The following is a 144,179-nucleotide window of genomic DNA, read 5'->3' as shown; positions in this document are numbered from 1 at the left end:
TCCCATCTGTACAGTAAGTTCCCCTTTGCCATGTAAACTAACATTCAGGGGGCCACATTCTCTCTACAACATCATTTTGTTGCAAAAGGAACTACAGATTGAAATGAATTAGGCAGATTCAGAGAGGTGATAAATTTTTTACTAGGATCGCATTATCTAAATCAGCAGTTTGTATATATTTTCAACAACTTCACCCTCGAGGGAGAAAAATGTGTTCCTGATTGTGGAACAAAAACAATTGAAATAGAAGAGCTGAGTATTTATAAAGATATTCAATATACTTTGAGATATAGGATTTAAAAAATGTGCTTGGAAATTCTGACATCCCCACATTTTCATAATCCCAAACTCTAGAATTATTCATTTTAGTATTTATTCCTGAATTGCTACCCCTCTTTACACAATTTATAGTATAAAAATGTATCTGTTATGATTTATACTAAAATTGTAGATATGTTTGTCCTTGAAATAAAAGGGTCATTCAAAACTAGTATTCAGTTTTTCTGAATTACATTTTGCTAGCAAAGAATTGTTATAGACCTTGGTCTCTGAGTCTCTTACTGAGTCTGAATTAGCAGTCATTGAACCTGTTATAGCTGTATGTAAATCACTTGCTTTATGTTTGTTTCACTTTCCTAATTTGCGACATAGAGAGATTGATGACTTGTATTCAAGTTATCTTCCAGTTTCAAAATGTTATGATTTAAAGATCTATTTTCATGACTTCATTCGACTTAGTCTCAAGAAGCTGACAGTTACGGTCATAGTTACCTAGATAATTCTTCTCACTATTGACTATATGACACTTACTAATTGTCAATGGCAAGGACTACCATCTTCTCAAAAACCAGTCATGCAGGAGCTGTTCTTTGCCAGTTAAGGAAATCCTGAGCCTACAGTCTATCCGTTAACACCTGTTGTGAGTGAGGGTCTTCTTGCAGTTTCTTGGAAAGAAACAAGGGAGCTTTTGTTTGCACTGATGCTTTCCAAACGCGAGGCTTCTGGGGTGGGAAGTCCTTGCCTCGTCAGCCTTCTTGGAGCAAGGGGAGAAGGGTGTCTCTCTACCACGGAACCAATATCTACTTTTTACATTCATGCTTCTTTCCCCAAGACTTTAAATTCTTTTCTGTCTGTAGATGCTAGGGATTCATTTTACTTTTCTTTCCTGGATAAAACAGCCACGACTCGTTTTGTACCTAGAGCATCCTTTCTTCACAAATCTGACTGACAAGTGGAAGGCAAACGTCCTTCCTAGTAATCACACATTTATTCACTTATTTCTTCGCTTTCTTATTCAACTTCTAACATGCCTCCCTAACTCCTTGCCATTTGCTCTCTCACCGTGCTCCAGCCAAGTGGGTTTCTCTTCAGTACCTCAAGCATGCAAAGCTGCTTTTCACTTTGAAGCCATACCACGTGCTGTTCGGTCTGAGTTGCTCTTCCCTTTTGCTGTTTGCAGGGCTGACTCCTCATGTTAAATGCCGGTTTCTCAGAAAGGGACTCTCCAACAGTTTTATGCAGGCTAATTTATCTCTATCCCTACAAGGTAGGCCTTCTATATTAGTTTTCACCTTGGAGGAGTAGTCCATTCGTTCAAGAGAAGAAGATCTACTGCTTTGGCATCTGGTACCTGAGCATTCAATCTAGAAGGCAGGGTTGGCCTGTCTCATTTACTGAGTCTCAGGCCTTTAAAGTTATCACTGAACAATGTTCCAAGGAATCATCTCTTCCACTTAAAGCCCTGCCGGGGATCTTCATGACTGTTAACAATTCCTCATCTTTTCCCTTTTTCTGTCTTCATTGACTTTGACCTCCCTCTCCTCCTTTTCCCAAATTAGCTTCATTAACTTCAGGAGAACAGTAGCTTGCATCTCAAGAATTTTTAACTAGGGCTCCAAAGTTTCTTCCCCCAGGTCACGTCCAGAATCCCCTGTAGCTTTGTGCCTTCCTGGTTCCCCTAAAAGGCTTGAGAGCACACTCTTCTGTCCGTTCTATTAGATGAGCCTGCTTCTCTGATGGCGTGCCCAGGCACTTTGGGGAGGGATGTCAGGTCATAAGATGTGGGCCATTCTCACACAGTGTTTTTTTCTTTCTTTAAGAAGAGGTTCACTATCAAATAAGAATTAAATTTAAAAATAAATAAAAAAAGAAGAGATTCAGTCTTTTGAAAAAACTGAGTATCTGAGGCGGTGTCTAAGAATCATTTTCTAGACACCCCTTTTTCATGAGGGGTCCCCAGAGGTGGCAGAGGAATCAGCATCCTCAGGAAGGTCTATCAAGGCTGCATTCATGCTGTTCCCATTTGAACTTCTAGCCGAGCACTTTATGTCTGCACAGGGGCTTTACCTAAGAGGCTGGAAAGTCCTCATTTTCATCCCCATCCCAGTTTTCTGGTATTTCTCAAGCCTGAACTGGTCTCTGAGAATCCTCATCAAAAATTCTTGGATCTGGGGCTCCCCTGGTGGCGCAGTGGTTGAGAATCCACCTGCCGATGCAGGGGACACGGGTTCGTGCCCCGCGCCCGGGAAGATCCCACATGCCGCGGAGCGGGCTGGGCCCGTGAGCCATGGCCGCTGAGCCTGCGCGTCCGGGGCCTGTGCTCCGCAACGGGAGAGGCCACAACAGTGAGAGGCGCGCGTACCGCAAAAAAAAAAAAAAAAAATTCTTGGATCTGTCCTCAAAGAAAGGCATGGCCACTATTCCAAAAACTCATTGCATCTATTTCTAGGGATGGTAGTTATCTGTGTATGGATAGATAGGCTCCACATTAGCATTAATGACAATCCAGGGTTGCATTTGGACATTTTATCAAATTCTGGACATTTACTTAGTCTTATTGAACAAATCTGAAATTGGTGGGGCACAAGAACGTGAACTTGTCTTCCTTTTTCTCCTTGTCACCCTTTAAGGGGACTTATGATGGACTCTAGAACTTTCCTCTTCCTTTTCTATGGAAAACAGTCCAGTCTGGTCTAAAATACTTTAGAATTCAATCTCATTTCTGATCTAAAACTCTCTCTTCTCCTCCCCTTTAATGATCAGCCTTAAACTGTGTGTGTGGTGGTCCGGGTGGGGAAAGTTCTCATCCTGAGACACTGTCTCCTTCCTCTTATGTTAGGTTGTCATATTTAGAAAACAAAAAACAACAAAAACAACAACAAAAAGCAACGTCCGAGTTAAATTGGAATTTCAGATAAACAAACTATTTTTGTTTTGTAAAACATATTTAAGTTTTTTTTTTTTTGATGTGGACCATTTTTAAAGTCTTTATTGAATCTGTTACAATGCTGCTTCTGTTTTATGTTTTTGGGTTTTTTTAGCCGCGGGATCTTGGCTCCCTGACCAGGGGTCAAGACCACACCCCCTGCATTGGAAGCGCGGAGTCTTAACCACTGGACCGCCAGGGAAGTCCCCACAACAAATTATTTTTAGTATAGTATATTCCAGATATTCCGTGGTGCATACTTACACTAATGTTTTTTGTTGCTGCTGTTGATCTGAAATTCACATTTCTCTGGGCATATCCCGTATTTTATCTGGTAACCCTACTCGTATATCCTTTGGATCCTCCAGGGCATTGGAGCTTGGAAAAAGGGAAAAGAAAGAGAAAAATGTCTTTTGTGTCACTGAGCACATGATACTAAGCCATTTCCTCTTGACTGATTCTTAGGGCTCTGCTTTCCTGCCCTAGTGGCAGGAGCTCCAACGGGGGCCACCTCATGGGGCACACGCATACTCTTAGGAGGCTCTGCAGGTGACTTCCCAGTGCTCAAGTCCCTGACCTGGGAGACTGTGTTCCTGTTTCACCTCTTCTGGGTCCTCTCAGCTCCTGCCTCTGGCAGGAGACCCCACAGCATAGAGGGGAGATCAGCAAGTCCTCTGAATGAGCAGAAGTCTAAAGGTATTTGAAAGGCTGTTTTCCCTTTTGGTTGATATCTAATCTCGTTGAGTGGTTTTCTTGAAAACTCCCTTACGTAGTTTGTATAGATATATTTGGTTTGAGTGACAGTAAGAAATAGATACCACATCTGAATTGGGTCAAAATAAGGAGAGTTTTTTAAAAAAAAAATTTTAAAGGGACAAAGACACTATTTACTTCCTAGTTAAGGCTGAGCGATATTCCGGTGTGTGTATGTACTACATTCTGTTTATCCCTTCATCTGTCGATGGACATGGGTTGCTGCTAAACATAGATGTCCAAAATATCTCTTTGAGTCCCTTTTTTCAATTCTTTTGCATACATATTTAGAAGTAGAATTGGTAGCGCGTATGATCGTTGCATTTTTTTTTTTTTAGGAACTACCATACTGTTTTCCACAGTTTTGCGCCATTTTACATTCCTACCAATAGTGCACTAGAGTTCCAGTTTCTCCACATCTTCACCTGTATTGTTCTTTTCTGTGTGCGTGTGTGTGTGTGTGTTTCTCCTAGTGGGTTATGATGTGGTATGTCATTGTGGTTTTGATTTGCATTTTGTTAATGATTAGTGATGTTGAGCATCTTTTCATGTGCTTATTGGCCATTTGTACATCTTCTTTGGAGAAGTGTCTATTCAAGGCTTTTGCCATTTTTAAAAAATCAGATTGTGTTTTTGTTGGTGAGTTTTAGTAGTTCTCCATATATTGTGGCTATTAATCCTTTATCAGATATATGATTTATAAATACTTTCTCCCATTCCGTGGGTTGTCTTTTTAGAGGCAGAAAGTGGAATAGTGTTTGCCAGGGACTGTGGGGAGAGAAGAATAGGGAGTTACTGCTTAATGGGTACAGAGTTTTAAGTTTGCAAGATAGACAGTTCTGGAGATGGATGGAGGTGATTGTTGTGCAACAGTATGAATATACTTCATACCACTGAACTGTACACTTAGAAGTAGTTCGTATAGTCAATGTCGGTACATTTTCCCAGAAAAAAATTGGGAGAAAAAACTCACCTGGAAAAGCCTATGGATGAGAAAATGAAAATCTAACTTGTGATAAACTGATGAAAGTAAAACAATAAAATTTTTTATGCATTAAAAATATGACTATTTTAAAAGGTGTGGGAAAGATATAGGAATACCAAAAGGAGAATTCAATACACTTGACCTCTTGCAGCCACTACCCCTAAGACTGAAATACTAGGGACAGGATGGTTACTGAAGCTGGAGACAGAGCTGTGTGGAGAGAAGGTCACTCAGCAGGATTTGTATTCTTCATCCAATAGGTACAGCCAGCTCTTGTTAACGCTACAGCTCTCCTCTCTCTCCACCATCTCCTGCCCATTCTCCCCAAGAGTGGCACCCAAGGACAGCCAGAGAGCATGAGAACCCATTGATGCAGCCCATACAGGCTGCCTTTCAGGGCAGGGGGCTATGGAGAAGGCTTGGGAGGTGGACCTGCAGGGGAGGAGAAGGGCATGTAGCATTCTCTCCCTACACTAATGACTCTCGATTCTTATGCATTCTCTTTGAATGTTGTAGTCTGCTTTTATGTAAGGCTAGAAGGCTGGGGTAGGGTGTGTGATGTTTCGGGTAGCAGCTAGAACCCTTGGTAGGTCCTGGGGAGATGTGTCGGTTGGCCTTCAAGAGTGTGTGTGATATTTAGCACAGATAGTCCTCAGCTTTGGGATTTTATAGCAATCTCAAACTATTGGTAGAGTCCTATTCAACATCCTGATTCAGATATAAATGAGGAGAAATTATTATTAATGACCCACTTAGGGGAAGATATAGGTCTCGTTGAGCCTGGCGCTTACACGGTTTTGTAGAAACTCTTTAAGAAAAGGATACAATAGTATGAGTACAAATTTATGTATGAAAGGGACCATTGATACAGAATTAGAAAACCACAGCACATTTTAAAAAGTTGACTAATGCTGAGGCCATCAAAAACTCCCCACACCACTAGAATACTTTCCTCCTCCACTTTTGTGCTAAATACTCTTTGAACACCTTTTCATAGAAGAAAGATTTTATAACATTTTCTATAAAGTATAGAAAGATAATTCCACCCTTCCTCTGAGATGGTTGATTAAAATTTGTTTTTATTGATGTTTTCACCACTTCCTAGTAATGCCATCATGTCCATTTTGGGGCATTGTAAAATTTAAGAAAATAGCTATAGTGTGTTTGTAATTGTATACATTTATTTATCAGGTGTATTTTTGACAGGAGTCAATTCCTTTTGAGTAGATGTCAATGTGAATCAAATTCTCTGCTTACAATTTTAACTTATCTAATAATTGGAACACTTTTCCACAGTCTACCTTCTGGCTGTCTACATCTCACATCTCATGTACCTCCCCATATGCTCTGGTCCTAGGGGCTATAGGATTTGCTCCCATTGTGATATAATCTCTGGATCTGCCTGTTTGCGTCATGAAACTGGGTGTGTTTATGAGGTAGCATGTTGCTGGAAGCCTCACCCAGCTGGCAGTAACCTAACCACACACATACATGACTGAGAACCACAGGAATATATCTCATTAAACTCAGTATAAATGTATCCCCGACTCAACTTCTACTTTACTGGATCCCAAACATGCTTTTGCAACCATTCCAACTGGAGCAGAGGTTGGGATGGAGAGAGTTAGTAGTCTTTAGTGGTTGAGGTTAAAACATCTTACGTTTGCTGAGTTTCCAAAACTTCATGACCATTTGAACACTTCTTTAAGCTCTCTTAAGCACACTGAGAGTCTTCGAAACTTAAACTTCATTTGCTGCCCGGAGCACACAAAGTGCTTTCCTGTGTCATTGAATGTGGGTGGGTTCTCCTCTGATGCTCAGGTCCTCCTATGAAATCCAGCATCCTGTGCCGTCTCCTTGAGCCTTTGTACAATATGCTCTCTCAGGGTATGAGCATCTGTGAATATGAATCCTTTTGCTTGCCCTCTCCCATTTCCACAGGCTTTAGTAGATACTTAGAAAGACAAAGTTGTAAGTTTCATTTTTTCCTCTGGGAGATATTTCAGCTCTCAGGCAAACCAACAGGTACAGCTTGATAGTTGGGGTAGGGTCACCTATATATTACCAATGTTGAGTCCCTACTTTCTGTTGGCTAGGAAACCCAGACACACGATTAACTGTGAGAAACCTGAGGATGATTTGGACCAAGATGTCTGGGACAGTCCCTTTGCTCACTTGACAACCAACCATCAGCAATACCCTTAGAATAATATTGGCCAACAGTGTTTATATACTGAACATCTTTACATTCATTTCGTTTTTAGTCATCCAGGTGAAGAATTAAATCTTGAAATCACTTTTGTACTGTTGATGATTTTTTTGTCTAGGTATTTAAAACAGCTGATAATGCTTATAATTTTAAATAAGGCTAGCATCTGAGGAATCTCAGATGAAAATTCTTTTCTTCGTCTGTCTGCCAAGTTATGGGTAGAATACCAAAGTCAAGAAGTCATCTTTCCAAGCCTGGGAATAAAATAGTCTTCAAAGCATTGAATTCTGCAACTGCCCATTTTGCACTTTTGTTACCAAGTGCAAGTTCACGTGCCCGATGCACAGTGAGGCCAAACTAAAACGTCAGAATTTGGAGCAGAGAAAGGTTTATTGTAGGGCCATGCAAGGAGACAGGGGCGCGTGCCCCCAAAATCTCGAACTCCCCAAAGGTTTCAGCAAAGCACTTTGAAAGGCAAGGTGAGGGAGAGGCGTGGTTAGTTGTTGCAAACTTCTTGGTGTCAGAATCCTTTGTTCTTAAAGCTGTCTGCCCAAGTCAAGTCACAATGTTCCTACAAACCTCCAACAAAACAAATGTTATCCTCTGTTCTGGAACTTTTTATCTCTGTGTGAATGGATGCTTAAAGGTCAGAGTCTTGAGAATAATTGATCCTGTATATTTCCGGCTATAGGCAACATTCTTTTACAAAAGGTGCAGAGCCAGCATGACTAAGCATGGGCAACAAAGCACAAAGATTAAAGCAGAGGGAACAGATCTAATATGGAGTCAGAATTGTTCTTCCCTATTACACTTTTGAATTTGTAATTTAAATAGTGATCTCATATATATATATATATATATAGTATATTGTATAAATATATATATAAATACAGATGTTTGTGGCACATATAATATGTACATAAACTAGTCTCAATTTTTAAAGCATTTTAACAAAAACAATAGGTCCCTACCAACAGTGAATAGTCTTCCCCTACAACTGAAGATACCAGTGTTCAGATATTTAAATAGGGACCAAAGTTAGATAGCTAATATTTCGATTCGGATTTAGGAAACAGATGCATAGAAAGTGAATTATGACTTCCCTACCAGGTTAAGCTCAGGTTCTTTCTTTTGTTGTCATGGAAAAGAACAAAAGAGGCTGTTGGTTGAAAGCAGGGAGAGAAATTGGTACAGCAAATGCTCAAGATGTATAATAATAACTGATTAACCTATGATATAGGGGTGTGACAACTAAATATAAGGTGAAGTGCATTAAAACATTTTGGAAAATGTAAAATGCTGTAGCCAAGCATAATCATGTTTGTGTTTTACAATATATTTCTTTTTAAAAATAAATAAATAAATATTGACCCAATGGTCTGTGCATAACAGGAGCTCTTATTTTAAAAATTCACAAAGATTTAACTAGTTTTCTAAAATTCTCTTGGTTCTAATTGTTCCCATTAAATTGAATGTAGTTTTCTAAAAATAGTTTGTTTTGGAGCAATGCAGATTTTAGCAAATCGTATGTTGAGAGTTTTTATTGGGAAAAAATTAAGAAGGCCAATAAAGAGATAATCCTGGGTAGCCTTGAGTGAATCCAGTGGAATGTGATACAAGATAAAGATTTATCTCAACACAACGTTAGTTTATGTTTTACCTTTCTTCTCCTTATTCTTACCTGCCTGTTTGTTATATCGACAATGATATTTTCCCACAAATTTCGTTAAAACTTTTTTTCCCCATGCAGTGGAGAAAATGATCACAGATGTACTTCCTGGTTCCTTTTTCTCTCCAAACATTACTTTGATATTCTAAAGGGATTCCACAGAATTAATACCAGAAAAAAGGAGAAAAACTTCTCCATTTCTGATTATTGTAAATGCTTGTTTGTGGTTTGCAAGTTGTCAAACTTTGTGTTTAGTTTTCAGACTTTGAATAAAAATTAAAAATTACACTCAATGTATTCATTTTTGGTTGTGTGACTTACAATTAATGTACATTATGTGGGTGAGTATATACATAAACAATAAATATATACATACATATTTTTAAACATTGGACCATAAAAGACTAGACTTCTCTTTTACTATTTTATGATGTTATACCCCAGTGAAAACAATGCTTTGTCTATAAACAAAGTTTTTTATTTATTAGATTATGTGAATTGTGAAAAAATACCATTTTGCTTAAAGGAATTGTTGTCTCACACCTGTAAATACTTTTTAAACCACAAAAAACATAACACCCAAAGTTGCTCTGGCAACTGAAGATCAAGGGTACATATCAAACTAAAAAACAGAGCTAACATCTGAATATTCATTCTAGCAAGACACAGCCCATATTTCAGTTTACACTTCTTCTAATTTATTCAGCAGGCCTGACACTGAACAGCACGTAATACCATCAGTTTGATGAGGTGTGACCTACCCCGAGGTCACTGGGTAACTATTAAAAGATTTGCACTGAGTCCTAAGTCTAGGGCTTTAAAGTTGGACAGTATTACTCGCAAATATATTCAAAAATAAAGTTTCCAATTGCTATGCACTTCTAAGGTTTACTTTGTTGAAAAGAAGTTCTTTGGAATAAATAGCAATGTTAAGGACAGAATCAAGGAGCATTCATAATAGGAAATATTGAATTATTATGGTGCAGAAATAATTTTTGCATTTCATTAATAAAAGTTTCTTGAGAATGGGGAGGTGAGTTAGATAATTGTATTGTTTTTTCCTAGCTCTGAACATCTAAATAAACAATAAGGATCAATACCTTAAAAAGAAAAGCAGTAGAGCTAAATGGAGGTTTTCTTTCGATACTCCGTAACTTGGATCTTCTTTTTTTCTGGCTTTCTCTTTCAAATGATGTTTTTGTTTTTGTTTGTCAATATAATAAGTATTCTAAAAAGGAATCATCAGTCTTACGTCAAGCAAAAACTTACTGATGAGATAAGCCAGGACAAATCCAGAAAGGTAGCTGATGTGTTTATAGTCAAACCATCCCTGTTCATTTTATTTTGAAAGTGGAGTTGTGTGATGCTAGCAAATTCCTTAGTAAAACAACCTCTGAGTCCGTTTTAAAGTGGTTAGAAGGGAAGAGCAAAAAGTAATTTGATTTCCACTCTCCCTGATGTTTTCCCTTCCATTACAAAAGTCCACTTGAAAAAACAATATATTTCAAAGCTCTTGTTTCTGACAGCCACTGCAGAGGCATATACCATGTTTGCATTCTTGCACAGCGATCAGACATCAGAACCCAGGAATATCTGGTTGAATAAATCTCTGGTATTATCCAAAATGAGTTATTTGTAATAAGTCATTATCCCCTGCCTCCGCCCCCCCGGCATCCTGGTGTTCGGTGTTGAATGTGTCTCCTGTCTGAATGTATTTTCTAAGGCCATGGACAAGCAGAGCTGATGGGGGCAGAGATCATTATAAAGAAACATACCCTTCATAAAAACTGCACCAATGTCCATGCTTGGAAAATGGATGTGATTTACTGTGATGCATTTGTGTCTACTTTCTGATGTGTTTGCTAGTTCACACAGCATTTTTAACTTGAGAGTAGAAAATAGAGGCCCAGAGGCAAAGGGGAGACAGAGAATTTAGGAGGAAAATTTGTTTCCTAATAATAGAAAGAAACATTCCTGCCCCTCTGAAATATATTTAGTTTTTGTAATTACTTTAAAGAGACAGTGAATTTTTCAAAAACACCCAATGAAAAGTTATGTGCAACACTTGTATATTATCAATGTTCTCCCTAAAGCTTTCTTAATATAGATATTATTTTTCTATAAAGATCAAGAAAACATTTATTATAGAGACATTCTAATAGGATAAATTACAAACCTGCTTAAAGTAGCCTAGAATATGATTTAATTTTGTCAGAAGTGTGGCCCTGTAGCATTGATGTTCAATTATGAAGTAGGAACGCCATAGATATTAAATATAGCCATGGTGACTAAATTAAATCATTCTTATGAATAATATGTTATCAATTTTTTGAAAATTATATGGCCTATTTAGAGATTTTTTGATAGAATTTAGAAACAAGGCAGGACCGTGTTAACCCACCCATTTTGTAAATGAAAAAATTGCAGTGGGAGATAAGGCGAGTCATTTGCCTGACATCCCATTACTACTCTGTGTAGAATGGGCTACAAGGGCTATTGATCTATCACACTCACTCTATAGTGTAGGGATCCTTCTAGGTTGTAAGACTGCCATAGTAATGTGTATCAGTTGTGAATCAGGAAAATTTTACATAACTTCATATTGAAAATTTGTGTAATATTTCACAGTCACTCTGATGTAACATAAATAAAATACCTTATGATTCTAAAAAAGGTTTTGATTCATGGCACAATATTTTCTAAATACCAAGGTGATTTATTATTTGAACACTGTGCACTCCTTGTGTAATTGCACACTCTACATCATTTATTAGACAGAGCATACAATTTATTAATGGTAGAGGTTGTGCTTTTGATTTTGCATTTCAGACCTGTTAAATGGAGGAAAAAGAAGTAGATTGAATCTTGGACTGTGCTTCACAATTGGGCAATATTTGGTATACTTAGGAATTCGAATATTTTAATCAACATTTTTTAATAATTTTGATAAGTATCATTTATTTGGAGCGTGTCAGACAAAGGTGCAGCTTCTGGATACAGGCACCCTTAGAAGCTTACAATTTTAATAAATTGGGCTTTTGTAGAAAACAACCAAAGCTTCAGACAACGTTGCTACTTCCTAAGAATCCAATAGGGAGAATGAAAGATGTGTTTCTAAGCGTACCCCTCAATATAAAGAAAAAAATGGAGAATATTGAGAGGTCAGGGATTGTGAGGTGGGTTAGAGATTGAAAAGAGATGGAGTAAACCCTAGAATGCTTCAGAAAATAGAGACCTTGAAACGAACAATTAGACATAAGATGCAATATTCTTTCCTGGAATTTGTTTCAGAAATAAGAAATTGCCTGTTTAGGGGCTCAAAGTTCACTCTGTAGCAACAGGCTGTCAGAGAGGGCATGAAATGGAGGTTAGTGAGAAATGAGATCAAGGGAGTTGAATCGTATGGGAAGAGAATCTGACTCCAAAGACAGGTGTGTCCTTTCTTCTGCATATGATTTCTAATTTCATGCAGTTCATACTGAACACAGAATTGTGGACAAGGGCGTGGTTACAAACTTAAGGGTTCTCTCTAATTGTAAAATGTAGATAATAATTTTGTTTACTAAATGGTTAGCACTTTTGGAATTCTTATAGGAACCAGGAACTAAACACTTTGCATATATCAACTCATTAGACCTTAGGATAACCCCTTGAAACAAGTTCTTATGCTCTTGTTATGAGGATTAAATGGACAAATAAATGCCCAGCACTTAAATGAACATAGCAAAATCTCTAAAAAGTTAGCAATTAGGATCACCTTAATGAGATGGTCCTTAAATTAGAAGTAAGTTTATTTATTTATTTTAATTAAAGTATAGTTGATTTACAATGTTGTGTTCATTTCTGCTGTACAGCAAAGTGATTCAGTTATACATATATATATACATACGTGTGTGTGTATATATATATGTATATATATATACACACACACATTCTTTTAAAATATTCTTTTCCATTATGGTTTATCACAGGATATTGAATATATTTCCCTGTGCTATACAGTAAGAGCTTGTTGTTTCTCCATTCTGTATATAATAGTCCGCAACTGCTAGTCCCAAACTCCCATTTCATCCCTCCCCCCTCCCTTGACAACCACATGTCTGTTCTCTATGTCTGTGAGTCTGTTTCTGTTTCATAGATAAGTTCATTTGTGTCATATTTTAGATTCCATATATAAGTGGTATCATATGGTATTTGTCTTTCCCTTTCTGAGTTATTTCTCTTAACATGGTAATCTCTGATTCCACCCATGTTGCTGCCAATGGCATTACTTCTTTCTTTTTTGTGGCTGAGTAGTATTCCATAGCATATATGTACTACATCTTCTTTATCCATTCATCTGTCAATGGACATTTAGGTTGTTTCCATGTCTTGGCTATTGTGAATAGTGCTGCTATGAACCTAGGGGTACGTGTATCTTTTTGAATTATAGTTTTGTCTGGGTATATGCCCAGGAGTGAGATTGCTGGATCATATGGCAAGTCTAATTTTAGTTTTCTGAGGAACCTCCATGCTGTTTTCCATAGTATCTGCACCAACTTACATTCCCACCAACAGTGTAAGAGGGTTCCCTTTTCTCCACACCCTCTCCAGCATTTGTTATTTGTAGACTTTTTATGATGGCCATTCTGACCAGTGTGAGGTGGTACCTCACTGTAGTTTTGATTTGCATTTCTCTGATAATTAGTGATTTTGAGCATCTTTTCATGTGCCTGTTGGCCATCAGTATGTCTTTTTTGGAGAAATGTCTATTTAGGTCTTCTGCCCATTTTTCTATTGGGTTTGTTTGTTGTTGAGTTGTATGAGCTGTTTGTATATTTTGGAAATTAAGCCCTTGTTGGTTGTATCATGCAAATATTTTCTCCCATTCTGTAGGTTGTCTTTTTGTTTTGTTTATGGTTTCCTTTGCTGTGCAAAAGCTTGTAAGTTTGATTAGGTCCCATTTGTTTATTTTTGCTTTTATTTCTGTTGCCTTTGGGAGACTGACCTAAGTAAACATTGATACAATTTATGTCAGAAAATGTTTTGCCTATGAAAATGAAGGTAAGTTTAATCAAGATCTAGTTAAGTCACTGTTGATAGTGACATCACCAATGTCAAGAGAGTAAATGAACAGTCGTAGCTGGAATTATTTGTGAATCTGAGACACATTATGGTATCTGAAGATCAGAATAAATCCTCCTGCCAATGTTGTGATGCTCTACATTTGTAAGTCAACTATTGTTATTTGTTCCTTGTCTTTCGAGAGGTACCTATTTTTACTGCACACAGATATGCCTTGAGAATGGGGTCCTAATGAAGACATTTTTTTGTGTTTGGCCACCCGATTCTGCTCAAAATATAAGACCATCCATTGGGTGTAGTAAAATTTCAGATTCTGTTTAAATTTAATTGATCCTTTAAGAATTTTCATCCCTCATCCACTGTAGTTTTGAATGTCTTTTCTCACTGCGCCAAGGGCCACCAAAAATCTTATCTTTTACACCGGAACTTGACAGAAATAGTTGGAAGCAAGGTTCTCTAACAAGTTGGAACAAGCACTGTTTCTAAGGGTCTGGAAGTTAATGACTTTTGCTAAAGCTAACACTTGCTTTCACATCTCCCTGATCTGTGACATGGAGCAGTGTGCGTTAAGTAAGATTGGGATTCTGATTCTGTATAACAAGCATAAACTGGTGCCTGTATCAATCATAAATGAAGAAAAGAGCAAAAAGTCAATGCCTTTGAAAATTAACCCTAGATAATGAGGAAATAGAATTGTCTTTCATAGTAGATTTTGTGGTTTTGAATAAAGTGACCTTAAAATATCTAGCTTTTCCTAGTTTTCAAATACTATATTTGTACATTGCAATTTAGTCAATTAAAACAGTTATTAATCAACAAGTGTAGTAATCAAATACACAATAAAGTGATTTGCCAGTTAGGCACAAGATTACTTTCATCAAGCAAATGATAATTGGACAAATATTAGGGATATATTTTAGATGTAATTTTTTTAAATAGGAGAATGATTCAACTCTCCAGCTAAAAATTATCCTCGGAGATTGTTGCAAGTAATTTATGCAAGACATTCAACTCAAAATGATAGTATTTTTCTGTTATGATTAGGTTGCAACATTTTAGACATAATTTTTAAAGGTACTATGCTAAACTGAAGAGTGTATCCTAAAAGTGAAGAAGCTGAGCTCTGATACTTTTCAGAAAGCCAAAAGAGAAAGAGGTGGGAATAGATTTTGAAAAATATTTGTGAGGCTAAAATAACAGTCTCAATAAAATGCAGGAATAAAATATAGGCTGTGCTCCAATAAACTGGTAATCTCCTTGGTAGGACTCCAAGTAATCCTTTTTCAGATTGAGCATTTTTCCTTTAGGAAGATACAATATGCACGTTGATTTGTCGGGAAAATGAGCCCCTCTAGAATCCATTGACGGCAGTTCAACGTTAACTAACTGTGAGCATTATGTGCTATCTGATATTACATATGCAGAAGAATTTTTTACACGTGTGGGATGTTTTCTCCACCTTTATTTTAATTTCTTTCATAGTACAGAGAATCTGTGTTGACCCAAGTGTTTTATTTTTTTCCCTTCCTTTTTTTGTTTTTAGTTTTGTCTAGTTTCGTTTGAAAGTGGGTCGCTTCCAGTGGTTTGCTCTATTGGTTAGTCAACTTTATAAATGAGTTTCTACTTGGATCCAACTTAAAATCTTAAATGGATATCCTGATTATTCTTATGCCATCCCTTTATCAGCAGAAGTGATGACTGCCTTCCACAAGGATACAGAGGAGGTTTTGCTGAAAAGCTATATTTGGCATTTCAAATATTATCAGAAACATAAAAAGAAAGCATTTATCTTTATTGGAAATTGTACAGAGTAGAAATACTTGCGCATACACTTCAAATACTAATTTGTCTCTAAGGATACAAGAAAAGAATGTGGTTTTAGACTTCAAGACTCTTTGAAAATGATGTCAGATCTTCCACAGTTGAAGAGGCAGTATAGCAAAGTGCCAAGAACAGAGACTTTGGAGAAAGACGTCTCTAAGTTGAAATCACTCCTCGTGAGACCTACTAACCTTGTGTCAGGTTTCTTAAGCTCTCTGAGGCTCTGTTCCCTCATCTCTGAAATAGGGATTGTAGTATATACCCCATAGAGTTATTGTGAGCATGAAGTGGGATAATATATGATTAGCAGAGTAAAGCATCAGTAGCAGGAGATGACTGTTACAAGGGAGAGAAACATTTCATTAAATTATAATAGGAAGTTTGGAGCTTTTCCCATTATAGAAGATACTTCAGTCCTATTTGGTTTTGCTCTGTGAGAATTAAGAGGTAAAGTATATAAGGTAGGTATGCGTGAAAATTATTGTAAGAGAAGCCCCATAAACTTCGCCTGACAATTGAGGATAATAGAGGGGAACATGCTGTTCCGATGATGTTAGAAGTGTGCAGTGAATGACAGGGCCCTGGTTTGGCTCTCCCTTGATGGAAAAAAAAAGTGAAGCCATCAGCTTAATTAAGGGCACCAGAATATCTTATACCTCTGTGGCATTGTTCCAGGCAAAGGGAATGGAGCAATGAACAAATGACACAAAATTTCCTGATGACTTAGAGTCTATACGTGGGTAGGAAAGACAAATAATAGGTAAGATAGATAGGTAACTTATGACATATAACAGAAAGGGAGTAAGTGCTTTGGAGAAACATCAAGCAGAAGATGACTGGGAGCTCTGAGTGGGAAAAAGAGCTATTGCATCCAGCGTGGTCAGGAATGGCCTCCCTGCTCAAGACGGGAAAGAAGGAGGGAGCTGGCAGATTCATGGGGCTCAAATGTTCCAGACAGAGTAGAGAGCAAGGGTAAATGCCCGGAGGCAGGGAGGAACTGGCATTCCCCAAGACTGGCAGGAAAGGCGATACAGGAATGAACTGAGGGGAGGAGCAATAAATGCTGTCAGAGAGGACTGAGGGAACTTCCAGGCCATCATAAGGACGACTGCTTTCACAGACCATCAGTTAGAAACCAAGGGAGCGACCGGATGGGACTCAACGTTTTAGAGCAACGATCACTCTGTGTTTCACGTTCTCAGTGATCTGTGAGGTAGAGAACATGATTTTCTTTAAAATCTTAAAATGTGAAATGGAAAAGTAAATGAAAAGAGGAGTAGCATGTATGTACTGAAAGCTTTACCCAACGGATAAGCCCTGGGTAGAGTTAACGTTACATAAACTCATCTAATCGTCACAACTAATCTAAGAGGTAGTCCATCACTTATCCCCATTTTATAGGCAGGAAAATGCGTTTACAGAGTTTAAGCAGCTTGTAGGGCTAGTGAGTCTCATTGAGAAGAGCTGATTCCAGAGTCCAGATTCTAATATGTCTTCCTTCCTAGGGTATTAGGTGAGATTTAAACATTTTAAATGTGTGTATGTGTTTAAAATGTTTTTCTTTCTTTTTTTATACTATGAAGACTAATTATTAGATCTTAATAAAATGCATTGTCTTTTGTATTAATGACCATGAGTGAATGAAAATTTCTTCACGTTTCCACCTACTGTACTTTGTAGCAGGGCCAAAGGGCAGCAAACAGTTTTCTGTAAATCATACCAGAAATTACTTAAATTAACATATCAATGCTCAGCAATGGCAGGCCATTTAAAACATGGATTCATAAATGGGTTCTCTTTACATCTTGACTCATTCTATGAGGCTGCCATCACGCTGATACCAAAACTAGACAAAGATACCACAGAAAAAGAAAATTACAGGCCAGTATCGATGAACATAGATGCAAAAATCCTCAGCAAAATACTAGCAAACTGAATCCAACAACACCGTTAAAAGGATCATACACCACGATCAAGTGGGATTTATCCCAGGGATGCAGGGACTTTTCAGTGTCCTCAAATCAATCAGTGCGATACACCACATTAACAAATTGAAGAATAAAAACCATATGTTCATCTCAGTAGATGCAGAAAAAGCTTTTGATAAAATCCAACATCCATTTATGATAAAAAGTCTCCAGAAAGTGGGCACAGAGGGAACCTACCTCAACATAATAAAGGCTGTATATGACAAACACACAGCTAACATCATACTTCACAGTGAAAAGTTGATGTACAGTATATATCTTCCTTTTTTTTTTCACTTTGATGTACAATTTGGTATCCTCCTAAGTCTCTCTAGCGAAATAGCAGATTTTGAAATAGATTGAAATGAATAGATATTTGCCTTAAATCTAAACCTTCTTTCTCACCTTTGAAACGTTTTCTGTTCAGGTTCCAGGGACACAGTTAAAACCCAGAAGGCAGTGATTGTTTTCAAAACAATTGAGAGGCCCGAGGAACTCGTAGAATTGTGAACATAATGACCCATCACAGCTTTACCTAAGTGAAGGTATTTCTTACTTTGCATTTCATGAGAAAGGCTAGTCTTGCTAAACTTGCTTCCTGAATAATATCCCCTCAAAGACATCCATATCGGGCTTCCCTGGTGGTGCAGTGGTTGAGAGTCCGCCTGCCGATGCAGGGGACACGGGTTCGTGCCCCAGTCCGGGAGGATCCCACATGCCGCGGAGCGGCTGGGCCCGTGAGCCATGGCTGCTGAGCCTGCGCGTCCGGAGCCTGTGTTCCGCAACGGGAGAGACCACAGCAGTGAGAGGCCCCCCCAAAAAAGACATCCATATCCTAATCTCTGAAACTTGTGATGACGTCATCTTATATTGCAAAAAAAATTTTGAAGATGTGTTTAGGGATCTTAAAATGGGAAGATTATACTGGATTATCTAGGTGAGCCCAGTGTAATCACAAGGGTCTTCTGATAGGGGCAGGAGATCAGAGAGAAGAATAGGAGAAAAGAACTTGGACTGAGGCGGAGCCATGAGTCAAGGAAAGCAGGGAGCGTCTAGAAGCTGAATAAGGCAGGGAAAGGGGTTGTCCCCTAGAGCCTCCGGGAGGACCCAGCCCTGCTGCCACCTCGACTTTAGCCCAGTGAGGCTCATCTTGAACTTCTCACCTCTGGAAGTGCAAGATAATAAATTGCTGCTGCTTTGAGCCGCTAAGTCTGTGGTAATTTACTAGGGTCCCAGTAGGAAACTAACACACTCCTTATTCCCCTCGGATTTCCGCTCCAATGTCATGTTACGGGTGGGTCTGTCCCTGAACTCCTGATGTACAACCACAGTGCTCTTGCTCCCAACCTGCCCCCTCTATTCTAGTCCCTGTCGTCTTCATTTTACGTTCTGCTCTCAAGAGGCTCTCCTTAGTGGGCTCTTCATCCCGGAAGGCAGCTTCATGTGGTCAATTTCAGGAGTCCGGTGGGTCCGAATCCTCCAGCACAGCCACATCTTTCTGTGGTCCCTTTGCGCTCACCTATGAACTGGAGCAGCAAAGCCCACCTCCTGCAGTTCTTTTTTTTTTTTTTTTTTTTGGCCATGCCACATGGCATGCAGAACTTCCCCGACCAGGGATTGAACCTGTGCCCTCTGCAGTGGAAGTGGGGAGTGTAAACCCCTGGACCACCAGGGAAGTCCCCACCTGCAGTTTCGATGCTGCTTACAGCCGGCCCTACTCGGCTTTTCAGTGAGTATCTCATGGCAATATTTGGCTTCTCCAGCTGTCAGGGCCCTTTACCTTTCCATTACTTTCTCCTTAGCAGTTGCTGACGCTCTGGTTCTTTCTGCTTTGGATGGCTTGTGGCCACTGACTTATATCTGGGGGTTTGTAAGGAGATTCTGTCACTTAATTTTGTTGTAGATATTATCTGTGGCTTTTAGGTCTTTCAGTGCTGCTTATATGGGGGCTTCAGGGAGATCCCTTCACTGTCATATCTTCCCAGAATCCTTTAACATCATACGTAAATATTCACAACTCTCGGAATGGAGCTTTTTCTTCTCTGTTTTTGTTTCTTCAGGAGATTTTGGAGCCGCCCCCAAAAGACAAAACTACCTTATTCAGGGATTTAAAATCAAAATTTTTAATTGACACTAAATAAACCGTGGGCCCGGTGCAAATCTAGACTTAGCGTTTTCCTATGACTTTTTGTCTTTAGAATGGAAGTCAAAGGCATTTTACATAATCTGTGAGGCACTGTGCTGAGTCCTTTGTGTTCAGAAGGTCACTTGTTCCTCATGGCCTTATGGGGGTATGTTAGCTCCATGTGACAGGTAACAGCTCGGGCTGAGTGTGTTTGGTTTGCTGGAGGTGGTAGGTGGGATGTTTATGGAGCTCTGGCTCCTGAGAGAGATGGAAAATCAAGGGCTCACAGAGAGATGCAGTCAGGGTCGGGGTCTAGTTACAGCTGAAGAGCATATGTGGAGAAACTGAGGCAGAAAATCATTCACACGATCTGGGCTCGCATGTTGTGGGTCTGGGACAGCAGGAGCAGTCTGGGCAGGTGGATGACAGGGGTGATCTCATTCTTGACTGTGGGGGAAATGGTGGCAAGACCTGCTCATCATAACTCCCAGTGACTGAGGCTGAAATTTCACTGCTGATGCCAAAAGCTCAGCCTCTCTGTACACCCGTGCCAAATCGAATCTCAGAGACAGAGTCTGGGTGAAGTGGAAAACGAGAGCTTTATGACTTTGCCAGGCAAAGGGGGACACAGCGGGCTCCTGCCTCGAAAAACTATGTGTCCCAACTTGGAGGAGATAGTAAGGAGTTTTATAGTAATGGTTCAAAGAGGGCGTGATCAGCTCATGGACATTATTCGGATGGGCTGGCGGTCAGCATCATCAACCTTCAGGTTCCAACTGCTCTGGGGTCTACGTGCTGTGGGCAGCATACCATCGTTATTAACTTCTCCCACCTGGAGGGGGTTTCAGTACCTGCAGAACGGCTCAGAGATATTGTTGTGTGCATCTGTTGATGGGGAACCAGGACCTTGCCCCGAGGCTGCACTATTGTTTCTCTTGACTGTTTGTTTCTCCCTGGTCTGGCGTCCCCTCCCCCCCTAATTAACAACTGATTGAATCTGCCCATTGGAACTCAGGGTAGGTCATGGAGGCTGAATGAAAGCTATTTCCTGTAATCAAAGAAATGGGGGACACAGGAAGGCTTTGCTTGGTATCAATACCTGTCCTCAGTAGCACCTGGCTTGAGTAATGGGGGAGGAGTACCATGAAATCAGGAAGATGCCACTATGCTACAAACAGAAGGATAGGTTGCCAGTTTTTTTGCAAGGGCCAGCAACCAACAGAAAAATCTATTGAATTATTGTGTAATTATTTTGAAAACACATGGGATAAAAGTCTACTCTGTCAGAATGAGTGCTTTGAATGCTTCCATGCCAAACAAATAAACAAAAACACCAAAACAAACAAACAAACCTTCCCATCTGTACCATCGATTGATTTTAATTAGAAAATACCCCTTTGAGGATTGGGCTTAGATCAGCTGTTCACACTTAGTATGGATTTCTCCAATAGAATTGCTTATTTCGTGGTTATATGTATAAGAAAAGGCATTTTCATTGAAGAAAGGATTATCTTGTGTTATGGGGCACTTTAGTGAAAAGTGGATTTAGTTGGAGGATTTCAGTAGACCAAACACACAACAAATATATTCAGCTGAAAGGAGGGAAAAGGATGATTGAAGGAGGGCAGCAATAGATTTATCCTGATTTACCATTTTCCTAAGTGTGCCGCCGAACATGTTCTCCTTGAAACACTTTGCACGGCATAGATTGCCTGACCTTCATCTTTTAAAACAGCAAAAATATTTTGATTCTCTCCAACCCATAAAAATGGCTGGCTTCAATTTCTTTCTCTCATATTTAAAATGTGTCAGAGAAACATGAGTTATTGTAATTGGACGCTTTTCTCATGTGGCAGTCTCAATTAAGATGACCATAAAACACCTAGCCACGTACATATACTTAAAAGATGACCTCCTCTCTCCCTCGTCCCTCCCTCCTTCCTTCCTTTTCTTAAAATGCAAACCAGTGTTGACTCAGTTTGCTAGGAAATGATACCTGACACTAATAGGTACAGTTCGAACCCTTACTTCATTGGCATATCGAATACCCAAACTTCAAAGCTATAATGGTCCAATTTCCTACCATTCCTATCAAGAAATCGAAGCCACAATAATGTGGCCAAATACCTAGTTATTATGACAAGGGCACTGAATGTTGCAACGGGCTATTTCACTGAAATGGCTGCGTTCGGACTTGACGTTCATGGAAGGAAAAGGCTGCTTTGTCAAATTAAAACTCACTTCCAACTTAGAGCTTTGCAAATGTAAGTTATTGTCAATCATGCTGTATTGGAGCCTGTAATCCCCAAGCAAAGCATAACTACCTGCATTACTTCAAAATATTCAACACACTCTGCATCAGCTTCACTTATCATCTACCCCATCGTTTTCAGCTTTGTCATGAACACCTGTCAAGTCTCGATGCTTTCTTCCTTTAGTTTTTCCTTTAAAGTGTTCATTCCAGATTCATTGACACTTTCCCAGGTGTGATATATGTTTTTGGTTAGCTCTAGCCTGGGTTTCCTCTTTGGTTCTTTCGCAAGTGTGGTGTTTGATCATCACAGGCGTGGATGGGACAGACCGCTAGGCTGCAGTTTGCTCATTAACTTGGCAGATTGACCAACTCAGAGTTTCATGGGAAGGCAGAACAAATAGACCATCTGGATATGTGGTGTATGGTTGTCATTTGAGTGGCTGCTTTAGCGGTTCTCACGTTTCCCATCCCACCTTTTCAACCAACACCGTACAGACACACACTGATTTGCACAACCTATTTGACTTTCGGAGTCCTAAGGTAATAGGGAAGAACAAATATGATACCATATTGAATCTGTTTCTTTCACTTTAACCTTTGTATTCTATTGCTTTGGCTACAAGTTAATCACTAAAGGGATGCTGCTAATAGTTTAAAGTGTATGTACATAATGGCCCATCTCTGGGAACCCTGCCCCCCATGCCTGAGTGCTAAGCTAAAATACCTTTTGTTTAGCTCACAGGAAACATCCTGACCAGGCTGACTTGTGAATGGCTGTAGGAAAGAAGATATTAACAGATTCCCTCTGCACTCTGGCTGGAACCAGGAAATATTTACAGTAACTTATCACCTTTTTACTTTACTTCCTCACCCCCTCTTCTTTGTTCTATAAAAGAAACTAGCATCCAGTCCTGGCAAGATGGTTCTTTGGAACATGAGTCCCCCGTCTTCTCAGTCTGCTGGCTTTCTGAATGAATTCACTATTTCTTGCCCCCAAAACTCGTCTCTCAATTGATTGGCCTGTCTTACAGCAAATAGTGCAAGCTTGGACTCGGTACCAATGACTGTGCCTATATTTCTGAGGTTTCTGCTACTGCTTGACTGCTCACTGAAGTCTTAATTCTTTTTTTCTTTGTCCTCACAGCGTGGTATGCCACATATTAGACTGTTTCTTACTATCTTAGAGACTTTTGGATACAAAGACACACACACACGTCTAACTGAACAAAACTTGTATTTGTTGGAGAGAATTCTATTGTAATTGCTTCCGTGAAGTACTGTTTCTATAAGGTACTAGCCAGAATTTTTAAACATACTTATGACAGTATATTTCACCTTTCAATATTATTCCTTTGAGACTGATTTGTTCTGTTTGCTTTTGCCTTATTTTTTATTTTAATTCACAATTACACTTTCAAAATTATAGACAGGAAGAGAAAAGAACCTGTTAGTTTAAAAAATAGGAAACAATTCCTCTTTGGTGAAGCAAACACCTTCTTGAGACAAGTGTTACGATGGGCCATTTGGTTTGTGGAATGATGTCTCTTGGTGTAAGAACAGGCTGGGCTAGGCGTGAGGCAAAGGCAAACCAATTGCTCTGGTGGCCAGATAAGAAGTTTGAGGTGCTCTAGGCAGCCTGAGAATGAGAGAGAAAATGAAAGTAGCTAAGGGATAACTAGCCACTGGGTAACTTTCCAACGGTTGGCATTCTCTCTGGAAGGAAGATGACCAGGCAAAACTCTCCAGTGTCAGAAAGGTGACCTCAATACTATGCAGCCCTCATATCCAGGGACTGACTTTTGCATTGCAATGTCATCTGCATGTAGGAAGGAACTCTGGCTATATTAATCGCATGATGTAGGTTATGTAATTTGTGCATTTGTGTGTATCGATGGCCAAAGGAGATAAAAAGGAACATAAGGAGAAAGGTGAAAGAAAGAAGAGGAAGAAGGAAAAAGGGAGAGGGAGGAAAAAGGCATGTTAGAGTTCTCCTGTGCTTTCAAAATTGATCACCAACGTTCTGCTGGTGCCCTTCTCTCCTCCTCCTTTCCTTCTCTTCCAGTTTTTCTTTCTGTTCTTTTTTTCTCTTCTTTTATTCCTTCCTCCTTCCTGCCCTCTTGTTCTCATTTTCTTCCTTGCAAGGAAAGAGAATGGATTGCGAATTAGGAGCGATGTAAGAATTTGGGGAAAAGGTAGCTTTGAATCAGCAATCCTGCATGCTCTTTGGGTTTGCTTATTTGATGCAGGGAAATAACTGCACATGTGTGCTCCTGTGAGTCTTTGCATATTCAGTGGGATGAAGGATATTTGCCTAAATGTGGAGATGGAGGCCAAGTATGAGCTTATTATTAAGGGCAAGTCAGGACACGGGAGAGAAAGGGGAAGCGGTAGGAAGAGGCTGAGTGAAGTCCACAGGGTACGGCATGGGTGTTTGGAGAAAAGCAGTATCGGACAAGTGGGGCAAGACAAGGAGGTGTGGTGTACTTTCTGTTCCTGTGGTTTCTCACGAACATCATCCCTGACTTTCAGACCATCTCCCTGTCATTTAGATTCCCATAGGATTCCTTCTAATTGTTTATTATAATTGAACTACATTCATTAGCTGCTTCTTCCCTACTAGACCGTAAACTTCGTGAAGGAAGGGATTGTAAAGTGGTTATTCAGTTCCAAGTACATACATTATTATTACTATTATTATTATTAACTACTAAATATTCCCACCTTGTATAATATAATGCCTGGCCCCTGGTAAATATTCATTAAATGTTTGAGATGCACAGGGGAAAAGCATAGATTAAAGAGGTCAATGAATTGGCTTGGTTCTTCCAAAGTGGATGTTCTCATCTAAGGGCTGCATACAGTCAGGTATATGACTTCATATCTCATCTTTATACTTTCACAGCATGTTCAAGCAGAAAGAGAATTTGCTTGGCAAAATTAATTCAAATACTTAACAAACAGATTTGAAAAGAATCCAATTTCAGCAAAATAATTTTATATTATTAGTTTTTGATTTTACGATTTGTTTCTCATTCTTTGTGACACTTGTGAGAGTGAGTTAGCCATTTTATAGAAATTATTTTGGTGAATTCTGGCCTGAATTTCACAGTGAGATTTTCATATAACTCATGACTGAATTAACTAGGGTTCAATTCACAGTTTTTAACTTACTTTGTTTAATAGATAAAATGTGTGAATTGGTCTATGTTAGAGGCAAAGATTCCACCCTCCCTTCCATTCAGCAATGATTTTGTTTGTAACTGTCTTTTGGAAAATTCCTTTAATAAGCTCATTCCTGGTACAAAGTATGAAGTATGGGACCTCTAACAAATTATACCACTGAATGTTGACATAAATCGTATCGTAGGTGTGCTGTCAGTAGTGGTGATGGGTGTATCCTTTTCAGAGATTATAAGATTTCCTGCTTCTTAAAAGAACGAAGAGTAGAAATCCAAGTTGAGACTTGCCTGTACTTATATTGTGATGACTCAATGTTATGATTGAAATTAAAACACAAGATTCATTTATAGCTTGAGTTTTTGAAATGGAAATACCATAAGAATCATGATATTTCAGTTGCACGTATTTATAACTTATATTTATAATTTTCCTTCATTGCTTCTGAATACTTCCTCTGGAGTTCACACCTTTTCCAAAAAAATCACAGTACAAAAAATTAAAGCTCTTAATTACTCTAGGTGTTTTGAAATTGCTCATTTATGAATGATTTTAGTTTGTTTAGGTTTAACGTAACCTCAACCATCTGTTACAAAAGAGTGCTTTCAGGCATTCCCTGATGACTGATAAAAATGTATGTTACGGGAGGCTAAGTACTCTTCCCCAAATCTCTTTCAAGTCACAATTTAGGCTTAGTTAAGTAAAATAATTACAAGCAAGACCAGACACATCTTACCATTCCACAGATTCCAACGATTCCCTTACTGGGGTGTGCTCTGAACCCTTCCTGGACATGACGGTGCTCACTGGGACTTCAGGTAAAGTTTAAAATAGATTATTTTGTCATATAATTTAATCAAATTTTATTGATGAAATCATTCAAACATACAGAAAAATTAGAAAATAATGTAACAAACACAGGGTGCACAATTTGGACTTAACAGACGTTATTTAACAGATGTGGTGTTTCCTGGAGATCACAGTTTATTTGAAAGAAATACAACATTAAAGAGTCCAACAAAGCTTCGTTCCTGTAACTCTTCCCTCTCTTTCCTCTTCAAGGGTAACCACTCTTCTGGAGTTGCTTATATCCGTTTGTGTTTTTTGTTCTTTTACTACATGTGGCATGGATTCATAAACGCTATGCAAAATCGTATTGTGTGCTTTTAAACTTTACATAAGTGGAATCACACTGTGTGTATCCTGCTGCGACTTGCTTTTTTTCACTGAGATGTTGATACATGCGCATTTGGTTCATACATTTTACCAGTTTTATCGCATTTTATAGGAATAAGCCAGTTAATCCATTGCTCTATGACGAATAGTTAGGTCGTTTCCACACTTTTGATGTTATGAACATTGCTGCGATGAGAGATCCTGTGCTTGTCTCCTTTGAACACTTGTATCGGAATTTCTTTACGGTAGATTTCTGGAAGTGAAACTCATAACTCATAGGGCAAGTGCAACTTTACATTTTCTGGATATTTCTAAATTGCTCTCTAGAGTTGTATAAATTTACACTCTCAGATCAATATTTAGGTTTCTTTTTCCCCATAACCTCACCAAACGTGGATGTTATCCATCGTAAATATTTGTCAACCTGAGAGGGGTAAAATGTTAGTTTTTCTTTCATTGCCCTGTGTAAATTAGCTGGTTAAGGTTTGTTACTAGGAGACCAGAAGGTACAATTACTTCTTTTATTTTCTTTAGGATCTCAAGCATTACATTCATTATGTTCCTAGGTTCAAGATGCAAAACCATGTTAGACCATGCATGGCCGTATTGTTATTTACCTGTTTGTTTATAAATAATGTCATGGACACATAGGAACTCTCAAATCCTCTCCCTTTGCATCCCATAACCCTGAATTTTAAAGTGTTTATCATTTCCTTGCCATTTAGGAATTGTGTGTGTGTGTGTGTGTGTGTTTGCTTTTGCTTGTTTTTAAACTTCATGAAAAGAATATCCTATTGAAGGGTTTGGGGACTTCATTTTACTTAACATTACGTAAGATTCAGCCATGTTGTTATATGCAGCTATAGTTTTTTTTTTTTCACACTCCATTGTGTAGATAAAACATAATTTAACAATTCTGCAGTGGAAGGGAATTTGGGTTGTTTGTAATTTTTGCTTTCTAGCTGTTCTTGAGGACCTCTCGCAGTGTGTGTGTCAGCCTTTCTCTTAGTTAAATTGCTATGGGGAGAATCGGTGGGTTGTAGGGTGAGCAAATTTCCAACTGTACTCATCTTGGAAGTTTTGGTAAGATTCACCTGTAAAACCATCTGTGTTGCTCTGTTAACATATTACAACTCTTCAATTTCTTTAATAAAAATTATATTGCCGTTCAGGTGTTCTCTGTCTTCACAGGTTAGTTTTGTTAGGTTACCTTTCTATTAAAAATTTTTCCATTTCACCTAGGTTTTCAATGAAACTTGAATAAAGTTGCTGATAATGTTTACTTACTATCTTTTTAAAGTTCACTTACATCATTAGCATTATGTCTCCTTTATCACTCATAAAATTATGAGTGCACTCTCTCTCTTTTCATCCATCTGTGTTACCAGAGGCTAGCTTTTATTTTGTCACTTGTCAAAGATCCAACTTAGAGTTTATTGACTTCTTTATTTTATCTTCATCTTCCATTTTATACTTTTAATTATTTCCTTTCTTTACTTCCATTTCATACTTTTAATTATTTCCTTCTTTACTTTCTTTGGGCTTATTGTTTGTTTCTAATTTCTTATGTTGGACATTTACTCTTTAATTTTTAATCTTTCTTCTCTTCTAGTGTGAGTAGTTAAGGCTATACATTCCTCTCTTCGAAAGGCCTTAAGTATTCTCCACAAATCTAGGTATAGTACTTTCATTTTTATTAATCTCTAAGGATTTTTAAATTGCTTACCATTTATTTTTTGACCAATGATTTTTTTTTTCATGTGGATTTTAATTTTCTTATTTCCACCTTCTAACTTGATTGTGTTGTGGTCAGAAAACATAATCTGTATGATATCTTTTCTCAGAAAAGTTGTGAGATTTGTATTATGGCCTAGTGTATGGTCACCTGTGATAACTGTTCCATGTGTATTTGAGAAGAATGTGTTTTTTTCTTCTGATTCTGTCTTGGATGAGACTATGTTGACCCCAGGAAGGCTTATGAGGCTGGATGAGAAGGTTCGTTCATGTCTAGGAGTAAAACATAGGGTAAGTTGTAATCAAATTGTAGATTGTACACTTCTGAGATTGATGAGGTAAACCTGGCCCAGATCAGGTGATCTTGGCACTTACTCAGACTGGTTTACGTGCACAATTGCTCCAGGATTATGTAAGGCTAGATCTGGAGAGTAGATGTCATGCTAACAGAAAGCCAGGGGGACCTCGCTCATCTCATTGATATCTTATGGTCTACACCTGGTGAACTTGAACTTCTGTCTGTGCTGAAGAATGTAGCTGAGAACTTTGAGGTATACCTTGAGTGCATTTGCTTCCTTCTCTGTACTTCAGGTACATAAACCTCATTTGATTTTCCTAAGTGGTGCTGGTCTTCCAGTCAAATTTATTACTACCATTTGTCAATAAAGTGATTGTGTACCTAGTGAGGTACACATTTTTATGTTTTCTGCCAAATGGGTTTTCTTCTCTGGAATAGTTTGATTAAATCCTTTCTGTCTTGGATTATCTTTTCTCATAGATTTGCAAATTTATATATTCTAGACTTTAAGTATTTCTCTTACTGGAAATACAAATATTAACTTTCAGATATGGCCTATTTCTATGTTTACGGTGATTTTTAATGTACAGAAAAATGTCAACTTAATGTACTGAAAAATGTCAACTTAATGTGATAAATTTATAAATAAGTTCTTTTGGTATTTTTATAATTCTAAATATGTTATCAAGGGAATTCTATGTGCTAGGTACTAGGTCTTGGGAAATTCCCTATCTCAGCAGTGATGAAAAATAAATTGTTATGATGAAAAATAAAACAGGGTAACTACTTTATATTACTGAGATAGCCTGATGATAATTATGAATTATTAAATACACTGGGAGTATAATTAAAGAGTTGGGAGTTTTTTCTCTTTTACTACTTTGGGTGACAGTTTGCTTAAGACATGAATTATGTGTTCTTTGATTATTTAAACTGCTGATTAATTTCTAACTATTGAAGCATTCAAAATTTTTGTTTATCCATGAATCATTTTACATGTGTTAGTGGTGATTCTTTAGAGAACTTTCCTTTTCTTCTTCTTTTCCTTCTCCCCGCCTTTCCGAAGTAAACTATACACACCATTACAAAAGTATGCTATAATCCATTGCAATCATTATCTTTCCTGATGCTCAAATTACCAAATTTGGACTATAAGAGCTGCTTCAAGAAAGAGTCTCTTTCAACCAGCTCTATTCATTATTGAGCACACTCTTGATTTATGGAATTGCATTTCTCTCAACATGAGTAAGGTTGAAAATCTGGTCATATTTATGAAAGTCATTTGTGTTTCCTTTTCTGTGAAGAATTTATTCATATGCTTTGCTCATTTTCTGTTGGATTGTCTTTTTTTCTTATTTACTTGTATAAAACTATTAAATTTAAAGAGGCTAGATCTTTGGTTGTAATATTAAATATATCATTCCCATTTTATTTTTTGTGTTTTGGGGGGGTTTATTGCTATATGGATTTTAAAATTTGTATCCTCTTAACATTATCATTTTTTTAATGACTTCTGGAGTTTGTGTCAGTTAGATAAACCTTCTGCACTCCTAGATTCTAAAGGAATTCTATAACATGTTTTGTTATAGGACTTCTATGATTTTATTTTTACACTTACACCTTTGACCTATTAGGCTTTTATTCCTCTTATATGGTGTGTAGAACTGGTGTGTAAAACATAAAAGTTTATGTTTTTCTAAATGGTTATCCAGCTTCCCCCACATCATTATTGAATAGTCCATATTTTCCTCTGTAGTTTGAGATGACACTTTTATCATAAAGTCCTGAATGTATTTAGGTCAATACTGGGATTTGTATTTTCTTCTATTACTTGGTTTTTAATGTACTGATGCCACAAATTTTAACTAATGAATAACTGTAGTATATTTTGATAACCTAGTATTCCCTTAATGCTCTTATTTTTCAGAATTAAAAACAGTATTCTGTATAAGTGCAGAATCACTTAAAAACCAACAAACTCTTGGCATTTTCCTCTGGATCATGTTCTATTTATAAATTAATTTAAGAAATTGACAGCTTTATGATATTAGTCTTCCTATCCAAGAACATGACATACCTTTCCATGTGGTGAAGCTGATCTTTTTAAAATATAAGTTTTACAAGTCTCTTATTAAGTTCATTCTTTGATTTTAAATTTATCATTGTTAGTATAAATGACATACTGATTTCATTATTTCATTTAACTTGTTTGTAGATATATATATTTATTATCTACTGATTTTCTGTATTTATTTGTTTTTATTAATTACCTTATAAATTCTTTGATTCTGGTAGGAATTTTTTATTGTTATTGTTGAATGTTGTTTTTTACATGTAATTAATCATAAAATAGTAGTGAACATTTTTGCCTCTTCTTTTTTATTTTTAAATACTTAAGTTCTTTTGCTTCTCTAATTGCAGTGGCTAGTACCTCATAGATAATATTAAATAATGGTAACAAAAATTTTCTTTGAGTTATTCTTGACATTAAGAGGAATGCTTCTTGTGTTCTCAGATACCAAAGAACTTGCACAAGGCAGTGCATCCCTTTCCAGCTGTGTTTTTTTCCAGTTCACCTCAGGTGAAAGCCTTAGTAATTGCAATACAACAGCCTGAAAGGGGCTATGACTGCTCTGCTTGCTGTTAGTTATGGGGTCCTTACTGCCATTTGACAGATGAGTGAGTAAACTACACTATCACTTTCTTAGTGTTTACATTCTAGACTATATTCAATATCAACCATCTTAGTTCAGATTCTCTATAAAGATCATGAGATGAGGAATCATATGCAAGTGATTTTCTAAAGAAATGCTTTCATGAAAACTTGTAAGGGAATACAGAAAACAGGGCAAGGAGGGGGAAGAAGACAAGCAAATATACAACTTTTCGTTATACAACTTTCGTTATACAACTTTTCAGGTAACATTCCAGCCTGATTCTGCAGGAAGAACTTCTTGAGGGTAAACTATACCTTAGAGTTTTTCTCAACTCAAGGCAAGGATATTGAACTTTCATATAATCAGATCAGTGGGTCATTGGCTGACATCTCGTAAGGGATGTAAACTCCCAGGTACTTCCTGTTCTATGAACCTGGGAAATGACTCCATTAGTCCGTGGGCAGTCCTCTGAGAAGAGTCACAGCTATGGCTTTATAAAGCAAAATCACAAGCCAGGAAGTAGGTACACAGAAACAAAAATAGTGACACGAGGAAATTTGGATAGGACATCAATAATTGGCTACAATGGATAAAACTTTTTCTTATTCATTCAACAAATGTTAAAATAAGAGTGTTGGGCTTCCCTGGTGGTGCAGTGGTTGAGAATCCACCTCCCAATGCAGGGGACATGGGTTCAAGCCCTGGTCTGGGAAGATCCCACATGCCGCGGAGCAGCTAAGCCCATGCACTACAACTACTGAGGCTGTGCTCTAGAGCCTGCGAGCCACAGCTACTGAGCCCGCGTGCCACAGCTGCTGAAGCCCGTGTGCCTGGAGTCTGTGCTCCGCAGCGGGAGAGGCCACTGCAGTGGGAGGCCCTCACGCTGCAGCGGGGAGTGGCTCCCGCTTGCTGCAACTGGAGAGGGCCTGCGTGCAGCAATGAAGACCCAATACAGCCATAAATAAATAAATAAATAAAATTAAAATAAAATAAGAGTGTTGATGTTGCCAACAATTGTGTATCAGATTTTCTTTGTAATTCAATCAAATTTGCTTCACTTATGTTGTGTCTATATTTCAGGTGCATAAATATGTTTTATTTGCACAGTGGCTTCATCCATAATAATTTTTTATCTTAAAGTTATTTTGTTTTAACTTCATGTGTTCTTCGTAAGTAGAACCTAACTGAATGTGGAATTTTTATAATTCAATCTAAATCTTTGTCTTTTAACTGGTGCTTTTACTCCATTTACATTTATAGATATTATTCATATATTTGGATATATTTTATCATCTAATTTTGTGTGTTTTGTTTAGCTTGCCCTTACTTGGCTCTTTTTTCTCTCTTTCCTGATTGCAGTCTGGAATAACTGAGGTTTTTCTATTTCCTTTTTCCTTTCTTTGGATTTGGGAGTCATGAATCACTTCTTTTTTTTCTTTTCTCTTTTTTTTCTTTTCTCTTTTTTTTCTTCCCTCATTTATTCCTTCCTTCCTTTCTTCCCTTTTTATAATTACTCTTAAATTATTCACATGAATACACAACTTTATATAATCTAATTGATTAATACCTCTACCTTCCTATGCTCAAGTAAAAAGGCCTTAGTAATCTTACTTTAACCACTTCCCATTTTTATGTTATTTTATCCAAATCTAGCTATATTTTGTTAAATTTTATTTTATTTTTTGGTCTTATTTTTATCAAAGATAAGAAGACAGTTTGAAAATTCAAGTTATTCTATAAGGCTTATAACATGATTGGTGTTCCTGTTTTTATATCCCTTTCCATCCTTCCCCTACCCTTCTTGGTGCTCCCCAGACACAACATGTTCCCCCAGAACCTGATTTTTCTCCTATTCTTTGTGTCCATATCTCTAAATAATATGTGTGTCCTGTTAGGTTACAGTTATTGTTTTGTATGTTATATATCAACTTTCTGCTATGAAAGATGATGACTTGTCTCTTTGGCTATTCCTCTCTCCCCTTAATCCACCCCTTTTTTCCCCCAGTAGAGCTATAGAATAATATTGTTTATGTTTCTGGGAGTTAATAATTATCAAATACATATCCAGTACTTACTAGTCTGTAACACATTACAGGGTAGGCATCTCAAGATGCAGAAATAAAAATTCAGTCCAAGAGGACAGCGCTCACAATCTAACGACGTACAGAGAAAATTAATAAAACTAATAAATTAATAAAACTAGATTAATAAAATTAATAAATAATTAAATTAATTAATAAATAAATAATTAATAAAACTAGAAAATTAATAAAACTAATAAAACTGAAAAAGAATGATTATTTGTGATAGAAGTTAGTACAGCAGGTGAGAATGAAACATGTAGATATTAAGGGAATCAAATTTCAGGCAGAGGGAATAGCAATTGCAAATGCCCTAAGACTGCGGCATGTCTATCTTGTAGGACTAGCAAGCTCTGAATATTCAAGAACAGTTACTAGGAAGAGACAAAATAAAATAAAAAAATGGGTTGGCAGTTCCTGCGTGTTCTCTTAGGCCAGGGTCAGCACACTTCCTGTAAAGAGCTGATGGTAAGCATTTTCCAATTTGTGGTCCATCCAGTCTCTGTTGCAATTACTCATGTCGGCCGTTGTAGTGTGAAAGTAGCCAAACACAATATACAAATAAGTGGGCATGTCTATGCTTTAATAAAAAATTATTTACAAAGTCATCTGTCATAGCTAGTGCAGTGACTGCATGACCTTATCCTCTTTGCAGTCAAGGTATTACTAGACCAAGGGTTGGCAAACTACACAAGAGCTAGGAATCATTTTTACATTTTTAAAGTGTTGTAAACCACAAATGCATTCACATGCACTCACACACACACACACACAAAAAAAACACCGGACAGAGACTACGTGTGGCCTTAAAGCCTAGATATTTACTACCTGGCCTTTTACAGAAAAGTTTGCCAACTGCTACACTAGACTCACAAAAATGAGTTGGATAATGTTTCTTCTTTCTCCATTCTCTTAAATAACTTTTCTAAGAAAGATTATTTAGTTCATAAAAATTTGGTAGGCCTTATCTGTAAATCAAATGAAGCTTAGTTTTGTTTTGTTTTTTTAAGCCAAGGATATCCTTGATTACCACCTTAAATGGTTATTCAATTTTTTCTATTTGCTTAATTTTTCTATTTTTCAGGGCCATTTCAGCATCTATTTGTTTTCCAAAAAGATGTCCATTTACTGTAGATTTTCACATCAAATGTATTTATCAAGTGTATTCAAATTTCTTGCCCATTTTCTACCGGGTTATCTGTCTTTTTCCTATTGATTTGTAGAAATGTATTATTTATTCTGGATATGGGATCTTTGCCAGGTGTTAATACCTTCTTCCACCTTATGGTTCACTTTTGATTATGTATTTTGATAATGTATTTTGTATCATGAATCTCTCTTTTTTTTTTTTTTTTTTTTGCGGTACACGGGCTTCTCACTGTTATGGCCTCTCCCTTTGCGGAGCACAGGCTCCGGACGCGCAGGCTCAGCGGCCATGGCTCATGGGCCCATCTGCTCCGCAGCATGTGGGATCTTCCCGGACCGGGGCACGAACCCATGTCCCCTGCATCGGCAGGCAGACTCTCAACCACTGCGCCACCAGGGGAACCCTGTATCATGAATCTCTTGATCGTATATTTCGATGAACTGAAATTCTTAATATTAATATATTACAATGTACCTTTCTTTTATGGTTAGTACTTTGTGTGTCCCTTTTAAGAAATCCCCACTTATACCAAGTCGGGAAATACAGTCTATGTTTTCTTGTAGATCAGCACTGTTCATTAGAAAAAATGTGAACCACAAATTTGGACCACACATATGATTTAAATTTTTAAGTAGCCATATTAAAAATATAATGAAGCTGGAGAAATGAATAGGGATAACAAAATTATTAAGGAGATATTTTTTGTTCTTTAAAAAAAAGATTTCAAATTCTAGTGGCTGTTTCACACTGACAGCACATCCCCATTTGGACCAGGCACATTTCAAGTGCTGATACCCATATGTGTCTAAGGGCTATCATATGTGGCTGTCAATATGCCATATTAACCTAGTTTAGAGGTTTTAATGATATGCCATTTACATTTAACTCGACCGCCCAAATGCAATTGTTTTCTCGTGTGTAGCATGAGGTAGCATACTTAACCAGGAAACTAAGTAGCTTATAGAATTGAAGGAAGACCTTCAGGATCCAGAGCCAATCTGAGTTCCTTAGGAATGAAGACAGGGCTTGATGATGTTGGGACTACGTATCTCTCTTCTCTGCTTATTCTCTTTTATTCTGCAAGGATTTTCTCAACATGGCAGGGGACATGGCCTCCAGTTGTTCTAGGGTCACATCTTTACAACTTCTGACAGATGAAAAAAATAATAAATCTAATTCTGTTTAGAAATATTCCAGCTCAGCCCACATTCCTATACCCTGCAGCTGGGGAGATGATTATATTTGGCCCGGTCATTCATTATATGCCCATAGTTATAATCATGGAACAGAAATTATTACCAGAAAAGGGAAGCTACCACGATATATCACATCTTTTTCTTCCATGAAATGCTTTTAGGGAACGGGGGCTATTTCTTGTGCACTAAATTAATATTTGTAAATAGCACTCGAATAGTTTCCCAATTTGACAGGAACGCTTAAAATAAGGCCTAAAGCAGGACGGAGGATATAAATGCATTTGCTTGGAACTAATTTTCACGATACACACATATTTGAAGACCATACAATTTTTTAATTTATAAGTTTAGGACTGTTGATTTATAAAGTAACCCAGAAGGTAACTTAATATTTTCTTTACAAACTACACTTTCGGTAAATTTCTGGGTGACTGGATGAGATATACTGGTGTCTTTGGTAACTGTTTTGCAGCTATGCAGAGGTTTTGAATGTGACTGTCTTTTATATAGATAGTACAATCCTTTTGGCCATTGTTCTAACTTCAGTAACTTTTCTTTGTAAATAATTTTTAAAAATACTCCAAAGGGGGCTTCCCTGGTGGCGCAGTGGTTGAGAGTCCGCCTGCCGATGCAGGGGACGCAGGTTCATGCCCCGGTCCGGGAAGATCCCACATGCCGCGGAGCAGCTGGGCCCGTGAGCCATGGCCGCTGAGCCTGCGCGTCTAGAGCCTGTGCTCCGCAACGGGAGAGGCCACAACAGTGAGAAGCCCGCGTACCGCAAAAAAAAAAAAAAAAACCTCCAAAGGAGGAGAATGTCATTTGATATTAAAAGAATATTTTTCCTCCTTTAGAATGTATCTAACTTCTGTCTGAATGCATTCTTACTCTCAATTTATGAGTTTAGTCATTTAGCACAAAATTTAAAATTGAACTGTGGCTCTGCGTTAGTTTGCGTTCTACTTTTAACTTGTATTTCTTCAGGGCTAATCTTTTTGGGAAACAAAGCCCTCTCCTCTCTTCATTATGTGCATTAATCAAGAGAATTGTGTGATTGAAGGACTCGTAGGAGGAGAAAGAGAAACAATCTTCCTTTTTTTTCCTATAGCTTTTTCTTTTTCTTTTCTTTTTTTTTTTTTTTTGGCATTTCAACAAGGTTGGATGAGGAAAACTACCCATCTTTATTTTTTGAAAGCCGTGCAGCTGGGAAAAGTATTTATTTTGTCTTGATAAAAACCCTAACTTGGTATACTCAAAGCAAATTACGTAGGGTTTAGCTACATAATACCAATAAGAAATGATGTAGCCTCAGTTATCTGGATGATAGAGCACTGACATGGTATCATTTCCTCAGGTGCCAACGTAACAGAAAACAGTCTGACCTTCTCCATGTTACTTTCTAGTGGCTGTTCCTTTCTTGTGTCATCCTGACCCCCTCTCCATCCCCACCTCCACCTTGCACACACGTTTTCTGTCTGTTGTCTTTGCTTAGCTGTTCAGAAGCATATTTAATCGCGTTTGCAAATGTAGCTTCAGGGTAATGATAGCATCTAATTCTTCTCACTGAATCCAAAACCACCTATGACCACAGCCAAAAGTGATACCTAGGATTTCTTTTCTTTCAGTATTTGTTTTATGGACACTTGGTTAAGAAAGTTAATAGGGTTTTAAAATGTTTGCCTTTCTTACTGTTTCAAACTAAACATTTTTTAAAAATTTTTATTGGACTATAGGTGATTTACAATGTTGTGTTAGTTTCAGGTGTACAGCAAAGTAATTCAGTTATACATATACATATATCCACTTTTTTTATATTCTTTTCCCATATAGACCATTACAGAGTATTGAGTAGAGTTCCCTGTGCTATACAGTAGGTCCTTATTAGCAAACTAAACATTTTAATCTTAGCTTATATTTCTAATTCATTCTAAGTTTATAATCATAATATAACAATAGTTGCTATACTTTAGAAAAAATTCCTACATAATCTTAACACTTTCCTCGATTTTATTCTGTGTATCCCTTCTCAAGCCTTTGTTATATGCATGTTTTTATATCATTGTAAATTTTGCTTAATATTGAAATTAGATTTGTGTGTGTGTGTAATTTTTTGGAACAACATGCAAGTGAAGAGTCTATCTTTTACTTAGTTTAGGAGATCACCTAGCACTTATGAGAATCAGAAAATGACTCTTTTCTGGAGTCACTGTAATTTTTGAAGTAGTCACACTCAGATGACAATTTTAAGTACCGGTGTTATTATGGGTAGTAAGAAATAATTTTTATCTTTTAATGTTAAGTAAAACTCACAGTTGTTATGTGCGTGACAGCAGCTATACAGAATCATTCTAGGTTTGTAAATATTAGATTTGACCGTGTTGCTAGGAAACCCAAAAAGAAATTTAAATAAGCAGGAAACATCACGAAATCTAAATTTTGTTGTTATAAACAATGCAGCTTTGAGTTCTGTTCTGTGATCAAAAGGTTGGTATAAACGATTTTATTTGTACGTTAAAGAAAAGAAACTCCTTTCAACACAGTGATCATTTCCTGTTTCATTTTTCATTTTCTTTTCGAGTGAAGAGCTTTTGTCCCTCACTAGGAGTTGCTTGAAATCGCTCGGAAGGTCTGTTCCGAATTTACTACTTCTGGATTGGTTAAGATCCCCGTTAAGAGTGTGCTTTGTTCTCTGAAAGCTTTGGTCAGTTGAGCAACTTGCGGCTCGTGGTAAAAAAAAAAAAAAAAAGCGCTGAGTAATGCTGGAGCCTTCTCATGTGGCTGATGCAAACCTGGAGAATTTGCATCATCATCTAGCTGGAGTAAGTTGGTGAGACAGGCAGCAGCTTAAATACCAGCCCATGAGGAAGTTGAGCTGGGCTGTAATGATAGGGCGGCAGCCGCAGCCTCAGCAGCAGAGGTAGTCGGGGAGGTGGAGAAACCAGAACACCATGAACGAGCACACAGGTGTTCCTGTGAGTAATTAGATTGCGGAAGGTGAACATACACCTTAGAGTTTTTACCTGGGAGCACACTAGCGCTGAGAAGGAATCCGAAGGCAAAGAGGAAGAGATCAAATCGGTCAGTCACCCCAAGAGACACCAAAGTTGAAAGTTTGGAGGTTTTATTCTTTTAATTTTTTTTTTTCTTTCTTTCTTTTGCTCTGTTTGCTTTTTACCCTGCGGGTCACTACCATGGTCAGAAAGGCTGTGGCATCCACCATCTCCAATGGGGGTTACCTGCAGGGCAGTGTTAACACGAGGCTGCCTTCCCTGGGTGGCAAGGAGCCACCTGGGCAGGAGAAAGTTGTGCTGAAGAGGAAGATCAGTCTGTTGAGAGGGATCTCCATCATCATCGGCACCATCATCGGAGCAGGAATCTTCATCTCTCCTAAGGGCGTGCTCCAGAACACGGGCAGCGTGGGCTTGTCCCTGGTTGTCTGGACGGTGTGCGGGGTCCTGTCACTGTTTGGTGAGTGTTGCCGCTTCTCTGGGGGTGTGTCTGTGGGGCTGGGTGCCGTGCTCTCTGGGAGAACAGAGGGTGATTTCTAAGGAGGGAATGAATGGCCAGGGCTCCCCCAGATTTTCTGATCTGGGGGGAGGTATGCGAACTGTCCACGCACACTCTCCACTGTTGGCAGAATCCTGAATTCCCTGAAATTGCGACCTGTAGGCTGTGCTCGCCTTTGCTGACTCAGGCAGATTATTTTCTGATTTTCCCCGTGGCAATGACGTCCAGGCTGGCTTTGATGACCCAGTAAAACACAGGCAAGCTCTCTGTACCAGGCATCTGTGCTCAGTTACCTGTGTTTGGGGCATCTTGGCAGCTGGCGCACTGACTGAAACACCTGTGAAGTGAAACCCGGTGTGGCCTGTTCAGACACAGAACTGAGTGTTCAGCAGAAGTTTTACTGACTCTTTATTGGCTAAACAAATGGGTGGCAGTCTTTTCCTTTTTAATTTTTTAACTTCAGGCGCTTGTCAGCTCCCAGTATTCTTTCAGAAGTCCTTATTGTGGAAAGACGTGTGATGGCATACAATTCAATTCCTTTTGTGAATGAGAATATTGCAAGGGTCTGGGCATAGTTCACAGTTTTTTCAACTTTTCATCTCTCCCCAGTACCCATAAACCTTTGCAATATAAATTGTAAAATTGGAATTGGGTGTTAGTTTGCTGTGTCTGCCCAGCTCTGTTTTCTTCACTTCTAGTTCACTTGGTCTTCAGAGACACAGGTCACTGGCCCACCTGTCTGCTGAGTTAGTCTAAACAGAACTGGTAGAAGAAGGATGATTATTAATTTTTCTTCAAAATCTAGATCTCTTGTATTGACTTGATCATTATAGTAAAGAGGTAATAAATGTCCCCTCATGAGGTGGGCACATTACTAGAAAGCTACCTGGGTTAGTTGTGAAGGTGACAAAAACTGGTGAATGGTCAAGAAAATGAAATTTTATTTATGTTATGGGAAACATGTCTAAGACATATTTGCTCTTCTCTGGCAAACAGTGTATTCTGATTTCAAAAGATACTGTTCTTTAAAGGTACTAACTCTTTGTCCAAACTCTAAGACCAAGTACTAACTCTTGGTCCTACAAGGACCAATCCATTATTTCTTAAGGCCTTGCAGTGTTTTCAGCGTTGGTCTGAGCATTCATCAAGAGAACTCCAACTTCCGTTATTAGGAAGAAGGTATTTTAAATAAAACTTGTTTAAAAAAAAGCTGCATAGAAAGATCTACAGAGGAATTATTTTGGGGTTATTTTAGCTTACAAAGGGTTCGTGGTATTCATATGGTGTGGCATGTACGTTTATAGATGAACAAAGAGAAACTTAACTGTTGATCTTTCTAAATGACTATGCCTCCTCAGCCTTTAATCTTCTCCAACACGTGGTATATTCGGAACAAATCAGTGTCTGATGGGAGAAACCATAACCAGTTTCCTGGATTTTGCATACTGTGTGCGTGCAGCTCCCACTATGAGATTCCATTTTCGTAAACAATAAAAGGTTATTCAGATATAATAAAATGGATGGCTCTGAGCATTAACTAGTTAAAGTGATGAAAGTGATGTTGACCTGTACTAAGAAAATATGCTTCTGCATAAGTATATCATCTCAAGAAGTTCAGGAAAAAAAAAAAAAGCTAAAGGGACTAGCTAAGTTTATACTTGAGTTGGTACTCTTTGATTACTAACTGCAGTGAGTGTGCTCCTGTACTAACCTGCTTATCTATATTTGCATTGCATTTATCACTTAAGTTACTAGGAACTTTTGATAGGAGTACCTTCTTAACAGGAAGCAAAGCAAAATATAAGGAAAAAAATCCTTTGTCTTAGAACTCTAGAACTCTGGGACTAAAAGTAAAGAATTTGTATATTGGATTTACAGGGTTTTTTTAAGCCAGGCTCAATACATGGATTCTTACAACCTATTCTGAACTGTTTTCATCTGGGTAAAATGGTTATAGAGCTTGAGACCTTTAAATGAAAATTTCATTTCTCCAGAACTCAATTTAAACCTGGGGCAACTATCCTGGAGTTTCAGCAAAGCATACAAAGGTCTAGGTATTGATTCTTGGGGGATAAATTCTGAGGTACTTAAGACACTTTCCAATAACATTTTATATCGGCTGCTTCTTTGTACAGCCTACCAACATGGTGACTGGTTTCCAACAGAGAGTGAATTGCAACTAGTTCCAATTAGTTATAAATAGACAGGCTATATCAGTGATCCCCAAATATCAATCTGTAGACTAGTTACTTTAAAATTAACCTGTGTGAATTTTAAAATAATAGATCTTCTTGGATGCCTCTGTTGGACAGTCTGGCCTCTCTTGGTTAGAGAGTAGGTCTGGGGTATAGCCTTAGCATTTGTTTTTTGTTTGTTTTTAAATAAAAAATTCTCCCCGGGTGACTCTGATCCAGTACTAGGTTCAGGAATACAATAAGTGATACAGGAATACAGTAACTGACGCTAAGATTTTTCTGAATATCCGAATTACATTCATGTTGGACAGTTCTACCTGAAGCTTTACTGATTAGTAATAAGTTCCCACACTTTGAGTCCCCAGAGCAGGCCAGGCAGAAATTACGTCTTACGTTTGAGTACTTGGCAGTATGGAGAGAACTTTTCACATAATGTCAAAATATATTTTTCATTTTCTTGGAAATTCATTGCTCACGTTAGTAGATACAGCTGTATTTCACGAGGTGCTTTCTGCGTGGCAGGCTCAACGCTGTCCTTGGCATCCATTTCAAATTTAAACACACAAACTCCTTGTGATGTGAGAATTAAGCTCTTTATTTTACAGAGGATGAAACTGAGGTTTGGGGAGATTATAGAACTTGCTCAACTCTGTGTGAAGTTTATTGCTAGATGTTAAAATTTGGTCTATAGTTAATTTTACCTAACGTGTGTAAATACGTCATAGTACCTCTTTTTTAAAAGTAGCTGTTATTTCAGCCATGCAGAGTGTGTACTTCGAAGACATGCAAGAAAAACTTTCCTAAAAACAGAATAGCTGCGTCAAAATTCATTTTGTTGACAAACAAAACATATCCTACAAATTAAATGAAGGCTTCCAAAGCCTTGGGTCCATACTTCTCTGGAGAACAGATGAATCTTATTTATTTTGACATGCCACAGAAATATCATTTATTAAAAGGCTTCTCAATATAATGAGGTCAATTTGTGATAATTCCTTGTTTTGATGTGAAGTTCTTTGAAAAATAGGTTAGTAATATTGGCATCCATCTACTCCTTTTCTCTTGTCAGGTTTGAGATTCAAAATTCTTAATAATATGATATTGTTTTAGAAGTTTGTCCTTACTATTTCAGGTCAGATTACGTTGTTTGAATAGAATGAACTAGATCTCAAATGTGAGGAGGTTACAGGAGGAATCTGGAGGCTCTTAGGAATTCGATGACTGTTATTAATTTTGAAAAAGGATGTCATTCAGATCAAAGGAGGTAGTAACATCTCACACAACAGAAACGTTGTATCCATTCTACTGCTGGATGACTTGGTAATATTTTAACTTTTCACCTTTTTATTATAAATATTTCACAGGAGCCTTGTCCTATGCTGAACTGGGAACAACTATAAAGAAATCTGGTGGTCATTACACATACATTCTGGAAGTCTTTGGCCCGTTACCAGCTTTTGTGCGAGTCTGGGTAGAACTGCTCATTATACGGTAAGAGCCTACATACAAAAAAATTAAGGAAAAATAAACCTATTCATTATACCTTTTTTTTTTTTTTTTTTTGCGGTACGCGGGCCTCTCACTGCTGCGGCCTGTCCCGTTGCGGAGCACAGGCTCCGGACGCGCAGGCCCAGCGGCCATGGCTCACGGGCCCAGCTGCTCTGCGGCATGTGGGATCTTCCCGGACCAGGGCACAAGCCCGTGTCCCCTGCATCGGCAGGCGGACTCTCAACCACTGCGCCACCAGGGAAGCCCTTCATTATACCATTTTTTAATCACCTTGATTATTTTTAAGTAGTTAGAAATATACATGTCATGTGATTATATGGTAAACATGTCTACTTCAGGACATAAAATCTGGGATGGAATACCTTTCTCAATGAATGTGTTTAATACAATTTTGCCACTGGCGGTAGTTTGCCAACCCTGCCAAACTTTTAAAGCATCTGCTTTTTGTTAATATTCAGTTATTTTCCATGACATTTTCAGGGCAGATGCTGACTTGAAAAGGATAAGAAGCACCAAAATCTACCTTGATAAATCAGACCTTTTGTTTGATTGTAAATCATAATTAGACAAACTTAAATGTTACCTTATAGGAACTGGAGTTTTTCTTCTTGTAGATTACACCATTAAGCCATCTTAGTTTACTCAGTTTTCGTGACTAGGAAGCTTCTGTTCCTAACAATTTAGTATATCGCCAAGTTGTTGTTGCTTTTGTTTTTGTTTTTGTTTTTTTTGGCTGTATTGGGTCTTCATTGCTGCATGTGGGCTTTCTCTAGTTGTGGCAGGCAGGGGCTACTCATCATTGCAGTGCGTGGGCTCCTCATTGCGGTGGCTTCTCATTGTGGAGCACAAGCTCCAGGCATGCGGGCTTCAGTAGTTGTGGCACGTGGGCCCAGTAGTTGTGGCATGCGGGCTCTAGAGCGCAGGCTCAGTAGTTATGGCACATGGGCTTAGTTGCTTCGTGGCATGTAGGATCTTCCTGGACCAGGGTTTGAACCCATGTCCCCTGCATTGACCGGCGGATTCTTAACCACTGCACCACCAGGGAAGCCCGTTACCAAGTTTTATACTCTATAAAAGAACAAAACTTCACTTGTCACAGATGACTCATATCCTCATCTTAAACAAATCAGTGAACTACTGTTGCGAAAAGCTTTTTTGAGTTTATTTTTGTAAGAATACGTTCCTCTTCCTGATAGCCCTGGTTTAAAATCAAACCAAATAATGCTAAGTCACCCTGAGCGGCAAATTTCCTCCAACTTTGTGGGAAACTTATGATGTCACCTGAGAAGTTTAAAAGTATCTTGAAGGCAGATGGCGTCCGTGAAATGTGACTAACACATTCTGATTGCAGAGTTTAACATGAGTAAGTAGAGAAACATGCTCTTACTGTAAACTTATCAAACTTACACAGCTGAGAGCTCCTGTGAGCTTTTATCCTGTCATGTGGGCCTAAGTGGCAAATGCAGAGCTAGTAAGTATTGACTTAACACTAACCTTGGTTTTTATAGTTCTAGGAGTCTCTTTTTTATCAAAGAGCTTAGAGTAGTATTTACTTCTTTGTGAAATCTGTTCTCCTTTTAGACAATTCTGCATTATTTAAAGTTTGTTATAATGAAATAATGATAAAGAGGTATTTTGTTCCTTTTCTAAACTCTGGGATTGGCCCGGGATGCACCTTCCACTCTTTTCTGATCATCTGAATATTACTCTTCAAAGGTCAACTTAAATTCTGTCATTTCCACAGTCAAGTTCCTGTTCACCCTAGTTTATAGTATGTCTTTCCTCTCTTAATTCTTCTGAGAAAAATGCAGTCTCATCTTCTCATTTGACATTGAACATGATGTCCTATAACCTTACTTAATATTTTAGGAATCCGCGCTCTGTTTCCCTGTTAAAACTGCAAGCATTTCAAGCATATAAGACCAAGTCTCACACTTTTTGTAACCCTTATACCTAAGGGTATAAGGGTTACAAAAGTATATAATTCAGGGCACTGAATTATATACTTAATTCAGTGCCCTGATGATCAGATATTAAATTCTTTTTGAACCAGTAACTGAAAGATTAAGGTTATAATATTTTGAATACAACATACTCAGCATTCAGATGGCTACACTACCTATCTAGAGTGCTGGCCTGTCAGGACAGTAGGCTTTTGGAACCTGATGTAGCTGGACTTGAGTCCTGCTTTAGTCCTGCATTGACTGATTGTATTGGCGGTGTGATGAGCATGGTCATTCCATTTGCAGCAGTAGCACCGATACGGTGCTTATGCGTTCACTTATTCATTCCACAAACGGCTACTGAACGGTGAATGGCACGTTAAAGTGACCTGAAGTGGAGTGAGCCATGGTCCCTATTCTCAAGCAGCTCATGATCAAACGTTACTTTAATCACAGGAGAGCTACTTCGTGGTGCGTGTGTGTGTGTGTTTACAGAAGAAACTACCTAGATATATTCTAGAAGCTTTTTTAATGGGTTCATATATTTCTTTGTAATAATGGACTCAACTGGTTTCTCAGATAGGCAGAGTCATGAATGGCTTGAGGGGTGACAAGATACCTAGGTACTTTAACATTTCTCTTCCATTGAAAACACCCATGGTACCTAAATACTTACTATTAAAATTGTACCTCAGGTTAACACACTCTTGTCAGAATTAGTCTGTAAAAACAAATCTTAAGGGAAAAAAAATCACACATCAGGGGTCATTTGATTGAATTCACACATTGACTGTATATTCAATACTCATTGGGTTTCTACTGTATGACAGACACTATACTATACACTGAAGATGAAATAATGATTAAGTTGGACACAGCCTTGTACTCATGGATCTCAGGGTCAAATGAGGGAAATAGTTATGAATCAAGACATCACATAAGAGAATATAAAGTTACTACTGTGATACACACTGTGAAAGAGAAACCATGAGGTTCTGGAGGAGAGTACACTCTGGGAGATCTAACCCGGTCGGGGGACTGGAGAAGCTTCCTTGGGCAAAAGACTGAACTAAGACCTGAGGTATGAAAAACCGTCAGTGAGTTGCAGAGGTCTCAGGCAAAGGGTGTTCATATCCTTGTGTGGGAAGAAGCACACTGAAGAGGAAGGAAAAGCTTAGAGCAGATAAAGCCTTGAATTGAAGAGTTTTTGCATATCCTGAGCATGTCTTGAAAGCACTACGATGTCATGATCAGATTTTAATTTATACGTCAAAAATTTATAAATGATGGTGACCGAGAAAAATAATCTTGTTGGGGTGAGGAAGAGGTTCTCTTGGAAAAGAAAAAAAAAAATCAAGAAATCTGTTATGCTAGTACTGGCAGGTCAAGGTTGGAACACATAATGGTGGTTGGTTTTCTGACAGTTAGGAGTTGGACATGGGTGTTGTATAACCATGAGAAGGAAGATAAGCTGAAAGGGAAGACAGGCAGGACAAAGTAGATAATATCATGGACTTACCTGTGTATCTAACAGATATGCATTCATATATAGATATATTTAAACTGAAAGGCATCTGTAATCTTTGCATAGAAATAGTTGAAAAATTAAGATAGAATGGTCTGTTACCTATTTCACTATATACCTGAAGTTATTGCATTTTCTTATTTCATGCATGTTTTCTCCATTTGTAAAATTACAAGAATACTTTTATTTTTCAATGTATACTTTGCATCTAAATACTTCTGTGGAATTAAGAATAATCACTTGGCTCTTCAAGTTTTGGTCTGTATGGAAAACCAAGACTGATACGGTATCAAGCACATAAGCATATATTTGCAATGAACGCTTATTAGTACTAGTTTTTTTAAGGTGGGTTTTGTGTTCCTTTTCTGACCATGACCCGACCCATTAGACCTGCACTGTTAATGCATTCATACCGTGCTGGAGTTTAATTGTTGACTTACTGAGAAAGAAGATTGCTTCTTGTGAAACCCACCTCTGTCAGGATCTCAAGTAATAAACTCAATTTTTAAGAAAAATTCAAATACGGGAAGGCAGGGGCACAACTGACAGTACCCAGCCTTGTACCCAAGGAGATGTGAAGTTTAAAAAGGAGCCCCCAAAGTTGTAGACAGTATTTCATTTGGAATGTCTATGACAACCTAATCAAATATGGACTTCTGAAAATCACAGACTTCCGTATTTAATATGTTCCACATGCTGAATAATAGCACCTCAGTGTAGAACGAGTTGAGTGAAGATGCTCTTTTCTTTTTCTGTAGTTAACCTAAATATGTATTTTTTTTTTCTAGCCCTGCAGCCACTGCTGTGATATCTCTGGCCTTTGGACGGTACATTCTGGAACCATTTTTCATTCAGTGTGAAATTCCTGAACTTGCAGTCAAGCTCATTACAGCTGTGGGCATAAGTGAGTATCATAGGTGTACATATGAAAGAGAAAAAAAAATCCCTACAACAGGGATTGGAGACAAAGTCTCTTAAGACTTTTTGTGTGGTGGGACTGCTTCCCACATGGTGTTCTTTTTGCTTACAGTTCAGTGCCAAGTTTGTGTTTGGAAAACAAAGAAAAGAATAAGGAGGTGGAGTGATACCTGATATGACATTACATGCCGGTTTTGCACCGGGTCAGTAGCTCTGACGGCTAAGCTTTTAAAATAGGCAAGCAAAACCACTTTGTTAGTAAAATAGTAACTGGATTGTACATAAAAAGAGACGTTTACAAATGAAAACCCAATTTTTAAATGGATTCTGTATTGGAAAATATCCTTCCTCACCGATAACGTGTTGAATTAGAATGCACTTAGCCTCATGGAATGGTGTTTGTGTGTTGGGTGTGTGTAGTGTTCATGCATTTTCTAGTGTTGGCAGCTGTCACTCTCAGTGTTAGGATTTTAGCTGTCCATCGATGGTCACAAGAGTCTTCCTCCAGTATTTGATTATTAGTAATGTTCCTCAACTAGGAGTCTTCTTTATTGTCTTTAAATTAGGAAGTTGTTCATTTTCACCAATGGGCACAGATATTAGAACTCTCTTTAAAAAAGGAAATTAAAAAAGAGGAACATGACCAAAATGATGTAAGTGATATGAAGCCCAATATGACTCTAACTTCCTGTTATAAGAGTCGACATTCCAAACTCTTAAATATAATGGGAGATGATCACTTACTTGTAGATACTAACTGAATCACTGTTTTCAGAATCAATGTGATCCCACTTGATGAAGTTTGACCTACTTGGAGATAGAGAGCTCCCCAGGAATAATTGAACTGCATACCCATGAAAGAATTTGTAGTTGTACATGACTGAAGTATTTCAATAGAACAATGAAGAGAGACATGAACATTTGACAGTAGAGGGGTGAGTGGTCAGTTAGCAGGAAAGAGTTAGGAATTGCACTTAAAATATCCCTAGTGCTGGGTACATGTATTTCTGAACTAAGTAGGTTCATCCTGGATTCTCCCCCTTCATTCATGGAACCTACACAAATAATTGTTCGGCGAAATCTTTGAAGGGAAGCAAAGAAAAATACTCGAATTAGACATTTCTGAGTTCTGGAAAGGTAATGGTGTTCTTGATTCACCTTGCCCTTGATAACATACTACCGATGTGAGACTTGGGGACACATCACTTCAACTTCCTGCACCTCTGTGTTCTTACCTTTAAATCGTGCCCAGTCTCATCAGGTGTCTTGTGAAGATGAAACGATAGTAAAAGAGACAATGTATATAAAGTGTTTTGGAGAATGCCAGAAATTTTTTAAGAATGAAGTTACAAATGGTAGCTCTTTATACTCTTGTGGGAAAACATCTCATCAAATTCCATGAGACCAGGGGCTTACTCACTGCTGTGTTTCCAGCCCTTCCCATAGCACCTAGCATGTCGTTTGCGCTCAGTAAATATTTATTGACAACTGATTTTTATGAGAAGAGGTCTAAGAATTTTCTCTAGTAGAGAAGCCAATGGAATGCCTGTGTGTTAAACTTGGAGGATTACACATCTTCAGGTCTCTCAGGCAGCAGGAAGATGGAGGTAAATAGTTTGCTCCGATGTAACACCATGAATTTTTGAATTTTTGAATTTTTGAACCATCTTAGCGTAGTGGTGATAACTCAGGCTCTGGAGGCAAACGACCTGGAATTGAAAGTTAGTGTCATAATTTCTTAGTTATGTGATTTAGGGCTAAATATTAAACCTCTTTAAGCATTGTTTTTATTTATTGGTAAAACACCTGTGAAAAGATCATCTATCTTGAATGGCTGTGGAAGGGCGAAGTTAGTCAGATTTTTAAGACTTAGCAGAGTGCCTTAACCAACCACTTGAGAAATGAGAGTGGGGTGGTAGGGGGGCGTTACTGAATACTAATTCACCCCCTACCCTTTTAAAAGTACTCTACCTCGTTTCTGTCAAATTAATAAAAATGAGAAGTTTTTGCTTACCCCAAATCTTGTCCATTCTGGTAAACGTATCAGGCACATGGAAGTTGAACGGGGAAATCTTACATATTCACGTTTGTCTTCTCTCCTCTAGCCCAATACTGACATTACTCCCTCATGAATTTTCACTCTCCTTGTAGCTTCAATAAACATTGAAGTACGTTCAATACTTGAAATGATATTTAGTTTTTTGGTTCTGCACTCCTGAAACTAGACCCTGTTTAAGTATACACTCGAATGGCAGAATATTATAATAAAAATACTTTCCTTAAAATGTGGGATCTAGGGCTTCCCTGGTGGCGCAGTGGTTGAGAGTCCGCCTGCCGATGCAGGGGACACGGGTTCGTGCCCCGGTCCGGGAAGATCCCACATGCCGTGGAGCGGCTGGGCCCGTGAGCCATGGCCGCTGAGCCTGCGCATCCGGAGCCTGTGCTCCGCAACGGAAGAGGCCACAACAGTGAGAGGCCCGCGTACCGCAAAATAATAAAATAAAATAAAATAAAATGTGGGATCTAGTCTCAGATGCATCCCTAACAGCCTGTCTCTCCATCTCAATTTTCTTACTAGTTTAGTTTACGTAGGTGAGTAAAGAGCCCTACCTTCTTCCCATAACCTGTGGGAGTAATTGGGGGAAGGAAACAAAGTAACACTAATGATGGCGATGTGGGAAAAAGGAATAGCCATTTCTACAAATGCAGTACTGTACTTTCTTTTCTAGAACTGTCCTTTCCTGGCATCATTAAATTACATGAAAGAAACTCTAGGCCCAGTTCTGTGCTAGCTTCTCAGACATTGTACATGGAGTGACTCTCTATAAATCTGAAACTGGACTATCCCTGCTCCTTTTCTACCATAACTAGATACCATGACAAGCAATTCTTAGGGAAATACATGTCGTGTTGAAATATACAAGGACCGCAGAACAGCAGCCGTACCCTTCAGGAGGATGAGAAATAAAAGGTGGAATCAAAGTGTCCTGAAATCCCAGCCAAGATAAACATGAACCATAGCAGAGAGGAAGCGTCACCGGGAGTTTGGAAGAACTAGGTATAGTAGTGAGATCGTATGTGTCTTCTGAGCTACTTCCGCATTGTTACCTGTGAACGACTGGTAAAAGTGTGGACTCTGGGGTCAGCTTACTTGGCTTCAGTCCTATCTTTGCACCTTACCTTCGTGAACATGGGCAAGTTAAGTAATATCTGGATTCTCACCTGCTCATCAGAAAAATAACACCAGTGATGGTAACCACGTCATAGAGATAAGATTAAATAACATTATCCACGTAAGGTCCTTGCGCAATGTCTGTCATATAACAATACTATATATTTATTTAAGGCTTACCATTTTTATTCCCAATAGTGAGATCCTAGATATAGTCTCTCTGCTTTATAAAGGTTGTTTATTGCTAAAAGCCTATCTGAAATTAATGTATCCAGGAAATGAATGCAAAGAGACAGAGGCGACCCAGGCAGCTGCTACAAAGAACAGTGGAACAATTTCACCTTAGCTCACCATGTCGCGTCCATATACCATCCATATATTTTACCAGTTTAGCACAGAGCATTCAGAAGCCAGAAGCCAGGGAGAACCTGAACCTGGGAGAGAACCCAATATATCCAGGCTCGGTCATCTCACTCTGCAAAATAAAAGACAGACTTGAATGACGGAAGTGCAGAAAGAAATACTTACCAGTCCTTAAATCATGGTACCAGTTTTCAACACTCCTTGTTGCTGCATTTCAGTTCTTAGGAAACGGCATCATTAATAAGTAAATAAAAACTGTATGTTCCTCCGTTTTCATTTTGGTAACATTTAAGGTAAGCAATAATAATAAGCCCAAATTGATACAGGTAATTCTTAATGCATGAAGTTAGCCATCATTACTCAAAGGAAGTAAAGCTAGGCTGAACGCTTGCTCACATTTCTTTGATGATTACAATGTGGATAGATAGTGTATAAAAACCAAAGTATTGTAGATGTTGTTCCAGAAGCTCTGAAAACTTGCATTTAGTGAATCCCAAATCCCTTTTCAGGATTGTTGGATAAGCAATATACATAGACTTAAATTTCTCTGGAAAGACACATGATGAGACAGCAGTTCTAGCCCTTCAGGACCTTCACAGTGCCTCCGTACTGGCTACCTTGTTACTTGTTAAGCTGTATCCCTTCAGGGTCATAGAGGTACATCTCAGCTGGAATTTGGCGGATGGAATAATGAGGGCAATGTCTGGATGCTCAGATAAAGCAGGGTTTTGAGAAACCTTTGAGAGAAATCAGGCTTAACCAGAATTTTTATTTCAGCTGTCTGAGAGGAAAGCAAGGTGAGATTATCCATTCATAATATTTGTTTGATTTTGTCCTCCATTTTTCTAAGAAAACTTTACAAAATATAAAATTCCCAAAACTCATTTTTTTTCTATTTCAATAGGCATGGAATGTAATGCCTACGCTGTTTATGAACGTAACAAACCTTCTTTCCTCTTTGCAAATATATAGAGGTTCTAAATACGAGAATGCCTTTCTCTTTTCCCTCCCCCTTCCTCCCTCCCTCCCTTTCTTCTTTTTCTTCCTTCCTGCCCTCCCGCCCTCTATTCCTTTTTCTCCTTCCTCGTTTTTCTCCCCTCCTCTCCTTACAACAGCTGTTTTCTATTGTGGAGTACTCTCAAAAATACTCTCAAAAATACTTTGGGGTTTTAGGAGCTCTAGTTAAAAGAAAACAGTGCTCTTTTGTTGTTGGTGGGAACATGCACCCAATTATCTTCAGATCAGTGCTGAATCTCCTTAACTAAAAAAATAATCCCTTTCTTATCATGACTCATTTATCACAGAGTAATTTACATAGAAAAAGGAAAAGAATCACTGGGTGATGGAGATGAACACAGAGTTGCATTAAATTATTTTCAGTATATAAGTGCTTTGTATAGGGGAGAGAAAAATAATTATTTTTTATCTTTTCACTGATAAAATAATGCACTTGGTGATTAACAATAGACCTGTCTATTTCTTCATGTTTCCAGCTTCAAACACAGATGAAATATTTCTCTTAGCTTCCCCTGTAGCTTATTCAGGGCTCCAGCCTTTCTAATCATTCTCATCATTATTCCTTTGAAATATTTCTTCATTAGTAACCTCCTATCTAAATTTTCATGGTCCCTTATTCTTCCCATCTTTGAGTTGTTTTCAAAAATGAAAATTGCTTTTATTGAGTTTTTACTTAATACTTCATGTTCATTATAAAAATTATTTTAAATCATGCAGAAAAATAAATTTTTAAACTTGAAAATTATTCAATATTCTATCATCTGTAGGTACCTTCTGTTAATGTTTTAGTAAACACTCATTCAGAATTTTTCCGTTCCTTTCTCTCTGTGTCTTTATCTGTCTTTCTATCTACCTAACAATTTATCATCTACCCATCTCTCTGTAATTTGCTGTATTGGTCAGTAAAACGTCATGAACAATCTTTCGTGGAATAAATATTTAACTGCATCATGATTTTACATGGCTGCATAGTAAACCCTTAAAAAGGTATACCTTAATTAGCCTTCCTTTGGGGGCTAGGTTATTGTAAAAATTTTGCTATTATACATTGTGTTGATACATTTGCTCCAATTCTTAAATTCTGAAATGAGCTAATGATTGTATCAGGCAATTGGAACTATGAAGATGACTCATTATTGTACATATGGAAAGCTTCCTGTTGCAACCTGAACTGTAAGAATTCTGTGTTTGGTTTTATCCTCCAAGAAGTATTTTCATACATTTTTGTTATTTGTTTAGGGAGAACACACCTTTTTAAAAATAAAGCTTATAGATAATAACTACAAATATCAGGTATGAAGTAGCTTTTGGGGCAGTGGGGGAGGAAGAAAGTTAACACTAAGCATAAGGTTTTAGAAAGAGCGTAAAGTTGAAATCCACTGTCTAGAATAAGTCACTCCAGCAGAGTATAGGAGGCACGGTTTGAGAATATCGCCATTCATTTCATTCCTCTTTGGCTGAAGTTGGTTTTTTAAAACTGAGGATCCAGCTCATTCATTGATTCAACAAAACCATGTTGACGATCTTCCTGGGCCAGGGATGCAGCTGGATACTAGCAAGACAGAGATGAATAATGCTTCTTCTGCCCTCAAGGTTCTCATGGTCCACAGTGCGGGGAGAGTGAATGGTTGAATACTACTCGGGACACTGGACAGTATCACCAAGAAAGGGAAATTCTGCTGGCTTCAGACCCACTGTGCCTCTGGGAACTCTTTTGGATTCATCCCTTGTAACATTTTTTCAAGTTCCAAAACGTATCTGGGAAGCCTATACATTTAGGGTAGGTTGAAAGTCACTCCTGACTGTGCTGATTGGAAAATGGAAAGGAAACGCAAAAAATGCTGTCTACAGCTAGTCCTGACGGTGAAGAATCATGTCCCAGCTCACACATTGCCCCTTCTTGAGTGTGATGCCCAGCTGGCGGGTGGCTATGCACAAAGTCAATCATTGAACGAGGAAAGAGTTGCCTGCTGTATCAAGCTGAAGATCTCATTGCATGTGATGACTCATTGCATGTGATGACTTCAACAATCTCATTGCATTCAACAATCTCATTGCATGTGATGACTTCGGGATTTGCTTAGAAGGTATTTTTATATGGTTATTAGGGCGCTACAGTATTTGTCCACTCTTACTGACATATACAAAGAACAAGAGAGAACTTCTTACTGTTCACAGGTTTCATCCAAGCCTCTGAAACTTCAGTGTGCATAAAAATCACCTAGAGATCTTGCTGAGATAGATTTGTAGCCCTTAGGTCTGGTGTGGTACCTGAGATTAAGCATTTCTCAACTGCTTCCAGGTAATGGCAACGCTGCTGGTTCATGGATGGCACTTTGAAGAGCCACAACCTAAGACTTCTTCATACCAATGATGATTCACCTTTTCTAACTTCATCTATTTGTTTGCAGCTGTGGTGATGGTCCTAAATAGCATGAGTGTCAGCTGGAGCGCCCGGATCCAGATTTTCCTAACCTTTTGCAAGCTCACAGCAATTCTGATAATTATAGTCCCTGGAGTGATGCAGCTAATTAAAGGTAGGGACTGAAAAGTAAATGCTTTTTAAAATACGTTTCTGCTTTTGGTCTCTTCTAACACTAACTTTCACTTGTGCTAGCAGAATCCCTTAATTAGACTCTCTGCTCATGGAACTTACGCTCTGTACCGTCACCTAATTGATTTGAAAGCCTGCAACGTTGGGGGCTGAGTTGGTATTTACAGCTGAATGGCAACAAGAGGATTAAGACTGAGCCAAGCAACAAAATAAGGCATCAGTGAATTTTCTCTTGGTCTAAACTATTTGTAGCGAAAACACAAAGGGGGAAAGAAAAATAAGCCATTAGTTTTAACTACAGATAAATATGTCTTCTTATTTTTACTTTAAAGTAGTCCAACCACAGTGTTAAAGATTAGAGAGAAAAAGCTATCTGGAAAATAATGAAAAATAATGAGTAATTCTTTTACGGTTATTATTCCTTTTACCTTGAGAATAGATTCTTGACAGAAGGAGAGTCAGATATGGGAATAGCGTTCGCAAAAAGACAAATATTATCTGACAGTAAAGATAGCTGTAAAAATGTAAGTTTTATTGTTACATTATTTTTAATGTAAAATCGGCATTTCTGGGGAGATGTAACACCATTTTCTGGGAGTATTTGCCTTATAGACTTGACTATTAAACAAGCAAAGATGAGATGGTTGAGGGTGATGTCATTTCGAGTTTCAGTTGTTCTAGGTAAGAAGGCACAGGTAGTTGCTTGATTCAGGGGAAGTTGTTGGATGAGAAGGAGGTCCAGGTGAGTTATTTAACTAACAATGGACACAATGGTAGGAAATAAGTAAGAAAGTGAGATGAAATTGTAAAGGACTGACGTATAACTTGGGCATGTTAAGTATTTAATGTTTACATTGATATTGTCTGTTCCAAGAAACGGAATTTATAGAGAAATTTAATGAAGTGGCAAGAAAAGAATTACACAAGACAAAAGGAAATGCCAAAATTAAGCAAAAAAATCATTGCTGATTGTAGAGGCATTAAACAGTAATAAAAGTGGAACGGTTCGTCATTCTGTAGCTGGGGAAAGGGAGCTGCTGCTGTCCATTTAATAAGCCTTGTGGGAGAGCTTAGAGCTCTCCTGGCTGAATGTTTGCATCAAATCCAGCAACATCAGCCAACGTAAACACAATGAAGATGTTTAACACTATAGCTTACACTGAAGGGAAGACGTGGGCTCACTCTTCTAATTCACCTTGGCCTCCACAGAGCTGGCCTGCCCATATTTTATCTGACCCGTCAGAAATGTAGGGAAAATAATCTGTTTTGCTGCTGCTCTCCTTTTCTGGGCTAACTCTTTAGACTTCTGTAAGGAATTTCTTCCATTTTTGGAAAGTGCAGAAACTCTGGGTCATGGACCCTTCTTTTGTTCTAGTTTAGGTTCCAAAAGATGATATACTATCCTTTAAAACAAAGATTTTTTTTCATTTCTTTTTTCTTTTTGATGTAATGTAAGACTGTAGTCAGTTTTTACCACTTATTTATATATGTGTGTGAGGTGACGTTGCCCAAGTGGTAGTGTATTGCAAATTCCTTGAGAGCAAAAGTCATGATAGATTGTTTAGATTTGTTTTTTGACATTACAACAGAATGATCCTTTAATACTTACGGTATTGTTGCTGAACCAAACTTAGGTCTGCTTGCCCGATGCACAGAAAAGCCAATCTACTGACACCAAGTTGTGGTGAAGGAAAGTACAGTGTTTATTGCAGGGCCAAGCAAGGAGAATGGGCAGCTCATACTCAAAAGACCTGAACCTCTGGATGGCTTTCAGGAAAGGCTTTTTAAAGACAGTGTGGGGGAGAGGGTCACAGTGTTCATGATCAGCTCATGCACCATTCTCTGATTGGTTGATGAGGAGGTAACAGGTAAGGTCACAGAGGTCAGCATTATCGATCCTCAGGTTGCAGCCAGTTTGGGGCCACAAGACTGCGGTGATCATGCAGTTAGCTTCTTCCACCTGGTGGGGATTTTAGTATCTGGAAAAGAACTCAAGGGTGTGACTCAGGATGTTATCTATAGCCCTTGAGGAGTAACTAAAAGACCTTGAGTTTGTTTTACGGCTAAACTATTACTATTTTGTTTTGTCTTGTTTGACTGCTTTCCTTTGTTTCTGCATTTTCTCACTTCTCTGATTAAAATTGCTCTTTGGAACTCAGGGAAGGCCTAGAAGGTTAAAGGTTTTCTACAAACAAGAGGCAGGGGACATGGGGAAGGCCCCACAGGGTCCTGCTCAGTTTCAATATCAGTGCTTAATGTGACCATGTTTCCTTATATCTCGCTTAACAGAGAAGTGACCTGAGAATTTTACTACATTTAAAGTAAATTAAATATTTTGGAGAGTATTCTTAGCAGGTTTATTTACTCTATTATTATAAAACAGTGATTCTCTTTGTCTCTAACTTATCACATATTTCTCACATTAATATGAAACTTCAAGAAGAGAGAAATTTTACTTATACAGATTGTGCATTTATTCTAATCTAATGAGATCCAGAAACTAGCTGTATGTTCTGTATTCTCTTATGAGGATGTGTTAAACTTTCCTTTGAATATAATAACTTTCATCTTTGTGAGACCTCTGTTATGCAGCCGAAATATTCCTTAAACTTAGAAACACCTCTCTTTCGTAATACTCTCAAAATGGCCCTTTTCAGGATCTGTGCTTGGGATTCAGTCTTTGCAAAGTTTGATATCTTTTGGGTTTCCCTGGTGGCGCAGTGGTTGAGAGTCCACCTGCCAAAGCAGGGGACACGGGTTCCTGCCCCGGTCCGGGAAGATCCCACATGCCGCGGAGCGGCTGGACCCGTGAGCCATGGCTGCTGAGCCTCCGTGTCCGGAGCCTGTGCTCCGCAATGAGAGAGGCCACAACAGTGAGAGGCCCGCGTACGGCAAAAAAAAAAAAAAAAAAAAAAATTTGATATCTTTTATTGATTATTCAGTGCTGCACTCTTAGGAATATTGTCCCTTAAGGCCAAGTAGACTACAGATCATGGTAAGGCAATAGGCAACAGATGTTTTTACAGGGTTTCCAGTATTTATATTTTCCTTCTATGAGGATAAGAGATGTTTTTGTAAAATAGGTATTTCTGAATTGACAGTAGCATTTTAAAAAATGAACTATATTTAGGAATTGGATGCTTTGAGGGGAAAGTCATTTAGTGGATAACTCAATATTCTCCATTTTGGGTCTCAAAACTTGCACGTTATATTGATACATGTGTTGTTGTCTGTACAATGCAGGCAAAAACTGAGATTTGAGTGAAGAGAAAAAGGGTCTTATGTATATCATCTACCTCTCATCCGCCTTTTATTTTCTTACGGGAAGGCCAGTTTTGAAACAAGTCACATTTCCCATTTAGATCATCTCATTTGCTGTTTTCTTTGGGAAATAGAGACTTTTCATGCCTAACTTTGAATACTGATTGACTAAAGTAAATCTGAATTTCTATTTTTTAATTATCCAAAAGATATACAGGAAAAGTCTCTACAAAGTAGAGAAAACTGTTATGCATAAAAGTGCTCAGTCCAGGACTTCCCTGGTGGCGCAGTGGTTAAGAATCCGCCACCAATGCAGGGGACATGGGTTCGAGCCCTGCTCTGGGAAGATCCCATATGCTGTGGAGCACCTAAGCCCGTGCGCCACAACTACTGAGCCTGCGTGCCACAGCTACTGAAGACCGTGCACCTAGAGTCCATGCTCCACAACAAGAGAAGCCACCACAATGAGAAGCCCATGCACCGCAATGAAGAGTAGCCCCCGCTGGCCACAGCTAGAGAAGGCCCGCGCGCAGCAGCAAAGACCCAACGCAGCCAAAAATAAATAAATAAATTTATAAAAATAAAAATAAAAGTGCTCAGTTCACATGTTGCTGCAAAAATTTGTTTAAACCTATTTATTTTAGAGTTCAGTATAGTTTCTTTTCTGTTTCTAGAAGGAAAGCATGCCATTCTCTAGGAAAGGGTCTGCAGACTTTCTCCGTAAATGGGCGGATAGTAAATGTTTTCCACTTCGTGCACCATTTGGTCTCTGCCACAACTCTCAGCTCCGCTGGAGAGTGAAATTAGCCATAGACTGATAGTATCAGTCATAGGTAAATAAGTGGACCTAAGTGTGCTCCAATAAATCTTTCTTTACAAAAGAAGCTTGGGGGTGCGGAACAGATTGGTTCCACAGGGTTTTCCAACCCCTGTTGGTATCTAATGAACTATAGGGAGAAAGCAGAAAGTAAGTTAAATGATCTGAGAAGGTGGTTCTTGGGTTTCATACCTCCTCATTGAAGATAGACCCTTGAATATTTCTTCCCAAACGTTATATTACCATCATTTTTAAGAATTATATCACACTCCTAAAAACTATAGTTTACAGACTATCCTTTAGTCTTCTTTCCTGGTCAAACTCTGTTACGAGTAGAGGCATGCTTAAAAAAGAGATTGTTTTTGAAATGCCATTTTCCTCTTTGCCATGATTTTATTAAAATAAATGTGAGGTAGTGTTAGTGGCAATCAGTATACTTTTGGGACTCCTTCTGTAGAATGGATACAGCATTAGTAAAGTTGGGAATGAGCAGAGAGTAAGAAATCTAGGTCTGAAACTGTATAGTTCATTCCCAATCCCCCTCCCCACCCCCACCTTCAGGTTTATGGTTAAAGAATGAATAATAACCAATTCTTTGAAAAGTCCTAAATCTTTCTATTCTTATTGTAGGGCAAACACAACACTTTAAAGATGCCTTTTCAGGAAGAGATGCAAGTATTATGGGATTGCCACTGGCCTTTTATTATGGAATGTATGCATACGCTGGCTGGTAAGTTGATATCGCTATCAACAGGTGATTTGGGTGGTTCATTAATTCCTTCAAGTACTTTAAGTGCCAAGCAAGGTGCTAGGCAAATGTGAACAGGGATAATCCAGTGTGACATGCTTTACCTGAAGTGAGAAAGATGATGTGGCTCCCTTCACCAGGACAATTACCGTGCACACAACTTAACACAAACATCACTGAGGTTTCCAGTCAAGGCAACTACCAGGTTTAACCTGATAAGGTAAAAAAGAAACAAATGCTGGGTCTTGAGAACCAGTACAAATCACTTATAAGTATGGATCAGTAAGGGCATAAGAGCGCCACAAGAAATTAAAGATTAGTATTGATACTTTGTCAGAAAGCCTCCCAGCAGAAGCTACGGAGGTGTACCCAATAGTGATTAATTGATTTACTCCACCTTCCCATGAGAAGGAAATAATTCAGTTACAGAAATAAGATGTTCCCAGGAGGTAAAATGGTACTCTAAAGGCAGGGAGGAGAAAAGGGATAGTGAAATCAGGTGTACTAGATAATCTGTTACATTTTAAAGGACCTTACAAATTCCTTAAAATTTCCTCAACACTTAAAAACAAAAAAAGAATGCAGGAAGGATGAATAAAACCACTGTGCCACAAGTACATTTCCTTAAATCCCTGTCCAACTGTGATGCCATTCTGGTTGAAGCATTAAAGCTTTGTATTTATGTCTTGCTTTGTTCAGGAACTTGAATAACAATAATCATGGCCAGGAGTGGGATTTTTTTCCTAATTAAATTTTACTGACCTAATAAGATTTAGTTGAAGCGACTACTGCAAGAAATCCCATTAGGTAGAAAAATACTACTTAAACATCAAAATAATTGTAATGCAATTAAATTTCATTGTTTTGGAATAATTACTAGCAATATTTCTTTTTTATTATTTATAGAGCTAATAGTTGTACAGTTGCTGTGAGAATGTTCTATGAGTCTAAAAATAATGAACTACACTAGCTCAAAAATTATGTGAATTCATTTCAAATACAAATACAATTTCCTTTTGTTTCTTTTGCTTTTAGGATCTTACCTTCCAGCTAATGCATGGAATATAAAGATATTTTTACCCTGTTAATCTCACTGAATTATAGAGGAGAATTAGGAGAGTACAGGAACTAAAAATTTTAATATGGTATTTGAAGTAAAATGTTTGAAGTTCTTAGAAGATTGTAGCTCTAAAATGTCTAGTGTAAATGTTTGTGTATTCTCGAAATATTTTGATAGCCATTGCGTGTAAGCATTACTCTTAGTATTTTTGAAGTCTTTTTATTTTTGTCCAAAGCACAACGTGGTGCTGAACAAAAAATAGAACGGAATTGTGCTCGCAGGGTTAGCAGCAGAATCATCTATTCTATGGCTATTCAGCCTGATCACAGCTCTGGCACCCCTGGGGCCCCAGCCAAGCCCTGGGAGGGTCACCAAGAGACACTAGAGCAAGTGGGGGAGGTGACAAAAGCTTTCAGCTAGAGCCAAGTGTTGGGGGCTTGGCGGTATTCAATCAGGAATGCGGAATGTGGAGATCATCACGAGGGAGATTTGATTAATTCTATTGAATGAAGTTTCTTTAGCCTGTGAGTACCATGCATCTGTTCCCACGGAATCTTAACAGTATTCTTCTATCCAACTCACTCCCCTACTCTAAGTGCTGAATATTCAGGTTACCTGCTTTATGGAGAGCAAATCTTCTCCACTTCTGTAAGCTTTTGAGGGCCGGTAGATTTCTCCAAGTATAAAGACTCTTTTCATTTTGAATGATCTTATTATCTTAATCTTTAGTTTTGTTGATGCTGAACCCCAAATGTTACTTTTGTTAAAATGATTAAAAATGACAATTTAGGTGACAGTAAACGAGTCCAAAGAACTGCAAAATGGGGTGGAGGATGGGAAGCCTTTATAGGATGAAGAGTAAGGAGCAAAGAAAAGAAAAATAGAAAATGAGTAGGAAACAAGGAAATAATTATAGACCCCAGAGGTGGCTTGGCGTTTGGAGGTTGAGTGGCTCCATCTTGGGCCTAGAAATATATTTCAATACTCTGTTTACGGTGTAAATGGGGTTTACATGAACCTTTGGTCATACTTTTACCCGTCGAATCCTCATGTCCACATCCTAGGTTAAAGAACAGGAAACTGTTGGTTTTCTTGTATTCTAGAGGGTTCAATCATAGTGTAGGAAATTAAGGCCGGGATTTTCAGTGGACTGTTACGTGTTACCAATGGTTAATGTAAGGGGGCAGATAAGTAACTGTACGTCTCCAACAGGCTGTTCTGTTACCTGCATGCTTCTTTGTGGATAGGTAGAAATCATCTGCTTGTTAACCTGTGGCCACCAGTCTTAGAAAAAGGGAGCTGTGGGTAGAACTAATCTGTTGGTTTGGAGTGCCGGAGGAAAAAGTTAATATCTGGATATAAACGGAACAAGATGGAGACTAAAAGAGTTCCCAAAGCAGGGGGTGTTCAGGCACTTTCCAAGTGTGATCCTGCCTCTCTGACCTTTTTTTGTCTTTCATGATGGAATTACAAGACTGGGTTGTGGACTTGTAAATTGGGCACCAGAAATGAGCCTCCACTCCCTGTGCTGCTGCCCTGACAATCTTTGATGCAAAAAAAGAAAAAAAAAAAAAAGAGGGTGTAGGGCGCATTGCAAATAAGGAGACAAAAGCAGCTGTCGTCCTCAGAAGTTAACCACCCAGGGTGTAAGTAAACGCAGCAAGACCCCTGTTGTCTGGGAGGCCCTGCTCCATTATTAAGTCACCCCCTGTGCATTGAATAGGAACAAGACCAGCCAAACCTCGGACCTGAATAGAGCAGGCTGTTGGTTTACGAGGAGTGCTGGACCTTTGTAGAATGATGAAAACTCCTTCACGGAAACATGATTAGGGGGAAAGAAATCATTAACCCAGCCAGGCCACAGAGTTGGGTCAGAACAACTTTTGTATGATTGCCAACGTCTGCATTCAGAGAAATATGTCCTCCAGTCTCCCTGGTGGCCCGGGGGAACTCAATCAATTTCAGTCCCATATCCTGATCCAAAGCTAACTATTGCTTGGTGGGATTTTTTTTTTTTTTTTTGAATTGTGTGATAGAAAATAGTTTTTTGGTCTGTCTTTTTTCTCCCTTTTAAATCCTATCCTCAGTGGATTTAGTCTTTCTAAAGCACCCGCTGGGATTATTTTGTAGCGTTGTGTCAAATCGAATCTAAAGAATAAGCTTCGTTTCAAAATAATTCACATGGTTGGGTATCAGAATGCATTGCCAGCTTTGCAGTGCGTTTTATACACGATCACGGAAAAGCTGGAACAATGGATCTTATGAACATTCTCTAGAGGACTTGAGGAGATGGGCTATGGACGCATGGCTGGAGCCTTAGAGAGCGTGAAGGTGTATTTCCCACAGGAGTGAATGTTTGGACCAAAATAAGAAGCTTTCTCCTTCCCACCTCCCGCCCTGTCCCAAGCCCTTTCCTTTTCTCTATGGCAAAATATTTGCAATTCGTTCTTTTTTCATATTTCCTTTCTCGCCTTAACATTGTTGGAAAAAGACCAGTTCTAAAACAACTGTTTAGAAGGAACTGGTTATTTTTGAAGTGAGAAGCCTGGAAATATTTCTAAGTGTGTGTGTGGTTTTTGCGTGGGTTTTTTTTTTAGGTTTTTTGTTTTGTTCATTTTCTTCCTGTACTTCCCACTGCCTTGGGCTTATAGCAAACACATCAGATCCCTCAGAGTGCATATGCCAGATATAAGTATTGATTGTTGCTTGCATTCCTGGTGTAACTGCAACCTCTAATTTTAGAAACTTACTTTCTAGTCATTAAAAAATATACTTGGCTGCTCTGCTGACTTTTTAGATCACCTTTGGTGCTACTGTTTTCTCTCAGGTATTCAAATATTTCTACTTAGAACATGGTCCTTACAGTATGAGACACCTGAACTTTATTAAAAGATAAACTGAGGCATATTAAAATGTTAAGAGTTTGAGCAAAAATCGATATGAATTGACAGCATCCCGTCTTGCAGACAGAAAGGAGCTCCAGGGAGCTGTACAGAAGAGAAGGCTTTTATAGGCAGAAGGCGGTGAGAACAAGGAAGTTATACTAAGCCATAAAACAGCTTGGTTATTACAAAGTTATTTTCATTTAGGGGATGGCAGGGGTCTGTCAGGCAGAATGCTTAGATAATGCAATTCCTAATCGACTGGTTTCAGATTCCATTTCTGGGAGGTCTGAAACTTTAAGTGAATTACAGTTTGGTTTGGTGACACGAGGCTTAGCATAAGCGACTCCATTTTGGGCCTGTTGTCTTGTGTTTTGTTTTGTTTTGTTTTGTTTTACAACCATGAACATCAACTGCCTATTTGTGAATAAAGGTGGAATAAGACAGCTTTTCTCATCTTTGCTTTAAGGTGTGAGATACCTTAATTATATTAAAGGCTGATGGGCTAATATTCCAGCCTCTTGGTTTTAGATGATAGAGAATTTGTCCCTGTAGAACCATGCTTCTGTGGACCTATATAATAGCTATTTTATCTTCTAAGGAATAATAAAAGTATAGAGGAATACAATGGAAATATGACTTTTTTACTTTGCGGAAAGTTTCTAAGCCTCTGAAATGGAGAAGTAGAAAGGTCTTTGTATGTCTAGTTCTCTTCATTGCGATCCCTTAGTTCTCCCATCTTCATGATCCAGTTATCTCTGTGCGCTTATTTGAGGAGTTGCCTCCATTTTACATCTTGGAACCTTGAAAGAGAACTTTAAGGGCTTTAAATGGTCTCGAGAAGTCACTTTAGATTAGAAAAAGAAGTCAAGGATACAAGGTCATTGACATGCCTGGATGGGATAAGTAATGTCATAAAGTGAGGGAAAGGAATCTGAATTTCTCTAGGGCCATAAGTTTAGGGTAATATGTGTAATCCTATGGGACTTGAAAGTGAAATATTGTGTGCCTCCAATGCTTCTTGTCATGTAAGAGATGACAAAAGTGTCCAGGATCTGGGGGAAATACTCAAAGTGTTCTGCCCTTTAGTTATCAACTTACAGTGTAATGACTAACAGTGGGCCTAAAATTAGCTGCCTAAATACACACACACACACACACACACACACACACACGCACGCAAAGCAACTTCACCGTTGCTATCATGCATAAGGCATAGTTGCCTTACGACTTGAGGTTATTTGGGTGGAAAACAGTGAGTTGAAAGGAAAAAGTGCAAATTGCGGGCTTCCCTGGTGGTGCAGTGGTTGAGAGTCCGCTTGCCGATGCAGGGGACGCGGGTTCGTGCCCCGGTCTGGGAAGATCCCACATGCCGCGGAGTGGCTGGGCCCGTGAGCCATGGCCGCTGAGCCTGCGCGTCCGGAGCCTGTGCTCTGCAACGGGAGAGGCCGCATCAGTGAGGCCCGCGTACCACCAAAAAAAAAAAAAAAAAGTGCAAATTGAGAATTTATTATCCTTTATCCCATTTTTATTTCCTATGTGCCTTCTGTGTTCATATCCAGAAGCCAATCCCCTAAAACTAAGAAATGCTATTATCATGCTTCTATTGTCCTGCAAGTTTTTATCACGCCTACTAAAAGCTGGATTCCCAGAAGCCAAAGGCCATCTTGTACCTACATCCTGTTCTCACTCCCAGGGCACGCTTTGTGCTGCAGGGTACTACGCTGTTGCTCACACCCCTGTGCATATAGCGCTTTCCCACACCCCCATGCTCATGTGCTGTACTCTGCCTGGAATGTCCTCACGCCACTTGACCAGGGCTAAACTTCAAGCATTTTTGAAGACTCAGCTTGGGTGATGCCTTCTCTCAGAAACCTTCCAAGACCTGCCAGTCTGGTTTAGACCTCACCCCTGGCTTCCATGGTAACCTGGGCATGCTCTAACATTGCCTTCTGTGCTGTATCACACCACTCTATGGACCATTCTATGAACTATGAGCTCCTTGACAAGAAAGATTACAGATTTTCTACTTTTATTTCCCCAGTGCCTGACATGTGATAATCTCATACATTGCTGGTAGGAATGCAAAAATGGTGGAAAATAGTTTGACTATAAACATGTATCTACTCTGACCCAGTGACCCTATTCTGAGTATATGCCCAAGAGAAATGATTGCATGGTCCCCAAAAGAACATATACAAGCGTATTTATGGTATCTATATTCATAATAGCTATAAATTGGAAATGATTCAAATATCCATCAGTGGTAGAGTGTATAGTGTTACATTCATACAATGAAAAGCAACAATAAAGAATGATGAATTACTACAAACAACATGGATGAGACCCACACACATAAAGTCCAGCAAAAAAGCCAGACACAATAGAATAAATATTGTATAATAGTTATACAAGCAAATGTTATTAGTCTATTGTAATGAAACGAACAAAGCTAATCTATAGTGGTAGAAATCAGAATAGTGGTTGCCTTTACAGGAGGGTGGAGGAGATGATAATGATTGCAAAGGGCCTTGAGGGGACCTTCCAGGGTGCTAGAAATGTTGTACCTTTAAATCCTTTTGTCAGTTACATAGGTGTATACATATGTAAAAATTTATCATTGTATACTAAGATTTGTTCACTTTACTGTTTGTGTGCTATACATACCTCTATGAAAAAGTTAAGAAATAAAAAAGAGCTCCATAAATACTGCTTAATAGAAAAATGAATTGTGGGAGCTTTGGGTGCTGGAGATATTCATCTTAGGTTATTTGTTTATAAAGTTTTTATGATTCTGAGTTTGATTTTAAATATTTAAAATTTCAAACTTTGGGTGATGATCATAAAATATATTAATGGTTTATAATTCATGGATGTCTTTTTAGGTTTTATCTCAACTTTGTTACTGAAGAAGTGGAAAATCCTGAAAAGTAAGTAGCCATAACTACTCTGAAATATTTATAAGGAATGAAATGTAAGGTTGTATGGTTAAAAAAGTGGACCTGAAGAAGGAATTCAGTGAGGGCTAATTAGCTTTCTCACTACCATCATTCTCTTGGGCAGTAAAACTTACTTGATTTTATCATAAATTAGATGTAAATAACTTTATTGTATATTCTACATCCAATATAAAATTGTCTGGTAACCTGAAAGCATAAAAGAATAGAGTTATATTTTAGGTAACTCATTTCATAAAAACATACATACAACTTAAAACGGACTCTTGGATGTTCACAAACGTGCTATGAAACGTGAACTCCGAATGTTGATTATTTCTAGTAATTCATGTGAGCTTTTTCAGAGCTATCCAATTAAAGGGAATAATGTAATTAATGAACAAGTAGTTATGAAAACCTATAAATAAGTGCAGAATATTCTAGGAACTTGTAAATTTGGGGAGCTGGATGACTGCTTTTCCTTTTTGTTATTGGTAAAAATCATCCTTTTGATGATTAGGTGATTTGATGATGATTTATATAATGTTTCAGAATGAACTATTTTTAACCTAGAACTTTGGAAACTGAATTATTTTGATGATTTGTCTAAAAACTTGACTTTTTACAGGAAAATCACATAATCTACAGCCAGAAAAGGGAAATTTTAAGTACTACTGTGTAAGATAAAGACAGAATTTTAGAGTTATTTAATTCTTCTGACTTTTATGAAATATCTATACCATGTTCCAACTATGGTGCACCATCTGACATGATGAATAAGACGTATTCAAGATTCCATTGTCTAGTCATAGAGTCAAACGTGTAAACAAATAACTAACATGGTGTGATTGGTACCATAGTAGATTATTTTCCCCATTTGACAGAGACGAAAGGAGAAAATATTTATCTAGGGAGATGTTGCTTATATAGAGACTCAAATGATAAGTAGGTGTTCCTTAGGTAATTATAGGAGAGAGAGAGAGACAGAGAGAGAGAGAGTGTGAGAGAAGGGAGAGGAAGGGACAAACTTCCAAGAAAGGGAAACAAGTACAAAGGTGAGTCAGTATGAAGTAGCCTGGACTTCAGAGAACATGCTTAAGGGTTGACAATTCAAATTAAGGTAGACTAAAATTCGGGCAGCGAGTATATAGGTAGCCGATTAGATCTGGCCAAGTACCAGAGTTGTCAGAATTTTGAATATGCAAACCAGTAATTGAGGTTCAAATAGTGTTTCATACTATCTGATTTAACCATTATGCAAATCACTATGTAATTTAAACATGTGAAATGGTTATTTTATTGAGAAATATGATAAACTTCTAGCAATGTTTTCGTATTTATACCTGGAATTGTGGTAGAGAACATACATTGACCGGGAACTAGTTCTTTCTAGCATGGCTCTGAAGTGGTAAACTACATTATGACTCTAAATCTGCTGATTACAGGGATAAATGGGTTGCCCTGCCTTTTAATTTTTTGCAAATAATTAGTGTGTAAGTGGCAATGAGGAGGAAAGACTCCTCTTACTAGATTTTATGTAAACTATTTTTTGAGTCTCCATTGTGTGAAAGAGATTACTATGGTTTATGACTATCTTTTTTTCGGGCCTCTCACTGTCGTGGCCTCTCCCGTTGCGGAGCACAACCTCCGGACGCGCAGGCCCAGCGGCCATGGCTCACGGGCCCAGCCGCTCCGCGGCACGTGGGATCTTCCCAGGCCGGGGCACGAACCCGCGTCCCCTGCATCGGCAGGCAGACTCTCAACCACTGCGCCACCAGGGAAGCCCTATGACTGTCTTTTTTAAGTCTACAAACATTTTAAAGAGACCAATTACTAAAACCCAATATCAGAGAATATTTCTTATGAAAAGAATGGCAAACTGTAGGTCTGTGGATGTGACCTATAATGGAACAGTTATTACATGGTACATCAGTGGCATGGAGATAGTTCATATTCTCATTTAATGTTATTTAATAATTTAAGCATAGATTTTGTTTTCAATATGTACAATTATACTATTGTGCATATTAAGCATATTCAAACTATGCCATTATTAGCTTGATCTAAATTTCTAATGCATTCTGCCAGAGAGGTATGCCAGTTTAGGATTCTCTCTCTCCCTCTTTCTTCTTCTTAATTTAAGAGGCTTAGTTTCACACATTAATAATGTTCATGATCAAGATATACAAATACTAAAGAACAGGGATGTGCTGATTCGGGGTTTGTTGTCCGCTGTTGCAAAGAAATTTCCTCATCTCAAAAAGTGAGAAGAATAATAGCGCCTACTTCATTGGGCGGTGGTAGTGAGTACGTAGATTAGTGACTGTTACTTTTTAATCTCTACATAATTGGTTGTTGCTACTGTTATCATATCCTTATTTTAGGAGCAAGGTAAAATGTTACTCCCATCAGAGTGTTTCCTAGGTTTCAGTATCCTAAGCAATTCTCTTTCTTCAGTGTTTTTGAAAGAAATGCAAAAACATTTTCACACCATATTGAAGCCTGTTGTATAAGACTAAGATTGTTATCACTGGTTACAGTGGATGAAATATTGTCATTTTCTGGAAATCATGATTCTGCAAATTTCATTAAATATTCCTAGGATACTTCTAATTTTAAAATTATATTTTAAGCTCTTAAACTTAGGAACTTTTCAGGAGAGAGTACAAATCTCTCGATTTTAGGTCAAGATAATGAGTAACCGCCAAGACAACTTGAAGAAAGAAACCTCTGATACCTTTTGGTTCTTTTTTTTTTTTTTTTTTTTTTTTTTTTTGCGGTACGCGGGCCTCTCACTGCCGTGGCCTCTCCCGCTGCAGAGCACAGGCTCCGGACGCGCAGGCCCAGCGACCATGGCTCACGGGCCCAGCCGCTCCGCGGCACGTGGGACTCCCCCGGACCGAGGCACGAACCCGCGTCCCCTGCATCGGCAGGCGGACTCCCAACCACTGCGCCACCAGGGAAGCCCCCTTTTGGTTCTTTTATGCTAGGTACTCAGATATTCGATGTTTGCATGGAGGAGTCTGTGTAAAACTCAGACAACACGTTTATTTTCTCAAAATCAGAATATGAGAAATCCCCTTAATGGAAAGTAAAGCTTAAATTTGTACTATGTATTTATCAACCAAAGAAATTCAGGGTTTTGAGCAATTTATTCAATGTCTTAATTTTAAAAATAGCATTTCCCTGAAATGTTGACAATTTTTCCAGGTCTTGTAAAACTAAATCTTATTTTTTAAACACAGAGAATGGTTTGGGAAATATTGATGATCGAATATTGAGAATAGATGGTAAAATTGTGTGGACCTCGTCCAGATGTGTAATTTGTATTATTCTGTAGGGAGACCGGTTCCAAAATACCTTTAGATACAAGGGAGAATAATTATAATTCCATCTCCTTTGTGACGTGCCGAGATAAATGTGTTTGCCCATCAGTCACGGGTGCATGTGTCCAGGTGTGTTGTAATGGGCAGCATTCAGCAGCTGGTGAAATGAATCATCAGCTAGATATACAACCCTTTTTACTGTCCTTCTCCACCTAGGCAATAAAATTTCCCTAAAATTGTGACCCGATAGAAAAAGGGATCATTAATTTAGATCAGTGAAAACAGCAATGTGCGTTAAAATATATAGGATGTGCAATAAGGTTTCATGGTCACAATTGGCTACCCTTTACATATAATTTAATTTCAGTGGAAATCTTTCAAATTAGCTAATACTTTATGGAATAATTTCTGAACTGCTATTCTGAACTGTTACAGAACAGTTCCTTAATACTGTAACAAGTGGGAGATAAACTGGGAGATTAATGCAATCCAAATAACTAGCTCGTGGCTTTTTCTATTCTTAAGTTTCGTCTATTCTTTAAAGCTTGTAAAGCACTAATCCTAAAAAATTGGGCAAAATTCCTGTTCTGTGATTACATTCGTAATGTTAAAAAATGTTCCCATGGTCTGTCTTATAATTTGTGTTTTCTTCTCTAAGAGTAGCTTTGGATCTAAGGGAGTAGTTACCCTTTACGAGGTATTTAACATTTTTATTTGAAAACACAGTGATTATCATTGAAGTTTTATAGAAATGTAAAAGTATTTCATTGAATAATTATTTATAGCATGCTAACTGGCTCCACAAACAATAAATATTAGAGTAAGAATAGTATTTTGAGGAGCACATATATCCAAAGTTTGGACCATGAAGGTGATAGAATCTCAAGGAATATATGAATTTTAAAATGTTATTTTCCCCCCAAATGAAGTATGTAGTGGTAATAATTGCTAATGTGTACATTTGTTCTTAAAAATCAGTGTTTTTATTTGCAAATATAATGAGTTTTGCTTTATGACATTAATTTTGTGGCAACTGTGCAATCGATCACTGTTCAAAAAGTTACACGGTGTGAAGAACCTATCATTGAGATGTATAATGTTTGTAATTCTGCTCTCAGATGGATAAATCATGTCTCATGTTCATGAAAGCCAAGAGATGAATTGCTTTACTTTGACCTTGGGGGTCTGAGATTAGTCTGTCTATCAGACTCGTTCCAGCGTTCTTCTCACTTCATTTATTCCTTCTGTTCTGAATAGTTGGAAACGCTAGACTTGAAGGAAGTCAGTAAACCTTGATATCATCCGTCATTGCTGAAGAGCAGGCTATCAACTCTCTGTGAATAATCAAGTTTAATAGAAGGTTTAAATAATCAGGGTGTCATGTTTAATTAATACTTTGCCTGCTTTCAATTTATATTAATTGATGCCTGAAAGTCATCACACCTTGCACCAATGATAACTTAGAAGAAGAGAAATTTGGTTTGGGAAAAATGCCCCAAAACCTTTAAGGTCTGTGGTCGATCACAGGGACTCATAAATGGTCCACTATCACATTGCTTGCATTCCGTTCAGATGGTGCAGTCTTAAATTCATAGCATATATGTTCTAATCCTCACTGACTTATATTAAGCCAGAGTAAAGGCATTTATTAATAATATTTTACTGTTTTATAAGGCCTACTGCTTATAGGACATATACAACTGTTAACATGATTAAAAACACAGCAAAACAAAGCAATTTAAAAATCTTGCCCAAGTGTGCCGTAGCACAGTTGCATGACAGAATATGAAAAGTTGACTTGAAGTCTTTTATCTTGCATATTGGCATTTTAAGGATGCAGTTTTCTATGAGAGGCAAATCTTCTGCTTTCTATGCTTTCCAGCTTTCTAATGCAACAGTTGCTAGAAAATAGCATATAATGTATACATGTGCAGATTACAGTAATACTATGTTTTGTGACCTTTTTATTAAAAAGTCATGTTATCTACTACATTCTTAGAATATTTTCAAAGTGTCTTTTACAAATACTCAAGGGTTATATGTTCTTAAGGTATGCAAACTGATTTTCATAGTTACCTCACTATAGATAAATGTAGATAGAAAAAAATAGGGATTATTAAGCAGAATTAATTTGCAAAAAGAATTTGCCAAATGAACTTCTTAGAAATGACATCTCCTAACCAGGTTAATTTGTAAAATTGAATTTATACCAAAATTTACAAAGATTTCTTTGGCAAAATGAGGCATCTCTTTATTAATGACAATAAGACATTGTTAGGATTATCTTAATATGTGACAGTGTTTCTCTTCAGTTGTTGAAATAATTGAAACCTAAATTAAAATCACTCTATTTTATGCATTTCTTCTGGAAATATATATATATATGAAAAATTTGGTAAATCCATTTTTAAATATAGTGGTTGAGCCACTGAGGCAGACAAAAGATCAGAATTTGTCCAGATGACACAGAGAAGAAATGATTCTATGTTCAGACAACAAGGTCACCAAGTTACTCTGCCTTTGTGCAGTTTGAAAATTTCTCACTGATGGAACATGAGGTTGATGTACCCTGGGATCAAAATTCTTGCATTTCTCAGCTTCACATATGCATAAAAAATACGTCTGGCTCAAACACAGTTTGTTCCTGTAAGGCTGAAATGTCAAATAAGTGGTGCAGAAATTACAGGATTATGTTATAGTATTTTATCAGGCAGTAATCAAAGAAGACAGATATTAATCCTTCAATGCTTTGTGGAAGACATTTAGATAGTTTTTAAAAAATTTTAAGGATTCTAACCCCATTATGAGGCAAAAATTTGAAGGTCAGTGCTTTTGACTGCTTTACGTCCTTTCACATTAGTTGTTTCTAAATTTGAATTTTAGCTTTATTGAAGTTTATGTTTTGAGTCTAGAATCATAAACTCGTGTTTTAGGAGCAGTAATAGTGGCTGATTTAATTCTACCCTGTGTTTCTGATCCCATTAATTATCCATAAAATATGAGACCACAAGTGAATAGAATCAAAGAACTTCAGAACTAGAGGAGGACCTTGGACACTGTATAATCTAGCTTTTCACCAAATGCACGAATCTCCTCCACAATATCTTTAAACAGATATAATTCATGTAAAATACAATGAGAAACTTACTATAACCTCTTCGACTGGGCTACCAATATTTTTTACCTGCATATGTTGATTATCAACCTGCTAATTTCTTTTTTTCCACATCTTTATTGGAGTATAAATGCTTTACAATGTTCTGTTAGTTTCTGCTGTATAACAAAGTGAATCAGTTATACGTATGCATATATCCCCATATCCCCTCCCTCTTGAGCCTCCCTCCCACCCTCCCTATTCCATCCCTCTAGGTCATCGCAAAGCTTCGAGCTGATCTCCCTGTGCTATGCGGCTGCTTCCCGCTAGCCATCCATTTTATATTTGGTAGTGTATATATGTCAATGCTACGCTCTCACTTCATCCCAGCTTCCCCTTCCCTTCCATGCTCTCAAGTCCGTTCTCTACATCTACATCTTTGTTCCCACCCTGCCACTAGGTTCATCAGTGCCACTTTTTAAAATTCCATATATATGTATCAGCATACAGTGTTTGTTTTTCTCTTCCTAATGTATTTCACTCTGTATGACACATACTAGGACCATCCACCTCACTACAAATAACACAATTTCATTCCTTTTTATGGCTGAGTAATATTCCATTGTATACATGTACCACATCTTCTTTATCCATTCATCTGTCGATGGACATTTAGGTTGCTTCCATGTCCTGGCTATTGTAAATAGTGCTGCAATGAACATTGGGGTGCATGTGTCTTTTTGAATTATGGTTTTCTCTGGGTATATGCCCAGTAGTGGGATTGCTGGATCATATGATAATTCTATTTATAGTTTTTTAAGGAACCTCCATACTGTTCTCCATAGTGGCTGTGTCAACTTACATTCCCATCAACAGTGCAAGAGGGTTCCCTTTTCTCCACACCCTCTCCAGCATTTACTGTTTGTAGATTTTTTGATGATGGCCATTCTGACTGGTGAGGTGAAACATCATTGTAGTTTTGATTTGCGTTTCTCTAATGATTAGTGATGTTGAACATCCTTTCATGTGTGTGTGGGCAATCTGTATATCTTCTTTGGAGAAATGTCTATTTAGGTCTTCTGCCCATTTTTGGATTGGGTTGTTTGTTTTTGTGATATTGAGCTGCATGAGCTTCTTGTAAATTTTGGAGATTAATCCTTTGTCAGTTACTTCATTTGCAAATATTTTCTCCCATCCTGAGGGTTGTCTTTTCATCTTGTTTATGGTTTCCTTTGCTGTGCAAAAGCTTTTCAGTTTCATTAGGTCCCATTTGTTTATTTTTGTTCTTATTTCCATTTCTCTAGGAGGTGGGTCAAAAAGGATCTTGCTGTGATTTATGTCATAGGGTGTTCTGCCTATGTTTTCCTCTAAGAGTTTTATAGTGTCTGGCCTTACATTTAGGTCTTTAATCTATTTTGAGTTTATTTTTGTGTATGGTGTTAGGGAGTGTTCTAATTCCATTCTTTTACATGTGGGTGTCCCATCACCAGTTATTGAAGAGGCTGTCTTTTCTCCATTGTATATTCTTGCCTCCTTTTTCAAAGATAAGGTGACCATATGTGTGTGGATTTATCTCTGGGCTTTCTATCCTGTTCTATTGATCTATATTTCTGTTTTTGTGCCAGTACCATACTGTTTTGATTACTGTAGCTTTGCAGTATAGTCTGAAGCCAGGGAGCCTGATTCCTGCAGCTCCGTTTCTCTTTCTCAAGATTGCTTTGGCTATTCGGCGTCTTTTGTGTTTCCATACAAATTGTAAAATTTCTTGTTCCAGTTCTGTGAAAAATGCCATTGGTAATTTGATAGGGATTGCATTGAACCTGTAGATTGCTTTGGCTAGTATAGTCGTTTTCACAATATTGATTTTTCCAATCCAGGAACATGGCATATCTCTCCATCTGTTTATGTTATCTATGATTTCTTTCATCAGTGTTTTATAGTTCTCTGAGTACAGGTCTTTTGCTTCCTTAGGTAGATTTATTCCTAGGTATTTTATTCTTTTTGTTGTGATGGTAAGTGGGATTGTTTCCTTAATTTTTCTTTCTGATCTTTCGTTGTTAGTGTATAGGAATGCAAGAGATTTCTGTGCATTAATTTTGTATCCTGCAACCTTACCAAACTAATTACTTCTAGTAGTTTTCTGCTGGCATCTTTAGGATTCTCTAGGTATAGTATCATGTCATCAGCAAACCATGACAGTTTTACTTCTTTTTTTCCAATTTGTATTCCTTTAATTTCTCTTCCTTCTCTGATTGCCGTGGCTAGGGCTTCCAAAACTATGTTGAATAAGAGTGGCGAGAGTGGACATCCTTGTGTTGTTCCTGATCTTACAGGAAGTGCTTTCGGTTTTTCACCATTGTGAATGATGTTTGCTGTGGGTTTGTCATATATGGCTTTTATTATGTTGAGGTAGGTTCCCTCTATGCCCACTTTCTGGAGAGTTTTTACCATAAATGGGTGTTGAATTTCATCAAAAGCTTTTTCTGCACCTATTGAGATGATCATATGGTTTTTATTCTTTAATTTGTTAATATGGTGTATCACATTGTTTTGCGTATATTGAAGAATCCTTGCATTCCTGGGATAAATCCCACTTGATCATGGTGTATGATCCTTTTAATGTGTTGTTGGATTCTGTTTGTTAGTATTTTGTTGAGGACTTTTGCGTGTATGTTCATCAGTGATATTAGTCTGTAATTTTCGTTTTTTGTGATATCTTTGTCTGGTTTTAGTATCAGGGTGATGGTGGCCTCATAGAATGAGTTTGGGAATGTTCCTCCCTCTGCAATGTTTTGGAAGCTTTTGAGAAGGATAAGTGTTAGCTCTTCTCTGAATGTTTGACAGAATTCTCCTGTGAAGTCATGTGGTCCTAGACTTTTGTTTGTTGGAAGATTTTAAATTACAGTTTCAATTTCATTACCTGTGATTGGTCTGTTTATATTTTCTAATTCCTCCTGGTTTGATCTTGGAAGCTTGTACTTTTCCAAGAATTTGTCCTTTTCTTCCAGGTTGTGCATTTTATTGGCATATAGTTGCTTGAAGTAGTCTCTTATCATCTTTTGTATTTCTGCAGTGTCAGTTGTAATCTCTCCTTTTTCATTTCTAATTTTATTGATTTGAGTCCTGTTCCTTTTTTCTTGATGAGTGTGGCTAAAGGTTTATCAATTTTGTTTATCTTCTCAAAGAACCAGCTTTTAGTTTTATTGATCTTTGCTATTGTCTTCTTTGTTTTTATTTCATTTATTTCTGCTCTGATCTTTATGATTTCTTTCCATCTACTAACTTAGGGTTTTCTTTGTTCTTTTTTTTTTAGTTGCTTTAGGTTTAAGGTTAGGTTGTTTATTTGAGATGTTTCTTGTTTCTTGAGGTGAGCTTCAATTGCTATGAACTTCCCTCTTAAAACTGCTTTTGCTGCATCCTATAGGTTTTGGATCATCATGTTTTTGTTGTCATTTGTTTCTAGGTATTTTTTGATTTCCTCAGTGATCTCTTGGTTATTTAGCAGTGCACTGTTTAGCCTCCATGTATTTGTGTTTTTTACTCTTTTTCTTCCTGTAGTTGATTTCTAATCTCACAGTGTTGAGGTTGGAAAAGATGCTTGATAAGATTTCAGTTTTCTTAAATTTTCCAAGGCTTGATTTGTGAACCAGATGTGATCTGTCCTGGAGAACGTTCTGTGTGCACTTGAGAAGAAAGTGTATTCTTCACTTTAGTGTGAAATGTCCTGAAAATATCAATTAAGTCTATCTGGTCTGTTGTGTCATTTAAATCTTGTGTTTCTTTATTTATTTTCTGTCTGGATGATCTGTTTCTTGGTGTTAGTGGGGTATTAAAATCCCCCACTATTATCATGTTACAGTCAATTTCTCCTTTTATGGCTGTTAGCATTTGCCTTATGTATTGAGGTTGCTCCTACTGTTGGGTGCATAAATATATATAATTGTTATGGTTTCTTCTTGTATTTGTTCCTTGATCATTATGTAATGTCCTTCCTTATCTCTTTATTTTAAAGTCTATTTTATCTGATATGAGTATTGCTACTCCAACTTTCTTGTGACTTCCATTTGCATGGAATATCTTTTTCCATCACCTCACTTTCAGTCTGTAGGTGTCCCTAGGTCTGAAGTTGGTCTCTTGTAGACAGCATATATAAGGGTCTTGTTTTTTATCCACTCAGCCAGTCTGTGTCTTTTGGTTGGAGCATTTAATCCATTTACATTCAGTGTGAGTATTGATATGTATGTTTCTATTACCATTTTCTTAATTGATTTGGGTTTGTTTTTGTGGGTCTTTTTCTTCCCTTGTGTTTCCGGCTTAGAGAAGTTCCTTTAGCATTGGTTGTAAAGCTGGTTTGGTGGTGCTGAATTCTCATAGCTTCTGCTTGTCTGTAAAGCTTTTGATTTCTCCATTGAATCTGAATGAGATCCTTGTCGAGTAGAGTAATCTTGGTTGTAGGTTTTTCCCTTTCATCACTTTAAATATGTCCTGCCCCTCCCTTCTGACTTGTAGAGTTTCTGCTGAAAGATCAGCTGTTAACCTTATGGGGATTCCCTTGTATGTTATTTATTGCTTTTCCCTTGCTGCTTTTAATATTTTTTCTTTGTATTTAAATTTTGATAGTTTGACTAATATGTGTCTCAGCATGTTCCTCTTTGGGTTTATCATGTATGGGACCCTCTGTGCTTCCTGGACTTGATTGACTAGTTCCTTTCCCATGTTAGGGAAGTTTTCCACTATAATCTCTTCAAATATTTTCTCAGACCCTTTCTTTTTCTCTTCTTCTGGGACCCTTGTAATTCGAATGTTGGTGTGTTTACTGTTGTCCCAGAGGTCTCTGAGACTGTCCTCAATTCTTTTCATTCTTTTTTCTTTATTCTGCTCCCCAGCAGTTATTTCCACCATTTTATCTTCCATCTCACTTATCTGTTCTTCTGCCTCAGTTATTCTGCTACTGATTCCTTCTAGAGTATTTTTAATTTCAGTTACTGTGTTGTTCATCATTGTTTGTTTGCTCTTTAGTTCTTCTAGATCCTTGTTAAATGTTTCTTATATTTTCTCCATTCTGTTTCCAAGATTTTGGATCACCTTTACTCTCATTACTCTGAATTCTTTTTCAGGTAGATTGCCTATTTCGTCTTCATTTATTTGTTCTTGTAGGTTTTTACCTTGATCTTTAGTCTGTAACATATTTTTTTGTCGTTTCTTTTCTTTTTTTTTTTTTTTTGGATGGGTAGGGTTGTATTCCTGTGTTACTGGTTGTTTGGCCTGAGGCGTCCAGCACTGGAGTTTGCATGTAGTTGGATAGAGCCAGTTCTTGGTGCCGAGATGAGGACCTCCGGGAGGCCTCAGTCCGATTAATATTCCCAGGGACCTGAGGTTCTCCGTTAGTCCAGTGGTTTGGACTCAGAGCTCCTACCACAGGAGCTTGGGCCCGACCTCCAGCCCGGGAACCAAGATCCCGCAAGCCAAATGACGTGGAAAAAAGGAAAAGAAAAAAAAGAGCAGTACAATAGCAAAGAATAAAAAAGAAAATAAAATTAGAAAGATAAAAAATATATTAGGAAAAATAAAAATATAATTGAAACAACTGCAACAAGGTAAAACAAAACCACACAGAAAAAAGAAAAAGGGGAACAAGCCAAAAGGAGCAGTACAATAACCAAGTATAAAGAATAAAATAAAATTAGAAAAATAAAAGATTTATTAGAAAAAATAAAAATATAAATGAATCAACAACAATGAATCAATAACAAGGTAAAACAGAATCCCAATCTAAAAGAGGAAAAAAGAAAAAAAAAAAATCTTTGGCTGTGGGGGGTGGAGTTTAGGCAGGGGTGGAAGTTAAGCAGGGGCGGGGTTTCGGGTGGGACAGGATCTAGGCGGGGGTGGGGGGGTGGGGGCGGGGTTGTAGTCTCAGGACCCACGTAGCCGGAAAAGGCCCTGGGGGTTAGGGCCTAGGAGGGGACCCCTGCTTAAGACCTGCCCGGAAGCGGAGAGGCAGCACGTCCAAAGGGGGGCCTCTGGAGTGTGGAGTTCCAGAGTTTGGAGGTAAGGCCCTGGGTGAGGCTGTGTGGGTGGGGTTTAGGCCCAGTGCGTTGGAGGGGGTCTGGGTGGGGGGGGCATGTCTCCGAGTGTAGAGGGCCCTGGGTTGGGGTGTAGGGGCGGGGCTTGGGCTCTCGGTAGGAGGGAGGCTCTGAGGGCAGAGGATTATGCAGTGGACCCCAACAGTCTCCCCCGTGCCTAAGTGGACAGGGAAAGCGCTGGCTGTGTTCCCCTCCGTTCCTCCATGCCCCCTCACCCCCAGTTCTCCCCCAGGGTCTCCCCAGTCCCCGCTGGAACCCTAACTGTGGGTGGGTCCTGCTGAGTGTAGGAACTCCTCCCCTCCCCCAGCCACCCTCAAGGGTGCCGGTCCCAGAGGTCCGGCCTTTACTTTTGCTCCCCCTTCCCTCCCTCCCACTCCCTCAGGACCTGCACGGCTGGAGGGGCCTTGGTGGGCAGAGGATCAGGCCTGGGATCTCAGCAGATTCCTGGGGGCCCAAGTGGGCAGGGGAAACCTGGCCACACTCCCTTTGGACCCTCTGACCTCCCAGTGGTTCCCCAATTTACCCCTTCAGGCGTGGGATCCCTCCCCCTCCCCCAGCCGCCCCTCAGGGGCACCAGTCCCGTCCCACCTCCACTTCTCCTCCCCCTTCACTCTCCGTACGCCCCACGTCCTACCCAGTCGCTGGGGGTTCCTCCCGTCCCCTTAGGTGTCTGTGGTTCTCCACCGGTGCCTGGTGGGTGCCCTAGTTGTGCTGCGAGGTGATTCGCAGAGATGCGAATTCCGTGTCCTCCTAGTACACCATCTTGACTCCGCCCCCCAACCTGCTAGTTTCTGTAACCATTTCAAACTTTGATAAATTGTTGGCTGGCTGGCATACATAGGGTGAGCCAGATGTCTTGACTAAATAGGTACAACCCAAATGTCATTGAATTTCTCATACACCAGAGGTTGCAGAGTTAGAATCCTCTTATCTGAAAGGAAGCACCTCCTGCAATTAGAAGTAGTAAGTCAGTCATTAGATTGTCTCCCGCTTTTGAGTTCACACTTTAGTAGGTCCTCTCATCCATATTCTGCTTTATGCAAATGAGCTACCCTTCTCTATTCCTGAATTGGAAAGTTAATGATTGTACCCCACAGGCGGCTCATAACTAAGTTTTACATTCTGGGTTATAATTGGTGAAAAACTTCTTAGACCCCCTGATACCTAGTTTGTGGACTGCTGCGTGGTATTCATTCATTCATGAAACAGTGTTGTTTAAGAGTCTCACAAAAATAGAATAATATCCCACCTTGTTCCTTATGGGCAGAGACAAGATGCGTCTAGGCCGTTATCTGTGCGCGCGCCATGCACTGAAGTAATTTTGGTAATTTAGTTCTAGTCGTATTCAAACACTGACTCAGCTTACCGACCCGCTCGGGAAAATGAGCCACTTTGGAATTCGTGTAGGTGCAAGCTAAGCTGTGTTACCAATAATGTAAACATTTAAAATGAACCCAGTGAAGTTGAGACTTTCCAGTAAAGCGACATTTTCCTTCACTTTTGTGAACTATAAAAATACTTACTGAGTCTTTGAAAATAGCACTTGTTCAGAAAATAAACATTCTGATGCTGTCTCCTCTTAACTAGATGTTTGACCTTGGGCAGACCTCTAAATTGCTTCTGAATCTTTGTTTACCCCTTTTAAATAGAGGGTAATAATCCCTATATTGCAGTTCTCATGGGGTTGTGAGGATAAAATATGTGAGAATCAAAAATGTTAATGAGCCTGACAAGTAATATACAAACCCATCTGCAACCCAAACCTATGTTCTTCAAAGATTAGAATATTTCATAATCTTTGGAAAAAATGAGAGGATTAGCATAATTGTTTTATGAACGGGGCTGCCTTTTCAACACACATGACTTATTAATCAGTTTGAAAAGTTGTTCTGCACCATCAGCAAAGTACCCAATTATCGGTAGTTAAAAGGTTCAGAAGATGATGAGAACTGCTTTTCATTTAATAGTCTCTAACCTCCCTCAGGTGGTAATATGCTCACGCATCATAATCAGAATGAATTTCTTGGCAGGTTTTTTTTTTCCTTCTGAACCAATATTTGCATAGCCACACCCATACTGCCCACGTCACACTGTTGGCCAGTGGTGCTGCTATAATGGATGGACTATTTGTACTTCCGCTTCAGTCACCTATTTTTAGGCTCACTGTCTTACCAAGAAACTCCTTTATGAAATCTGACAAACAAGGTCTTGATCTGAGTGGCTGGTATCATGTATTGAAATTGTTATTTTTATTTCTAGGAAAGAAGCTATAGAATTGGTACACAACAGGAGAATACAAGTGTTAGTTTAGCCCCAAATGATATTTTTAATGAATTTCTGTCTAATTTAAAAATGCATTATTAAAAATATAAATGATATTTGTTACCTGAGTAAGAGATGGATGACAGGGTAGCACTTCATTATTTTTGAAAATATGATGTGTTTTATTTCCATTCTTCAGTTGAGAAAAGTGCATAGAGGTGAATTCACTCCTCACGGCCATGTAATTAGTATGTGAGGAAATTAGGATTATAATCCGTATTAGACATAACGCATGGACTGTTTGTCTGGCTCCAGAGATTTTCTTTTCTTTTTCTTTTTTTTATTAAAGTATAATCAATTTACAATGTTGTGTTAGTTTCTGGTATACAGCAAAGTGATTCACTTATACATATGTATGTGTATATATGTATGTGTGTGTGTGTATGTATCTATTCTTTTTCATATTCTTTTCCATTATGGTTTATTATAGGATATTGAATGTAGTTCCCTGTGCTCTACAGTAGGACCTTGATGTTTATCCATTCTGTATATCACAGTCTGCATCTGCTAATCCCAAACTCCCACTCCATCCCTCCAGTCGCCACCCACCCGCACTGCCCTGGCAACCAAACGTCTGTTCTCTAAATCTGTGAATCTGTTTCTGTTTCGTAGAGAAGTTCGTTTGTGTCATATTTTAGATTCCAAGTATAAGCGATATCATATGGTACTTTTCTCTTTCGGACTTTGCTTGATACGATCACCTCTAGATCCATCCATCAGAGCTCTTTCCAAATGCCAGTTGTTCTCTTTGGCAGGCAGAGCAGAAATGATCCATGGGTATGCAAGGCGGTGTAATGGCTGCTAAGGAAGTAACTTGGCTGTGGAAGAGGAAGTTGGGAGAAGGGCAGAACCTAGAAAGGTAGACTAGAGAAGTAAAGGCATCTCAGATAGGGGATGGGCATGCACAAAGCCGTGGAGCTGTTCAGTGGTTTCAGGGAAAACTCTGTAGACTGCTGTAGCTAAAGCAAAAGATTGTGAAGAGGAATAGAAGACACGGGGGTAATTAAGATGTGGGTGCTGGCATGGGGTGAGCCTTAGCTTCCATTACAGGAGTTTAGGAACTGATCCAGGAGCCCGTGGGATGGGACGGGTGCAGGCGTGTTGTGTTTTTGTTATATGTGAAGCAGTACTTGGGGAAGATGACCCCAATGGCACAACCAGTGGATTTTCTTTTTGTGACATATATACAGTTTAAAGAGAGTTACCATCCAAGAAGTCACATTTCAATCTTTTATAAGTTTATTTTTAATTAAAGCAAGTATCTCAGAAAACGTAATTGTTTCCTGTACTTGAACCATTGCTGGAGTCAGACACGGTGACAAATTACGTGGCAGAAAATTCTAGGAAATAGCACCATAATCTCTACACTGTCCTAGTTTAAAGATACGGACTAAACAGACTGCTCAGAGAAAAGGAGTGAGTCAACGTAGCCTTCACATAACTCTCCGAAAATATACAGAGTTGTCTTTTTTTGAATGAATGAATGAAGAAGGTGGCATCATTTATTCTCCGTGCCAGTAGGAGAGCAAGTGAGATTAAATGAGAAGAGAGCTCATTTTAGAATAAAATTTATATGCAAATGTGTTGACGTAAGAGAATTTGGTTAAGCATTGGAATTCTCAAAATAGAGATAGAAGGGGTTATAATTTAGCCACAGTTCTTTATTCAGGTTGAAAAGGGAGAGACCGTTGCCTACGTTTGCGTCTAGCTCTGTAATATAAAGTTTCCCTTTTCAGGTTAGTAAATATATAGGAATCAGTGTGGGGAAGCATATACTACATCACAGGTCTATATTATTGGGGAGGGTATCACATACTAGGAAGATAAAGGAAATCCAAAAATCCGTAGTTAGATTTTTAAGGTCAAAGAGTTTTGAAATATTTTAAATAAGATGTGTTAAAAAAGCTGACATTCAAACATTTGATATTCCAGGGGAAGGGGGCATAAGGAGGTGAGGAAAATAGCTATGCCAGTACAGGACAAGAGTTGTGCTGGGAGGTAATTGGCACTGCCAGCCACAGTGAGATTCACACTGGTGTTGTAGAAAGAGCTCTGAGCTTGGAGTGAGTGAGTAAGGTTCTAGTTCCGCTTCTGAAAATATTTAATTTTGTGACGTTAGCTACATCCTTTACCCCTCTGAGCTGCTGATTTTTCGTCTGCAGAAAAGGAATGGTAGAGTAGCAAATTCTGAGTTTTCTGTCAACTCTAGTATGTTCTATGATTCTTGTAGGTGACACACAAGTACCTAGTTTGACAAGTAGAAGCATGGCGAAGGGATGAAACTTACAAGATCTATCTCAGGAAGAAAAAGTGTCAAGTACACAGACACAGAGAAAGGGATTCTGTGACCAGTTTCTAGATTTCATGATGATTTGGAGATCAGACAGGACTAAAGTTTTTCGAGTTATTTCAGAAAATGGTAAGAAATTTGGATGGACAAATGGGGGGGGTGGGGATAAAGCCAGATTGGCACCTCTCTATGTGGAAACTTAATTATTAGATCTGAAGATCTAGGGTTAGTCCAAGTTGTGGAATCTGATGCAGTGGGGTGACCTTAAGTACAGGATCTTATGATATGTGGCGTGTTCCAGGAGGAATATAGATGCTAATACACTTGTTAGGATGATCAGTAATCTCTGATGATGAATCCCAGGTCCTGTTTACTATTTTTATCATATATGCCTACAGAAGGCATAAAATGGTCTATAAAGTGGTACAGGATGTTCCTAGTAACCTTTTACTGTGTTTATTTTTCTCAAGAGTCTAAGCATATATTATGAGGGAATTACTTATGCAGGGAGCTATCTTCTCTGATAGGTCTACTACTTTAAGCATAAGACATTTCCAATAATCCAATTAGAATTATTGATTTATTTATAATTTTATACTACCTACCTAAAGAATGAGAAAGAGAGAGAGAAGGAGAGGGAGAGAGAGTTAGAAAGAAAGAGAGAGAGATTTTGGTAATAACTTTCAAGAGTGTATATGCATTCCTTTACCCAACTATTAAATGGGTATTCTAATGCTTATCTTGCAGAGTTTTGGTGAGAATTAGAAATAATACACTGACGTGTCTGACATTATTTTGCTCATAATAGATGCTTATTTAATGGTAGTCAACTTACTTTTCATTGTTGTCATCAAACATCATGTCATTAGCTCATTTGTAATCCAATAGGGATTATCAGATCAGGATTTGTAAACTTGGGCAAAGTATTTCTCTTCTGTCCTGCTTAAGTGTTGGGTTTGCGATCCATTATGACAAGGTAAAAGACACACTTTCTGAAACACTTTGCCATGGGAGGCAGAAATTATCTCAGTCTCAGAGTTAGGCATTTCTAATCTTTGAATTTGGAGGTTGTTTTCCAAAAACATATAGTATTTCATTCATTTTCTAAGGAGACCAGCTCATAGCTTTTAAAAATCAAATGATTTTCCCAACTGACTGCTCACTACTGTGACATATTCTAAGTTTCCTCTTTCCTTGTATTCTCTCTCTTTCTTAAAATTTTACATATGGAACAAATAGAACTGCCCAAAGCTTAACAGTAATCAATACCAAAGCAAATTAGTTGAGAATGCAGTGATGAAATACAGAGGCCACTGTTTTACATGGTGAGATATACAATATTATATGGAAGATAGTTTATGAAATTAAGTCTATAGCATAGCACTCAAATATTTCATAATATGTGGAAAAGTAAGGCTTATAATTTATAGTCATATATCATAAAATGAAAAAGAGACTAAAGATTATAATTCATGGCTTTATAAACAGTCATTTCTAGAACCTGGTAGGTTACCCATCACACAGTGCTTTTTATAGGCATCTCATGTCCCACCTCATCCAAAGTGTCTCACCTGTTGGCCTTTCATGATGCCATTTTTTCTTCCTCCCCAACATTCTACCATCATGGTCATTCTCTCATGGATAGATCGCAAAGGATGTAATAATGTCTCTAAAGGTCTAAATTGTTTCAATTTTCATGTTACCTCTGTGTACAGATACTTCTCCACCCATTTACCTTCTTCCATTCACACATTGGCATTGGGGTGGCCTAGTTTATTAGACTAACTCACTGTCACAGTTAACAACACAACGAACTTGACCTTGGGAAAATAAATCACAAAGGCCTGGGGTGTTAGAATTGGAAGGGAAGTGGCCATCAAATTTCACAACCCTTTCTTTGTAAAGATAAAAGAATCAAAGTCATAGAGATAGATTAATTTGTCTATATTTACGAGTTAAAATCCTGAACCCTTTCCAGTCCTCTTTCTAAATACTTAATGTTGTTTGAACACACATCTAAGAGAGATGGCTAGGGCGAGATCTTAGCCTTGAAATTAGCTGGGAGGAGAATGTAATCATTAGGCGTGACCCGTACGTCATTTGAGAAGACCACAAAACTGCTTTTAAAAATGTGTAAAAGCATTAACATTTGCCTGCATTCGACTTTCTACAACTGTTGTTCACACACATAATGAAAGAGGTCCCAGGCTAACTTGAATTAAGTATTCTATTCCAGGTCGTTTATTGAAGGTCTTTTAGTTACAAGATTAAAACAGAAATTTGATGATTAGCAAATGCTAAAAGGTTAGGCTCTTCTCAGGAAATAGTTGCTTTTTATTTTCTCTAACATCTTTACAGAGAGACTGCTTCTTAAACTAGTTCTGCTGTCTCTGGGGGAGGGGACAATATTTCATTTCCCTGTCTTGATATTGTCAAACAATCAAACCCTCCCTTCCTGTATTCTGGCCTGAGGCAGGCAAAAGAGAAATTGAGATAGAAGATGCAATTAATTTTTTTTTTTTTAGCCAGGAAATGACAAAAGAAATGAATGAGATAGATAGCAAGAGGAGGTCATGATTCTAAAAGGCTGTTTTGTAGCTGCTCAGGGTCTGATGGAGGAAAGGTTAAATGTGTTTTAAATGTCTGTAAGTGTTTGGCTATTTGGTCCCCATAATGCCGTGTACTCTTGCCGAGGATGGAGGGGTGGAGCGAGTAGCAAAGGTGGGGGCAAAGCAGCTGCAAATTGAACTCAGTGACCTCTCTGTCTGGGCCACGAAGCTATTTGTCTTGCTGTCAAGCCACAGCCTGAACTCTGAACGGCAGCGAGCGAGAGAGCTTCTGCTTGGATACGTAGGTGCTTTCAAACCGTCAAGTTTATGATGCACGTCAGGAACTGAACAGAGCGGCAGTTTCCTGTTCTCTAAAAGATAGTGTTAATTCTGTTCCTGCTGTTGCCATTTCTATCGCGACTCCTCCCAAAAGTCCCTCACCGCTCAGCCTGGCCTCACAACTCCACATGGCTGATCCAGGGGCACCTAGGAGCACAAGATATCCTGGTTATTTCATTCTCACATTTCTCCTAACGGACACACCTTGCTTATTCCATTTTTTAAATGGCTAGGACACAATTCTCCATCTCTAGTTGTAGTCAAATGATTTAGTCGAGAGATAGGAAGGAAAATTACTTTCTATGGCTTCTGTCCCCTACCAGGAAAAGTCAAAGTCAAACTTTATGATTTTCAGTATTTTCAATAACAATATGTAGCCTTTCCCCCTTTCTCTTAATAATACTAGATGATCAAAGTTTAGAATATCCAAAAATATGTAGAAGAGGACTTCCCTGGTGGCGCAGTGGTTGAGAGTCTGTCTGCCGATGCAGCGGACGCGGGTTTGTGCCCCGGTCCGGGAGGATCCCACGTGCCGTGTAGCGGCTGGGCCCGTGAGCCATGGCCGCTGAGCCTGCGCGTCTGGAGCCTGTGCTCCGCAATGGGAGAGGCCACAGCAGTGAGAGGCCCGCGTACCGCAAAAAAAAAAAAAAAAAAAAAAGTAGAAGAAAATTAAAGTCACCTATCTTCTCATAATCAGATCAAATGAAAGTACTCATTGTTATTGTTGATTTTTTTCACACTTGTGTATATATGTGTGTGTGTTTGTGCCATGCATGTGTGTATTGCATTATATTACTTGATTTGAATGTACATATGCATTTTTCTTCATAACCTTGGCATTATATTTAGTATGTATTTACTTGTTTGCTTATTTATTGTCACTTTCTCCTGTGTCATTCATTGCTGCATCCCTAGCAGTTTGAAGGTACCCTAAAATTTGCTCTGCCATCTAGATGTGCTGTATCTCGAGCTTAGCTCTAGCTCTTCCTGTTCATCTAGGTCTATCCTTTTTTCATTTCATGTCATTTCATTAGATTTTCCTAGATCTTTAAAATTTAAGTAAACACCATTTTTAATGGTATCATATTTCATTGGGTAGGTGTACCATTATTTACTTGTTTTCCTGTTAGGCATTGAAAATGTTTCCAATTTTTCTTAGTCTAATAATGCTGTGTTACTCATTTAATATATAAATCTTTGTACATATTCAATGATTTTCTGAGAAGGTTGATGAAAGAGAATTACTATGTCAAAGGCAATGAACTTTTAAAAAGTCTCTTTTTGTATTACCAAGTTACTTTACAAAATGGGTATATCAGTTTCCTTTGCCATCAGTGATAATTAAGACTATTTAATCAGGGATTCCCTGGTGGCGCAGTGGTTGAGAGTCCACCTGCTGATGCAGGGGACGCGGGTTCGTGCCCCGGTCTGGGAAGATCCCACATGCCGTGAAGCGGCTGGGCCCATGAGCCGTGGCCGCTGAGCCTGCGCATCCGGTGCCTGTGCTCCTCAACGGGAGAGGCCACAACAGTGAGAGGCCCGCGTACCCCAAAAAGAAAAAAAAAAAAAAAGAATATTTAATCAGTGTGTGTCATTATTAACAAAAATCTTTGTTAACTGAAAGCAAAAATTATACCTCATTTGCAGTTTTTGGTCATGCATGAGGCTTAATACTTCTCCCACGTCTAGTGGCTGTGTGTGGATGCCATTTGGGGGCATGAATATTCACGATTCAGCAGAATTCTTTGTATATCATAGGCACTTATTCTTTTTTTTTTCTTTTTCTTTTGTGGTACGCGGGCCTCTCACTGTTGTGGCCTCTCCCGTTGCGGAGCACAGGCTCCGGACACGCAGGCTCAGTGGCCATGGCTTACGGGCCCAGCCGCTCTGCGGCATGTGGGATCTTCCCGGACCGGGGCACGAACCCGCGTCCCCTGCATCGGCAGGCGGACTCTCAACCACTGTGCCACCAGGGAAGCTCTTATTCTTTATATCCTATACTTTTTGTAAACATTTCATCAGTTTTTCAGGTAACTAAATTTTTCTTTATGATTCAGCTTATAGAACTTTAAATTTAAATATAGTAATTAATAAGTTAGATATTTAAATTTAACTACTACATTTAAATGTAACCATTTAAAAATTTTTCCATATATTGCTTTTATACCATAAATCTTTCTACATCCCCAGATCATTTAAATCTCATTCATATTTTATTTGTTTGTTTTTCCCTGATTTCTTTTCCCATTAAACTTCACGGGCCTAGCTGCTCCGCGGCATGTGGGATCTTCCCGGACCGGGGCACGAACCCGTGTCCCCTGCATCGGCAGGCGGACTCTCAACCACTGCACCACCAGGGAAACCCTCCCATTAAACTTTTAATCTTATCTGGAATGGATTTCTTTGAGTGTGCTCCATCCAGTGTAAGCTCTTGATTTCCCCCCAAATTTCCCAATATCCCATCATTTATTGAACAGTCATAATACCACTTAGCTTATGGTATTTACTTAATTTATAATACTTACTACACATCATTATTATGTATTAAGTTTTTATGTCATATACTAGATTTTATTTCAAGGTAATCTATTCTGCTCCACTTATCTTTCTATTGATATATCAGCCAATTACTATACAATTTTTATTATTACAAGTTTTAATACGCTTTAATCTGGAGGGAAAGGTAGCCTTAGGTATTATTCTTTTTCTCTAAGTAAATCAACGTTGAGTATAACTTATTTGTATGAAGGCAGTTTTTACTTTCAGCTTTTCATGCATAGGAAGAGAATCTATACAGTGCTTTGAAATTTAAAGCTCATAGTTTTTCAGATTATCTTGGTAGTATTATCTCATAATCTGTATCGTGTAAAGATATATTCTTCACATATGACTAAGTCCTTTGTACTCCAGAAATTTCTTTTGCTGTGTACTATGGTTAATTGTTGACTTTTGTATATTGGTTATATTATGGTTAATTGGTTTCTTCTTTTACTTCTATCAGATTTTAAAAATACTAACTAATTAAAGTAACCTACAAGATATCTTCTGATAATAGTAGTCTTACTTTTTTCCCCTTTCAGCCTTTCTTTTTTAACCTCTGAGCTCTACTAATGAAGCACCTTTTATAATGATTTTCTATTTTCCAGAATATTTTAAAACAAAATACCAAATGCCAAAATATTAGTGGAAATATCAATGGAAACATGCAAAAAAATTATTTCTTTATGGTCCTTGTAATTGGTGAAACTGCCCTGTAAGGGATTAAATATGAATGAATTTAATTATTATGTGTGCATCCAAATAGTTGAGTTTATATTCCTGAGAAATAATCCTTTGCTACATAGATTATTAACATGGTAATAAACACAATTCCTAAGCAACATACATTAGACAGAATAAGTTTTTTCCTTGATATCCTTCTTATGATTGAACCAAACATCTGTTGGAAAATATTTGAATCATGTTTTATGCATCTCTTAGACATTTGCTACTTTTCTTACAAAATGAGAATGGCAATATTGGATTATGTCATTTCTAGCATTTGTTTTCTCATGCTGGTTCCAATTCATCTGGTATATTCCAAATGTATGCACAGAAATCAACTCAAGACACAATTGTGTTGCTCTCTCGATCGAATAGTCAATCGAGAACCTCAGTGCTTTGACCAAGAGTGAGTCAGCTGCTATTGTGTATTTAGAAATGAGTCTCCCTTGTGCCCTTTTCCTTCCTCAATGACGTCATTTTAGTCTGTGTTCCATTTCCATTGGCTTCTCCCTGCAGGTTGTGAGGCCTGATCCCTTCCATGGTTCGGACACCCTGTTTGTTTGTACTGTTGATTCCCTGCCGATGGCGGCCAGCTGACTGTGCCGTGCTGTGTTTGTTCGTGTTTTATGGGGAGATGTTCATGTGCGGCTGCTGCATTTGATATTAAATCTGAGATGAACTTCAGGAGGTTTCCTGATTTTTATTAAAAATGATTTTGGCTAGGGGCCATGTTATCCTGTTCATAAGTCAGGTGTTCTCAGAGATTTAATAATTTAGAATTCACATGAGGTTTTGATGGAATAAACATTCCTTTTCTCTGTTAAAGCTGCCTCTTAACCTTTTATTTCCTTTTTCCTCTTTGCTGCTTCCATTTATTTATTTTTTTAAAGTCTTCTTTTGGGAGGTTTGTACAGATTTACCTCAAAGCTATGAAAATAATGTAAAAGGAAGAGTCAAAACGATAGCTTAGTTTGGTTGAAGTGATTTAAATTTGGTAAGTTTTGTGAGTCTTTTCACCACTATTATAAACGCACTTCTGTTTTAATTATTTTAATCCCAAGTTATATTTTCCAAAGTAGTTATCTTCTCTCCCTATTTTAATGAGCTATTTCTTTTAGAACATGTCCTACAAATAAAATAAAACATGTCTTACAAATAAAAGGTTTGATAAAAGAGCAAAAAATAAATAGATAAATAAATAACAGAGGCCAAAGAGGTCAGGAACTCTTTCCATGTGTGACTACAAGCTAATAAAAAGCAGAAATTATCCTTAAGGGTGGCAAACAGTTCTGACAACTCCTCTCAAAAATATTTGCCCTAGGGCTTCCCTGGTGGCGCAGTGGTTGAGAGTCCGCCTGCCAATGCAGGGGACACGGGTTCGTGCCCCGGTCCGGGAGGATCCCACATGCCGCGGAGCGGCTGGGCCCGTGAGCCATGGCCGCTGAGCCTGCGCGTCCGGAGCCTGTGCTCCGCAACGGGAGAGACCACAACAGTGAGAGGCCCGCGTACCGCAAAAAAAAAAAAAGAAAAAAAAATTTGCCCTAGAGATTTAGAGGATATATTTTCAGGCCACATTACGTGCTCAGTTGAATATCCTTAATTTCTCCATAGAATTTGGTGAGTATTAATATGTAAAGATATTTGAGAAGACTGTTGAAGTTAGAAAATGTTTGGTTTTGTTTTCCTCACATTAAAAATAGTAGAGAATGAGGTGTACAGGGGTCGTGGGGCATACTTAGAAAAGGAGGGGAGATTTCTCTGAGGAGGAGACTTTTGATTTAAGCCTAAGTGAAAGTAATGAGATGATCACGTGAAGAATCAGAGCAGGGAGCTCCATGTCTTATCCTGTTTGAATTTTAGATTCCACGAACAAGTGAGTTTTCGTTTGTAGTTGATGTCTTTATCACTTTACTTACAATAATGTCTAGCATAAAGAAGATATTTGATAAACGGAGGTGAAATGAAATTTTTATAAAGGACTCTGATAAAGGACAATATCCTTAATAATATTACTACAGATGTCCTCCTAAAATTCATATGATTTTTAAAAATATATTTGCAATACAGTTTTGATAAAAAATAAAGGCAGAAAATATGAGTGTCTGTGATAATGTGGTCCATGTAATGTGGCATCCAGCGGTCTGATCTGATCTACAGACACTGTTTTAGAATCTGGAAGGATGGACAGACCACTTGTCCTTTATTTTTAAATTTTTTTTTAAGCATCTTTATTGGAATATAATTGCTTTACAATGGTGTGTTAGTTTCTGCTTTATAACAAAGTGAATCAGCTTTATGCATACATATATCACCATATCTCCTCCCACTGCGTCTCCCTCCCACCCTCTCTATCCCACCCCTCTAGGTGGTCACAGAGCACCGAACTGATCTCCCTGTGCTATGTGGCTGCTTCCCACTAGCTATCTATTTTACATTTGGTAGTGTGTATATGTCCATGCCACTCTCTCACTTCGTCCCAACTTACCTTTCCCACCCCCCCATGTCCTCAAGTCCATTCTCTACGTCGGCATCTTCATTCCTGTCCTGCCCCTAGGTTCTTCATAACCATTTTTTCCCTTAGATTTCATATATATGTGTTAGCATATGGTATTTGTTTTTCCCTTTCTGACTTACTTCACTGTATGACAGACTCTAGGTCCATCCACCTCACTACAAATAACTCAATTTTGTTTCGTTTCTTTTTATGGCTGAATAATATTCCATTGTATATATGTGCCACATCTTCTTCATCCATTCATCTGTCGATGGACACTTAAGTTGCTTCCATGTCCTGGCTATTGTAAATAGAGCTGCAATGAACATTGTGGTACATGACTCTTTTTGAATTATGGTTTTCTCAGGGTATATGCCCAGTAGTGGGATTGCTGGGTTGTATGGTAGTTCTGTTTTTAGTTTTTTTAAGGAACCTCCATACTGTTCTCCATAGTGGCTGTATCAATTTACATTCCCACCAACAGTGCAAGAGGGTTCCCTTTTCTCCACACCCTCTCCAGCATTTATTGTTTGTAGATTTTTTGATGATGGCCATTTGGACCAGAGTGAGCTGATACCTCATTGTGGTTTTGATTTGCATTTCTCTAATGATTAGTGATGTTGAGCATTCTTTCACGTGTTTGTTGGCAGTCTGTATATCTTCTTTGGAGACATGTCTATTTAGGTCTTCTGCCCATTTTTGGATTGGGTTGTTTGTTTTTTTGTTATTAAGCTGCATGAGCTGCTTGTATATTTTGGAGATTAATCCTTTGTCAGTTGCTTCATTTACAAATATTTTCTCCCATTCTGAAGGTTGTCTTTTCGTCTTATTTATGGTTTCCTTTGCTGTGTAAAAGCTTTTAAGTTTCATTAGGTCCCATTTGTTTATTTTTGTTTTTACTTCCATTTCTCTAGGAGGTGGGTCAAAAAGGATCTTGCTGTGATTTATGTCAGAGTGTTCTGCCTATGTTTTCCTATAAGAGTTTGATAGTGTCTGGCCTTACGTTTACATCTTTAATCCCTTTTGAGTTTATTTTTGTGTATGGTGTTAGGGAGTGTTCTAATCTCATACTTTTACATGTACCTGTCCAGTTTTCCCAGCACCGCTTATTGAGGAGGCTGCCTTTTCTCCATTGTATATCCTTGTCTCCTTTATCAAAAATAAGGTGACCATATGTGCATGGGTTTATTTCTGCGCTTTTTATCCTGTTCCATTGATCTATATTTCTGTTTTTGTGCCAGTACCATACTGTCTTGATTACTGTAGCTTTGTAGTATAGTCTGAAGTCCAGGAGCCTGATTCTTCCAGCTCCGTTTTTCTTTCTCAAAACTGGCTATTTGGTGTCTTTTGTGTTTCCATACAAATTGTGAAATTTTTTGTTCTAGTTCTGTGAAAAATGCCATTGATAGTTTGATAAGGATGGCATTGAATCTGTAGACTGCTTTGGGTAGTATAGTCATTTTCACAGTGTTGATTCTTCCAATCCAAGAACATGGTATATCTCTCCATCTGTTTGTATCATCTTTAATTTCTTTCATCACTGTCTTATAATTTTCTGCATACAGGTCTTTTGTCTCCTTAGGTAGGTTTATTTCTAGGTATTTTATTCTTTTTGTTGCAATGGTAAATGGGGGTGTTTCCTTAATTACTCTTTCATATTTTTCATCATTAGTGTATAGGAATGCCAGAGATTTCTGTGCATTAATTTTGTATCCTGCTACTTTACCAGATTCATTGATTAGCTCTAGTAGTTTTCTGGTAGCATCTTTAACATTCTCTATGTATAGTATCGTGTCACCTGCAAACAGTGACAGTTTTACTTCTTCTTTTTTAGTTTAGATTCCTTTTATTTCTTTTTCTTCTCTGATTGCTGTGGCTAAAACTTCCAAAACTATGTTGAATAATAGTGGTGAGAGTAGACAACCTTGTCTTGTTCCTGATCCTAGAGGAAATGGTTTCAGTTTTTCACCATTGAGAACGATGTTGCTGTGGGTTTGTCATATATGGCCTTTATTGTGTTGAGGTAAGTTCCCTCTGTGTCTACTTTATGGAGGGTTTTTATCATAAACGGGTGTTGAATTTTGTCGAAAGCTTTCTCCGCATCTATTAAGGTGATCATATGGTTTTTCTCCTTCAGTTTGTTAATATGGTTTATCACATTGATTAATTTGCGTATATTGAAGAATCTTTGCATTCCTGGGATAAACCCCACTTGATCATGGTGTATGATCCCTTTAATATGCTGTTGGATTCTGTTTGCTAGTATTTTGCTGAGGATATTTGCATCTATGTTCATCAGTGATATTGGCCTGTAGTTCTCTTTCTTTGTGACATCTTTGTCTGGTTTTGGTATCAGTATGATGGTGGCCTCATAGAATGAGTTTGGGAGTGTTCCTCCCTCTGCTATATTTTGGAAGAGTCTGAGAAGGATAGGTGTTAGCTGTTCTCTAAATGTTTGACAGAATTTGCCTGTGAAGCCATCTGGTCCTCAGCTTTTGTTTGTTGGAAGATTTTTAATCACAGTCTCAATTTCAGTGCTTGTGATTGGTCTGTTTATATTTTCTATTTCTTCCTGGTTCAGTCTTGGAAGGTTATGCTTTTTAAGAACTTTTGCATTTCTTACAGTTTGTCCATTTTATTGGCATATAGTTGCTTGTAGTAGTCTCTCAGTGTCCTTTGTATTTCTGTAGTGTCAGTTGTTACTTCTCCTTTTTCATTTCTAATTCTATTGATTTGAGTCCTCTCCCTTTCCTTCTTGATGAGTGTGGCTAATGGTTTATCAATTTAGTTTGTCTTTTCAAAGAACCAGCTTTTAGTTTTATTGATCTTTGTTATTGTTTCCTTCATTTCTTTTTCATTTATTTCTGATCTGATCTTTATGATTTTTTTCCTTCTCCTAACTTTGGGATTCTTTTGTTCTTCTTTCTCTAATTGCTTTAGGTGTAAGGTTAGGTTGTTTATTTGAGATGTTTCTTGTTTCTTGAGGTAGGATTGTATTGCTATAAACTTCCCTCTTAGAACTGCTTTTGCTACATCCCATAGGTTTTGGGTCGCTTTGTTTTCCTTGTTATTTGTTTCTAGGTATTTTTTGATTTCCTTTTTGATTTCTTCAGTGATCTCTTGGTTATTAAGTAGTGTATTGTTTAGCCTCCATGTGTTTCTGTTTTTTACACATTTTTTCCTGTAATTGATATCTAGTCTCATAACATTGTGTTCAGAAAAGATACTTTATATGATGTCAATTTTCTTAAATTTACCAAGGCTTGAAATGTGACACAAGATATGATCTATCCTGGAGAATGTTCCATGAGTGCTTGAGAAGAAATGTATTCTGTTGTGTTTGGATGGAATGTCCTATAAATATCAATTAAGTCCATCTTGTTTAATGTATCATTTAAAGCTTGTCTTTCCTTATTTACTTTTCATTTCGGGTGATCTGTCCATTGGTGAAAGTGGGGTGTTAAAGTCCCCTACTATGATTGTGTTACTGTCGATTTCCCCTTTTATGGCTGTTAGCATTTGTCTTATGTATTGAGGTGCTCCTATGTTGGGTGCATAAATAGTTGCAATTATTATATCTTCTTGGATGGATCCCTTGATCATTATGTAGTGTCCTTCTTTGTCTCTTGTAGTAGTCTTTATTTTAAAGTCTATTTTGTCTGATATGAGAATTATTCCTTTAGCTTTCTTTTGATTTCCATTTGCATGGAATATCTTTTTCCATCCCCTCCTTTTCAGTCTGTATGTGTCCCTAAGTCTGAAGGGGTCTCTTGTAGACAGCATATATACAGGTCTTGTTTTTGTATCCATTCAGCCAGTCTGTGTCTTTTGGTTGGAACATTTAATCCATTTACATTTAAGATAATTATCGATATGTATGTTCCTATTACCATTTTCATAATTGTTTGGTTTTTGTTATTGTAAGTCTTTTCCTTCTCTTGTGTTTCCTGCCTAGAGAAGTTCCTTTAGTGTTTGTTGTAAAGCTGGTTTGGTGGTGTTGAATTCTCTTAGGTTTTGCTTATCTGTAAAGGTTTTAATTTCTCCATTGAATATGAATGAGATCCTTTCTGGGTAGAGTAATCTTTTTTGTAGGTTTTTCCCTTTCATTACTTTAAATATGTCCTGCCATTCTCTTCTAACTTGTAGAGTTTCTGCTAAAAGATCAGCTGTTAACCTTATGGGGATTCCCTTATATGTTATTTGTTGTTTGTCCCTTGCTGCTTTTAATATTTTTTCTTTGTGTTTAATTTTTGATAGTTTGATTAATATGTGTCTTGGCGTATTTCTCCTTGGATTTATCCTGTATGGGACTCTCTGTGCTTCCTGGACTTGATTAACTATTTCCTTCCCCATATTAGGGAAGTTTTCAACTATAATCTCTTCAAATATTTTCTCAGTCTCTTTCTTTTTCTCTTCTTCTTCTGGGACCCCTATAATTTGAATGTTGGTGTGTTTAATGTTGTCCCGGAGGTCTCTGAGACTGTCCTCAATTCTTTTCATTCTTTTTTCTTTATTCTGCTCCCCGACAGTTATTTCCACCATTTTATCTTCCAGGTCACTTATCCGTTCTTCTATCTCAGTTATTCTGCTATTGATTCCTTCTAGAGAATTTTTAATTTCATTTATTGTGTTGTTCATCGTTGCTTGTTTCATCTTTAGTTCTTCTAGGTCCTTGTTAAATGTTTCTTGTGTTTTCTCCATTCTATTTCCAAGATTTTGGATCATCTTTACTATCATTACTCTGAATTCTTTTTCAGGTAGACTGCCTATTTCCTCTTCATTTGTTTGGTCTGGTGGGTTTTTACCTTGCTCTTTCATCTGCTGTATGTTTTTCTGTCTTCTCCTTTTGCTTAACTTACTGTGTTTGGGGTCTCCTTTTCACAGGCTGCAGGTTCGTAGTTCCTGTTGTTTTTGGTATCTGCCCCCAGTGGCTAAGGTTGGTTCAGTGGGTTGTGTAGGCTTCCTGGTGGAGGGGAATAGTGCCTGTGTTCTGGTGGGTGAGGCTGGATCTCATCTTTCTGGTGGGCAGGACTGCGTCCCGTGGTGTGTTTTTGGGTGCGTGTGACCTTATTATGATTTTAGGCAGCCTCTCTGCTAATGGTTGGGGCTGTGTTCCTGTCTTGCTAGTTGTTTGGCATAGGGTGTCCAGCACTGTAGCTTGCTAGTCGTTGAGTGGAGCTGGGTCTTAGCGTTGAGATGGAGGTCTCTGGGAGAGCTTTCACCGTTCAATATTACGTGGAGCCAGGAGGTCTCTGGTGGACCAATGTCCTCAACTCAGCTCTCCCACCTCCGAGGCACAGGCCTGACACCTGGCCGGAGCACCACGACCCTGTCAGCCACACGGCCAGGTATGTGGGGAGTTTCTTGGGAAGCTTTCGGGAAGTCTGAAGTCTTCTGCCAGCGTTCAGTAGGTGTTCTGCAGGAGTTGTTCCACACGTAGATGTATTTCTGCTGTATCTGTGGGGAGGAAGCTGATCTGCATGTCTTACTCCTCTGCCGTTTTGAAGGTCCCTCACCACTCTTCCTTTATATGCTCTTCTGTAATGATCACTGCTATCAGCCAGACTGATACTATGAAGGTACTGTGATGTACTGGTATTCGTGATTGAGGATAGGATCATAACCTCAAGACCCAGGAGAAGAGTTGGTGAAATCTGTGTCCTGTTTTTTTCCTCTGAGCGACAGAACAGGACAGACTCAGGCACTTCCGTAGGATGCTCTGTTACACGAGCAAGGACTGAACTAAGTTTTCAAGGTATTGTTAAACAATCTTTAAAAATCAGCTTTATTTGTTAAAGTGATTGAATAATGAACTTCCAAGAGAAATGGACGTTAGATTTCATTAATTCAGCACCCTCTTTAACTAAGGAGGAAGTTTATGCCTGGAGAGGTCCAGTGATCTCCTGGGTTCCTGCCAGTGACTGGAAGATGACTGGACCCGGCTTTCAGATTGGAGTCCAGAGAATGTTCATAATTCTATGAAATCAAAACGAACACTGAAGGCAAACATCAGAGACAAGATGTTGCATAAGGAAAACTTACACTTGGGATGGTACATATACATTTTTTTCTTGGTTATAGGAATTTGGGGATGGGGCTGAGGGAAAATATGAAAGAGAAGGGAAATTACAGGGTGGGTGAATGCGGGGACCACTTCTCTTTCTGGGGCAGGTAGTCCCTCAACCATTGCATGTTGTGTTTGACTTTGCTAAAGTATCCTTGGGGAGAAATTTGCCTACGAATCCTTGTAGTCTAAGAAAAGGCATTAGCAAATATAAAATAAAGCACAAAGCTTAATTTTTGAAAAGTTTAACTTTTGAGCTGAAAGATGAAAGATAATGAAATTTCCGTTTCTGCTGGGAATATGAATCTTTGTAAATGGACAGCCCAAGGAGAGGAGAGGGGAACTTACAGGAGGTTCTGCCATTCTGGGGGCCTCTGTGACCTTTGCAGGGAGCTGTCAACTGTTCCAAGCAGGAGTCAAAATCATCACTTTCTTGACAATGACCTATCATCTCTCTCAACTGGAAAGGTATTTAACCCATCCATTCAATTTCTTCTCATCTTCACCTTTCTCTGCAGCTCCATTAGCTGCTGTGTCATGTTCTCTGGGGCCCAGCCATGCGGGTTTACCACTTTGATTAAAGCCAGGCCATAGCTGTTGGCTCCCCTATCAACCTTATACCTTTCCTACTATAAATGTTACCCTCAATTACCTATAAATAGGATTTGTTGCAGTGAAAAATTATTTTCAACTTTGTAGGATCAAATATATATATACATACATACCTCTATAATCATTCGTAGATAGGCATTTTATGAAACCAATTCATAGAGTTTGAAAACCGTAGTTTAGGAAGCCAGCATTGAGTCCCAAAAAAGTATTTAAAGACATAATTTGACTTGTAGCGTCTAGTGGAGTGATGTTAAAACTGTTTGAAAGCGCTGGATCCCTTCAGTTGTATATCAATACATAAAACAAGGAAGAGAGGACTGATCTGGTTGAAGTGAGTGAGGACAGGTTAGCCTCTAATCTTATCAATTGTCCATCTTCTATTCTGATTCCCATATTACCCTGGTGTCTCCTTGACTACCAGATGTCAAAGTAAAATGGTTTCTAATAATTAGACTTGTCATTGTTGGTCACAGATATTGAAGGCAGTTTTCAGTAGTTCATTTGTCAGGGTTGAATGTCTCCATATGTACCTGTTCCATTTCTTATTGTGCAGCTGGTCAGAAATGTGACTGGATTTGATTTATGGGTTTATAGTAGGAGAAGTGTTATCAGTTCCTTCTAAGACACGTGTTTATGACCAGAGGGAATTTTGACTCTAATTCCCACTTATTATACTAAAGTGGGTATGTTTATTTTACCTTGCCTTGTACTTAGCATAAGAGTATATTTATTTAACATTGCATTGTTTTATTATGTATCTTTGGCCAAAACAAGAGGCGATTATACTTTGATCTTTGTTGGATCGGAGGCAGTTGTCAAATGTGCAGGAGATTTTATATTTCAAAATAGTGAACAATGGGGTCTATGTTTGCTCTGTTTCTGGGAAGTTGGAATAATAGAATTTTCACTGTTCTAACTTTAGCCAATGTAAGTGTTTCAGTTGGATCTCATTTGGGACATTATTTTAAAGACTTTATATCATATACTGGTCTCTTACGAAACAAAAAAATATGAGATAAAAATTAATGAGGACCCAATTTGTCTCATAAAAACTAATTCACTGAGATCTACAAAAAGTCTTGATATAATGAGGCCCTTCATTCTTTTATTAGTTAGGGTAGTGCCAGCTGCTCCAACAAGCAAACCACAAATTTTCAATGGCTTTAAACAATCGAAAGTTTAGTTTTTAGATCATGTTACAGCTGGTGTCCCTGGCTGAGCGGTAGACTTTCTTCCTCATGTTGATTCTGTGGCCCAGATTCCTTCCACATTGTGGCTTTGCCTCTCTATAGATCCTCTATACAACTAGAGAAAGGGTTGGGGGCAGACAAGGCAGCCCACTTCTTAACCACCTTGGCCTAAAACTCACATCAGTTGACACATAAGGATGAGTCACACTCCCACCTAGATACCAGAGAGTCTGGAAAATGTGGTCTCTCTGGGTAGCTTCTTCTCAGGAATGACTGATACTTTGGAAAGAGGAGTACAAAACGGTGGTGAGTACTTCATTCTCTCAGCCATGCATATCTGAATCTCAGGAACTCACTTATAAAAAAAAAAAAAAAAAGGTTCACTGAGATATTGCATCACCTTAGAGTACTTTAGACAAAATCCTGAGGGAAATAACATTTTAAAAAGTATACTATAAAAATAATATAACAAAAATAAGAGCTGGGGCTTCCCTGATGGCGCAGTGGTTCAGAGTCCGCCTGCCGATGCAGGGGACACGGGTTCGTGTCCCGGTGCGGGAAGATCCCACATGCCGCGGAGTGGCTAGGCCCGTGAGCCATGGCCGCTGAGCCTGCGCGTCCGGGGCCTGTGCTCCGCAACGGGAGAGGCCACAACAGTGAGAGGCCTGCGTACTAAAAAAAAAAAAAAAATAAGAGCTGAACATTAGTATGAAATGTAATTTATTGTTATTAAAATATTTTGTTTTCTTAGTTATTTACTTGCTAACATTTTATCAAAAACCAATTTTGTTTCTATGTTTGTGCACTCAAACTTGCCTACTAATTTCTTTACGTTCATCCATGATAAATATGGATAACTGTAATATATCCGGACGACACACTCTAAATCTTGAGAAATGAGAACAAATGAGATGCAGACAATGCAGATTTTTTATTGGTATGAAATTCAAGCAAATGAAAATTTACCCCCAAGCTCCATTTTGCTGAATAATTTTATTTAGGCAGGAATTTATTCTGCTAGTTGGATAAAAAAATAAAGTATTATTAGGGCTAAAAACGCTTAGACTCATGCTTCTGATTGCTTATGACCCTATGTTTCTGAATTATAAGTTTCCATCTCAGTTCATTTTTCTGCGTGGTTTTGCTGCACTTTTCTGTCTCCTTCATGCCTCTGTGTATGTTTTTTCCATGAGCCTCCTTCAGGCTGCAGTCTTTTAATCTGTGTCTGTTCATTTCTTACATCTCCCTACAGGTCCCTCTGTCTTCTCTTTTTGTTTATGGAGCTCTTCATCTGTGGACAATGGAGAATGGTGAGATTTAGATTAGACATCAGTGGTATTGAAATTTAAAGCGTCTCAATGAAAACACCTGTGGTCTTGCCGTGGTACCATAAGAAGCCGAGGGCAGGTGTTTAGTGCTTGAAATCAGTGGGATCACTGTGTACCTTTATGTGACAATCTGCTCGTCACATCACTGTGTTCAGCCTTGGCCCAGAAATTGTCATTAAGTTAGAACATGAACCATGGACCTTTAAGAATGTTTCTAAATAGGTTTATGGAATGTACTCTTCCTCTTGCTACATTTTCTTCTTTCAGTGACAACCCACACCTTCCCCCCCAACTTGCCATGTCTCCTCAAGTGCATTTCTCTTACACTGTTATTCACAGTCCGGTCCCCACTCACAATGTGCAACTAGAGATACAGTGATAGCACTAAATGACAAGGGGGCAGAATCACCGATAACATACAAGGCAGTTCATAGGGTTCCAGTCATCTGTAATCTAATTGTTTCAAGTCTGGAAAACAATCAAGGACCCTTATTTGTAATTCAGTCCCTGATAGAAATATCAGAAATCACATAGCCAGATAGTACAGTTTCATGCTTGCCGGGGGGCGGGGGGTTTCTCTGGAAAGTTTGAGATGAGCAAGAATCAGGGAAATTATGTAAAAATGTATGGAAGAAAAAAATCACGTGAGTGAAAAATATAGATAGATTTTCTTTGAGATATACTAGTATTGATCTTTTGGATTGTAACACATGACTGAAGTTTGAGGAGTACAATAAAATGAACAGCAGTGGTAATAAAATAAACTGAATAATCCTGTAAAAATAAATTGGTGGATCAAAAAGAGAGAAGTAAGAGGTACTCGAGTCACTTCTGGGTCAGATCTAGAGAAAAGCTTTCAAGGTCTCTACAGGGTCATTATAAAGAAAATGCTTTGGTTTTTTTTTTAACATCTTTATTGGAGTATAATTGCTTTACAGTGGTGTGTTAGTTTCTGCTTTATAACAAAGTGAATCAGTTATACATATACATATGTTCCCATATCTCTTCCCTCTTGCATCTCCCTCCCTCCCACCCTCCAGACGGTCACAAAGCACCCACACACACACAAAAAGACAATGTGAAATAGGTATGATCCTAAAATAAATACTCAGAATCAAGACATACTCATTTATAATTTTAAATACTTTATGTTGAGATGAATCATGGCTTTGTTTCAATTATATATAAACAGTTTACTAAAAAATTTTAAAGTTCTTTGAAAAACCCTGTTTTCTTTTTTATTTGCATCTCACATATTAAGAAGTTCATCATTTTCTTGCCCTTCTTAATTCCTCTTTTCTCCCCTCCCTCTTTTTTCCTGAATGCAAAATACATGTGTTAAAACATTAATGATTTTTTAAATAGAAAATGTGAGGCATCAGGCACTTCTCTTAGAAGATTCCAGAACACACAAGAGAAGGTTTTAGCAGAACTGGCATCATGCCCAGTCCCATGGCTCAAAGACAATTTTAGATGCCCCAGGATCAATGGTTTCTGTGGTCTCCAGTGGATGTATCCACACCGGGGAATGTATGAAACTTATTTTGATTCACATAAACCTCAGAAGATTTTGCGCCAGTTATAAAACAATTTTAGGAATGTCCTAAATACAGGTGACTACAGAATTACTCGGATGGCCTGAATCTCAGAAATCCTTGTGACCTTCATGTGTCCTCAACTCTCTGAAGCTAGGTTTACTCATTCTGTTTTCATGGCAGGAGTCTTTTTAGCCAACATAAAGCACTGGAAACAATGATCATTGCTGATGCTCTACCATGGAGTTGCAAAGTATATTGAAAATGCATCCCATGCTCCATCATTTGCAAGATTATTTGTGATGACTATTAAGTGCATAGTAAAATGTACTTGGCTTAAAATGTGTCACGTTGTAACCATCAGCCTTCTGATATTTGTATCATGTATATAAAATAGAGGACATGTGTTTTCAGCATGTGAGGATCCTAGGAATTTTGTACCTAGAGTTAAAGTAGGCACAAAACAGCCATGATATCACGGACAAGATATTTCAGGAATGTGGGACTTAGCGATGGAGGATCTGCATTCAAGACCCAGCTTTCTCACTTACTACTTTTGTGACCTTGGCCAGTCACTTAACCTCTCTGAGCCTTGGTTCCATTGTTTGAAGATGGTGGTATTACCTCCTATTTCAGTGGGTTGTTGTGGATTTTGTCATTTGTTCATATTCTATGTTATTCCACAAAGGACTTGAAATGAAATGTGTATATTTGGAGATAAAATGCGTTTGCCAGTGCTTTGTAGATTATACAAATATAAGCTACCTGCCATTACTATTGGGGCCATTTAAATTCCTGGGGAGCTCTGTCCTTAGAATGAGAGTGCTTCTAAGCAGATGTTCCAGAGACTTCCATTTAATAATTTCCAATAAACAAATATTTATCTATGTGTTACATAGACGGGTTACAGATGCCAATTTAAAATAAACCTGCAAGGAAAGAAGACCGTCCAAGACCTTTTGATTGAAAACCATTTGCGATTAATAAAAATATCAGATTCTCACTTAGTGCTTATTTCTCATGAATACATAATTGAAAAGACTATAATGACAAAAAGCTCTTAAGGATTAAGTAACTTTTCCCAATACATTCGTATCTTGTTAATCATAAAAAAATATATACACAACATTTGAGAAAGATTACAACTCATAGGTGTGAGTCACTTTTATTCAGCTTAAAGACAATGCTTTTGTTGCACTTGGAATTGGTGGCTACCTCGCAATTACACAGGGGCTTTGAAATGTCAGTGGCCTACCAGTTCCTGTGATTCCTTTTATTATCATGTGCCATTTGCCTTAATCTTGGATTACTAACTGTGTTTATCTGCCCTCTGCATCTAAAGCCTCCAGAAAGATGGCCCTGGCTTGCCCTAATAGCTCTTATCAGCTCACCCAGTGGCCCTTAAGCTTTGCTGCTTGAAATCCAGGAGTTACCCACACAGTGCCAAGCCCTTCTGAACAAGTCAACTGATTTCCTCGGTGTAAATGATTGCTATTTATGCCAAGGCAGCCACAAACCCTTCTCCTTCCCTTTGTTAAGGTGAAATGGAACCTTAAGGACAGAAGCTACGGGCTGTCTGGCCACATCCTCCAGTTCCCATGGCTTAATTTTACCTAGGGTGGAATTACTGGGTTTGCTGTGAATTGCTGCAAGGTTAGACCCCTTTTCTCTTTTATCCTATATTTTAAGCTCCTTTGATTTTTTTTTCCTCTAGTATCTATATACTAGGCTGATCTATCTATAGGCTATCTATAGGCTATACCTATAGGCTATCTATACTTGTCTGATAGTAAAACTGTTAATAATCTGTTTCATTTTGTCTGATAAGTATGCTTCCTTTTCCTCCTTTTCTATAACAGTTGTCTAGGGAAGTTTATTCAGTGTGCCTCTGTGGTTTTTTAAATTCAAAATAAACTAGTATTTCCAAAATATTGAAACTTTTGAAAACGTTCACTTGACATTATAGTTCGTATCACACAGAAAAATTATGAAAATCATGGAATAAGTCTTTCCCCCTCCTTCATACTACACAAAACTGTATTTTCAGTGAATACATGAGGAATACAGCCTGGATAAGAGCTTTCCAATAAACATTATATTCAATAATTATAATTTCTCTGAAAAGTAATAGTTAAGAGTTTGAGGACCCACATGCACGAGAGAGAATACACTTCAGTGGTTTAAATGCTTTGACTTCAGGGTAGCTGGATCCGCAGCTGAATTCTGGGTTTCCACTTACCAGCTGTGTATCCTTGAACAGTTCTTTAAACTCTCTAAGACTTCATTTCCTCTTATATAAAGTGGTAATTGTGCTCCTAACTCACAGGATTTTCCAAGGACAAAATGAGGCAAATATGTAAAGTAGCTAATAAAAGGGTGGGTGCGGAGCAGCATCTGCTGTTTTTTGTTATTGACAAGCTGAGGAAGAACAAAAGGAAAACTAACCTGGAAGTTTCCAATGGTTTAAAGGTCCCTTCTGCTAAAGTCAGTTTAGAAATCCTCCCTCAGAAAGACCGCAATCTCCGGGCAGGAAACACAGGCTGCCTTGAAAGAGCTGGGCTGGGAGGCTAGATGCTATGCCGGCAGGGCCACAGTCAAATTTCAGAGTGACTCCTCTGTGCTCTATGACAGCATCATGTGACATGACAGTACTACCTGTCCTGGACAGATTAGGTGACTTCACCGCACTGAACAGTAAATCACCTCACTTTTTATTAGCAGAGCCTTTGCATTACTTAATCCTACTCTTGCGAGGAGATCTCTAGAGAGTGTCTTTCTCCCTCTCTTTCTCTCTGCTTCTCTCCTCCATAGAAAGAACTCAAAACCCCATTTGGCGTGTTATAAGAGCTGAAGGATTCGAGTTTCAAATATTGAGAATACAGTGAGTGGTTGAAAAGCTGCCTTTATCTTTAATATGCCTTATGCCACTTACCCCTCTGTATTTAATTGGCCCAGTGATCTCCTTTGCTTACATTTAGCGTTTATCAATCACAAGCAGCAGTGCGTGGTACGGCATGAACAGAAAGTTCCACAGGACCCTCTTCACACTGGGGAAGGGGAACATCTGCTCCTTTTCTAGCAGGATGCCAGGATTTTAGAGGTCAATGTGTTTCCCCATCAAGGCTTAAGGCTTTGGGGACCAGGGGAAGTGTCGAGCTCCAAGCAGCATAATGAATGGCATTTGCTGGCTGGCTGGGTTTGCCTGTTCTCAACAGGGGATAGAGAATTCAGCGTAATGAGCTGGGACTTAGTGTGCTCAACACACCCAGCTTGGGGAGTGAGGCAGGCTGTGCCTTTTTTGTTCCTGGTTCGGACCTGTATTTTCATCTTGGAAGAAATTATAGGGAGGTCTTCATTAGTGGTGCCCAGCAGGGTTAAGGCTCCATGAAGGCTGATAAGCTCTATGGCTAAAAAAAAAAAACAAACCCACAAAACCCATCCGCCTTTGTGCAGGGAGCCGAAGGTTTAAGTTGCTTGAACTGGAAACAGTCTGAAGAGGTGATTATGTTAAGCAAGTAATGTGTATCGGTAACATGGAGTCAAATTATGAGGGTCAGTAACTTCCTGGCTTTCCCAGTGCGTTAAATGAAGACATAACGTTGTGTTTGCGCCGCTGCTTCCTGATGCTGCGTAGTGTCAGCACCGTCCGGTCCTATGTACTTCACAGCACGTCACCTCTAACTTCATGGGATTATCTGTGCTCTTGCTTTAATAGATACTCATGATCTTGAGCTCCCTTTGAACTCACAGCAGGGCAGTGCAAAGGCGTTATGGGGAACACTTCTGGGCTTTTTGTGTTATGTACAAAATTATTATTACTGTCATTTAGAAAGGTAGATATATGTTGCTGGCATGCTTCCAAAAGTGTACACGTATTTGATGGCAAGGGGAATTACTGAAGGGGAAGACACTGAATGCGAAAGATCTTTTGGGAGACTAGTATTAGAAAGGTGTCAAGGCAAGTGAATCAGGATTTGAAAGGCATATATATAGGACAGTGGATCTCAAAGCGTGGTCCCCTGGCCAGCAGCATCAGAATTACCCAGGAACTTGCGAAAGATGCAAATCCGCCTGAATCAGAAACTCCTGAGGTGGGCTCAGCAATCAGTCTCTGTTTTAACAAGCCTTCCGGGTGATACGTGCTCAAGTGTGTGAAACCCTGCCGTAGGATTTATGGAGCACAAGGATTGGACAGACCCACATGTTCTGGGGTAGAGCAGTAGACAAGACAAACGTACCTCCCCTGATGGACTTTATTAAATTACAAAGGAATATGTGGTACTTCACCCTGATGAAATGTTTAGACACACCCAGCAGAGCCTGTAGTTAGCCATATACCATGTTGTTGTTTGTTTGAATGAGCCTGTTATCTTCTTTGCTTGCAGAGAAATGACTAACAAAAGATGACTGATCAGTGATTCCTTTGTGCATTTCAGAACCGTCCCCCTTGCGATATGTATATCCATGGCCGTCGTCACCATTGGCTACGTGCTAACAAATGTGGCCTACTTTACGACCATCAGTGCCGAGGAGCTGTTGCTTTCAGAGGCCGTGGCAGTGGTAAGTCTAAGTTGGGAAAATGCCAGTTTGAATTTAGGTTAATGAAATGATGCAATTTTATAGTAGTTCCCTCCAGCAGAAAGTGTTTTGAAATCCAGTAATTCTTTTTTAACTGAATGATAATGAATATTGTAAAAATTTAGAACATACCTTAGCATAGTCCATTTAACTGATACAGCTACACTCCTATACGATTTCTCTGCACTGTTAATTTCATGTAAAACATTTCCACATGTGCCTGCTTGAAAACATATTTCCACACATACATGTTGAATAGAAGTCATGATTCTTCCAACATGTCTTTAAAGACAGGTGGGCAGTTACTGAGTTTAAATGAATGCATTTTGGGGTATGCAAATGGCAATTGATTCTGTACTCCTCCCTGTTTAGACGCTTTTCAAATGCTAACTTAAAATCTTTTTCCCAAAGTACCACTTTAGAATTTCCAAATGGACCACATAACATTTTTTTCCTGGTATATATATATCATTTTGAATACAAGTTCTAGGATATTATTAATTTGAGGAAATGCTGAGTTATTCAAAGTTAAACAGATGTCATTGCTATAGTACTTCTCAGAATATTAGAGAAGCTAATGTGCATTTTAACTCCCTGAGATGCGGATACTCATAATTTTACAGCATTTTCCAAAATTTATTTGACTTCAGGGGCATCTTTTGCTTTCAAAGGTCATGTTATGGGACTGCTATTCTGTGACACAGACTTTTTGGTATAAAAACTTAGCTAGTAAGAGGGCACTCATTCATGACCTTGTAACAATGAAGGGTGAAAAAAAAAAAGAACTTCCCATCACTAGATGTCAGTTCCTTTTAAAATAGTCACTATTAGGTCATATCAGAAACATCCACAGGGAACAAATTATCTCATTTCATGTGAACCTATGTACGAGTTCACTGTATTAAAAAAGACTCTGTCCACTGCTGTAACTTCTACCAGACAACCAAATGCAAGAGCTTCCTGATGTCAGGTCGTCATCTCATCTTACTAGACAAAGGGCAGCACTTAAGTCTTTGAGCGTAATGTGGTCCATTAATTACATAGCACCGGCTGTATCAAGGACAAGTAAAGAATCCCACATTTTTTTTTTTTTTTTGGAAAATACATCCTTCATGAAAATTTGCAATGTTGCACATGCCATGCAACAAAAGGAAAGGTCAGAAGTTTTGTTTAACTTTTATATTTTCTGTAGTTTGGTTTCCTTGGACTTGTGTTGGTGTTCTAGCCTTTTAATAGGAAATTACAGAAGGAATTGGCAGATAACTGAGAGGGCGGGATGGACTTCATAAACAGAGATTCAGCTGATGTGATTATTCTGGGCAAAAGATGTTCAGAACTGTTCATATCCATAATATACATGATTAAGTCCTCAATTATTTTTTGCCACGCTTTTAAGTCATAACAGTGGGATTGGTATATGAAACAGGTATCTGCAACACTTCTCAGTGTACCTTTGTACTTCGCTATAAAAATGTGGCTTTCCAGATGAGAGAGAAGGTATTCTACAGAAGGATTTCTGTCTCTAAAAGGAGAACTTCTGTACTGAGTTTTTTTAATTTACCAGAGTCAGAGACAATAGATATCATAGTTGATAAAGATTTGATCAATGGATCATCGCTCTTTGGAAGTAGAGGGAAGGTGCTTGTTTAGACTATTGCACATAATTCTGCAACAAGCAGGGACATGGTACCTGCCTTTGATTATTATTCTAAGAGGTTAGTCTGACCCTAACCCAAAACAAGGATTATAAAACACACACAGATCACCAGGTAAACAGAAAGTCATAGAGCGAGTTTGGCCTAAATTGTTTCATTTTATTCCACTTTCTGCCAGAGCATTAATTTGCTTCCTTCTGTCTTTCACTAGACTTTTTCTGAGCGGCTCCTGGGAAATTTCTCAGTAGCAGTTCCAATCTTTGTTGCCCTCTCCTGCTTTGGTTCCATGAATGGTGGTGTGTTTGCTGTCTCCAGGTGAGTGAGTTCAAGCATTTCTAGAAATGCATTTCTGTGTCTGAGATGGGATGTGATAAGGATAACTTTAAAAAGAAAAGAAATAGTGCCTCTAAACCTGCTGTTTTTAAAGGGAAACGCAAGATTGAAATCTTTCTCCAAGTATCAACAGCGTGTTCTATTCTGTCCATTAGAGGGCACTGTTTGTCTACTCATAGCCTACTCTGAAGCCAGGGATGAAGGGTTTTTTTGTTGTTGTTTTAACGTTATGTCTACAGAGTTTAACAACAACATTTTATTTCTGGCAATAAAATCTTTTGTTTCTCTAAAGGTGACAAGCAAAAAAGTAAAGTAAGAGACACCAGACATCACCATACCACCATCTGTATCCCTTTTGTTTGATGCAGAAGTCCCTTTTGTTTTAATTTGATGAAAACCCAATCAGATAAATGTGAATGGTGTGTGTGTGTGTGTGTGTGTGTGTGTGTGTGTGTGTGTGTGTGTGTGTGTGTGTGTGTGTTGAGTTGGACTGGATTGATAACACACGAGCAGTATTAGAAATCTAGAACGAAATTCACCACCAGCTATTTATATGTGGGGTGAGTTATGCTGAGTCAGATGTTGCTACCGTTTCTCCTCAAAGGAACGTAACATTTTGGCAGATTTTATAAAATTCGAAGTAATCACCTAAGAAATGTCAAACCATTTGGTATGAAGAAGATGGAAGTTTTCTCTTCGATTTCTGGATTTTTTTCCCTTGGAGATGATTAATTATACATTTTTCTCCTGTCAGGTTATTCTATGTTGCATCTCGGGAGGGTCACCTTCCGGAAATTCTCTCCATGATTCACATCCGCAAGCACACTCCTCTGCCAGCTGTTATTGTTTTGGTAATGCATAGTAACATGTGTCTCTAGATGTAACCTCAAAGAACAGCTTAGCAAAGAGGATTCCAAACTTGACTTCAGCTCGTGCTTTCTGTTCTCATTCATCGCTAAAGTGGCTCTATGTGTATCCTGGTGGATTTGCAGAGGCAGAATATTTTCCATCGCTTCCCTTCATCCAGTATATCTGATGCATATTTGATGCTTTGGAGCAATAACACGTCCCTTCTTTTTCATCTTTGTAGAAATCTGTGAGATCAAAGGGAAATGATTGCCTGGGCTCCTGTCACCGACAGAGAGCCTCGCAGAAAAGGAGGTCGAGGAATAAGTCCCAATTCTACTTATTGAAAGTGGAGCTAAAAGTTACAGTCCCCAAACGCCCAGATGTCTCATCAGAGGCCCCTTATCATGAAATGCATACAAAGTTATAGAAAAAGTGGACAGAATCCTAGACAGTGCAGGGATTCTGTGCTTGAAAGTGAGAATTTTGAGAGCAACCCTAAATGGGAGAAATAAAAGCACCAAAACTTAAATTTGAGCTGTACGATTCTTTATGCAGAGAAAAGTATTTGTGAAACACGGGATATGAAAGACTGTGTAAGGTGTAGAAGGCCTCAGATCCCCATTGGCAATGTTATATTCCTTTTTACCTACTATTTTTTCCCAATAACGTTTCCAAAACCCAAAAACATTTCCCAGAAATGTTTCCCGGTAACATTTGTTCCCAATCTCCTGCTGTCAGGCGCACCACAGAATGCACTGAACACTTTTGTGCCCCCATCTCCACCCCCCATGGGTTTCATTTGTTTCAAAATGTTTCCTTGAAATTTCTTTGTGAAGGCCGGTGGGCGGGTGGGGTACTCTGTGGATTCTGGAAATGTACTTCACTTGTGGGAACAGAATATTATTTTGTGGGAACAGAATATATTATTGGTGAAGAGGGCTTTCATTGTAAGCCTGCGTTATCAGTCATGCTGTCCTTGGTCTGTGCAGCTGTAGAGACTTGCTATGCTGAACTCTGCGCTCCATTCTTTTCTGCGGTCTTGAGGGTCACATGTGGCAAGCACCCAGGGAGAGGAAGTGTGGAGGAGGGAAAGGTCAACGTTCTGCACTCAGGAGAGGACACAGTCTCTAGAGGTGGCTGTCTTTCCTGTGTATGCATAGCCAGGGGCTCATCAGACACCATTTGCAGAGCTTTCTGCAAATGTGTGTATTGGATGCGCTTTTGACTTTTATCGTTAGTTATTTACCGACCATCTCAGTCTCTGGGTCTTTAAATTTTGAGTCATTGAGTGTCCTGTGTTTTGCTCTTTGAAAGCACGTGCTCTTAACTCAAATGAAAAACAGCTAAAAATAATGCATCCATGTGTGTGTGTAAAGAGAGAGTAGAAAAGCTGGATGTATAGCTAGGAGGTTAGTTGACTATAGGTGTTAAGCGCAATGGTCGTTTATCAGTAGAAAGAATCGTTTGGAAAAGATAATAATAACGTGCAGTGATGATATTGCTTGTTATCACGTGTGTTCTCTTTTAACTCACTGTGCCTGGTTTTTCTCTCCCTCCCCACCCCCCCAGCACCCTTTGACGATGGTAATGCTCTTCTCTGGGGACCTCTACAGTCTTTTGAATTTCCTCAGTTTTGCCAGATGGCTTTTTATTGGGCTGGCGGTTGCCGGGCTGATTTATCTTCGATACAAACGCCCAGATATGCATCGTCCTTTCAAGGTAACCTCCGCAATCTTGATGGGTTTACATAAATCTTCCTCCTAATGCCTGGTCCTCCCTTTGTCATAAGCTGATGATGAAGAGCTTGGGCAGAGGGGCAGAATCCTCTGGAATAAAATGTTTAACCCTTGCAGGTCATGCCTTCATATGGGATTTATTTTACTTTGAAAAAATAGTTCATCGGCTCGTTTGTGATGTACCAAACTTTGTAGGTCACATGGTTGAAAAGTGGGGATATTAATATACAATGTTTGTTATATTGATTTTTCATGAATGTGTCTAATGACCTGATATGTTCAAAATATGGACTGCTTCTTTTTTTTTATGCTGAATAGTTGTGGACAACCATACTCAGAGTGAGGCCCATATGTATGAAATCATCACTAATTCAAACTTTAAAAAGGATGCTGCTTTACAAAAAGGCATTTTAAGAGTTCTTAAATGTTATGACTTGTTTTATTGCCCCTTTTCTGCGTTGTACACTCCAGAAGGAGTAGAAATGTGAAATACATAGGGAAAGTGAAGATGTGTGAATATACCCCTTAATAGAATGTCCATTTACCATAGCTAAGTGTTTCCTTTTGGGAGGGCTGGCGCATATGCCTCTAGCCTTGAAAGTTCACGGACTAATTTGTCGTTACTATGTATTTGCTTTTAAGAAATAACACCAATCATGTTGTCCATCATGTTGTCAGAATTTGTTTCTAATTATATTCATTGCCTAATGCCGGCAACATCTTTATTAGTGGTTGAATAGGAGTTGGCCTGTTTTATCCCTGTCAGTTCTTATTGTGAATCTCCAACAGAAAATCGATATGCACTGAAAGGCTTTAACATGTAAAAAGCAGCCCGTGCTCCTGGCTCTACATGAAAGTGGATTCTAATCATAATTATCAGAGAACCAATCTTTTACAATCAAAAACATAACTCGTAAAACATAGTGCTTAACTAGTAAAATAGTTCAAACAGAACATCTCTAATGAAACACACTTATTTATCCTTAGATTTTGTTCTACCCAAAGTTTTTTGTGTTTTTTTTTAATTTAAAGGAGTGTGTTTAATATAGTCTCTGTGCCCCATGCAAGAGATTTCGGTACGAAGGTGTGGTAGGATGGAGCCTGTCACTTGGTCACGTGATCAAGGTGTATCACCTGATCACATGACTGATGTGCTCATCTTGAATCCACCTTCTGTCTCTTGAACCACCCTTGAAGTGATTTTCTTCTGTGCTGTGTTCCAGGTGCCGCTGTTCATCCCGGCTTTGTTTTCCTTCACGTGTCTCTTCATGGTCGCCCTTTCCCTTTATTCAGACCCATTTAGTACAGGGATTGGCTTCGTCATCACTCTGACCGGGGTCCCTGCCTACTATCTCTTTATTATATGGGACAAGAAACCCAGGTGGTTTAGAAGAATGTCAGGTAAGACTTTTAAGCAGTTTCGGGACCTTTTGAGAGACCGTGTTGTAGAAAACCCATCTATGTGTACCTATATAACATGCATGCATTAAAGTGTGAAAATGTAAGTGGGGAAATTGCTAGTTTGAATACATTACCGTATTCTAATGAGAACGGGTAGAAGAAAAGGCAGGAAGGATGTTGAGGGTAGAGCCGCTGAATCCTTTCAGGATATTGAGTTCCAGTTGCTTTAATCACTTCTTAGGAGAACAAATTTTTAGATAGAATTTTATCAGCAGTTCTGTAAACGACCTAATTGTTCTTCCGAATCCCTTACTAACTTAATTGTTTCTATCCTGGGTTGAACGTAGTTTATTGATTCTGTATGATAACATACTACTTAATGAGTGATATGAGATTTGGTGGGGGGTTAGGTAGAGCCTGCAAAGGGCTTAAATATCATTATTATAACACCACCCTATTGGTGAATCATGGAGGGTCATAAGAACAGCAAGAATGCTCATGAGGGGCCTTCCCCGGTGGTCCAGTGGTTAAGACTCCGTGTTCCGGGCTTCCTGGTGGCGCAGTGGTTGAGAGTCCGCCTGCCGATGCAGGGGACACGGGTTCGTGCCCCGGTCCGGGAGGATCCCACATGCCGCGGAGCGGCTGGGCCCGTGAGCCATGGCCGCTGAGCCTGCGCGTCCAGAGCCTGTGCTCCACAGCGGGAGAGGCCGCAACCGTGAGAGGCCCGCGTACCGCAAAAAAAAAAAAAAAAAAAAAATCAGTAGGTAGGAAGGGTGCTTAGGAACAGCCTCTGTCAAAAGCCTCACCCTCTGTCAGGGGCTCTGCCAGTGAAGCTCTTTTCCTCACATCATCATCTCATTCAATCTTCCACAAGATCCACGTGTGAACTGCTTGATTTCTATACCCAGATGGGAAAACCAGGGTGCAGGGAGATGGAGAGTTTAAGTGTATAGATTTTAAACCATTGAGCTGGGATTTGAACCCAAGTATGCTGGACTTCAAATTCATGCTCTTTTTAGATTGGGTACCTGTGGGAAGAGAGAGAGGGAGAACTTTATCCAGAGGAGCAGATAGGTTCTTGCTGGTGAGGTTGGTGAGTTTAAAAATCCACTTTTTTTCTTTTCATTCATTTTAATTTACTTACTTTACCATCATTAATTTTTTAAAGCCCAGTAAAAAGTTCAGGGAGGTTTCTGGTAAAATTATTAATAAATAATGTCAGTGTTACTAAAAATAAAAAACGAACAACTCTGTGTACATATTGCATCTCTAGTGTGCTGCACAAACTCATTTAGAAGCTGGTCATTTAACATAGACATCTGCATCGCTTCTCGGCCTTTTGGCTAAGATCAAGTGTAAAATAGACTTCTGCTAGTACTCTCTATTAGCTTTTAATTGGTGTTTGATATCTTTAGACCTTATACTATTATTTATACCTGCATTTTGTTTCCTAGCTGGCAACATTATTCCCAGAGGAACTGTTACTATAAAAGTTGGTTCTTCAAGGTTTACACAGGCACACAGATTGCCTAGCAGGGTATTTAATCTCTGTGTCTTGTTAGATCACACTGGTTTTCGGTAGAGTATTTTTAGTTACGTTTTATCTGTTGTAGGCAATACATAGAGAGCCTTTGCTGAAAAACAAATCCAAGTCTTGTTAAACAGTGTGTACCATTAGGATTGCTCGTTACCAATGTTCAGGGTAGATTAGTACTCACCACTGTGGGGGGGGGTCTGTGTCCATCTCAGATCCTGGCTAGAGACAATTAAAACCCCTGAATGCATGGAAAACCATGAGAATTTAGGAAGAAAGAGTGGGTAGCCCTAGAGTTGGACTACAGTGTGAGAGACCATGATGAAAGAACAAATTCCTGTGCTTGCGCACTTAGTAGGCATTTTGTCCTTCCTGTTTGCAGTCAGCCAACTCTAAAAATGCTTTCCTTCTGCTAACATGTGCCTATTTTCTTCCATTTCTTTGCCGGTACGTATCAACTACTGGTTTTCATGCCTGCTCCTTCTTTGATGTTTTTCCATGCTCATGTAGTTGTGAAGTTTTCTGTTATTTTTCTGTCTCCAATGGCGTTTTGAATATCTCCAAGGACTCTAAATCTAGCGTTAGCCATTCGTGAAAGTAGCAGCAAGTCGCAGCCCCATGATGGTTATTTGGTTCTCAACAACGCCATTGAGTCTTACCAGGGAGCGTGGCAATTCTGCCTTGACACTGCGATCATTGTAACCCTTTATCTTCATAGCTGCCTTTTGAGTGAGTTTGCGAAAAGCAACAATCCTCTGTAATTTTGTTTGATTTTCCACTTAGGCAGCCTTCTTAAAGTAAAATAAAGAAAATTCATAATATTTATCGCGGCCGTAGCAAGTATTTTCCTAGCCTTTGGCCAAAACAAAACACTCACACATGGACACACAACACAGCAGAGTCCTGAGCCATCACCTCGCCTCTTCTGCCAATTGCCTCCTTGTTGTCAGGGAGAAACTCAGTGTAAACTTGGAGCCAGAGAGCCTCTGCTTGGAGCAGTGTGTAGAGTTAACACCAAATTGTTCTGCTGGGGAACATTCTTTAGCCTTGGTCTGATCACTTATTTTCACCCGAGTATACCTGAACAGATCATCCCTGTGAAATGATAGTTTATCAAAATACATCTTACCAGGGGGGCATCCCTTAACAAAACACAGGGTCACCGAACAGCGTTCAGAAAACGGAGACAGGCTGCTGAGTTGAGATAGCCAGAGGACGTTCAGAACCCGAGAAGCTGAGAGTTTCAGAGACTTGATGAATTTCTCTGGCCACAGGATGCCAGCATTGAACCACGCTTCATTTGATAGCATTCCTGGGATGAAAAGAAAATGTGCTCTTAAGGGAATACTCGGATGTGCAGAGAGCTTTTTTCCCCCATCTGTGATGGAGTGCTTAATTCATCTGGATCGATTTATTTATAGAAAGACAAGCTTCTCACCCAAGGAAGAGGGGACAGATACCCCACTGACATACTCTAATTCATGGGGATGCTGGAGCCGGCAAACCCCAGCCAGGGTTCCCCGCAGCCGTTTTCCTCGGCCGCCTCTGTTTATCCGTCCAACCCCATCACAGCTGGGAGTGCGTGGGGTGACTGGAAGTTGGTCCCTCTGGCTCCGGGCGAGTTGGGGAGGACAGCTGTATTTAAACAAAATCTTCAGTGATAAAGAATCATACTGGGCAGCACCACAGAATGACTGTTGTCCATCGTGGACAGATTTTGCAAAACCAGAATTCTAAAAGCATGTTCTGCATACAGTATGTCGTGATCAGTTTGTTTATGATGCTCCCCTGGAAGCTGCCGCAGGCATTTGACAGACTCTTCACGAAGACTGAGGTGCGATGTTTTACACGAGTTAAGCTTGCCTGCGTTTCTTACCAAACCATCTTCACTGTAGGGGTCAAATGGGGCCATGCATGTGAAAAGGTTTTGAAGGCTTTTCCAAAAAAAAAAAAAAAAGAAAAACGTAGACACTGTGGTTATGATTTCTGGGGAAGCTTGGTTTTGTGCTAATGTTTCATAGGCTTATTCCATTTTGGCTGTAGTTCCCACGCTTGTACCAGGTATGATTGGATAAATCAGATTTTGCAAGGGCAGTAGTTGTTTCAATGGATTTCCAAAACAACGACTGAACATGGAAGACAAAGCTAAAAATATTTCCATTGCTATTTGGTCTTATAGCTTACATAACTAAAAACACCAAATGCAGACTCAATGGCTCGACTTTATTTAAAGAAATATTGTCAGGAGGCTGATTATTCCCAAAGCCAAAGGCCCTATATGGGTAGGGATGTAGTTGGAGACCACATGCTCTGCAGCTTTTGGGGGCAAGCAGGAAGCTTCCTCAGAGGCTTACTTGGGTCCACTTAGCACTGCTCTGTGACCCCCATGGCTGTAGATGACCTGGTGGGAAAAGTTGGTAGGACTCCAAAAGCCACTCAGAGCCCAAATCAGTCACTCTGCTCAAACCTCCATCATGCTGAAAATTATTTAAATCTCGAGATCCCAAGAGAGGGCATAAGAAAGCCACACGAGGGACCGTCAACAGGGCTGACTGAGCGTGGAGGTATTACTGGGTGTGTAGAACGAGGAGAGAGGTTCTTTGGCCCCAAAAGTGCTACTGAATGGAAGATCCAAATGGAGATTTCAGGAAGGAGAATGCCACACGAGCGGAGCAACAGGATCTCTTAAGTTGTTCTCCCTCTGTCTGGAACCCATGCAGTGTTGTGACATGGGTCAGTAAGATGTCTAAGAAAGCTGAGGGCTGCAGAATTACAGAGGCACACTTTTGGAAAAGGCTTTCATTTGGGACATGGAGGAGTAGATGCTGCATTAAAAAAAAAAAATCTCCGTAGACAGCTGCATAAATAGTCACACACACGCGTGCGCATGCGCACACACTCAAGAACGGCCGTCGTTATGGAGACTAGTTCGAGTAGCGACTGCAGGACTTCTCCGGAGAGGAAGGGCTGCAGAGCATGTCACCTTAACCCCACCGCTTTGCATTTGACCGTGGCAGAATTCTTGTTATTTAAAGCTATCAGTTAGTCCTAGCTCCATCTCTGCCCACAAAAGCCACATCGCCCTTACTATTGACTGATATCTACTTTTCCACAGTCTATTTTTCTAGGATAATTCTATCATTTCCCTTTTCTGTAAACATGAACTTCAGTTGCTCTTGAGCACTCCCTTGTGCTCCATGTACATCTCAATGTCAAGAGCGGGCTGTGACAGAATAGAATTCATTCGAGGAACGTTTACATAGAGTTTATCATTTGCAAGAATGACGCTGGACCCTTTGTAGTGAATGTATATTATAAAAATCAGTGTGCTGAGGAAAACAACTTGGGAACACTGTTAGAAAATAAAGGATGAAAAAACGTGCCTTTTTTAGTGGCATTAAATATTGCTGGGAAGGGACTCTTACAGGTGACAAATCATAGAAGAGGAGAAAGATGGCCTGTCTGGATGAGAGATGATGTGGCTCTGAAAACCATCAAGACAATAGGCACCAGGGGCTTCAGGACCAGTAACAGTTCGAAGAGGTTTTGTGGAGACCAATTACAGAGATAAGAGGTGGACAAGAGCTAATATCTCAGGAAAGTGGAGTCACAGGGTTCTAAGACTGTCGAGATAAAATGACTGTAGAAATCAGCTAGCCCAGTGACCCCTGCACTTTAGTGTCTATCAGAATCACAGATTTATGGGCTCTACCTTCAGTTTCTGATTCAGTAGGTCTAGGATGAGGTTTCAAAGTTGTATTTCTGATATCTCAGATGATTCTAATGTTGCTGGCGTGGGGATTATACCTTGAGAACCACTGATCTAGTCCAAGACCCTCATTCTTCTTTATTTATTAATTAATTTTTAAATTAAGAAAAAACGGACCTATAACATCGTGGAAGTTTAAGGTGTAGGAAGTGTTGATTTTGATATATTTATATATTGCATTAGATAAAACACAGTAGCATTAGCTAGCACCTTGACAATGTCTTTATCATGGTAAACATCTTTTATCATTTGTTGTTGTTGAGAACAGTTAAGTTATAGTCTCTTGACAACTTTTATAATACAGTATTGTTGACAATAATCTCCAGAACTTATATATTTACTAGTTGTACGTTTGTACCCTTAAACAACATCTCTTTAATTTCCCCACCCCTCCAGCCCATGGTAAGCACTCTCTGCTTTCACAAGTTCAGTTTTTTAAGATTCCACATATAAGTGACATCATACAGTATTGTCTTTATCTGTCTAACTTATGTCACTTAGCATATGTCTTACAAGTCCACCCATGTTGTTGCAAATGCAGGATTTCCTTTTTTCTCATGGCTGAATAATATTCCAGTTGTGATATATATACCACATCTTCTTTATCCATTCATCTGTTGATGGACACTTAAGTTATTTCTTTATCTTGGCTACTGTGAATAATGCTGCAGTGAACATGGGTGTACAGACATCCCTTTGAGATACTGATTTGAATTCCTTTGAGTACATACCCAGGAGCAGAATTGCTGGATCATACCTACCATAGTTCAATTTTCAATTTTTTCAGGAACCGCCATACTGTTTTGCACACTGGCTATACTGATTTACATTCCCGTTAACAGTGTATAAGGGTTCCTTTTCCTCTATATCCTCACCATTTGTTATCTCTTGTCTTTTTGATAAAAGCCATCCTTTTGCTAAGGTGAAGGTGATATTGTGATTTTGATTTTCATTTCCATGACGATTAGTGATGTTGAACACCTTTGCATAATACCTCTTGGCCAGTTGTATACCTTCTTTGGAAAAATATCTATTCAGGTCCTTTGCCAATTTTTAAATTGGATTATTTTCTTTTTTGCTATCGAGTTGTGAGTTCTTTTTATATTTTGGAGAGTAGTCCCTTATCAGATGTATAGTTTGCAAATGTTTTCTCCCATTCTGTAGGTTGTCTTTTCATTTTATTGATTGTTACCTTTGCTATGCAGAAGCTCCTTAGTTTAATGCAATTACACTTATTTATTTTAGTTTTTTGTTGCCTGTGCTTCTGGTGGCTTATCCAAGAAATCATTGCCTAGAGCAATATCAAGGATCTTTTCCCCTATGTTTTCTTCTAGGAGTTTTATAGTTTCAGATCTTGCATTTAAATCTTTGATCCGTTTCAAGTTAATTTTCGTGATTGGCATGAGGTAGGGGTTCAGTTTCATTCTTTTGCATATGGATATCTAGTTGTCCCAAATACCATTTATGGAGGAAACTGTCCTTTCTCTATGGTGTGTTCTTGGCACCCTTGTCAAAAATTAGTTGACCATATATGTGGGAGTTTACCTCTGTGTGCTCTCCATTCTGTTCCACTGATCTGTATGCCTGTTTTTATGATAATACCATACTGTTTTTTTTTTAAGATTTATTTATTTATTTTTGGCTGCATTGGGTCTTAGTTGCGGCACGCAGTCTCTTCATTGTTAGGCACAGGCTTCTCTCTAGTTGTGGCGTACAGGTTTTCTCTTCTCTAGTTGTGGTGTGCAGACTCCAGAGCACGTGGGCTCTGTAGTTTGCAGCACTCGGGCTCTCTCCTTGAGGCGCGCGAGCTCAGTAGTTGGGGGGGTGTGGGCTTAGTTGCCCCACTGCATGTGGGATCTTAGTTCCCTGACCAGAGATCGAACCCACGTCCCCTGCATCGTAAGGTCGATTCTTTACCACTGGACCACCAGGGAAGTCCCCATAATGTTTTGATTGCTATAACTTTATAATATAGCTTGAAATCAGGTATTACAGTACCTCCAGCTCTGTCCTTTTCTCTTAGGATTACTTTGTGGCTCTAAATAAATTTTAGAATAGTTTGTTTCTATTTCTGTGAAAAATGTCAGTGGAATTGTGATCAGCATTGCATTGAATCTGTAGATCACTTTGGGTCATATGAACATTTTCACAATATTACTTCTTTCAGTCTAGGAACATGGGGTATCTTTCCATTGTTTGTGTCTTCTTCAGTTTCTTTCCTTAAAGTCTTATCGCTTTTAGTGTACAGGTCTTTCACCTCCTTGGTTAAATTTATTCCTAGGTATTTTAATTTGTTTGATGCTATTGTCAATGAGATTGCTTTCTAATTTCTTTTTCAGATAATTCATTGTTAATATATAGTAATACAACTGATTTCTGTGTGTCAATTTTGTATCCTGCAATTTTACTGAATTTTTTTATTATTTCTAACAGTTTTTTAGGGGTCTTTGGGATTTTCTATATAAGATCATGTCATCTGTGAACAGAGATCATTTTACTTCTTCCTTTTTTTTTTCTTTTTTTGCGGTACGCGGGCCTCTCACTGCTGTGGCCTCTCCCGTTGCGGAGCACAGGCTCCGGACGCGCAGGCTCAGCGGCCATGGCTCACGGGCCCAGCCGCTCCGCGGCATGTGGGGTCTTCCCAGACCGGGGCGCGAACCCGTGTCCCCTGCATCGGCAGGCAGACTCTCTACCACTGCGCCACCAGAGAAGCCCTTCCTTTTTGATATGGATACATTTTACTTATTTTTCTGCCTAATTGCTCTGGCTTAGTACTATGTTGAATGCATCCTTGCGTTCCAGAGATAAAACCCACTTGATCATGGTGAGTGATCCGTTTAACGTGTTGTTGAATTTGGGTGGCTAAAATTTTGTTGAGAATTTTTGCATCTGTATTCATCAGGGATATTGGTCAGTAATATTCTTTTCTTAGAGTGTCTTTGTCTGGACTTAGTATCAGGGTAATGCTGGCCTCATAAAATGAGTTTGGAAGTGTTCCCTCTTCTTCATACTTTCATATCTTTTCATGCTACTGATTAGCATATTTTGGTTTCAGCTTAAAGAACTCCTTTTAGCATTTCTTGCAGGGCAGGTCTAACGACTACACATTCCTTTAGCTGTTGTCGACCTGGGAAAGTCTTTCTCTCTCCTTCATTTCCATATGACAGCTTTTCTGGGTGAAGTATTCTTGGTGGTAGTTTTTTTCCTCTGAGCGTTTTGAATATATCATCCCATTCTCTCCTGGTCTGTAAGATTTCTGCTGAGACGTTTGCCGATAGCCTCATCAAGATTCCCTCATATGTGATGATTCTTTTATGTCTTGCTGCTTTCAAGATTCCCTTTTTGTCTTTGATTTTTGAGAGCTTGACTATAATGTCTCAGTGAAGTGAATGTCTCAGTGAAGACCTCTTTGGGTTGAATCGGTTTGGAGATCTTTGAGCTTCTTGTACCTTGATGGCTGTATCTCTCCCCAGATTTGAAAGTTTTCAGTCATTATATTTTTAAATAAGTTTTATGTCTCTTTCTCCTTCTCTTCTCCTTCTGGGACTCCCATAATATGGATAATTTTTCTTTTGATCATGTTTCACAGTTCATGCAGGCTTTCTTCTTTTTTATTCTAATTTCTTTATTCTCCTCTGAGTGGAAAATATCAAGAGGTCTGTCTTGAAGCTCCAGGATTCTTTCTTGTGCCTGATTGAGCCTACTCGTCAAAGCGATTACATTTTTCATTTCATTCATTGTATTCTTCTCCAAATTTTCTGATTTTTTTTTAACGGGTCCTATTTCTTTGTTGAATTTCTCATTTTGTTCATATACTATTCCAGAGTTCATTGATCTGTCTGTGTTCTCTCACATATCACTCAGCTTCCTTCCAATCATTATGTTGAATTCTTTCTCAGATCAGTCACAGATCTTTATTTCCTTAGGGGCAGGTAATGGAGTGGTATTGCATTCCTTTGGTGAGGTCATGTTTCCTTGCTTTTTCATGTTTCTGATGGGTTTGTGTTGATATCTGTGCATTTGAGAATGATGTCACCTCTTCCAGTCTTTTCAGACTGGCTTCAGTAGGGAAAGACTTTCACCTGGAGGTGGCTGTTAGAGCACCTGCTGACTGGGATGCAGTGTCTTTGGTTCCCGAGAAGGCACAGCGATGTAGTCTCTGTGCCACTCCACTGGTTGAGGCTGAAATTGGCCAGACTGTGGGGTTCTTATATGGCTAAAGCTGCAGAGGACCTATAGGTGGCAGGTAGGGCTATTGGTATCTTCAGAGGCTAAGGCTGCTGACATCTTCCTGCGCTCCTCTACTTTTTTGCTCTTGGAAGGAGCCTCTGTGTGAGGACACCCCTCCTGGTGCCTGGTCTGATGTGCTGACACCCAGAGTCCTCAGAGCAGCATTGGAACTGAGGTCCGGGGATCAGGCACTCATGGAACTACCACAGTGCCAGGGTCCTGGAGCACAGGCACACTTGCTGTGGCTGTGACACAGGTGTCTAGGGCATGGACATGTGCAGATATCCTATGGAACTGGTACTGGGGTCTCAAGGGCTCACTACTGTGACTTGTGCTGGTGAAAGGGAATATGGCAGCGACGGGGGCCCTGGGATGACAAGGTGCGGTGGTGGCTTGGGCAGAAAAGGCAGAGTGCAGTGGTAGCCCAGCCGGGGAATGGTAGGTCAAAGTCTGACCTCTGCCCCCACCCCACCCACCGCCCGCTGGGAGCGCTCACAGGATAGCAATAGTACGACTCCGGTAGTTGTTAAAGCTGTGTGTTGGGACTCAGGGAACTGGGCACAGGGTAGTGGCAGCAAGCCCTTGGCAATGACAGTTCAGAGCCGCAACCTGGGATGGGGGGTGAAGTTCAGGGCGGTGGTAGCCTGGTCCCAGCCTCCGTGGGTCAGAGTCCTGACCTGAAATCTGAGGGGCGGGGCTCAGGGCAGTGGTAGCACCGCTGGCAAAGATGGCTCAAGAACCTCAAGCTGGGATGGAGACGGAGCTCAGGGTAGAGGCAGCCCAGTCCCAGCAATGGAGGGTCTCAGGCTTGACCAGACCTGCCATGGGGGTGGGACTCAGGATAGTGGCATTGCCCTTAGCAATGATGAGTCAGAGCCAGGACCTGGGACCTGGGAGGCAGTAAGAACTCATCTCAGCAATGACACTTCAAAGTCTTGACCTGGGCTGGGGCAGGGGAGTGAGGCACAGGGCAACAGCGAATTCGGGCAGCCAAAGCACGACTTGGGACCCAGGAGGCACGGCTCAGGTCAGGGAGATTGCCTTGGTAATGGTGGAGCAAGGCCCCAACCTGGGGCTGGGGTGGGCAAAGAGCCATGGCAGCTCTGGTGTCCTCTGTGGAGATGTGCTGTGGTGCCCAATGTGTGAGAGGCGGGCACAGCAACAACTGGGACCCCTGAGGGCAGGTCTCACCTCAGCAACACCTCCAGCCTCTGGGAGTAGATCCAGAAGAGGGGGGTACTAGAGGCTGCTCCACCAGCTAGGATCAGCGTCACTGAAGACTGAGAGACTCTTGTACCCAAAGCTGCAGACATCCACAGTGGGCGAGGCTGGCTGTGGTCCTTCTGCTCTCCTTCTCCCCATGCGGCGACCTTCCTGAGAGGATTCCTCCTGGTGCCCAGCAGCTCCCGACTGGGGGATGGAGTGATGGGGACAAAATGCTTCCTTTGCTTTTGTCCGTGGCCATCCTTGATTTTTGAGCTCTGCCAGGTTTTTTGCTGCTGCTTCTTTGTTGTCTAGAGCTTTCCCTGAGCTGTTTTCTTCCATCTGTAACTGTTTATTGTTCTTGGTTTTCTTTTCTGTTTGCTTGTTTTGGGGGGTGGGGGACCTCCCGGCCCTCCGTCTTGCTGACATCACTCCCAAGTCCCCCCCATTCTATAGAGGAGGCAAATGAGGCCCTAGGAGATAAAATGTTTTGCTCAATAATACACTGCAAGTTTGAGACTGGAAATTATATTCTGATTCTTCTGATTTTGCTGAGGAGTTGGATGTACTCTCATAGGTGCAAAAACAACAAACCAATTTAGACTCGATATGAAGTATATTTTTGAACATTTATTTATATCTTGGTCCTATTGTCTCAAAATATTTTCAGCCTCCTGGTTCGGGAATAAAAGTCCCTATTTGAACGCAAAATACTAATGTATTTTTTTTAATAAATTTTATTTTTTTATTTTTATTTTTGGCTGCATTGAGTCTTCGTTGTTGCATGCAGGCTTTCTCTAGCTGTGGTGAGCGGGGGCTGCTCTTCGTTGCGGTGCGCGGGCTTCTCATTGCTGTGGCTTCTCTTGTTGCAGAGCGCGGGCTCTAGGCACGCAGGCTTTAGTAGTTGTAGTGCGTGGGCTCAGTAGCTGTGGCTCGTGGGCTCTAGAGGGCAGGCTCAGTAGTTGTGGCACACAGGCTTAGTTGCTTCGCAGCATGTGGGATCTTCTCGGACCAGGGCTCGAACGCGTGTCCCCTGCATTAGCAGGCGGATTCTTAACCACTGCACCACCAGGGAAGCCCCAGTATTAATGTATTCTTGCTGAGACGCCATCATGGGAAGTTACAGAGGTGACTAATAAATTAATTGAGCATGATAGGATTCTAATGAAATAAGTAATTCTTGAAAGTGCTCTATGAGATAGGCGGTTGTGAGTTTTCAATATTCAATCCCCAATAATTTGCATTTTGCTGTTTTTATGCATTTCTGATTTCTGTGCATTTTAAATTTCTCTTCTTTATTTCTTTGTAGACATTACAACCAGAACATTACAGATAATACTGGAAGTCGTACCAGAAGAAGATTGTCATAAATTATAAATTAATGCATTTGAAGTCTTGGCAATTCATCCTTGGCTTTGTTTCTGCCCAAAGGGCTGAAACAAAAAATGGATCTTCTAAGAAATTTAGTTATTACTCCATGTGGTTATAGAACGCTGATATGCAATTATACCATAAGTTCACATGATCATTGAGTCCCTGATACCTACCTGTTGAGGTTAGGAAAAACGACTACAGAATGGAAATTACTTTAGTGGTCTTTCTCTATAACATATCTTATGGCTAAGAACCTTCAGACTGAAAACTGAGATGTTTTCTTTAATATGGGTTTTGTAAAAACAATTTTTATATACTATAGATAACTGTACTGTGAAAATTGTTTTCTACTCTTCTGGGGAAAACAAAAAAGTGTATGTCATCATTATGGACAGAGGAAAGAAAGAAATTTATTTTACATTGGCATTGCATTGCTTCCCACAGATATCAACTTAGATATCATACATGTTTTAATGGATTATACCCAGAGCATTTTGAAAAAGAAAAAAAGCTTAGGGGTATGCCTAATTGTGATGAATACATTAAAGAAGAGTTTCTAGGGGCTATTGTTTATGAGGCAAATCCAGGAATTATGTTTAAGTAAAAAAAATGCTTGAGAATTTATTATGTTAGGATTTTTTTCACTCATTATCAGGAAGCTCCGTAGTTACGTGCCATTTGTTTTCATGGCAGCCTAATTGATCAGGAAAGGATGTAACGCCTGTCTTAGAGCAAAACAAAAGTCAGTTTGGTATTAAATCCTCTTAAGCATGATCATGTGTTTCACTAATAATTTACTCTTTGATAAATACATCTAAATATGTGCATTTTTAAATCTTCAAGTTACAATATCAACAGGAGACGGAAATCACCAAGAAAGAAAATGCCCAAAATACTATGCCCAACTCTATAGTTCTACATACGTTGTTAGTGTTTCTGAACATTTTTTAAAAATCTCATAGCTGTTTTTACATGATGATGAATTTTGACAGTTTTACGTTTTCTTTATACATTTTATATTGTTAAAATATCTCTTTGGACAAAACTGTCCAGATCAATTAGGAAAAGACATATATTTACATAAAAATTAAGGAAGAAATGTCACTGCTAAATAAGATTTACAACTGATGTTTCTAAGAATGTTTCCATTTCTCTCTCTAGGCTTTATCAGTAATTTCCAGACAAAGTAAAAGAGATAACTGATAAATTCACTGAAAGAAACTGTACATGAAATGTATATATTCAGACAGATATTTACTATGCTGGGTTTAGAAAATACTGTGGAATTTTCAAATAAGAATAATATAATGATGAAATTTGTTAACCATTATTTACTTAAGCCTCAGAGTAAATAGTCATGGCCAGAATTTTTTCATTCTGTAATTTTTGTCCATTTGAAAAGAAGAATTTTTGGAAGAATTACACTGATTCAAATCATTAAGAGCAGATATATAGAGTTCATAGACAGTTGATCAAAGTAGAAATGATGATAATTTGAGGCAATTTCAATTAATTAATTTTCAATTCGTTAATTTCAATTTCAAAATTTAATTCAGTTAATTAAATTTCATTCAATTAAATTTCAATTTAATATCTGTCTGAGATTGAAATTTTGTCAGCCAAACGTAGTGTTTGGGTCTTTAAGTGAATTTATAAAAATTCCTTCCTTTTTCTCTTACCATGGATTTTCAGAATTTGATCTGTAGTCTGTACAGCTTATATCCATTTGTCTACATCTGTCCCCACTAAATTGTTGCTATCGGTGGAAACAGATTTCCTTTATATTCTTGTTTACAGTCTAGGCCCATGTAATCTAAACCAGCAAACTCTCCTGGAATTGTTTTTTTCCTCTAATGAAAAAAAAATGGTAAAGTCTCATGGAGAAGTTTGTATAGTTACTGATTAATTCCTGAGGTAATGTGCTTATATCAAAAGTGGGAGATAGGTCTCCTGATTTTAGTTATTTTAGTTTTAGTTCTAATTTCTCTTTAAATATGTCATTATACAAGCTAACTAGATTACATATTCATTATTATTTTCATCATTTTAAAAAATTATTTTTGCATTGTTAAATTGCTAATGCCATTGTAATACCATTTTAACCTGACAGAAAGTCAGTCAGTAATTTTTTTTTTTTTTTTTTGCGGTACGTGGGCCTCTCACTGTTGCGGCCTCTCCCGTTGCGGAGCACAGGCTCCGGACGCGCAGGCTCAGCGGCCGTGGCTCACGGGCCCAGCCGCTCCACGGCATGTGGGATCTTCCCGGACCGGGGCGCGAACCCGTGTCCCCTGCGTCGGCAGGCAGACTCTCAACCACTGCGCCACCAGGGAAGCCCAGTAATTTTTTTTTAAAGCGATGAGGATTAAGTTGTATTTCTACTTATCCTTAGGATACATCACGACAAGATACAGGGCTTCTGTAATCATCCATTCAATAGTCGTACCATTTATTTGGAATGGTATTATGTCAAGCAGATTCTAGTTTGAAAACTCTCTTACACACTTTTATATGTATATATTTTTATGCTAAGTAATTTTTTCTCATATATTTAGGAAAATTTTTTCTCATATATATTTTTCTCATATATCGAACTGTTAGATGTGATACATTTGTACCAGTGTGCATATTCAAATGTTTAAATACATTTTATCAGTTTATTGTAACACAAAAAAGTAAAAGTAGCCAATATAGTTTACGACGGCTAATATACTATTTTCAAATGTTCTGCTTTTTTGGTACATAGATTCTCAAGTATTTAAATATGAATTTAGTAGATCTAGTAAAGACCTCCAAAGCTAAAACAATTTGCTAGGAGAAATGGAGTGATTCTCCTTAATAATTATGAATATTTCAGTAAACGTTTTTGATCCCTTTTTAAAAATATTAGACTAGTTTTCTGAGATTTTTCTAAGATTGAATGAAGAAAACTGACTATTACAACTGGTGTCTTGGTCAGCTAGGAGTAGACCCTCTTCTTATCTTTCTTTAGGAGATTAAAGATTTGCCCTAGAAAAGATGGCTGACTCCAGCGCCAAACATAAACGTTAGATGTGTGTATGCACACGTTTGCATACGTGCTTATACCGTATCTCCCCTGCCTCTGCTGGCACAAAAATAGGACAGATTATTAAATTACATTTCCAATTCACGGCAGTTTCTCTAACACTAAGATATGCAAGTTGAAACAAGTTTCTACATTGTTTTATGTGTCTGGTACAGTTGTTTCCCCAGTTGCTATTTGATATATCATCAGATGGTTAACATGAGTATAATTACATAACTCAATAGAATTCTATGTTGAACTGAATCAGTCTTCAGGAAACTTATTATCTCTATTTGAGATGAATGTAATGCTAACTGAGAAAGGGAGCATCTTTGACCTATAGCTGATTTCTTATAATTGAGGAGTGGGTTATGAAAAGATGGAAAACTAAAGGTCAGAGTAGCAGGAAATGAAAGTTAGTATGTGATTGGAGGGAACGATATTTTGATCTAACTTATTATGCAATATAATCAGAGAAATATTAAAAATTAACTGTCTGCTGTACACAGGGACTTTGATTATGCCCTTGTGAATCCCCTAAAAGCTAATGAAATGTAAGCTTCAGTGCCCCTTACTTAGACATGCCCTTTCCTAGGTCCTGTACCTAATTTTTCATTAGGAATTTTGTATTACGTTTCTTGAACGTTAGCAAAATTATATATACTTCTGGCCCTAAAAAAATCTGCATCTGTCCCTGTGAGAAAGGTCAAAGTACTCCCATTACTTTATCTATTAGAAATAAGCGTGGGGTATTTGTAGGATATATTTTTAAGTAGTAAAGTTGTGAGTTAATTGAAATATCTCTATATAACTAAGTGGCTTTCTCATAGTACATATTATATGTGGTATATAAGGAGAGAGTTTCACTTTGGACATATTTTATGTGTCAATTCTGAATGATAGAAGAACAATGAATGGGATTTTAATTGTATCTCTTTTTCTTAGTTTGGAAAGAAATAGAGAGAGATTTGAAATTTGAATGCAGAGGAGTCAAGAAATTTGATTTTAGTTAAATAAAACCTTGTTTCATTTCACCCTACGTGATATGCTGTATGTTGGTGCTGATAATGTTTACAGAGCTACATTTTCCGTAACCATTCGAAGTCAGGAATTAAAGCATGGCGTTGTGTGACTGACAAGAAGCTCATGGTGGATATAAATTAGAGTAGATAGAGTCATCTTAGCAGCTTCTGTTTACATTATTTATATATATAGGTAAAAGAATTATTACCTATAAATGTATTTTAGGTTAATTTTCCCATAAACGGTATTTTTAATTTATCTCAATATATATAATACCTAAAAGTGTAACCTCTAGGTATTATTAGTACTGTACTTAAAAAGATATTTAAATAGCCAGTTTTGGGAGTTAGTCCTTCTTTTTGTCGCATTTTTCAAATCAGTTGGAGTCTAAAAATAAATGCTTGGTCTATTTTTAGGTCTGATAACAAATTCACAGAGGCATACATCATGGTCTCACAGAAAGTTCACCAGTTTTCCATATGTTGTGAGATAATTGCCCGTCCCTACAATCTCGTCAGGATAATAACTTGATCTTTCTGAACCGGTTCTCTGTTTCCTTCGAGTTCATCACATGGTTCCCTGTATGTTTTATTTTTTTGACATGATATTTTTCAAGATAGGAGTGAGTCTTCATTTTATACAATTACTTGATATTCTTAGCCTGAAACTACCACTCCGGTTATGCCCTTGTGTGTGTCCCTGCCCCCTTCTCTCTGTTACCGTTGGCTTTAAAATGTCAGTGGAGGATGGTTACAGTCTCCAGACAGTTATCTGTTACACGTGTGCATTTTGGCTACTTGGATCAAGGGTACCTTTATAGTATCAATAAGTGCCTTAACAGTTTTATAGATAATCTCTCAAGAAACTGTGGAGCATTTAGGTGTCTAGCAGCCGTACAGATGGACGCACTGTTTTGAAAGTGAGCATACTTTTTTCCCTCAACATGTACACTACTGATTTTATTTTTAAAAGTATGACTTTCAAATGAATTAATTTCTTGGTTAGAAGACTTGCCTCCCGAATCCTTATTACCTCTTGTGGAAGCCTCTAAAGGCCATGTTGAAAACTGGAGAGGAAAAAAAAAAAAAAAAGACATGCACAGTTATCTCTTTTGCAGCAGTGACTGTATTTTGAGTACTTTGTACAGCAGGGTATTTTGTACAGCGTCTTGTGGGAAGACAGATTAGGCCTTTGGTTGTTACAGCTGTATAACCGGTTGGGTTGTGATTGGCCTGACTGAACTGAGGATTGTGAAGTTAGAGCCCACTTATTCCTACTGATTAATATTCTTCTGTGCACGCTCTGAAGCACATTCATAGCGCACCAGGAGGCGATGCAATGTGGTTCCCTGGTTTGAGGTTTGAGCTGTCTTATTTTAAAGCATGTCTGAATTATTTTTTTCCCTAGCATTTCTCCTTCATTCCAAATTTCCACTTACTGACTAATGGAATATAAAGTAAAAATACTTCAGAGAAGTAAAACACAGATTATTTCAAATGAGCGTACGCTTATAACAGAATAGAAACGATCTACGTTAAACTACTGTGTATGCTAATTACTTCAGACACTACCACGGGGCACTTTTAAATTGCTCTGGAAGCAAAAACAGTACATATAACTATGGTTAGCACACAAGACCCCTGCAAAGATTTTAAGTAGTCTGGGATTCTTTTTTTTTTTTTTTTCTTTTTTTTAAGTCTGGGATTATTTTGATCCTCTTTTTGGAGAAATTTTTTCCTTTTGGTTTTTCCTTGTGAATGTTGTTACTACTGCTTTAAATCTAGAACTTAACTGTTGATACTTAGTATCTTGAAAACAGGGTTCATCTTTTGACAGTATCCATCTGTGTTCAGAGAGTGGCATATCACCTTACTCTTGCTTACTGTGGACACAGACATTTGCCCCAAATTTCTGTCTTTTTGTAGATGGATTGCAGCACAATAGTAATGAATTTTCAGGGGTACCTTTCAGCATTTGGGGAACTTTGCGAACATAAGCATCAGATGTGTTTTAAAAAAAAAACAAACAAAAATTGCTTATTACCATGTAATGCAGTGTCTTCTCTTGACGCCAAACTGGTGAACAAACGTGTATTGATAGAATTGTTTCACTGATGCTAAATGTTGACTACCTGCAGTTTTATAATAAGTGCAAGTCACAGAGAGGCAAGACAAATGGCTTCTTGTACTGAATGCTTCGAGAACTTAATTTGTCCTAATTTTCTGACAAAGATTTGACTCTGGGTTTCAGAGAGCTTGGTTTTTACTTATCAGAGAGCAGATTAGATGGTAGTGATGTACTGGTAGACATGGTTTTCAGTTATTGACTCAGAATTCATCTCAGGATGAATCTTTCACGTTGTTTTATTGTCTGTATATCTGTATTGACTTTATTAACATGGGTTTAGCGAGCTCTGTGCTAAAATTTGACCTGGTAGCAATAATTTCTTTTTCAACTATCAAGGGGCAGAAAAATCCATATGTATTGTAATGTTCATTAACATATTACTAGGTACTATATATGAATGTATTTCAGTGCTTTTCACAGTCTATGATAAGCTTCAATAACATGTGCCAATGCAATCAATTTACCCAGTGGGAAAGCAGTCCGGTTATCCTGAAGGGCTGTTCTGGCAGCTGTCTCTTTGATCTGTGCTTAGATTGTCATTTATAGACCAGCTATATCCATTAACTTGGATCTGGAATGGGTTCATCATGACCTTGGACCATTCATTGTGAGTCGGGGCGGGTGCGCTTGCGGGGCTGCTCTAAAATACAGGAACAAGAAGTTCAGCTGAGGGAGAGGGAGGCCTGACATCCTACATGGTCCTCATCTGTGGTGGGGTCTCTTCATCTTAGCATCGTGATAATGCAACTCAGTAAATGGGATTGTGCTATTTTATACAAATTTTGCACAATATCTTCTATTGCTAAATTCTTAAAGAGCAACATTTCTTTTCTGTATCTACATTCCAACCATCTTAGAAGTACTAAGATAATTAACTATGAAAATATAAATGGTGCCAAGGGACTTTCATCTGTGGACTGTGCTGTTTCTTAGGGTTCTGTGGCACTGATGCCTATACCAGCATGTGATATGTGACATAAAATGGGTTTTTCTACAGCTTAATGATTTCCCTCCAGGGAGGGTTCTGGTACAGCCATCACACTGCCAGATGGTGTTTACGGGCTATTTGTGTGAGTGGTAAGATGCTATGAAATAAGTGTGATTTCATCTGATGGAAACTCTTGTGTTTTTGTATGGAATAGATTTTGGTGCAATATGACGTCACTCAATGTTGCATTGAATTTAATTTCAATTGTATTTATGTATACGTATACCTGTCATGCTTCTAGTTGCTTCAACCTTTGTATATATATTTTTGTACATATTTTTAGTAGAAAACATTTGACATGGAAGTTAAATAAACATTTGATAGTTTACCTAATAAAAACCATGTTGTGTTTTTGGTTGTTTTGTGTTTGTTTTGTGTTCTTTTTTTTAGCAGTGTCCATTCCATTAAATTGAAGGCTTTGGTTTTAATGATTGGATTTATCTGTCACTCATTATGTGAATTTGTTGAAGTATCCCACGTCACAACGATTTCCTGTACGAAAAACTGAAAGTGGTGGCGGATTTAGCAAACACTGTAGACATTCTTCTTCCTCATGGCCTACATCCATCTGTCCTCTGCTCTGAAATATCTAGCAACTTCTCTTTTCTTTTTTCACCTGTCCTAATTCGGTCTTCTTATTTCCCACCTCTTAACAAAAGTCTCGTTTCTTGTCTCACTATAATTCAGCCTTCACATGTTTCCCCAGAATGTTCTTTCTGAAACACAAATATAGTAAAAACCCTCTATGGGGACTTCCCTGGTGGCGCAGTGGTTGAGAATCCGCCTGCCAATGCAGGGGACATGGGTTCGAGCCCTGGTCCGGGAAGATCCCACATGCCGTGGAGCAACTAAGCCCGTGCGCCACAACTACTGAGCCCGTGCACCCTAGAGCCCGTGCTCCACAACAAGAGAAGCCACCACAATGCGAAGACCCTGCACTGCAATGAAGAGCAGCCCCTGCTCGCCGCAACTAGAGAAAGCGCGCGCAGCAACGAAGACCCAACGCAGCCAAAAATAAGTAAGTGAAATAAATTTATTTTAAGAAAAGAGATTTGTACATGTTTAAAAAAACCCTCTATGATTTCACATCTAGTAATTATTAATATTTTTTTCTGGGTGGGTAATATCCATACTTCTGTACAGCACACTGGGCTTTCCATAATCTGCCACGTTTCTTTCTCCAGGTACAAGTGACCACTTCCATATTCTCTGCCACAATATTAAATGTCTTTCTAGTAGTCTAACAAGGAAAATATGCCATCATTTCATTTGACATAGTGCAGATTCCTACAGGAATTATATTTTCTTCTACCATTCCTATCTCCTATACCCAGCGTAGCGTACTTCTACCCAACATTCAAGTTTGAGATTCAAAAGTCACTTCTTCCAAAAACTTTCCCCAAGCTGGTTCGGGACCTGAACCCTGACCATCTCCATCTTCTGGGGTGCGCTTCTTTTGTAGAACTCGCTGTACACCATTGTAATCGATATGCTCGATTCCTTTCTCTGCCTGGATTTGCCAATTTTTAGTTGTCTTTTACTGACTAAAGTGTAGTAGGTGCTCAGTGCTTTAGATTCATACATTCAAGAAATGAACAAATGACTTTTATTCATTAGGTTTCATGATAAACTTTTTTCCGAAGTAGTTTACAGTACCTTTAAATTTAAGCAATCTGTTAGCTTCTGTGAAATTCTGTGAAATGTCTTACCTTCAGAATATAAGGAAACTGGAGAGTTTCAGACTGTCTCCTCTCCTGTTCGTTCCCTCTTTCTCCCCACTCCTGCATCCCCAGTTCATGTTGGTAGGTGGGTCTTGAATAGAGGAAATGAGCAAATGACCTACTATGATCTCTTCCCATGAAAATGCATTTGGGCTCCTATGTTATTGATAAGGTATCTTCTTTCACAATACTAACTTGAAAACAAATAATGGTCTGAAATGGAGAGCAGAAGAAAATCTATATTTCTGATGACCAAACTTCTCTTTGAAGTAGACACAGGAGGTTAAGTAGCACTTTTTCCTGATGACATACTTTGGGAAATCAATAAAAAAGGAAACGTAACTTCTGCACCTGTTAAATTTAAACACTTTTGAAAAGAAATACAAACCATGTGATATGTAGATATACTTATTTTAAAATTAATGAATATGACTGGAAGTGTAACGAAAATGTATAGGAAAAATTAGATAATACATAATGGCTAATAATTTTTTAAAACTTTCATTAGGCTCTTAAACATGCTGGTTTAGCTTCACAATGACTTTTTGCAGCTGAACTACATCTAATAATTTTCTACTGTAATTTTTAGGCTGTGTCTAATTTATAAAAATTTGAGATGATGATGTATCCTGGGATGGGTGGGCAGGTCATGGATAACTGTACTGTTGCTTTTGCTTCCACATGCCCTAAAAATTATATGTGCAGACTTTCTAGGAATCTGACTTAGAAGGTCAGGTCTTCATAGCGATTTTATTGTTTTTATAGTATTAAGCCTAAGAACACCTGGTCACCAGCAGACGTTGACTAAAAACTATGATCTTAAAATGTTTGATGTTTGAAAGAATTTAGAAATAAAAATAGAATTAGGATTCCATACCCTTTAAGTTTTTAGCTTTGAAGATTTATTAATCTCTGAAAAGAGATATGAAACAGGATTTCAAAGGTGTTAATTCAGGTTAAATTACTATAAAAATTGAAATCCCCTCTAGCTGTAATAAACTAAATTAATAAGTATAAATGAGTATAACCCTAAGAAAGGTACGAGCAAACCAGTTATTTTCCTCTTATTCTAACTTCTCTTAAAAATAAGAGAAACTAATCTTACTTTTGTCATAGTAATTAACATTGTAATTATATAACAATATGTCATTATTTTTATGTATTCCATTTCCTAAAATCTAAATATGCCATAAAATTTTTCTCATGTTCTGAATTCCACCTTAAACTTAGGTTTACTTCTCACTCCCACACTGCCATGTTCCTTTAAGAATTTGTTACTCAAGGCATTAAAGTCAAAGTTTATTTGTTTATTGATTCAAGAAAAATTCCACAAGAACCTCCCCATGCCAAGCAAAGAGATGGGTGCTAGAAATACAATACTGAACAGTTGGTATTGCCTGTGCTTACGAAGTTGAAGACAGAGATACTTTTTCTTGATCGCTCAATTGTATTGTTAAGAATTAGGGTAGATCTCAAGGGCTAGAAGGCAGTATACCCCAATGTGATCTGGTCTAGGAGGTTGGGGAAGGCTTTCCTAAGGATGTGATATGAACTGATATTGAAGGATGGGTGCTCATTAACCAGGTAAAGGGAAGGTGGGATGAGGAGTGTTACAGGCAAAGCAGACTGTGTGATAAAGACCCTGAACCACAGAAAGCAAGGTTTGTTAAAGGAAATAAATGCAAGACCGGTGCAACTAGAGCACAGGACAAAGTTTATAATGCGCTTTAAAAGAGGAGCAATTGTAGAGGACTTATTAGGCAATGTTCAAAGTTTTGGTCTTTACCCAGTATAATGGAGATGTCACAGACAAAAAGAAATTCACACACAACATGAACATTGAACTTTATCAAAATTTCAAATCTTACCCTCTCCTAAAATTCGAAATAGAATTTTTCAGTAGTAAAAGATAATTTGTTTTACCACTTTTGTATTATTCCTATATTTTATCTAATTAGTTCACACTGCCAAAGGTATCTGTAAACTGCAATAGGCTCAGTGTCTAATATTGAAAGAGGAAGTAATTACAGGAATATGTAATCAACGTACGAGGGAAATCTTTTTTCTGGGAATTTTATTGTCTCTCCTTAGCAAGTTTTCCCCTCTCTCTTCCAAGTTAGATTAACATCTGATCTACAGTGTTGAACATTCATCAGCTATCTCTAGGGTGGTTTGTAATTTTGTTTTTGAGAGAGATATTCCTCTGGTGCTATAATTTTTAAATCTATTCTTAACTTCTAAATTTATTTTTTGCCCAAATGAAAACATTAAACAAAAATCTACCTTGCATGACCTATTGTTAACAGAGTTATTGTCTTATGAATAAAGGTATCATTCATCTGACTCTAGTGGGTCAATGTGAAAAATGTCAATACTATAGATATTTGAAATTTTTTCTGGTTCTGTAGAAACACAGAGAAGAACTTTTAGTGTTTTTTTTTTCCCACTCTTCATAATTCACGATGGATGAAAAGTGACTTTTCTAGCAAGAGAACAAGAATTTCATTTAAGGAAATAAGGAAATAAAGTAAGAAAAATTATTTGAGATTATTTAAAGAACACTTCCATGGAAAACGGGGAGTTCTCTGATACAGTTTTCCCCCCAGCTTTCTTAAGATGTAACTGACAAGTAATATTGTTTAAGTTTAGTACAATGGGATGATTTGATACATGTACGTATTGTGAAATGATTACCACATTAAGGTTAGTTAACACATCCATCACCTCACACAGTGACTACTTTTTTCTGTAGTGACAACGTTAGGATCTATTCTCTTAGCAAATTTCAAGTATACAGTACAGTATTGTTAACTACAGTCACCGTGTTGTACGTTACATGTGCATTATGTATTCGTTTTCTAACAGAAAATGTGTACCCTTTGACCATCTCCCCAGTACCCCCACCCTTTAGCCCCTGGTAGCCACCAATCTCCTTCCTATGAGTTCAACTTTTTAGATAATACATATGTGAGATCAAAGAGTATTTGTCTAATAGTTTTTTGGTGGCAAGTTTAGAGTTTGCTAAATATGTGATCATGTCATCAGTAAACGAAGACAATTTTGCTTCTTCCTTTCTGATGTGGACTCCTTTTATTTCTCTTTCTTGCCTAACTGCTCTGGCTAGGACTTCCAGTATTATGTTGCATAGGAGTGGTAAGAGTGGGCATCCTTGTCTTTTTCCTCGTCTTGAAGGAAGAGCGTCCAGCCTTTCACCGTATGATGTCAGCTGTGGGTTTGCTGTGTATGACCTTTATTAGGCTGAGGTATATTCCTTCTATACCCAATCTGCTGAGAGTTTTGATCATGAAAGGATATTCTGTTTTGTCAGATGCTTTTCCTGCGTCTATTGAGAAGATCGTACGATCTTAATCTTTGATTCTATTCATGTGATGAATCGCACTTACTGATTCGCAGATACCGTGCCATCTTTACATCTCCAAAAGAAATCCCACTTGGTCATTGTGTAAATCCTTTAAACGTTGAATTTGGTTTGCTAGGATTTTGTGGAGAATTCTCGAATCTGTGTTCATCAGGCTGTGCTCCCCAGCCGGATGGTGCCACTGGCTGGACTCCGCTGAGGCTGGGCTGCCGCCTGGGATCGGGCGGTCCACTGGTTGAGCTCCACTCTTAGGCGACGCCTCTGTCTGGGATCCCTGGTGGAGCAGGGTCTCCAGCTTTACCTGGCGGTGGGTGGGGCTGCAGTCCAGGTGAGGCCACAGACTGTGTTCCGTGACTGGGCAGGGTTGCGGGCTGGGCCCCCTGCCTGCAGGAGGAAGCTTGCCGTGCTCAGCCCCAAGCACTGCGGGCTCGGCTGGAGGCTGCCTGGGGTCTTGGTTTGGGCTCCCTTGCAGACGGGGCTGGAAGCTATGCTCTGCAGCTGGGGCTGCCAGCCTGGTTCTCTGCCTCAGCTGGGCTCCAGGATGAGCGTCACAGCTGCCCAAGGTCTCTGGCTGGGCTTGCGGGTCAGGCAGGGCTGGAGGCTATGTCTAGCAGTTGAACGGAGCTGCTCACAAACTTTCACTCTCTTGGTGGGTTTAGAGGAGGGGCTCCGCCACTGGGACAGCCCGCCGGCTGTGCACCCAAACTGGGCAGAACTTCTACTAAGCTCTCTGGCTAGACAGGCCACCGGCTTGGGTCTGCAGATGGGCAGAGCTGCTGGCTGAGATCTAAGATCAGGCTAAAATCACTGCCAGCAGAAATTTGTCTGCCGAGATCTAGACGCTCGTTTCTGTGAGCCTGCTTCTCTCCTCCAGCTCTAGCTGTTCCCCCAGTTATTCCCATGAGGAGATACCTAAGTGGGTTTCCTGGGAAGCTTCCTGGATGCTGGGGAAGCTGGGTGTCTGCCCTGGGCTCTCCTTTTCCCCCTGGAGAAACTGTAGGCCAGGGGAGAACTGCTAGGTGTGATGGCATACTGACCTGAGGGAGGGGAGACTCAGTCACCCTTCTAATGCGTCTTTTCTTGGTTTCTGCGGTCCAGGAGGGTGTTTCAGCCTCACCCCTACGTCCTGGGATCTTCACGAGGGCGTCTTGTCTGTGGGCAGTGCTGTTTGCTCTTTCTGTGAGGGGGAATGAAATCATTTTGCCATTTTGCTCTGAAGCAGATTTTCATACCCAGGTCTCCCTAATCTGAAGTTCCATTACCAGGTGTTTCTCTATGCACTTATAGTGACGTATTGATTTCCTTAAGAGAATAATGTGATACCATCCAGGCGTGCCTAATGATAACAAAAGGTTCATGTAGAAAGTCTATGATTCTTAGTAAAACGCTTTCTCAAATTAAAGCGCTCAGATTTCAGTGAGAGAATATTGAATCAAAGGACTGAAAGGGCAGAAGAAATTGAACAACGGTTCAATTTTGTAATAGCTGTTATTTATCATTTTTATTAAACCTTGTATCAGCCACGTGCGTTGCATTGCCTGGGATACTCGTCACCGCTCTCTATGAATAAGAGAGGCGACAAGCCTTACTTCCATTTTTGGATTAAGAAAATGAGTTCAAGATAGCTAACATGCCTTGCCTCAAGCAGCAGAGAAAGTCAAAAAGGTCAGAGTAGAAATTCTGATTATCAAATCACTCTTAAATTCCTGACTCTTGGATCAAACCATCTCTCAGGTAAAGACAATTACTTTGTTATATTTATACATCCATCAGTCATTAAATATTTATTTCGTATCTGCTATATGATTAACAGTGAACTTTACGGTATGGGAAATGTACCCTGATTCTTCAGCGCAAGGAACTCACAGTAATTCAGCTTGGATAAAGAAGAATCTATAGTCTAATAATAAACCGCAGGAACACATCATTGAATACAGTGTGTGATTAACCGTGACAATGTGTGTTGGGCTTTGCATTAGTTCTTAAATATTTGGAGGAGGGGGTCGGGTCGGTAGATGTTGATTTTGGATGAAGTGTGTGTGGTTTGCAATTTGGTGGAAGGCATGTATTAAAAGCATACTATGCTTTTGGTTCATAACAGAGCTAATTCTAAGTGGAGTTGAGGAGGGTAAATACAGAGAAGTTGATTGTATCATGTCCACTTATGCCAGTGCCTTTATATCAGGAAAATGAGTTTGACCTGAAGATAGAAGCCACTGAACACATTTCTGAAGAGAATCATATGGTCAAAGTGGCAACTGAGCAAGGTTGTCAACTCTGCTAGAGTTGATGAGGAAAGATCTGGGTTCAGCAAAATCTAGCTGGCAAGCTTGTGCAGTAAACGGGTGTGAAGAAGTCTAGATTGGGACGGGAAATAAAAGGGCAGATGAATGAGAAATTCTGGAGAAAAAAAGCAGCAGGACGTCGTGCCTGACTCACTCTGGAGGATTAAGAGGAAGAGAAGTCATAGGTGACACTGTGGTGTCAGGCCTGAATGAGCTGATAAATAAAGGGGCATGTGACCGACCAGAGGTTTTTGGTGGTAAACATCTGATTTCCTTTTATGAGGTGATTGGAGATTACAGCACATTTTCATTTGCGAAGTGCTAAAGTTGAGGTCGTGAAAATTCCATCTGTACACATCCCCTGATCATCAGATTATAGGTCAAGAGCTCAGGTGAGAGGAGGGAATTTAGATACACATCGTTAATGTTCTGGTGGAGGTTTATAAATAGCACCTCTCTTCCCTGCTTGAGTTATGAATCAATGAAGACAGAAGTCGAAACTGGAAGGCAGATAGGAGAACAAAATATCGCCTTTATTTCTGGTACAGCTCATATGGAAGAATGTGATTCATAGCTATGGGCAAGTAGGCATTCTAACATTGAACTCTGGAGTTAGAGAGATGTACTCACCCCAGCGCAGGCAGTCTTGTACCATTTCAGGCCTCTTCGCATGGGTCTCTGCCCCTGTAAAACTTAAGACGTGGAGCAGCGCAGCAGAATTAATGTCCTCTGAGGTCAGGATGGCTCCCAAGAGAGAAAAGACATACAGTTGGGTTTTTTTCTTTCCAAACTCACCAATAAGATTAAGACACTACTCTTCTAGAATGAGGCTAAGAGTGTTTCCCTAACATGGTGCCTTCTACATGGAAGTAAATATCAGCTATGGGAAAGAACCATCTCTCCTTCTGCCCAGCCCATCACATTTAAGAGAACTCTGGGGCTTCCTTTGTGGCACAGTGGTTAAGAATCCACCTGCCAATGCAGGGGACACGGGTTCGAGCCCTGGTCCGGGAAGACCCCACATGCCGCAGAGCAACTAAGCCCGTGCGTCACAACTACTGAGCCTGCGCTCTAGAGCCTGCGAGCCACAACTACCGAGCCTGGGTGCCACAACTACTGAAGCCCGTGTGCCTAGAGCGTGTGCTCTGCAACAAAAGAAGCGATGAGAAGCCTGCACACCACAACAAAGAGTAGCCCCTGCTCACCGCAACTAGAGAGAGCCTGCACACAGCAACGAAGACCCAAAAATAAATAAATAAATAGATAAATAAATAAATAAACAAATTTATTAAGAAAAAAAAAGAGTACTCTGCATAGAAACGCACCTTCATGGGTTCAGAAAACATGTCTTTTCTATTTTTTATCCACAATCTGACTCAAGCATGGAACTTGGAAAATGTCTATTACCCAACAAATAGTTTTTGATTAAATGGGTAAATATAAAGTTGGCAGTTGAAGATGATGTAACTTGATGGATTTCCACTGGAGAGAGTGTAAGAGGAGAAGTGTGTAACCCCATGGAGTAAGCTTGCATGAGCTAGGTAGGAAATGGAAAAAGGCAGGGGAACTAAACAGGAAAACCTACTAAGACTCTGGATCTAGGGGGATGTCTGTTTCGGACGACGGCATGATGTATTGTAGTTTCAGAACACTTCCAATGATGTCATTCTCTATTTCTCATATTTTGGTCAGGTTGACAGCCATTCTGGGATTTGTGGTTTCAGGTATGTGGTAAATGAAAAGATGTTGAACAATGATTACTGTTTTACCTTCTGATCCCAGAAGCCATCAAAGACAATTTTCAGCCTTAACAAGGTGGTTGTGATGTGTTGTATTATATTATTTAGGACTCTTTTAGATGCAAGTAACAGAAACCAGTTCAAGTAATTGAAGCACAAGAGGGAATGGGATATGGATGTAGCCATGTCTTGAAGAACCATTTGTCAGGAATGCAATCTGGCCTTAGAAAGCAACACATGTCTGGAACTGGAAAGCTACAGGAAGCTAGGCCACATTCTCTCCATTTCTTATCTCTGTCTCTGTGTGACTCTATTATACTTCTATTCTTCCCTGTACTGGCCTTCGTTACACAATGCCTGAGTTTATACATCTCTTCCAATCAAGAGAAAAACTCAGACGAAGAATCAAATCTTTTAGTCACAATTCCAGGTAACAAATTTTAACCCCAAGCAGAATCCAGCCATGGCTTTCAGGTTCCTGCATAACTGAGTGGGTGAATGGTTTTGAGGAAGCAGAATTCCTGGAGATTTTAGTAACGATAAAAGGCTTCTAGACACACGCGTGCGTGCGCACACACACACACACATTCTATAAAGCATGAATCATTCAAGAAGTTGGAAAGAATAGAAAGAGTGAAATGTAGGCGGGAATAAGATAAAAATAACTAATGTTTCACAAATACATATTATGTGCCTTTAGCACTGTTCTAAGCACTAACTATATACTATCTCATTTAATCCTCATGGCGACTTTAGGAGGTTCTCACAATTAGGAAGAAACAGAGGCAAGTTGGAATTAAGTCCAAAGCATCAAAAGTTCAAAAGTCACATGGTAAGTGCCTGGAACATTTCAGATATCTTTGCATAAAAGCATTTAAATATTATTCCTATTTTTCAACCACTAAATGTTTTCTTTTCAGTTTGTTCCTAAGTATTGAATTTTCTTTGCTTACTGGGCAAAAGCAGAAGAAACCTCCACTGGTAGGAGGACTGATGATGGGTATTACTGGTTCTTTGGGATACCCGTGGGATAATGATGTTCACTTTGATGTTGGCTTATCCAGCTGTGGGGAGATGTTAAGAATGGAAGTGTAATTCGCCAGGTTCTCTCTCACCACTGGAACATCCTGCCAATAGTAAGGCAATTCACCTCAAATTACAAACCTCACTTCCACAGTCCTGCCCTAAGGCCGTAGCTAGTAAAAAACGATTTTACTTCTAATTGACAATTCTACATTCCTTTTGGTTTCTTGCTTTCAGGACTTGTTTTTAGTAGGGGTGAAGGGGTGAGCAGTGGACAGAATGACAGGGAAATTTGGATGGATTATGAATTTTAATTGAAAATTTTAACAGACACAAGACATGAAGTTTAGAATGTTTGAAAATCATAATTATATTTAATTATATATAAATTATGTTTATATATAAAATTACATATGTATATATTTAATAAGCAAATATTATTTTTCCGCATCCATGGACCATCCACCAAAACTGAGTTTCTACTGGGACTCAGTGAAAACCCACCAAATCTCAAGGAATCAATATCTTGGAGATTATGATAATAAGGTAATAAAATTAGAAAATTTTAATAAATCTAATAATTTTTAAATTATTTTTATTTTATTATTAGATTTATTTTAATAAATCTAATAATTTTTAATTATCTAATAATAAAAAGATAGCTTTAAAAAGTCTGTATATCTGTAATATTAAAAAGAGACTGTAAGAAACTCTTAAGTAAAAATATTTTACAGAATACTTTGAACTACATGGTAATGAAGAGCAAAAACAAGCCAGGAGTTTTAGGTGACAGGTAAAGCATTCTAAGAGGGAAATTTGGAAGGCAAGAAGCATGGAGATGCAGATGTAGGGGGAAAATAATAACAATAATAACAGCACAACAGCACCAAAACCAGGACAGAGACTGCCCAGGTTGATCAAGATGAAGGATCATGAACTGAGAAACCGCTTACTAGTATTTTTAAACGACAATAGTTTTGAATAAATTAACTGCCATCATGCAATAAGAATGTGTTCCATTCAAATTGGTTTTTAGAATGGAAGGGGGGTTATTTTACAGGAAATTAAATTGATATTGAGGAACTGTGATAGAAATGCATGTACCAATGAAATAATTGTCAGTGCGTGCTGTAAGTTACCACAGATTTCTTAGTTATTTATGCATCTGAGATCCGTAAAAGAGAGAGTAAAAAGTAAAGAAGAATAAGGATGGTTAGCTTACCATGTTAGCAAGAGAAGTCCCTCTCACCCATGGATTACTGCAATCCCCTGCTTCATTCCAGGGAGTTCAGTCCTGTTTTCTAGATTTCAGAGAACAAACTTTCTCACTTCTCACCTTGCCTGGCAGAACTTTTGACCTAATAATCGGAAGTTTCCAGGTAGTATAATTTTCAAATACCAATATCACATGAATCATAAGATAGTCTCCACAATTTACATTTAAAAATGAAGCATGAAAAGAAGCCTTGAGATGGGCTTATTAACCTTTCAGCTATATAAGATAAATATGGCAATGGGAGATCATTCCAGAGACTTTCATTTCAGTTCCAATATGAATATGGATTTTAAATTACTGCTTATCCTATAAACTCTTTTTCCTTCATTGACCAAGTATGAGTCTTATCTGCAACATACCAATGCAAAAGTAATTTATACTTTTAAACTGGACATATACCATGACAACCCTGGTCTGTTCTATACAACATTTGCTATCTTAGATGGATTTTCCGTCTTTTTATCTGGAAAGCCAGCAGACCGAGAAGATGGTGGACTAGTG

At 38.7% G+C, this 144,179-nt stretch overlaps 1 protein-coding gene across 1 annotated transcript; it reads left to right on the top strand.

Annotated features, from left to right (window-relative positions):
• Nucleotides 1-38,706: 38,706 nt before the first annotated feature.
• On the top strand, nucleotides 38,707-125,077 carry SLC7A11 (solute carrier family 7 member 11; the record flags this gene model as incomplete). Its single annotated transcript, XM_082653193.1, has 12 exons — nucleotides 38,707-38,983; nucleotides 42,582-42,708; nucleotides 46,983-47,098; nucleotides 54,076-54,201; nucleotides 58,927-59,026; nucleotides 65,872-65,916; nucleotides 106,849-106,972; nucleotides 108,857-108,960; nucleotides 109,733-109,829; nucleotides 111,397-111,546; nucleotides 112,787-112,964; nucleotides 125,010-125,077. The coding sequence occupies 12 exons, from the start codon at nucleotides 38,707-38,709 to the stop codon at nucleotides 125,075-125,077; spliced, it is 1,512 nt and encodes a 503-aa protein (XP_082509319.1).
• Nucleotides 125,078-144,179: the final 19,102 nt, after the last annotated feature.

The sequence above is a fragment of the Grampus griseus genome (genome assembly GCF_964374135.1).
Source record: "Grampus griseus genome assembly, chromosome: 4".
Classification (NCBI taxonomy): Eukaryota; Metazoa; Chordata; class Mammalia; order Artiodactyla; family Delphinidae; genus Grampus; species Grampus griseus.
The sequence above is the reverse complement of the archived record's forward strand: the minus strand, read 5'-3'. Positions and strand labels throughout refer to the sequence as shown.